This window comes from Bombina bombina, chromosome 4 (genome assembly GCF_027579735.1).
Source record: "Bombina bombina isolate aBomBom1 chromosome 4, aBomBom1.pri, whole genome shotgun sequence".
Taxonomy (NCBI): domain Eukaryota; kingdom Metazoa; phylum Chordata; class Amphibia; order Anura; family Bombinatoridae; genus Bombina; species Bombina bombina.
In genome coordinates this window covers 851,904,125-852,048,303 of record NC_069502.1, presented here as the reverse complement: position 1 = coordinate 852,048,303, position 144,179 = coordinate 851,904,125, and the positions used below count along the sequence as shown (strand labels likewise).

Genomic DNA, 144,179 nt, shown 5'->3' with positions numbered 1-144,179 from the left:
CCCCATTATTTTTCCTAATTAATAACCTGTATTTTATATTTCTTTCCTTTTCTGACTATAACTGGTACAAAAAAAAAAGCCACAAAAAGTCAGAATGATAGTTTATATTTTGTGAATGCTTCTACAGTCATTAATGATATTCAGGAACATTATTAACATTTCCTAAATATTTAGTGAGGCTATCATTAAATACTGTAGAAGCAGCCATTCACAAAATATAAACTTTCAGACTTTTTGTGGCCTTTTGTGCTGCAGTCAGAACTTAGGCATACATGCATAGTAAATGCAGCATATGTGACTAGTGAATTTTTGTTTTTTTAACTTGAAAAACATAATGTAAGCAATACTGGCCTGTAATATATTACTGCACTCAGTCGGAACATTCTTAAAATGTCATCAAATATTTAGTGAGGCTAAGTGCAATAATATTACAGGCCTGTATTGCTCATATTACCAACCTACCTAGCTTCACACAGCTGTCACTTGTATTGTATGAGAAGTAGATGCCTGCAATATTATTAAATTACAGCCAGACCTGACTGCAGTGCTTGAGTGATTGCTTGTAAATGATCTGTATACATACACTTAAAGGGACAGTCTAGGCCAAAATAAACTTTCATGATTCAGATAGAGCATGTAATTTTAAACAATTTTCCAATTTACTTTTATCACCAATTTTGCTTTGTTCTCTTGGTATTCTTAGTTGAAAGCTTAACCTAAAAGGTTCATATGCTGATTTCTTAGACCTTGAAGCCCACCTCTTTCAGATTGCATTTTAACAGTTTTTCACCACTAGAGGGTGTTAGTTCACATATTTCATATAGATAACACTGTGCTCGTGCACGAGAAGTTATCTGGGAGCAGGCACTGATTGCCTAGACTGCAAGTCTGTCAAAAGAACTGAAAAAGGAGCAGTTTGCAGAGGCTTAGACACAAGATAATCACAGAGGTTAAAAGTGTATTATTATAACAATGTTGGTTATGCAAAACTGGGGAATGGGTAATAAAGGGATTATCTATCTTTTAAAACAATAAGAATTCTGGTGTAGACTGTCCCTTTAATACCATCTGTGATTTAAAGAGAAATCTACTACACTACTGACACCAGTCTTTTAGGTGCTCCTAAACAGCACAGCAAAGTAACAGCACTAGTTCCTGCATGTGTCATGTTCTTTCTGCAGACATGCTGCATTTTCTGTGATGACATCTAGGATAAGATCACAGCATGTTCTGCCTAGTGTGTGTTTTTTTTATTTTTTATAAATGCATCTTAAAAGAATATGAGAATGTATTTTGTTAATGAATGTTCTTGTGGTAAATAAAGCAACTTTAAATGATTTATTTATGCTTGTGGGAGTTTGGGAGTTGTCCTTATCAGTCAGTGATCAATTGAGTTGCATACAAGCAAGACTTTTCTGTTAGTTTCTACAGCTTTCTTGTTATGCTCGTATGTTTTCTGTTCAATTTACATACCTCCCAACATTTCAAAATTCAAAAGAGGTACACCCCCCCCCCTGCAAAAATAATTCTGTGGTGGGCGTGGCTTAAAAATCATAAGACCAAAGTAATATAAATAAAATTATTAATAAATTCATAGATTTTAATACACTTAGGCAGCAAATCAAACACAAGCTCAAACCACTGGTATGGCTATGTGAGCGCTGTATTTAATTATCCTTTGCAAAGACATTGCTAAATATTTTTATCTTAATTGGACATTTAATAATAAATTCTTTAAAACTGCTCTCTGCATTCCCCATTAATATTCTAAATTCTGGCCTTTAAAGTCAGCAAAAATGTACAGTAGCACACTACATAGTATACACTTATACATGCAGATACACCCACACTACATAGCATACACTTACACATGCAGATACACACACACACACACACTACATAGCATACACTTACACATGCAGATACACACACACACTACATAGCATACACTTACACATGCAGATACACACACACTACATAGCATACACTTACACATGCAGATACACACACACACACTACATAGCATACACTTACACATGCAGATACACACACACACTACATAGCATACACTTACACATGCAGATACACACACACTACATAGCATACACTTATACATGCAGATACACACACACTACATAGCATACACTTACACATGCAGATACACACACACACACACACTACATAGTATACACTTATACATGCAGATACACACACACTACATAGCATACACTTACACATGCAGATACACACACACACTACATAGCATACACTTACACATGCAGATACACACACACACTACATAGCATACACTTACACATGCAGATACACACACACTACATAGCATACACTTATACATGCAGATACACACACACTACATAGCATACACTTACACACACTACATAGTATACACTTATACATGCAGATACACACACACTACATAGCATACACTTACACATGCAGATACACACACACACTACATAGCATACACTTACACATGCAGATACACACACACACTACATAGCATACACTTACACATGCAGATACACACACACTACATAGCATACACTTATACATGCAGATACACACACACACTACATAGCATACACTTACACATGCAGATACACACACACTACATAGCATACACTTATACATGCAGATACACACACACACTACATAGCATACACTTACACATGCAGATACACACACACTACATAGCATACACTTATACATGCAGATACACACACACTACATAGCATACACTTACACATGACGATACACACACTACATAGCATACACTTACACATGAAGACACACACACACACACACTACATAGCATACACTTATACAGGCAACACACACACATTACATAGCATACACTTATACATGCAGCATACACTTATACATGCAGATACACAGACACTACATAGTATACACTTATACATGCAGACACACACACACTACATAGCATACACTTATACATGCAGATACACACTTAAACATGCAGATACACAAACACACACTACATGGCTTACATTTATACATGCAGACACACACTACATAGCATAAACTTATACATACAGATACACACACACACACACAGTTATGGATACAGATAGACACACACACTACATCATATATGGGTATCTGTAATTCATTGTATGGTGTCCTGGGGTTGGCAAGCACATTAGCTGGCAGTCTGCGGCTGCCACTGTTCGTTACCCTGGTATTAGCACTGCTCATTGTATAAAACTGAAGGCATGCTAGTATTATCACCAGGGGTTAGACATCATCACTACCAGAGGTAGGTTAGAGAGGTCACCATTACCCGTGGTCAGAGTGTATACAGCCTTCTTACTCCGGCTTAACCCACTTACCATTCCTTTTCCACAGGGAATCTAACAGGTATCTAACCCTGTGAGAGCAAAGCCAGCTGCTTCTGAGTATGGGCCCAACAGAATTTTTTTAAATGCCTGGGGCAAATCGGGACAGATGGCTAGCAACCCAGGACAGGTGGACAGACCCCTAAAATCGGTACTGTCCCGCGAAAATCGGGACAGTTGGGGGGTATGAATTTATCTTGTGCTTATCCAAGTGGTCAAATCCTGCTTCTCTGGAATGCAATAAAACTGATGTTCCTTTTATATGTGGCCATTGGGTCTATAGTATTGGTTTCAAACTTGTCCTCATGCCACCCTAACAAGCCAGATTTTCAGGATATCTGAACTAGATCACAGGTGAAATAATAAGCTGATTACAATTATTTTACATGCTCTCACCCAAGGTAATCCTGAAAATCTGGCCTGTAAGGGAGCCCTGAGGATAGGTTTTATTAACCAGTGGTCTATATAGGTGTAAACATGATATCACTATTGCATTTGTTTAGACTCCAAGTTTTGGTGAATTCCTAGGAAAACATATATACCATGCCCTTACACCCAAACCCTGACAGAGACATGAAAGTATGAAACCCAATTTTTTTCTTTTAAGGTTCAAAAAAGCATATACATTTAAACAACTTTGCCATGTACTTCTATTATGTCCATTTGCTTTGTTGTCTTCATATTTTCTATTGAATCGCTAGTATACCTAGATAGGCTTAATTAGCAGCAATGCACTATTGGGAGCTAGCTGTTGATTGGTGGCTGCACATATTCCTCCAGCTCCCAGTAGTGCTTTGTTGCTCTTTCAACAAAGGAAGGATACCAAAAAATAATAGGCCAATGAGTGATTTGGACTTCTCAAGACTATCCTGAAGCCTTGAGAGCCACCTTGATTCACCTTGGGCTTGGTGCACAAAGCAGTTGACATTTAAAAAGATTGTAGAACATCAATGAAAAAGCCATTTTGTTTGCTTAAATAGAATATATTTGATTATTATTGCAGGAATATTCTATCATGCCACATGGAGTGCATAAATCAAAGAGGCCAAGTGGATGCCAGCAAAGAAAAGCAAAAGAGGCAAGAACTAAATCAATCAAAACACTTGCTGGATCCATGCTTCGGTATGTCAAAATACCAGATGATGGCCAGGGTTCATCTAAAGACACTGCTTGTCAGTCTCCGATTGATATAGCTGATTCTTTGGATGCTATTCCTAGCATGCATTCTGCAGAAGAACAAGAAGTGGAAATGGCAGAATCTGAAGTAGAAGAGCAAGGAGTGGAAATGGCAGAATCTGAAGCAGAAGAGAGTGCTGAAAGTGACTCTAGCCATAGCCATGATACTGTAAAAGAGATGATTGTCATTAAGGAGAAAGATTTGCAAATTTGATGTGATGTTTCTTTCTGGGAGATACCAGTTCCAGACCATTTTCGGGTTGAAATCATCAAAAAGGGAAGTGCTTCTTTTCAGAATAAAGATGGTCCTTTCAGTGTTGTGAAAAGGCAAGATGCAAAAGCTGAAGCAAAGGGAGCTGTGCACCAACTTTCAAAATAGTGGTTTTACAAGATGATGCCTAATGGCGAGAAAATTCTGCGGTCTTGGATGGTTTACTCACCTGTCAGTGAGAATGTATACTTTTTTTGCTGCCGACTGTTTGCCATTAGTGCTACAGATACCATATCCAAATTTGTGACTGGGTTTCAGAAGTGGTGGAAACTGAGCCCAAAAGTACATAACCACGAGACATCTGAAGATCACCTACGTTGCCTTGAAAATTAGAAAACTTTGGCAGCAGGACTAAGAATGCACAAAACCATTGATGCCGAAAATATTGCCTTGATGGAAATTGAGAAGAAAAAGTGGAGGGACATCTTGCACAGATTGCTTGACATCACATTGTTTCTTGCCAAGCAGAATCTGGCATTCCGTGGCCACAAGGAAGATGAATCTTCATTCAATAAAGGGAACTTTCTTGAGATGGTTGAGATGCCTTCAAAATATGATTCAGTACTGAAAGAGCACCTGATTAGATTAAAGCGGAGCACATGTAAACTTAAAGTATCAGTTTCATATCTTGCACCAAAAACTCAGAATGAGTTTATAAGTGTCCTGGGAAATCATGTGAAGGAGAAGCTTGTCATGGAGATAAAGTCTGCAAAGTACTTTGGGATCATGTTTGACAGCACACCTGACATATCCCATACTGACCAGATGTCAGAAGTGATCAGATATGTAAAAATCAACAATAGGAAAGTTGAAGTAAAAGAAGTATTTCTAGGATTTTTCCCTTTAAAGGGGAAAAAAGCTGCTGACCTCAGTTCTGACATTCTCAAAAAAATGGAAAGTGATGGATTGGACATAATGATGTGCCGCGCTCAGGACTATGATAATGCTGTCACTATGGCTGGAAAACATGGAGGTGTACAGTCAATTCTTAAGGAAAAGAACAAAAAAGCTATTTTTAATGGATGTGTGGACCATTCACTTAACTTGTGCGGGCAGCACTCTTTTGCTGAAAATGCATCATGTGTGACATTTTTTGGAACTCTTCAGACAATGTTTTCTTTCTTTTCTGCTTCCACCCATCGATGGGATGTATTAATTGACCATACTGGAATGTCAGTGAAAAGGCTATCAACAACACGCTGGAGTGCTCATCATGCTGCAGTTAAGCCAGTAAAAGAAAAATTTGATAAGTTTGTAGAGGCGATTGGAGCTCTTTGTGATCCAGATGAAAATTTGGAGACAAGAGGAGCAGCACAAGTTCTTTTGAATGCTCTCTGTAATTTTAATTTTCTGTGCTACCTATACTTCTGGTCTGATGTACTTCAGGAAGTTAATGATGCACAGCAGTACCTGCAGACTAAGGGCTTAAGTCTCGACAAAGTGGTGACAAAGCTAGAGATGCTAAGACTTTTTCTGTACGAGGAACGTATTCGCCTAGTGGAACATGCAATTGAACAGGCTCTTTTAAAATCTGAGGAATATGGAATTGCAGTAGAGAGAAGAGCCAGGTTCAAGAAGAGGATACCAGGGGAGCAGGCAAGAGATGCTGGACTCAGTCTGCAAGAAGAAAATAAGAGGGGGATGATTGAGTGCATTGATCGCTTTCATTCTGAACTCCAAAACAGATGAAGAGCCATCATGGTCTCATATCTGCTACTGAAGAAGAATTAAAGGTGTCCATTCCAAAACTGTCCAATTTCTATGATGAGGTATCTGAGAGTGAGCTTTTCCTTGAAATACCAAGGCTGAAAAGGCACCTGAAAGCAGCACAGATTGATCTGGAAGAAGTCAAAGACTGGGCAACATTAGAAGTTTTGACATTCATAGCTAAATGGGACTTCATAGAATCTCTTCCAACCCTGTCACTGAGCCTAAAATTATTTCTGACAATCTGTGTGTCTGTGGCTTCATGTGAGAGGATCTTTTCAAAGCTTAAACTTATTAAGAATTATCTGCGATCTACAATGGGACAGTCAAGGCTTTCTGATCTTTCAATATTATCCATTGAAAGTGAGTTAGCGAAAGACATTGATTTCCATGAAGTGATTAACAATTTCGCAGTTTTGAAGGCCAGGAAAGCAAAGTTCTGGTTTAGTTGAGATGTTCACTAAATACTTGTGTATTTGTTCCTGTTTTATTTATTTTATTTTATTTATTTCAAAAAAGTTTAATGTTACACATGGGAGTGTATTTGTTCCTGTTTTATTTTTGTGTTATTTAATTTATTTCAGTTAAGTTTAATGTTACACATGGGAGTGTATTTGTTCCGGTTTTATTTTATGTTATTTAATTTATTTCAGTAAAGTTTACATTTTCAAAAAACATTTATCTTTCAAATTTATTTTTTTCATGTATTATTTGAAGGTGTATGTCACTACTATTGCTATTACATTCAGTGTTATATGGGAGTTACGATTTATGAGTAACATTAGAAAAACAAACAAACATTAAGTGTGGGGTAGGGGGGTGACACCATGAGATACGGCACTGGGTGACACCAACCCTAGTGATGCCACTGTGGGTAATAAAGGGATTATCTATCTTTTAAAACAATAAATATTCTGTCCCTTTAAACGCTCCTAGACTATGCATGTGACCTGTCTCTTCTGCTTTTCACTGAAGTGTCTAGCGGAGCAGCGCCATTATTTAGCCGACTTTCAGACTAAGGAGAGTCTAGGCTTGGCGATGTGGCTCTCTGCATCGTATGTTCACCTCAGATGAGGTGCAGAGGCTCTGTGATTTATTGGCCTTAGGGAGCGATAACTCAAGGGTTTATCCTGATTGCCAAAAAAGCTGAGGTGCATTAACTAGAAAATTACTTAGTCTCTGCATTCTAACGATTGAAATACATGCCCTATATGTACTTGTATTTCTTTCATGTAATTGGCAAGAGTCCATGAGCTAGTGATGTATGGGATATACATTCCTACCAGGAGGGGCAAAGTTTCCCATACCTCAAAATGCCTATAAATACACCCCCCACCACACCCATAATTCAGTTTTACAAACTTTGCCTCCTATGGAGGTGGTGAAGTAAGTTTGTGCTAGATTTCTACGTTGATATGCGCTTCTCAGCATGCTGAAGCCCGGTTCCTCTCAGAGTGCAGTGAATGACAGAGGGGTGTGAAGGGAGTATTACCTATTGAATACAATGGTCATCCTAACAGGGATCTATTTCATAGGTCCTCTGTTATCGGTCATAGAGATAAATCTCCTACCTCCCTTTTCAGATCGACGATATACTCTTATATACCATTACCTCTACTGATTCTCGTTTCAGTACTGGGTTGGCTATCTACTTTATGTAGATGAGTGTCTTTTGGTAAGTATGTTTTCTTTTATTTAAGACACTCTCAGCTATGGTTTGGCACTTTATATGTAAAGTTCTAAATATATGTTTTGTACTTATATTTGCCATGATTCAGGTTAATCAGTATATTTCCTTCTTACAGACTGTCAGTTTCATTTTGGGAAATGCATATATATAATTAAAAAAAAAAATCTTACCTAAAAATTTTTCAAATTGACTCTCTTTTCTAAATTGCGGGCTGCTAGGCTCGCGGGAGCGCAAAATGCTATAATTTATTGCATCATTTTTGGAGCAAGACATTTTTGGCGCGAGAATTACGTTTGTTGATGTAATTTCGTCATTTCCGGCGTCTTAGTTGGCGCCGATAGTTTTCACATAGTTGCGTCATCTATGTCGCTCGTGTTTGTTGCAGATGTTCTTGGCGCCAAAAAATATTTTGTCAGTTGTGGGCGTCATACTTGGCGCCAGATTTTTGACATTATTTAAGTTCTTATTTCATTTTGCTTCTGGTTTCCAGAGGCTTATTTTGTTTGCATTTTTTCCCATTCCTGAAACTGTGATATAAGGAAATTGATAATTTTGCTTTATATTTTGTTTTTTCTATTATATATTGCAAGATGTCTCAATCTGACCCTGTCTCAGAATCTACTACTGGAATCCTGCTGCCTGATGTCGGTTCTACCAAAGCTAAGTGCATTTGTTGTAAACTTGTGGTAACTGTTCCTCCGGCTGTAGTTTGTGTTAGTTGTCATGATAAACTTTCAAACGCAGACAATATTTCCATTAGTAGTAATCCATTACCTGTTGTTGTTCCTTCAACATCTAATGTTCAGGATATTCCTGTCAAATTGAGAGAATTTGTTTCTAATTCTATTCAGAAGGCTCTGTCTGTTATACCACCTTCTAATAATCGTAAAAGGTCTTTTAAAACTTCTCGTAAATTCGATGAATTTTTAAATGACCGACAGCATTCTGATTTATCTATCTCTGATGAGGATCTATCTGGTTCAGAAGATTCTGCCTTAGATATTGACACTGACAAATCTTCATACTTAAAAATGGAGTATAATCGTTCCTTATTAAAGGAGGTGTTGATTGCATTAGATATGGAGGAGACTAGTCCTCTTGATATTAAAACCAGTAAACGTTTAAATTCGGTTTTTAAACCTCATGTAGTTATTCCAGAGGTTTTTCCAGTTCCTGATGCTATTTCAGATGTAATTTCTAGGGAATGGAATAGACTGGGTACTTCATTTACTCCTTCATCAAGGTTTAAGAAACTGTATCCTTTGCCGACTGATAGATTGGAGTTTTGGGAAAAGATCCCCAAAGTACTATTTCTACGGCAGATAGTACTTCTTTTAAAGATCCTTTAGATAGGAAGCTTGAATCTTATCTAAGGAAGGCTTATTTATGTTCAGGTCATCTTCTTAGGCCTGCTATTTCTTTGGCTGATGTTGCTGCTGCTTCAACTTTTTGGTTGGAGACTTTAGCGCAACAAGTACCAGAGCATAATGTGTATAGCATTGTTAAGCTAATTCAACATACTAATAATTTCATTTGTGATGCCATTTTTTATATCATTAGAATTGATGTCAGATATATGTCTTTAGCTATTTTAGCTAGAAGAGCTTTATGGCTTAAATCCTGGAATGCTGATATGACTTCTAAATCAACGTTGTTATCTCTTTCTTTCCAAGGTAATAAATTATTTGGTTCTCAGTTGGATTCTATTATTTCAACTGTCACTGGGGGGAAGGGAGCTTTTTTGCCTCAGGATAAAAAATCTAAGGGTAAATTTAGGGCTGCTAACCGTTTTTTGTTCCTTTCGTCAGAATAAGGAACAGAAACCTGACCCTTCCCCTAAAGGAACGGTTTCCAATTGGAAGCCTTCTCCAGTCTGGAATAAATCCAAGCCATTTAAAAAATCAAAATCAGCCCCCAAGTCCGCATGAAGGTGCGGCCCTCATTCCAGTGCAGCTGGTAGGGGGCAGACTAAGATTTTACAAGGATGTTTGGATCAATTTAATCCAAAATCATTGGATTCAGAACATTGTTTCTCAAGGGTACAGAATAGGTTTCAAAGTAAGACCGCCTGTGAGAAGTTTCTTTTTCTCACGCATTCCAGTAAACCCAGTAAAGGCTCAGGCTTTCCTGAAGTGTGTTTCAGACCTGGAGTTATCTGGAGTAATTGTGCCAGTTCCTCTTCAGGAATGGGGTCTGGGGTTTTATTCAAATCTGTTCATTGTTCCAAAGAAGGAGAATTCTTTCAGACCAGTTCTGGATCTAAAAATTTTGAATCGTTATGTAAGAATACCAACATTAAAGATGGTGACTATAAGGACTATTCTGCCTTTTGTTCAGCAAGGGCATTATATGTCCACAATAGACTTACAGGATGCATATCTTCATATTCCAATTCATCCAGATCACTATCAGTTTCTGAGATTCTCTTTTCTAGACAAGCATTACCAATTTGTTGCTCTTCCTTTTGGCCTAGCAACAGCTCCAAGGATCTTTTCAAAGGTTCTCGGTGTCCTACTCTCTGTAATCAGAGAGCGGGGTATTGCGGTGTTTCCTTATTTGGACGATATCTTGGTACTTGCTCAGTCTTTACATTCTGCAGAATCTCACACAAATCAACTAGTGTTGTTTCTTCAAAGGCATGGTTGGAGGATCAATTTACCAAAAAGTTCCTTGATTCCTCAGACAAGGGTAACCTTTTTAGGATTCCAAATAGATTCAGTATCCATGACTTTGTCTCTAACAGACAAAAGACGTCTGAAATTGGTTTCAGCTTATCGGAACCTTCAGTTTTGATCATTCCCTTCAGTAGCTATGTGCATGGAGGTTTTAGGTCTCATGACTGCAGCATCGGACGCGATCCCCTTTGCTCGTTTTCACATGAGACCTCTTCAGCTTTGTATGCTGAGCCAATGGTGCAGGGATTATACAAAGATATCACAATTAATATCCTTAAATCCCAATATTCGACTATCTCTGACTTGGTGGTTAGATCACCATCGTTTAGTTCAAGGGGCCTCTTTTGTTCGTCCAACCTGGACTGTGATCACAACAGATGCAGGTCTTTCAGGTTGGGGAGCTGTCTGTGGATCTCTGACAGCGCAGGGGGTTTGGAAATCTCAAGAGGCGAGATTACCAATCAATATTTTGGAACTCCGTGCGATTCTCAGAGCTCTTCAGTTTTGGCCTCTTCTGAAGAGAGAACCGTTTATTTGTTTTCAGACAGACAATGTCACAACCGTGGCATATGTAAATCATCAAGGTGGGACTCACAGTCCTCAAGCTATGAAAGAAGTATCTCGGATACTTGCATGGGTGGAATCCAGCTCCTGTCTAATCTCTGCAGTCCATATCCCAGGTATAGACAATTGGGAAGCGGATTATCTCAGTCGCCAGACTTTACATCCGAGAGAGTGGTCTCTTCACCCAGATGTGTTTTTTCAGATTGTTCAGATGTGGGGGCTTCCAGAAATAGATCTGATGGCTTCTCATCTAAACAGGAAACTTCCCAGGTATCTGTCCAGGTCCAGGGATCCTCAGGCGGAAGCAGTGGATGCGTTGTCACTTCCTTGGAGTTATCAACCTGCTTATATCTTTCCGCCTGTAGTTCTTCTTCCAAGAGTGATTTTCAAAATCATAATGGAGCGTTCATTTGTACTGCTGGTGGCTGCAGCATGGCCACACAGGTTTTGGTTAAGGCCAGACCTTCTATCTCAAGGCCCATTTTTCCATCAGGATCTCAAATCATTAAATTTGAAGGTATGGAGATTGAACGCTTATTGCTTAGTCATAGAGGTTTCTCTGACTCAATGATTAATACTATGTTGCAGGCTTGCAAATCTGTGTATAGAAAGATTTATTACTGAGTTTGGAAGACTTACATTTCATGGTGTTCTCATAAATTCTCTTGGCATTCTTTTAGAATTCCTAGAATTTTACAGTTTCTTCAGGATGGTTTGGATAAGGATTTGTCTGCAAGTTCCTTGAAAGGACAAATCTCTGCTCTTTCTGTTCTGTTCCACAGAAAGATTGCTAATCTTCCTGATATTCATTGTTTTGTACAGGCTTTGGTTCGTATCAAGCCTGTCATTAAGTCAATCTCTCCCCCTTGGAGTCTTAATTTGGTTTTGAGGGCTTTACAGGCTCCTCCGTTTGAGCCTATGCATTCTCTGGACATTAAATTACTTTCTTGGAAAGTATTGTTCCTTTTGGCCATCTCTTCTGCTAGAAGAGTTTCTGAATTATCTGCTCTTTCTTGTGAGTCTCCTTTTCTGATTTTTCATCAGGATAAGGCGGTTTTGCGGACTTCATTTAAATTTTTACCTAAAGTTGTGAATTCCAACAACATTAGTAGATAAATTGTTGTCCCTTCATTGTGTCCTAATCCTAAGAATTCTCTGGAGAGATCTTTACATTCTTTGGATGTGGTAAGAGCTTTGAAATATTATGTTGAAGCTACTAAAGATTTCAGAAAGACTTCTAGTCTATTTGTTATCTTTTCTGGTTCTAGGAAAGGTCAGAAGGTGTCTGCTATTTCTTTGGCATCTTGGTTAAAGCTTTTGATTCATCATGCTTATTTGGAGTCGGGTAAATACTGGCCTCAGAGGATTACGGCTCATTCTACTAGGTCAGTTTCTACTTCCTGGGCTTTTAAGAATTAAGCTTCTGTTGATCGGATTTGCAAAGCAGCAACTTGGTCTTCTTTGCATAATTTTACTAAATTCTACCATTTTGATGTTTTCTCTTCTTCAGAAGCAGTTTTTGGTAGAAAAGTACTTCAGGCAGCTGTTTCAGTTTGATTCTTCTGCTTATAATTTCAGTTTTTTTCATTATAAAGATTAAAACTTTTGATTTGGGTTGTGGATTAATTTTTCAGCGGAATTGGCTGTCTTTATTTTTATCCCTCCCTCTCTAGTGACTCTTGTGTGGAGTTCCACATCTTGGGTATTTGCTATCCCATACGTCACTAGCTCATGGACTCTTGCCAATTACATGAAAGAAAACATAATTTATGTAAGAATTTACCTGATAAATTCATTTCTTTCATATTGGCAAGAGTCCATGAGGCCCACCCTTGTTATGGTGGTTATGATTTTTTTGTATAAAGCACAATTATTCCAATTCCTTGTTGATGCTTTCACTCCTTTCTTATCACTCCACTTCTTGGCTATTCATTAAACTGAATTGTGGGTGTGGTGGGGGTGTATTTATAGGCATTTTAAGGTTTGGGAAACTTTGCCCCTCCTGGTAGGAATATATATCCCATACGTCACTAGCTCATGGACTCTTGCCAATATGAAAGAAATGAATTTATCAGGTAAATTCTTACATAAATTATGTTTTTTTTTATAAATAACTGGTCTATGTCAAAAGCAAGGGTTTTATTCTCTTAAAGAGACAGTTATGCCAAAAGAGATTATCGTTTTTTGGGGTTGAAATAAAATTAATAAATTTCATTTCTGTACTTGTGCTTGTCAGTGAAAGTGGATGCACTATTTATGTACATATTACACCCTTAAGTTAAGGGTTATTAATAAATATATTTTTTATCATTAGTTATTTTGGGTTTATTTTCCTAGGAACAAATGATTATTGGACTTTGAGGAACTATTTGTTTTTCTAAGCACACCTGTCCCTCATATTAGCATAAATATTTACAAATCTTCTTTGTTGGAGCCTCTCGTCTATAAGGACTATTTTAGACAAGTTACAATGTCTATGTTTTTCTGTGCTGCATGTTTAGCTATAGCTATTGCATGTACACATAGGTTGTTGCCCTCTGAGCCTTATGTCTCCCAGGATGATGCTGTTCAGGCTATGCCACAGTTTTCTTAACGTCCCAAGCCTATATGGTGTCGCATGCAGTGCCCTGCAGTTCTTCTCAATCTCCTGGAGGAGTGTATTTGCCTGCAGGTTTTGCAGCTCAGGTATCCTCTGTGGTATCTGTGACTTTATCTACCTTTCCTATTCTTAAGGGGAAAACGCAAGAGGACATTTAAAAGATTCAGATAGTAAGGTTTCTGCTCCTCATTCTGCTACACAGGTTGCTTTCTCTCTCTCTCTGTCAGGTGAGGAGAATTTGCCGGTAGCTTCTGTGGGTAAAATTTCAGATTCATACAGTATAATTCCTTCATCTAACGCTGAAGTGGTCTCCTTCAGATGTATGCTTGCACACCTTGGTTTTGGCTACTTGGACGACATTGATACACCTGTCGTTGTCAACCTTTGAAAGTTTGTGAACTTTATAATTTCTATGATGCTCCTTCCTATGAGGAAGTGTTTCTAGACGTGCCTTGGATTTTTCACAGGAATAGGAGAAGCTAGGGATACCTTCTTCCTGTCTCCCGTCCTTTAAAGCATTTTCCTGTCGCTGACTCCATTAAAATGCACGGTGCCCTAAGTAGAAGGGAGCTTTTCTACTATAGCTCAGAGAACTTTGATCCCTATGGAGGGTAGCTGCTCCTTTACGGATCCATGGTTAAGAAGCTGGAGGTTTAATTGTTCATTTAGAGCAATGCCTTGTCTTATTAGACTTGCTGGGCATTGTGGCTGAAAACTTGGTCAGCTGAGAAGCCTACCTGTGGCTTTGCAGTACAGCCTAGACTTTTTAGTTCTGCAGTTGCAGGTTCAATATTTCATGTTTCCTCCAAATCCATGCTTCTGGCATTTCCTTTCAAGGATGAGACCTTGTTTGGACTTGGTCTGGCAGAATTATTCTCTGACTTTTCGCGTCAAGAGAGTAAAACTAAAGGAAAGTTTTGCTTTTCCTCTTTCTGAAGGATTAGTCTTGTCTTTTGGAGTCCAATCTAAGATTTTCTCCCAGGGGCAGATTTCTCATTCTAGAGTATCTGCAATACAGGTATAATGGGAGACATTCCTTGAACTGGGTTCAGTACCTTCCTCTCTGGGGGTGTTTACCTCAAGTTTCTCAGGTTCTGACCTTCAACATAGTATCCATTATCCTTTGGTTCAAGAGGGCCTGTTCAAAAGGAATATAGACCTGAAGGATGTGTATTTATTGTTTGCATGATTCGGATCTTCTCAAGTTTCTGAGTTTTGTCATCCTAGAAAGGTTTTAGGTCTTGGGGTATTACAAGGGTGATTTTCTGGACAATATATAGTTCAGGTGTCATTCTTCCTTCGAGCAAACTCTCTTTCAAGAAATCTTGTCCAATCTATTTTCCCATGGATGGGAAGTGAATCTGGAGAAGTGTTCCCTTGTTCTATCTTCAAGGGTGATTTATTTGGGGACCTTAATAGAGTCTCTATCTAGGAGAAGATTTCTAACAGAGGTCAGATAATCCAAGATTTATTCCTTTTTCTCTCTCTACAGTCTACTGTCCGGCCAACAGCAAGCTCTAGTGGTCCGGTAGATAGCTTAGCCATCTTTCAACCAGAAGGTTGGGAGTTTGGCTCTAGCTGCAGTTAATTTTTACCTTCACTTTTCAGTGACTCAATGTATGGAGGGAATTGGTCTGATGGTTCCATGGACATCATTCCCTTTGCTGTTTTAAATAAAATGGAGAACATTTGGCTCTGTCTCAGAGGACATATCTAGATCAGTCGACATGAGACTCTCTCCCACAGTGGTTTTTCAGGAGTATCTGTCTCAGGGCGCGTGCTTCTGGAGACATTCCTGGGTGATGTGACCACAGACGCCAACCTGCTGGGTTGGGAAGTAGTCTGGGACTTGTTTAAGGCTCAGGGATTATGGACTCAGAAGTGTCTGCTCTCCTCTTTAACATCTTGGAGTTGAGAGCGATTTACAATGCTCTGATAGTTTGGCCTCAGTCGTCCTTAGCTTGGTTCCAGTTGGACAATATCACCTCAATGGCTTACATCAACCACCAGGGAGGAACTCGGAGTTCCTTAGCCATGTAGGAGGTGACTTGGATTGTTCAGTGGACGGATGCTCACAATTGCTGTCTGTCATCCATTTTCCAGGGGTGGACAATTGGGAATCGGACTTCTGAACAGACATTTCATCCCAGGCAGTGGGCTCTCTATCCGAAAGGTGTTCTCTAGGTAAACCCTCAAATGGGGGGTTCCGGAGTTGGCTTTTGAGGGCGTTTGGCAGAACGCCAAGCTTCCAAGGTTCGGTTCATGGTAAAGTGATCCGCAGACCGCCCTGATAGATGTTCTGGCGGTTTTCTTGGGATTTCAGTCTTGCATACCTATTTCCTCAGTTTGCTCTCTTTCCATGAGTCATTGCTCGTATCAAACAAGAGAGAGCATATGTGATTCTAATAGCCCCTGCATGACCTTGCAGGATCTGCAGAACTAGTGGATATGTTGTCTCTCCCACCTTGGAGACTGCCTCTGATGAAGGACCTTCTGATCAGGGTCCTTCCTTCATCCAAATCTCGTTTCTCTGAAGGTGAGCTTGAACGCTTAGTTTTGTCTAAGCGTGTTTTTTTCTGAGTCGGTCATTGAGACCATGATTCAGGCTTGCATACCAGTTACTAGAAAGATTTACCATAAGATATGACGCAAATATCTTTATTGGTGTGAATCCAAGGTTTACTCTTGGAGTAGCGTCAGGATTCCTAGGATTTGTCTTTTCTCCAGGAAGGTCTGGAGAAGGGTTTCTCAGTCAGTATCCTGAAGGGTCAGATTTCTGCATTTTTTTTTTTGCTACATATGCGTCTGGCGGACGTGCCAGGTGTGCAATCTTTTTGTCAGGCCCTGGTCAGATTCAGCCCTGTGTTTGAGTCTGTTGCTCCTCCTTGGAGCCTTAACCTTGTTCTTAAAGTTTTGCAGCAGGCTCCGTTTGAGCCATTACATTCCATAGATATTAAAGGGACAGTTTACTCAAAAATGTTCTTTTCTTTAATTTGTTTCCAATGATCCACTTTACATGCTGGAGTGTATTTCTTTTTTCCAAGTATTTCCATTAACCTTATATTGGCATTTGAATTAGTTTATTTAGCCTGTGGCACCTCACCCATCCTAAAAGTTTTTGGCCTCGAGGCCAAGCTGTGTTAACACAGCCAGCAGAAGAAATTACACTCCCAGTGGGTTATAGAAGAGATAAGGTAATAAAATGTTAATTTTCCATTGTTCTCTTCAAGTATTGGTGATTGGTTAATGAACAGATATAAAATAAAGAATCATGTATATGTACACAATGTGATAAAGTAATGAGATCTGTTTATACCTACAAGCTCAGCCAATTTTATTAGGTTGTGGCTTCAAAACACAAAATTAGCTCATTCATATACACAAATAAGCCATAAAAAAACAAATCTCATAAATTTTATACTCTGCAGCTGGTAAAATAAGTAATTGGAAACACATTAAGGGAAAAACTATTTTATACTATACTGTCCCTTTAAGTTGTTATCTTGGACGTTTTTGTTTTATTATTGCTATCAATTCTGCTCGGAGAGTATCGTAACTCTCAGCTTTGCAGTTTGATTTGCCTTATCTTATCTTTCATGCCGATAAGGCGGTTCCTTTTCTATGGCCTAGTCTTTCTTCTCATAAAGAACGTTGCACAACTTGGATGTTGTGCATGCTTTAGAAAATTTCAGGCGACACTAGGATTTTCGCCAGTCTTCTGCCCTGTTTGTTTGTTTCTCTGGGAAACCTAAAGATCAGAGAGCTACTGCTACTTCTCTTTCTCTCTGGTTGAGAAGTATAATTTGTTTTGCTTATGAGACTGCTGGACAGCAGCCTCCTGAGGGAATTACAGCTCATTCCACTAGGGCTGTCTCCTTTTCTTGGGCTTTCAAGTATGAAGCATCTGTGGAACAGATTTGCAAGGCTGCAACCTGGTTCTCTACACATTTTGCAAATTTGATAGTTTTGCCTCAGATGAGGCTTCTTTTGGGAGAAAGGTTTTTCAAGCGGTGGAGTCTTCTATTTAGGTCTGCCTGTCTTGTCCCTCCCTATTCACAGGGGCGGACTGACAAGTCGGGCAAATCGGCCCTGGCCCGAGGGCCCGGCTTCTTAAAGGGGCCCCATGCATCATACTAATTAATATATTATAAAAAAAATTGCCTTAAATTATTTTTTTATTTTTTTGCAGAGGGGGGTGGGGGCTGGGGGGCCCGGTGCGGTGTTGGAGGAGACGTGACTCATGTGAATGAAGTCAAGGAAATTAGCTCAAGCAGGAGCCAGTTAGCCTAGAAGGTAACTTGACAAGTAGGATTTTAGGAAAGAAAAGACTGGACTGGAGCGTGGAGCCGGTGTAACAAGTAATTGGCAGCCTGCCCTGCAATATGTGGACTGGCCGGTGTGTATAAATCCGGAATCCGGTCCACATATTAATGATCAGCTGCCCTGGCTCTGTCTGGCTCCTCAGCTCCGTCTCCACACTCCATGGGTGCACAATTTCAACTGTGCATTAGAGGCTTGGGCGGCAGCTGCAACAGACAGACAGTGGCCACACGTGATTTTCAGTGAAGGAGCCGAGCTGCTGTCTGAGGAGGACTGAGTCAGGGGGGCCAAGGCGACATTGCAACAACGACGACTGAGGTAAGTGATAGTGAAGGAGCCGGCTGCTGTTGGAGGGGGGCCAGGGCCAGATCACGTTGTCAAGAGGAAAGTGGTAATGAACCAGCAATAATCATGTGTACTATTATAATGGCAGGACTCAGGAGGAGGTGATAGATCATAGATGTTGGAGGTTAAATATAAGGACAAGGTGATAGAGTGAGTCATTATAAGAACAGGTTAGTGATATATGGGGCATTAAAATTATTGGGGTAATGGCGGCCATTATAATGTTATTATGTATCTGGATAATACAAGGAGGTGGTCAGAGAGCACAAATGGTAGTATTATACGCTGATGTATGGGCAATACAGATGGTGACAAAGGGGTCTTATAAAGTTATAGAGGGGTAATATAAGGGCAGAGGGTAATGGAGGTTCTTATAAAGTCATGGGTAATATAAGGGAAGAGCGTGAAAGAGGGATATTAGGTTATAGTTGGTTAATATAAGGACAAAGTGTAATTATAATGTAGGGGTATTATAAAGTTTTATATATATATATATATATATATATATAAAATTATCTGTATATAAGGTACTGGGGAGGGGCTGTGTGTGTGAGATAGAGGGAACCTCTCTATAATATATATCTGTATATAGGTACTGGGGATAGGGTTACCACCTCAGCCATGTTTTCCTGGACATTTATAAGTTACACATGCTGCAGGGTGTGCAGGGAGGAACATGTATTGTGTTTTTGGACAGCACTATTCATATTCCACCCTGCAACATGTGTAACTTATAAGTGTTCTGTATTTTAAGGGACGGGTGGCAACCCTAACTGGGGAGGGGCTGTGTGTGTGAGATAGAGGGAACCTCTCTATAATATTATATATCTGTATATAAGGTACTGGGGAGGGGGCTGTGTGTGTGTGAGACAAAAGGAACCTCTAATATTATAAATCTGTATATAATGTACTGAGGAGGAGTATGTGTGTGAGACAGAGGGAACCTCTCTATAATATTATATATCTGTATATAAGGTACAGGAGGGGGGCGGTGTGTGAGGCATAGGGAATCTCTTTATAATATTATATTTCTGTATATAAGGTACTGGGGAGGGGGCTGTGTGTGTGAGAGATATTGGAAACCTCTCTATAATATTATATATCTGTATATAAGGTACTGGGGAGGGGGCTGTGTGTGAGACAGAGGGAACCTCTCTATAATATTATATATCTGTATATAAGGTACTGGGGAGGGTGCTGTGTGTGTGAGACAAAGGGAACCTCTATAATATTATATATATGTATATAAGGTACAGGAGGGGGCTGTGTGTGAGGCATAGGGAATCTCTTTATAATATATTTCTGTATATAAGGTACTGGGGAGGGTGCTGTGTGTGTGAGACAAAGGAAACCTTTATAATATCTGTATATAAGGTACTGGGGAGGGTGCTGTGTGTGTGAGACAAAGGGAACCTCTATAATATTATATATCTGTATATAAGGTACTGGGGAGGGGACTGTGTGTGAGACAGAGGGAACCTCTCTATAATATTATATATCTGTATATAAGGTACTGGGGAGGGTGCTGTGTGTGTGAGATAAAGGTAACCTCTATAATATTATATATCTGTATATAAGGTACAGGAGGGGGGCTGTGTGTGAGGCATAGGGAATCTCTTTATAATATTATATTTCTGTATATAAGGTACTGTGGAGGGTGCTGTGTGTGTGAGACAAAGGGAACCTCTATAATATTATATATCTGTATATAAGGTACTGGGCAGGGGGCTGTGTGTGATAGAAAGGGAACCTCTATAATATTATAGATCTGTATATAAGGTACTGGGGAGGGGCTGTGTGTGAGGCATAGGGAACCTCTACATTGTGTTAAATTTGTATACATTAGGTTTTGGTGGACGTTTACCTCTCTATAGTACTGTATAGCTCTACATGAGATGCTGTAGGAGGGGAGCAGCAATGTCCTACTGGGAGCTAGCTGAACATGTTGGGTGAGCCAATAACAAGAGGCATATATGTGCATCCACCAATCTTCAGCTAAATCCAAGTAGTCCATTGCTGCTCATGAACCTACCCAGGTATGCTTTTCAACAAATGATAAGAAGTAAATTAAGCAACTTAGATAATAGAAGTAAATTGTAATGAATGTGTTTAAAATTGTATGTAAAATCTTAATCATTAAAGGGACAGTAAAGTCATAATTAGACATGCATGATTTAGACAGAGCATAACATTTTAAACAACTTTCCAAATTACTTCTATTATTTAATTTGCTTCCTTCTATTGTTTTAATTTGCTGAAAGGTTTAGGTAAGCTCAGGAGCCGCAAAGAACCTAGGTTCTAGCTGCTGATTGGTAGCTGCCTATATATACCGATTGTCATTGGCTCACCCATGTGTTCAGTTAGAAACCAGTAGTGCATTGCTGCGCCTTCAAAAAATTATATCAAGAGAATGAAGCAAATCTGCAAATAAAAGTAAACTGAAAAGTTGTTTAAAATTGTATGTTCTACCTAAATCATGAAATAATTTTTTGGGGTTTCAGGTGCCTCTAAAGTTTAATTTTGACTTTACGCTCCCTTTAAAATTAATTTCTCTAAACCTGCCCTGGTTTCAGTTAAAATGGAGATAGTTTTATCTTTATTTAGTATAGACGCATACTTATAGGATCATGCATCTCTTATTTAACCCCTTAATGACCACAGCACTTTTCCATTTTTTGTCCGTTTGGGACCAAGGCTATTTTTACATTTCTGCGGTGTTTGTGTTTAGCTGTAATTTTCCTCTTACTCATTTACTGTACCCACACATATTATATACCGTTTTTCTCGCCATTAAATGGACTTTCTAAAAATACCATTATTTTCATCATATCTTATAATTTACTATAAAAAAAATTATAAAATATGAGGAAAAAATGGAAAAAAACACACTTTTTCTAACTTTGACCCCCAAAATCTGTTACACATCTACAACCACCAAAAAACACCCATGCTAAATAGTTTCTAAATTTTGTCCTCAGTTTAGAAATACCCAATGTTTACATCTTCTTTGCTTTTTTTGTAAGTTATAGGGCCATAAATACAAGTAGCACTTTGCTATTTCCAAACCATTATTTTTCAAAATTAGCGCTAGTTACATTAGAACACTAATATCTTTCAGGAATCTCTGAATATCCATTGACATGTATATATTTTTTTTAGTAGACATCCCAAAGTATTGATCTAGGCCCATTTTGGTATATTTCATGCCACTATTTCACCGCCAAATGCGATTAAATACAAAAAATTGTTCACTTTTTCACTAATTTTTTCACAAACTTTTGGTTTCTCACTGAAATTATTTACAAACAGCTTGTGCAATTATGGCTTAAATTATTGTAAATTATTCTCTGGGATCCCCTTTGTTCAGAAATAGCAGACATATATGGCTTTGGCGTTGCTTTTTGGTAATTAGAAGGCTGCTAAATGCCACTGCGCACTACAGGTGTATTATGCCCAGCAGTGAAGGGGTTAATTAGGGAGCATGTAGGGAGCTTTTAGGGGTAATTTTAGCTTTAGTGTAGTGTAGTAGACAACCCAAAGTATTGATCTAGGCCAATTTTGGTATATGTCATGCCACCATTTCACCGCCAAATGCGATCAAATTAAAAAAAAACGTTACATTTTTCACAATTTTAGGTTTCTCACCGAAATCATTTACAAACAGCTTGTGCAAATATGGCACAAATGGTTGTAAATGCTTCTCTGGGATCCCCTTTATTCAGAAATAGCAGACATATATGGCTTTGGCGTTGCTTTGTGGTAATTAGAAGGCCGCCAAATGCCGCTGCGCATCACACGTGTATTATGGCTAGCAGTGATGGGGTTAATTATGTAGCTTGTAGGGAGCTGAGTTAGACATAAGCCCATTTTTAATGTAACAGAAGTTTGAACAAATAAAAAGTCTTCCCACTCTCAAACAGACATCAGCTTATTTCATCAACTTAGGGACAACAAAAGAACTAAATAAAATATTAGAGGAGAACTCTATAGTTAGAAGGAAGCAAAAATAAAAAGGAAGAAAATCATATAAAGGACACCTAGAAAAGAAAGAGAGAATGAGAAGGAGTGTATGGTATGGAGGTAGCCATGTAAACCTAGGAAGGAGGAGACCTGTGTTCAATCCCAAATAAGAACTACCTATCTTTTCTGAAAAATATTTTTATATATATTTTTTATGTATTAGAACAAATAAAATAAGGAAGCTAATCACAGTAGGCCTAATAAAACATTAGGGTATACAAAACAAAAATAAATCAGATTTAATGAATAAAAGATCATGATAAGTATAAGAGCAACTATAGCTTAGAGGGAACTCTGCATCCTCAGACCGTGGAGACAAGGGTTCAATACCCGGATAGATCATAATTTTTAAGAAACTTTAATTTAGAGATTCAGTTTTATATGCTTCAAAACTAGGTTGACAACTAATATGTTAACATTTTTATCTATTTTATGAGTCTTATATCAATTTAGAATGAATAATTAACAGTCTGGTATAAATAAAAAGCACAAAGACAGCGGTATATGATTATATACAAAGATCACACTTTAACTGTTGAAAGACTTCCAGGTCAAAGGAGGAGTGAACTTAGCAATTACAGGTGTGTTTGAGTGTATTTAAGGAGAGCAACAAGCAGCATACAGCATCTTGAAAAAGCCCTGAGTGAAAGGGTGAAACGCGTAGAAAGGATTGTATGCGAGCTGCTGTGAGAGGTAACAGAAAGACACTTTAAAGGAGAAACTCTGCGTACTTGGTACTTAAGAGCAGAGCAACTTTTGCATCTTCATTCCTTGGATGGGAGTCTGATTGTGGTAAGTAAGGCTTGCGCAAGTGAAGAACCACACAAAGTTTTCCAGCAGACTGAGACGCGCAGTGCACAGCGTGTCTCAGCGGGAGAAGACCAGCCGGAAGGAAAAGCCAAAAGCAGGTGAGAGTGTATGTACACCTAAAGTTTCCTGCAGACGGCAGCCAAAGAGGTGAGAAATCATCTGAACACAAAGAGGCTGAAATAGATTAAGCGTAAGGGAGCTACCTCCCATAAATCACAAGAACCAATATTTTATTATACTCTGAACTGTATAATCACCTTGTCTCAGAGCACAAAGTTTTTTAAAGAAATACACCCACACCAATTGCTAATAGAAGCAGAGACTGTAATTTGCAACTTAAAAGCACCTGCATCAATTGTCTGTGAAAACAGCATACAAAGGAAAGACTGTACTATCTGAAAAAACGTTACAGCCTGCAGGCAAAAAAAAAAAAAAAAAATTTAAAGAGATACCGCTGTCATTTATCACTGTGAATATGTTTTACATTTGAAGCATTAGAGCTGTATTTTCTAACTGCATAGAAACGAAGCAGTCACTGTAGCAAGAATTTTAGAGATATTGTGTCTATCAAACGTTTTTTAAGATGTTTTAAAGCTGACAGTCAGTTAATATATATGATTTTAGATTTATTTGCATTATGAAAGCTTGAAGAAATTTTACTGTACAAGTTGGTCTATTAGAGCAAAATTGTTCAAAAATACTGATAATAAAAGTTGTTATAGATTTGATTGAACTACAGATTGGGAATCAGTTTGTTGGAAAATTGTGACTATCTAGATATAGTCTAAATTTAGAAGAGAGGTTTGAGAATTATCCCTCACTATATACCACTATTTAGTTACCCAATTGCTTTTTAGCGCCATCTACCCTTATTGTTATTTGTATACCATATTTGAACTATCTAGGAAGGAGGTAGTATATTAAGATTGGCTAGTTGGGAGAGCAAAGCGCATCACTTCACACTAAATCTATAAAACTTGTAGGGAGCTTGCAGGGTTAATTTTAGCTTTAGTGTAGAGCTCAGCCTCCCACCTAAAACATCAGACCCCCTGATCCCTCCCAAACAGCTCTCTTCCCTCCCCCACCCCACAATTGTCCCCGCCATCTTAAGTACTGGCAGAAACTCTGCCAGTACTAAAATAAAAGCTATATTTGGGCTTTTTTTTGGCATATTTACATATGCTGCTGTGTAGGATCCCCCCTTAGCCCCCAACCTCACTGATCCCCCACCAAACAGCTTTCTAACCCTCCCCCTCTGCCTTAATGTGCGCCATCTTGGGTACTGGCAGCTGTCTGCCAGTACCCAGTTTAGTAACAAAAAGTATGTTTTTTGTTTTTTTTATTGCCCTTTTCTGTAGTGTAGCTTCCCCCCCTCCAAGACCAACCCCCCACCCCTTCCAGAACCCTTAGATGATCATTTATTTATTTTTATATTTTACTTTTTTTTCTGCAGTGTAGCGGTTCCCTCCCGCTCCCACCCCGTGCAAGCGCCCGCCCGCCGCTCCCGTGCGCGCCCCCGATCCCGCCCCCCTCCACTCCACTCGGCACATCGATGGCCGCCCACCCGCCTCCCAGACTTGCTCCCACCCACCAACGATACCGGCCACCGATGTCCGGTGCAGAGAGGGCCACAGAGTGGCTCTCTCTGCATCGGATGGCCAAGGGGGGTTATTGCAGGATGCCTCGATATCGAGGCATCACTGCAATAACCGGAAAGCAGCTGGAAGTGAGCAGGATCGCTTCCAGCTGCTTTCCAGACCAAGGACGTACGCCACACGTCCTCGGTCATTAACTGTATTTTTTTTTAGGACGTGTGGCGTACGTCCTTGGTCGTTAAGGGGTTAAAGGATTATTTTTGCCATAAGCACTTGCCAATTTACAATATTTAGTTCATATAAAAAATATCTTTATATGGCAATAAAAACATGGTGGGGAGGGGCATATGAAGTGGGAAGGGCAAGGGAGGTGGGAGGGGCACAGGAGATGGGAGGGGCAATAGGGTGGAGGAGGGGCAGATGAGGATAGGTAGGTGGAGCAAAGAGGGGGTAGGGGGCCCTGTTACACTTTTGCCCGGGGGCCCTGGTTGGTCTCAGTCTGCCCCTGCCTATTCATCTGTGTCCTCTAGCTTGGGTATTGATTCCCAACAGTAATTGATGACGCTGTGGACTCACTATATCTTAGGAAAGAAAAGAAAATTACCTGATATATGTATTTATTTCTGGATATGGTGAGTCCACGGCCCCGCCCTTTATTTTTAGACCGTTATTCTTTTGTCTAAACCTCAGGCACCTTTACACCTTTTGTTACTCCTTTTTTCTCCATTTCCCTTCGGTCGAATGACTGGGGGTTGTGGGAAGGTAAGTGATACTTAACAGCTTTGCTGTGGTGCTCTTTGCCTCCTCCTGCTGGCCAGGAGTGATATTCCCAACAGTAATTGATAAAGCCGTGGACTCACCATATCTGAAAATAAATACATTTATCAGGTAAGCATACATTTTCTTTTTCTATAAAATAACAAAAACATAAATAAAATAAGAAATGATGATAATAATCACAACCCTGGGCATTTTTGTTTTCTAAGGGACAAGAATGTTTCTTTTATGATTTAGATTGAGCATTGGACCACTCAGTGCAGTAGAATTGCATAATTAACAAGTACATAATAAAAAGACAATGCAATAACACTAACTCTGAATTTCAAATAAGCAGTAGATTTTTTTTCTGATTTTTTTTTTTCTCCCCCCTGTATCATGTGCAAGACATCAGCCAATCAGAGACTAGTATACGTACTGTATACCCTGTGAGCTTGTGCACATGCTCAGTAGGATCTTGTTCCCCAGAAAGTGTGAATTTCAAAAGACTGAGAAATATGTGATAATGGAAGTAAATTGTAAAGTGTCTTAAAACTGCATGCTCTATCTGAATCCTAAAAGTTTATTTTCACTTGAGTGTCCCTTTAAACTACATTTATTATAAACATTTCCTCTTTCTCTTGGTATCCTTTGTTGAAGGAGCAGAAATGAACTACTGGGAGCTAGCTGACCACATCTGGTAAGCCAATTACAAGGGGCATATGTCTGTAGCCAACAATAAGCAGCTATCTTCCAGTAGTGCATGCTGTTGAGCCTAATTAGGAATGCTGTTAAACAAATTATACCAAGAGAATTAAGTAAATTAGATAATAGAAGTAAAATTGAAAGTTGTATAAAATTACAATCCCTATCTGAATCATGGAAGTTTAAACGGACAGGAAACCACGAGATTTTTTTTCGTGATTTGGATAGAACATACAATTTTAAACAACTTTACAATTTACTTCTATTTTCAAATTTGCTTCATTATCTTGTTATCCTTTGCTGAAGGAACAGCATTGCACTACTGACATCTAGCTTAACACATCTAGTTAGCCAATCACAAGAGACAATTGTGTGCAGGCACCAATCAGCAGCTAGCTTCCAATAGTGTAGGATATGTGTTAATTCTTTTTCAACAAGGGTTACCAAGAGAATTAAGCAAATTTGAAAAAAAGAAGTGAATTTAAAAATGTATTAAAATGACATGCTCTATCTGAACCATGGATGTTTAATTTTGACTTTCCTATTCTTTTAATTTTTTACTTTCACTGTTCCTTTGAACTAATTACAACTCTTCTAGCCAATCAGAGAAGAAAGAGTATGTAAATAGTATATAAACCAATGAATGGGAACTATAACAAGCTCTGCCTCAGTTCCAAATTATGTTCTCTTCCTTGCCATATAGGACTAGATTGCAAGTGGCGTGCTTATTGTTGCGCGAAAAGTAAAAGGGGTTTATCGCTGAAGTAGCATGAGTATTGCAAGTTGAAAGTAAAGCTGTTAGCTTGAGCGCAATTGAACTTACGGGAGGCGGCTATGTATGGTCTCAATATGTTAGCTACTCCAGCCTGTAGATACATAAATATCTGAGATTTCCTAGGCCATCGGTTAACAAGGTTAAGGGATATTATTTTAGGAAATATACCTGCATAGTTTGAATCTATTATTGTGTATAACAGCGTCAATATTCTGGAGCTAACTTTGAGGACTACACCTCCAAACCTACACCCCCCCTGACCACCAGCAAAGTTTGTCTCTGTCACAGAGCACTACTAATTGTGTGCTGTACTTTATTTGTCTCTGTCACAGATTACTACTAATTGTGTGTTGTACTTTATTTGTCTCTGTCACAGAGCACTACTAATTGTGTGCTGTACTTTATTTGTCTCTGTCACTGAGCACTACTAATTGTGTGCTGTACTTTATTTGTCTCTGTCGCAGATTACTACTAATTGTGTGCTGTACTTTATTTGTCTCTGTCACGGAGCACTACTAATTGTGTAATGTACTTTACTTGTCTCTGTCACTGAGCACTACTAATTGTGTGCTGTACTTTATTTGTCTCTGTCACAGAGCACTACTAATTGTGTGCTGTACTTTATTTGTCTGTCGCAGAGCACTACTAATTGTGTGCTGTACATTATTTGTCTCTGTCACAGAGCACTACTAATTGTGTGCTGTACTTTATTTGTCACTGTCACAGAGCACTACTAATTGTATGATATACTTTATTTGTCTCTGTTGCACATTACTACTAATTGTGTGCTGTACTTTATTTGTCTCTGTTATAGAGCACTACTAATTGCATGCTGTGCTTTATTTGTCTCTGTTGCACATTACTACTAATTGTGTGCTGTACATTATTTGTCTCTGTCACAGATTACTACTAATTGTGTGCTGTACTTTATTTGTCTCTGTTGCACATTACTACTAATTGTGTGCTGTGATTTATTTCACTCTGTCACAGAGCACTACAAATTATATGCTGTGCTTTATTTGTCTCTGTCACAGATTACTACTAATTGTGTGCTGTACTTTATTTGTCTCTGTAGCAAAGCACTACTAATTGTGTGTTGTACTTTGTCTCTGTCATAGAACACTACTAATTGTGTGCTGTGCTTTATTTGTCACTGTCACAGATTACTACTAATTGTGTCCTGTACTTTATTTGTCTCTATAGCAAAGCACTGCTAATTGTGTGCTGTATTTTAATTGTCACTGTCACAGAACACTACTAATTGTGTGCTGTACTTTATTTGTCACTGTCACAGAGCACTACTAATTGTGTGCTGTACTTTATTTCACTCTGTCACAGAGCACTACAAATTATATGCTGTGCTTTATTTGTCTCTGTCACAGATTACTACTAATTGTGTGCTGTACTTTATTTGTCTCTGTAGCAAAGCACTACTAATTGTGTGTTGTACTTTGTCTCTGTCATAGAACACTACTAATTGTGTGCTGTGCTTTATTTGTCACTGTCACAGATTACTACTAATTGTGTCCTGTACTTTATTTGTCTCTATAGCAAAGCACTACTAATTGTGTGCTGTGCTTTATTTGTCTCTGTCACAGAACACTACTAATTGTGTGCTGTATTTTATTTGTCTCTGTCACAGAGCACTACTAATTGTGTGCTGTATTTTATTTTTCTGTCACAGAGCACTACTAATTGTGTGTTGTATTTTATTTGTCTCTGTCACAGAGAACTACTAATTGTGTGCTGTATTTTATTTGTCTCTGTCACAGAGCACTACTAATTGTGTGTTGTGCTTTATTTGTCTCTGTTGCAGAGCACTACTAATTGTGTGCTGTACGTTATTTGTCTCTGTCACAAAGCACTACTAATTGTGTGCTGTACTTTATTTGTCTCTGTTGCACATTACTACTAATTGTGTGCTGTGATTTATTTATCTCTGTCAGAGAGCACTACTAATTGTGTGCTGTACTTTATTTCACTCTGTCACAGAGCACTACAAATTATGTGCTGTGCTTTATTTGTCTCTGTCACAGATTACTACTAATTGTGTGCTGTACTTTATTTGCCTCTGTAGCAAAGCACTGCTAATTGTGTGCTGTATTTTATGTGTCTCTGTCACAGAGCACTACTAATTGTGTGCTGTACTTTATTTGTCTCTGTCACAGAGCACTACTAATTGTGTGCTGTACTTTATTTGTCTCTGTCATAGAACACTACTAATTGTGTGCTGTGCTTTATTTGTCTCTGTCACAGATTACTAATTGTGTCCTGTACTTTATTTGTCTCTGTAGCAAAGCACTGCTAATTGTGTGCTGTATTTTAATTGTAACAGAACACTACTAATTGTGTGCTGCATTTTATTTGTCTCTGTTACAGAGCACTACTAATTGTGTGCTGTACTTTATTTGTCACTGTCACAGAGCTCTACTAATTGTGTGCTGTACTTTATTTGTCTCTGTAGCAAAGCACTGCTAATTGTGTACTGTACATTATTTGTCTCTGTCACAGAGCACTACTAATTGTGTGCTGTACTTTATTTGTCTGTCACAGAACACTAATTGTGTGCTGAATTTTATTTGTCTGTCACAGAGCACTACTAATTGTGTGCTGTATTTTATTTGTCTGTCACAGAGCACTACTAATTGTGTGTTGTATTTTATTTGTCTCTGTCACAGAGCACTACTAATTGTGTGCTGTATTTTATTTGTCTGTCACAGAGCACTACTAATTGTGTAATGTACATTATTTATCTCTGTCACAGAACACTACTAATTGTGTGCTGCATTTTATTTGTCTCTGTCACAGAGCACTTTTAATTGTGTGCTGTACTTTGTCACAGAGCAACACTAATTGTGTGCTATACTTTATTTGTCTATGTTGCACATTACTACTAATTGTGTGCTGTACTTTATTTGTCTCTGTTATAGAGCACTACTAAGTGTGTGCTGTACTTTATTTGTCTCTGTAGCAAAGCACTGCTAATGGTGTGCTGTATTTTATTTGTCTCTGTCACTGAGAAATACTAATTGTGTGCTGTGCTTTATTTATCTCTGTCGGATAGCACTACTAATTGTGTACTGTACTTTATTTGTCTGTCAGTTCCCAAGTGACAGACAGCACACACCTGATGCTCGTGGTAGAGGGCCACTGCAAACACCTCTCTGCAATATGTAGTCAACTGATTTCCACAGCACCAAAAAAGATAGGAAAAATGTTTAACAAACTTAGCTATTATTGATCCATTTCAGCTTATACAAAGCCCTTGGCACACAGCAGCAAAAAGCGACGTTTCGGGCTGTTAACCCTTACTCATGCTTATTCAGAACACCTGTTAGCTGCTCCTTAAATACCATATGACATTAACCCTTAACACACCAAATAACATTGTGATATCTAAACAACTACAAAATATCGCCACCTAGTGGTCAAGACTTATTATTCCTAGAAAATTGTTAAATACATACGGCTAGATTTAGAGTTTTGTCGGTAACGACCCGCGTAGCTAACGCTGGCTCTTTTCTGGCCGCACCTTTTAAATAACTCTGGCCTAGATTTAGAGTTTGGCGGTAGCCGTGAAAACCAGCGTTAGAGGCTCCTAACGCTGGTTTTAGGCTACCGCCGGTATTTGGAGTCAGTCAGGAAAGGGTCTAACGCTCACTTTTCAGCCGCGACTTTTCCATACCGCAGATCCCCTTACGTCAATTGCGTATCCTATCTTTTCAATTGGATCTTTCTAACTCCGGTATTTAGAGTCGTGGCTGAAGTGAGCGTTAGAAATCTAACGACAAAACTCCAGCCGCAGAAAAAAGTCAGTAGTTAAGAGCTTTCTGGGCTAACGCCGGTTTATAAAGCTCTTAACTACTGTGCTCTAAAGTACACTAACACTTATAAACTACCTATGTAGCCCTAAACCGAGGTCCCCCCACATCGCCGCCACTCGATTAAATTTTTTAACCCCTAATCTGCCGACCGCCACCTACGTTATCCTTATGTACCCCTAATCTGCTGCCCCTAACACCGCCGACCCCTGTATTATATTTATTAACCCCTAACCTGCCCCCCACAACGTCGCCACCAGCTACCTACAATAATTAACCCCTAATCTGCCGACCGCAAAGCGCCGCTACTTACGTTATCCTTATGTACCCCTAATCTGCTGCCCCTAACACCGCCGACCCCTATATTATATTTATTAACCCCAAATCTGCCCCCCACAACGTCGCCTCCACCTGCCTACACTTGTTAACCCCTAATCTGCCGACCGCAAAGCGCCGCTACTTACGTTATCCTTATGTACCCCTAATCTGCTGCCCCTAACACCGCCGACCCCTATATTATATTTATTAACCCCAAATCTGCCCCCCACAACGTCGCCTCCACTTATTAACCCCTAATCTGCCGAGCGGACCGCACCGCTATTATAATAAAGTTATTAACCCCTAATCCGCCTCACTAACCCTATAATAAATAGTATTAACCCCTAATCTGCCCTCCCTAACATCGCCGACACCTAACTTCAAACATTAACCCCTAATCTGCCGACTGGAGCTCACCGCTATTCTAATAAATGTATTAACCCCTAAAGCTAAGTCTAACCCTAACACTAACACCCCCCCTAAGTTAAATATAATTTAAATCTAACGAAATTAATTAACTCCTATTAAATAAATTATTCCTATTTAAAGCTAAATACTTACCTGTAAAATAAATCCTAATATAGCTACAATATAAATTATATTTATATTCTAGCTATTTTAGGATTTATATTTATTTTACAGGTAACTTTGTATTTATTTTAACCAGGTACAATAGCTAAAATAGTTAAAATAATTACAAAATTACCTGTAAAATAAATCCTAACCTAAGTTACAATTAAACCTAACACTACACTATCAATAAATTAATTAAATAAAATACCTACAATTAAACCTAACACTACACTATCAATAAATTAATTAAATACAATAGCTACAAATAAATACAATGAAATAAACTAACTAAAGTACAAAAAATAAAAAAATATTTACAAACATCAGAAAAATATTACAACAATTTTAAACTAATTACACCTACTCTAAGCCCCCTAATAAAATAACAAAGACCCCCAAAATAAAAAAAATGCCCTACCCTATTCTAAATTACTAACGTTCAAAGCTCTTTTACCTTACCAGCCCTGAACAGGGCCCTTTGCGGGGCATGCCCCAAAGAATTCAGCTCTTTTGCCTGTAAAAAAAACACATACAATACCCCCCCCAACATTACAACCCACCACCCACATACCCCTAATCTAACCCAAACCCCCCTTAAATAAACCTAACACTAAGCCCCTGAAGATCTTCCTACCTTATCTTCACCATACCAGGTTCACTGATCGATCCAGAAGAGCTCCTCCGATGTCCTGATCCAAGCCCAAGCGGGGGGCTGAAGATGTCCATGATCCGGCTGAAGTCATCATCCAAGCGGGAGCTGAAGAGGTCCATGATCCGGCTGAAGTCATCATCCAAGCGGGAGCTGAAGAGGTCCATGATCCGGCTGAAGTCTTCTATCAACGGCATCTTCAATCTTCTTTCTTCCGGATCCATCTTGCAGACCTCCGACGCGGAACATCCTGCTGGCCCGACGGACTACCGACGAATGAAGGCTCCTTTAAGGGACGTCATCCAAGATGGCGTCCCTCAAATTCCGATTGGCTGATAGGATTCTATCAGCCAATCGGAATTAAGGTAGGAAAATTCTGATTGGCTGATGGAATCAGCCAATCAGAATCAAGTTCAATCCGATTGGCTGATCCGATCAGCCAATCAGATTTAGCTCGCATTCTATTGGCTGTTCCGATCTGCGGTATGGAAAAGTCGCGGCTGAAAAGTGAGCGTTAGACCCTTTCCTGACTGACTCCAAATACCGGCGGTAGCCTAAAACCAGCGTTAGGAGCCTCTAACGCTGGTTTTCACGGCTACCGCCAAACTCTAAATCTACGCCATTGTTAAAAACAAACTGCTGTTAGTTGTTACTATTTTTAAATATATATACCTTACAAATTCATCATATGATAATACTATTATCTATGCTACAGTTTACTTATTCACAGAAAATACAGTGTTGTTTATATTACAAACTCTTCTAAATTTTACTTACAAGAATACTGTCATATCTATTTCCCTGTTGATCCCTTTGGGAACTAAAGCATCCAACTTATGTATCCAAAAAGATTCTTTCCTTTTTAGTTGTAATTCCCTATTTCCACCCCTTCTATGGGGTTCAACGCCATCAATGACTTGCCACCTCAGTTGTGAGATATTGTGACCAGCTTCAATAAAGTGACAGGATGATATATATGTCTGTGTTTTTACCTTAGCCCCAATATCATTCTTGACTACTAGATCTTTAATATTGGGTACTCTCCTATATGCCATAAGTGGATAGTTTTGAAACTCAGCTAGATCTGTATTACAGTTTTTTATTATATGCCAATGTTTTTTAAGATATTGGGCTATTTCAGCACTATATGGATTATACTGTGTTACACACACTATTCTATCCTGTTTATTCCTAGTTTTGTGCCTGTTTTCACAGATGTTATTGGCTTTTTGTTTCTCCCTTTCCACTAACTTAGAAGGATAACCCCTTTGTACAAATCTCTCAGTCATCTCTCTAAGTCTTATCTCTTTCATCTGGCTGTCACTTACTATTTTATGAACTCTGAGCATCTGGCTTTTTGGTAGGGAATTTTTCAAAGACTCATGATGGAAACTATCAAATTTAAGTAGGGAATTTCTGTCTATACTCTTCCTATACATGTCAATTTTTAAATTGCCAGTCATGACATCCTTGTGCACTTCAGTATCCAAGAATACAATATTAGTCTCACTAAAATTAAGCGTAAATTTTAGTCCCTGCACTGCACTATTCAACTGATTTACAAATGCCAAGAGGGAACCAATGTCACCCCACCACACGCCAAACACGTCCTCTATGAAGCGCCACCAGGCTGCCCTATATTGTAAAAATAAAGCATTTTCATAGACAAATTTGTCTTCAAAACAACTCATGAACATGTTGGCGTATGATGGGGCAACATTGGACCCCATGGCTGTCCCCTTCAATTGCAGGTACCATGTTTCACCAAATAAGAAATAATTGCAATACAACACCACTCTAAGCAGATCTTCAATAAATTTCGATTGTGTGAGACTATATTTATTGGTTTTAGCCATGGTGGTCATAACAGCTCCAACTATTAACTACTATATCATAAAAGTAGTTTTACTCCACCATGTTATAACAATAGCATTGAAACATATATGCAATTGGTGAAAAGTGATTTGAAACACTTAGAACTTAAGATCAAAAAGAAATCATGGAAATTTAAACATAATGTCACTAAAGCTTCATAGATGACGTGTTTGACGTGTGGTGGGGTGACATTGGTTCCCTCTTGGCATTTGTAAATCAGTTGAATAGTGCAGTGCAGAGACTAAAATTTACGCTTAATTTTAGTGAGACTAATATTGTATTCTTGGATACTGAAGTGCACAAGGATGTCATGACTGGCAATTTAAAAATTGACATGTATAGGAAGAGTATAGACAGAAATTCCCTACTTAAATTTGATAGTTTCCATCATGAGTCTTTGAAAAATTCCCTACCAAAAAGCCAGATGCTCAGAGTTCATAAAATAGTAAGTGACAGCCAGATGAAAGAGATAAGACTTAGAGAGATGACTGAGAGATTTGTACAAAGGGGTTATCCTTCTAAGTTAGTGGAAAGGGAGAAACAAAAAGCCAATAACATCTGTGAAAACAGGCACAAAACTAGGAAAAAACAGGATAGAATAGTGTGTGTAACACAGTATAATCCATATAGTGCTGAAATAGCCCAATATCTTAAAAAACATTGGCATATAATAAAAAACTGTAATACAGATATAACTGAGTTTCAAAACTATCCACTTATGGCATATAGGAGAGTACCCAATATTAAAGATCTAGTAGTCAAGAATGATATTGGGGCTAAGGTAAAAACACAGACATATATATCATCCTGTCACTTTATTGAAGCTGGTCACAGTATCTCACAACTGAGGTGGCAAGTCATTGATAGCGTTGAACCCCATAGAAGGGGTGGAAATAGGGAATTACAACTAAAAAGGAAAGAATCTTTTTGGATACATAAGTTGGATGCTTTAGTTCCCAAAGGGATCAACAGGGAAATAGATATGACAGTATTCTTGTAAGTAAAATTTAGAAGAGTTTGTAATATAAACAACACTGTATTTTCTGTGAATAAGTAAACTGTAGCATAGATAATAGTATTATCATATGATGAATTTGTAAGGTATATATATTTAAAAATAGTAACAACTAACAGCAGTTTGTTTTTAACTATGTATTTAACAATTTTCTAGGAATAATAAGTCTTGACCACTAGGTGGCGATATTTTGTAGTTGTTTAGATATCACAATGTTATTTGGTGTGTTAAGGGTTAATGTCATATGGTATTTAAGGAGCAGCTAACAGGTGTTCTGAATAAGCATGAGTAAGGGTTAACAGCCCGAAACGTCGCTTTTTGCTGCTGTGTGCCAAGGGCTTTGTATAAGCTGAAATGGATCAATAAAAGCTAAGTTTGTTAAACATTTTTCCTATCTTTTTTGGTGCTGTGGAAATCAGTTGACTACTTATTGTCTGTCACAGAGCACTACTAATTGTGTGCTGTGCTTTATTTGGCTCTGTTGCACATTACTACTAATTGTGTGCTGTTATTTATTTATCTCTGTCACAGAGCACTACTAATTGTGTGCTGTACTTTATTTCATTCTGTCACAGAGCACTACAAATTGTGTGCGGTGCTTTATTTGTCTCTGTCACAGATTACTACTAATTGTGTCCTGTACTTTATTTGTCTCTGTAGCAAAGCACTGCTAATGGTGTGCTGTATTTTATTTGTCTCTGTCACAGAACACTACTAATTGTGTGCTGTACATTATTTGTCTCTTTCACAGAGCACAACTAATTGTGTGCTGTACTTTGTCGCATAGCACTACTAATTGTGTGCTGTACTTTATTTGCCTCTGTCACAGAGCACTACTAATTGTGTGTGTGACGGACTCCGGCTACCCCGACTGGGTAGCTCCACTAAATGATCCTTCCCGTCCCTGGAACCTGCCGCTATGTAGAGGAGAGAGTGATTTTAAGCAATCCCACACAAATAACTAGACAGACTAGCATTCAGGTGAAAACATGAAGTACATCTTTATTGAGAAAACACACAGCTTTTATACACAATCATATCTTCATAAGAGCCGTATCCGTCCCTCAAATCTTCCGCAATTCCCACCCCTTCAGACAGGCTGTCACCTTCCTCAGTGTCCAGTGATACAGTGTTGGTGCGTTCGGGGTGATCCCGGGGGAGCGGGGGCACTTCCAGGGTGTTGTTGGAAAGCCCTTGGTCCCCAGCTGCTACAGTCCAAAAAGTGCCTTGATCCATGGCTGGGGCCTGGAGTTATAGGCACACTGGGAAGGCCACTGGCAAATGGGTATTAAAGGGGGGTCCAGAACCCCTGGTTCCCAAGGAAGGTCACCCTTGGTAATCACCCCACCTCTAGCCCTCCCCATTGGGTATCAATCCCCCAAACAGCAGAGCTCTAGGACAAGGGGCCGCTGAAGCGACCTGGGGTGAAGGACACCAGGAATTCGAGATGTTGCGGACGACTGGCAGTTCCAGGAGCCCGGCTGGCCAAAGAGGGTTGTGACAGTCAAAGACTAGCTCTCTCAAGACAAGGTTCAGAACACCTAAATAACAAAAAACAAAGGTCTGGGAAATCACAGTTGCTCTCCAGAGCTCAAATCTGCTGAGAAATAGGTGGGGGTGAGGTAGTAGGGGGTAGAGGTTTAATCCTTGCAGCCCGGTATTCATGACAGCTCCCCCCTTCCAGTTCGGCAGACCCGTCTAGATCCACACACGGGTCGGCCTGGAGCTGTCCGAGGAGCTATTCCATTTCAGTGTCTGGAAAGTCCATCAGCGTTTCCATTGCTTTCTCCCGGCCTGTACTGAATGTCAAAGTGGAAGGGCTGCAAAGCTAAATTCCACCGCAGCAATCATCCAGTGTCCCCAGAAACTCGGTTGAGCCATACTAGGGGGTTGTGAACCATGAGGATGGTAAAGGGCCTCCCATAGAGGTAAGGTTGCAGCTTCTTAAGGGCCCACACCAGGGCCAGACACTACTTCTCCACCACCGCATAGCCTACTGGGCAACAGCTTCTGGCTTATGTAAGCTACGGGGTGGTCTTGCACTTCTGTCTGCTTTGAGTGACCTGAAGGTTTTCTCGCACCTTTTCGGCGAGGTTCTTCAGTCGGTCTTGGAATTTGAGAACGTACTCCACAACGGAGTGTCCCTCCTCTCCTGTGGATCCCTGCCAATGGGCTCTCACTAGATCTAGGCGTCCCCATATCTTCCGGCCATACAAGAGCTCAAATGGGGAGAATCCTGTGGATTCCTGGGGTACCTCTCTGTATGCGAATAGGAGGTGTGGCAGGTATCATTCACAGTCCCTGTGAGAGGCTAAGAACGTCCTAAGTAACTGCTTTAGGTTCCCGTTGAACCTCTCACATACCTCATTAGTCTGGGGGTGGTATGGAGCACTGTGCAGGGGTTTGATCCCGCATAGTGTCCATAACTGCCAGGTGATCTCTGCAGTGAACTAGGTGAATATCCAGAGCAGGGCATCTGCCATGGTTTCTGCCTGGATATTAGCCAAATGGATTGCCTCCGGGTATCTAGTGGCATAGTCTACCACTGAGATGATATATTTCTTCCCTGTGGGGCTGGGTCGAGCCAGGAGACCAATGTCTGAGGAGCTATTCCATTTCAGTGTCTGGAAAGTCCATCAGCGTTTCCATTGCTTTCTCCCGGCCTGTACTGAATGTCAAAGTGGAAGGGCTGCAAAGCTAAACTCCACCACAGCAATCATCCAGTGTCCCCAGAAACTCGGTTGAGCCATACTAGGGGTTTGTGATCCGTGAGGATGGTGAAGGGCCTCCCATAGAGGTAAGGTTGCAGCTTCTTAAGGGCCCACACCAGGGCCAGACACTACTTCACCACCGCATAGCCTACTGGGCAACAGCTTCCAGCTTATGTAAGCTACGGGGTGGTCTTGCGCTTCTGTCTGCTTTGAGCGACCTGAAGTTTTTCTCACACCCTTTTGGCGAGGTTCTTCAGTCGGTCTTGGAATTTGAGAACATACTCCACAACGGAGTGTCCCTCCTCTCCTGTGGATCCCTCCCAATGGGCTCTCACTAGATATAGGGGTCCCCATATCTTCCAGCCATACAAGAGCTCAAATGGGGAGAATCCCGTGGATTCCTGGGGCACCTCTCTGTATGCAAATAAGAGGTGCGGCAGTTATCGTTCACTGTCCCTGTGAGAGGCCGAGAACGTCCTAAGTAACTGCTTTAGGTTCCGGTTGAACCTCTCACATACCCCATTAGTCTGGGGGTGGTATGGAGCACTGTGCAGGAGTTTGATCCCACATAGTGTCCATAACTGCCAGGTGATCTCCGCAGTGAACTGGGTGAATATCCAGAGCAGGGCATCTGCCACTGTTTCTGCCTGGATATTAGCCAAAGGGATTGCCTCCAGGTATTTAGTGGCCTAGTTCACCACTGAGAGGATATATTTCTTCCCTGTGGGGCTGGGTCGAGCCAGTGGACCAATGATGTCTACAGCAATAATGCTGAAGGGTTCATCAATTATAGAGAGAGGGTTCAAGGAGGCTTTGGAATGGTCCCGTCTTCCCTACTCTCTGGCACACTTCGCAATTCTGACAGTTCTTAATATCTACTGTAAACCCTGGCCAAAAGAAGGTCTGGGTTAGTCGGTTGTGGGTCCTGGATTTTCCTAGATGTCCTGCTAGGGGGATATCCTGCCCTATCTGCAGCAGGTTGCACCGATATTTCTTCGGTACGATCAGCTTCTGCTTGGGCACCGGCACTTTTTTCCTCTCAGAGATTCGGTACAGGAGCCCTTTCTCTAACTGAAACCGTTCCTCCCCGGGGGTCAGTCCCTACTTGGTCATGGTAAGGGGCTAGGGTTGGTTCGCTAAGGGTCTCCTGGGCAAAGTCTGCAGGGGACACCCAGGAGAGTTGGTTGGGGGGTAGGATAGGAGTCGGAATGGAATGGCTTACCTGGGTCCCCAGATCGGAGCGCTGTGGCCTGGCGTCTGGCTTGCTAACGGGTGGTGACAGGGCAAACATCCGTGGGGTTATCCCACACAAAGGCTGAAGCAAGGTGGCCGAGGTCATTTCCCAAAAAGACCTCGGCTGGCAGATGGCTCATGATCCCTACTTCCACAGCACGGGAGCCGGGACCCCAATCCAAGTGCACCCGTGCAGTAGGTATTCACAGTACTGTACCCCCTGCCACACAAACTGCCAGGGATCACCCGGTGTGGTCTGAGGTGAGGACCAGGTGTGGCTGGGGAAGGGTAACCATGGCTCCACTGTCTTGTAATCCCCGGGCCAGTCGGCCGTTGATCCAGATGTCCTGGTGATGGTGCTGGTGGTTTTCGCCGGTTGTGGGGTTCACTTCATGCAGGACCCCGACCTCTTCCTCTGCCCAGTTGGAATAATCTGTAGGACCCTTCGTATTCAAACAGTGGGTGATGGCCCGGTAACCTCTGGCTGGAGCCCTTGTCCACTGAGCCGGAGGGGGATTCCTTGGCCTCTGCTCCGTTCACTCTCGTCTCATGTAGCCCGCCCTTCCACACTCATATCACCCCTGGGATGAACTGGGCCCTGAGGGGCGGACAGGAGCCAGCCGAGTCTGGGGGTACCGGATAGGCGCCAGAGGACGGGCAGAGGTGGGACCGAAGTGGGTCGTCTGAAGCAGAAATCAAAAAGTCAGGGTCAAACGTGGGCTCATTCTGAGAGATATTATCCTCTGAGGACTTCACATAGCTATGAGAACCCCTTGTGGTATCTCCCAACACATCTTGTTGGGGAAGGTGACAAACCAAATTATCCTTTATTTGTGGTTTGATAGCCAGGGTCAGGTCTACCCTCTCTCCAAGAAAGGATCCAAAACCTTCAGTCAACAGCTGCTCAACTGTAAAAACAAAAAAAAACGGCCACTAATGGTTTATGGATTGTCTGTCCATATTACACCAACACCTGTGCTTGTACCCAGAAATTCAATAATATCCCATGCTCAGTGTAAGGTACTTTTGATAGAGTCGGATTTGTTTTTTTAGCTTGATTATGGAGACTCCTATTGTTACAACTATGGCAGAACCCTCTCAGCTAATGGTCCCTGTGACTTTTATGACATGATAATTGTGTCATGCTGTAGACAATCTATTTTCCCCATTATCGGCTAGATTAGAAGGGGAGTACTAAATTATCACGCGCCCGCAAACGGCCACATTTGCGGGCATGCAATCATTAACCAGCCATTACAAGTGGCTGTTTATTGCTGCACCGAGCATGTTGTAGCAATAAGCGCTTATCAAATTAACCAGAGATTAGATCTCTGGTTAATTATATAAATGTCCACAAAATGCCCACAAAAGCAAGTGTGATCTATTTGATTAAAAAATAAAGATAGTAGTATCATTTTTTAAATAACTGCAAAATGCTTTTATATATATATATATATATATATATATATATATATATATATATATATATATATATATATATGTGTGTGTGTTTTACCAAGAACAGTCAGAGTGGATTTGCACTCACATCTCAAAAGAAACAGCAACTGCCAGGGTGTCAGGAAAAATAAATTGTATCCAATATAGTAAAGATCCACACTCACTGGACTTGTGTCAATTGTGATATTTATTATAGTGATGTTTCGGAGCAACAATGACCCTTCTTCAGACCAACTTGGGGCATTGTTGCTCCGAAACGTCACTATAATAAATATCACAATTGACACAAGTCCAGTGAGTGTGGATCTTTACTATATTATATTTATATGTTAATATTTGTATATACACATATTAACACATAAATATATATGTATATAAACATATACATATATATTGATATTTGCTACCATCGCTGCGCTACTTACCATCTTCGCTGCGCTTAGGTTCTGATGGCATCAAAACAAGGCTCCCATTGAAGCCTAAGGAAACGCGCTCTTGTGAGCGCAATGCTTCCCAACAATGTGAACACAAGCTCGCATTGCTGACAACTTGTAACACCAGCGCACATTAGTGTGCGCTGGTATTACACAGTGGAGCGCAAATATTGCTTTCATTAAATCTGGCCCTAAATATTGAGAGACTGGGAGTTGGGTAAAATATTACACAATACTATATATTGTTTACAGGGTTACACTTATAACCTTTATTCATAGTTAACTAGTCTGTCTGTATAATAATATTATATTATATATTATGATATATGTTCCCGATTCAAGCAACAATAAGGGTTTTGTAATTGGTGGTAAGACAGATTAGTTTAAAGTATATTCCTTGCTAAATAAAGCTTCATTTTTATGTGACAGCTCCCTTCTAGGAATTACTAATGCAATGTAGTAGTCCATGTTAGTCAGATATTGATCTCAACACATGTCCTAACTCTGGTGACATAGCTTAGAGATTTTATACCTGGAATCAAAACACCAGGCCCCTATCATCCCTTTTCCCAGATACACCTTTATATTCTAGACAAGGCTTTTGACCTTGTCTAAGGCCACTCCCATATAGCCTTTGAATGGCATATGATCCACTCCCTCTTGAATTGGGCATAAAATTGGGAAACCAGGATAGTTTTCAGCTTTTTTGGGATGTATAGCACAAATTAATGGGTCATAACCAAATCAGATAACCAAGAACATTTCATCACAAATGCTCAAACATTGTCAAAAATGCTCATTTAAAAAAGTGGCACAGCCAAACAAATATTTTGTTGTGATGTTTTTTCATTAAGATGTTTATTCATTAAGAGAAAGATTCAAGATACAAAACAGGAGAAAATATAATTTTCTTTTAGAATATCACAATACCAATGCAACATTAGAAAATACATATGAAACAACAATGCAATAATATAGCAGTGGAACAATTCCCCAATTAACGTAGTAGAATAGTAAAAAAAAAAAAAAAAAAAAAAAAAAAAAGTTAGCTAAACAGGAGTTCTATAACATAGTTAGGTCCATAAGTAGTTGGACATTGATAAATTACAGTTATTTTAACTGTTAAAAAAAATATTAAATCTTACAATGACGTTGGGTTTAAAGGGACAGTCTACAATAGAATTGTTATTGTTTTAAAAGACAGATAATCCCTTTATTACCCATCCCCCAGTTTTGCATAACCAACACTGTTATATTAATATACTTTTTACCTCTGTGAATAACTTGTATCTAAGAACTTTCTGACAGCCTATAACAAATAAAATTGGGGTATTAAATCCTATATTGTCATCCAAACTCTGCCTCCTAGGAAAAAATGCAAATTATCCCAAAATTAATTTGCAAGTAACAAACACATCAAAAGGGTATAAAGGATGGCACATTAACTGCTGGGATGGGTATAGAATAGTATAATTAAATACCACAGAGAGGATTAGGTTCACCACAATTAATTCAACAAAAACTTAATACCATCAATACTTCAAATATTGTTCAGAATAATCTAAAATATGATATAGTTATAGTAATATAGTTATTAAAATACTATTGATAGATGTTCACAAGTTTAATAACGAAGAATAAAAAATATATATCAAATCTCTACTCCTTTAGAATTCGCTAGGATTTAAAATAGAGAAAAGAAAAAAAAAATAATGACACTGAAAATATGATATAACAGTATAATATAAATATTTATTCTAAACAAAACATTCTCTTCTTATAAATAAGCAATTAAATCCTCATACAATAAAATCACACACCGGTGTATCCATTCATACTGGGCTAAAAAATATTTATAATAAAATCAAAAGTAAATACTACAAATATGACCACACTTAAAATGCTTGATAATATGGGCTAATAACAAATCGGCTTCCAGATCAAAAATAAAACCCCTATTGTTTCAGAGTTTAATTTCTGTTCAGATTGTATATTATTATATAAGAATGTCAGAACATCCGCCTGACAATTATATTCACCCCTCCAGATTGTTGTTAACATTGCTCCTAATTGTGACTTACAGAAGCTGAAGGACGATTATTGCATTAACCTTATAAAAACAGTTGCAACTGAGATTTTTTTTATATACATATATTTTCCTTACTTATCTACAAAGTACTGTGTCCCTTCGAGTTCCGACATTCTTATATAATAACATAAAATCTGAAGAGAAATTAAACTCTGAAACAATAGGGATTTTATTTTTGATCTGGAAGCCGATTTGTTATTAGCCCATATTATCAAGCATTTTAAGTGTGGTCATATTTGTAGTATTTACTTTTGATTTTATTATTAATATTTTTTAGCCCAGTATGAATTGATACACCGGTGTGTGATTTTATTGTATGAGGATTTAATTGCTTATTTATAAGAAGAGAATGTTTTGTTTAGAATAAATATTTATATTATACTGTTATATCATATTTTCAGTGTCATTATTATTTTTTTCTTTTCTCTATTTTAAATCCTAGTGAATTCTAAAGGAGTAGAGATTTGATATATATTTTTTATTCTTTGTTATCAAACTTGTGAACATCTATCAATAGTATTTTAATAACTATCGGCCAGATTATGAGTTTTGCGTTAGGAGCTGTGCGGTGTTAACCAGCAGTTTTTTCTCACCGCTCACTTACATGCAGCGCTGGTATTACGGGTTTTTGCAAACCCGGCGTTAAAAGGCAATAAGTGAGCGTAGAGCAAAATTGTGCTCCATACCGCACTCCAATACCAGCGCTGCTTAAGTCAGGGGTGAGCTGGTCGTACGTGCTTGTGCACAATTTCCCCATAGACATCAATGGGGAGAGCCGGCTGAGAAAAGTCTAACACCTGCCAAAAAGCAGCGTAAAACTCAGTAACGCAGCCCCATTGATTCCTATGGGGAAACTAAAGTTATGTTTACACCTAACACCCTAACATGAACCCTTAGTCTAAACACCCCTATTCTTACACTTATTAACCCCTAATCTTCCGCCCCCGACATCGCCAACACCTACATTATTCTTATTAACCCCTAATCTGCCGTTCTGGACACCGCTGCCACCTACATAATACTTATTAACTCCTAATCTGCTGCCCCCAATATCGCCGCCACCTACATTATATTTATTAACCCCTAATCTGCAGCCCCAACCTACCTACACTTATTAACCCCTAATCTGTCGCCCCCAACGTCACTGCCTCTATATTAAATGTATTGACCCCTAAACCTAAGTCTAACCCTAACACCCCCTAACTTAAATATAATTTAAATAAATCTAAATAAAATTACTATCATTAACTACATTATTCCTATTTAAAACTAAATACTTACCTATAAAATAAACCCTAAGCTAGCTACAATATAACTAATAGTTACATTGTATCTAGCTTAGGTTTTAACTTTATTTTATAGGCAAGTTTGTATTTATTTTAACTAGGTAGAATAGTTATTAAATAGTTATTAACTATTTAATAACTACCTAGCTAAAATAAATACAAATTTACTTGTAAAATAAAACCTAACCTGCCTTACACTAACATCTAACCTAACCCTACAATTAAATACATTACCAAAATTAAATACAATTAAATACATTAAATACAATAAAATAAATTAAATTAGCTAAATCACAAAAAAACACTAAATTACAGAAAATAAAAAACAAATTTCAAGATCTTTAAACTAATTACACCTAATCTAATAGCCCTTTCAAAATAAAAAAGCCCCCCCAAAATAAAATAAACCCTAGCCTAAACTACCAATAGCCCTGAAAAGGGCCTTTTGTGGGGCATTGCCCCAAAGTAATCAGCTCTTTTACCTGTAAAAATAAAATACAAACAACCCCCCAACAGTAAAACCCACCACCCACACAACCAACCCCCCAAATAAAATATTAACTAAAAAAAACTAAGCTCCCCATTGCCATGAAAAGGGCATTCGGATGGGCATTGCCCATAAAAGGGCATTTAGCTCTTTTGCAGGCCCAAAACCTAATCTAAAAATAAACCCACCCAATACACCCTTAAAAAAATCACTAACCCCCGAAGATTCACTTACCAGGAGATGTCTTCATCCAAGAGGCAAGATGTCCTCAACGAAGCCAGCAGAAGTGGTCCTTCAGACGGGCAGAAGTGGTCCTCCAGAGGGGCAGAAGTCTTCATCCAGTTGGCATCTTCTATCTTCATCCTTCTGACATGGAGCGGCTCCATCTTCAAGACATCCGGTGCGGAGCATCCTCTTCAAACGACGTCTTCTTCCGAATGAATATCTCTTTAAGTGACGTCATCCAAAATGGCGTCCCTTAGATTCCGATTGGCTGATAGAATTCTATCAGCCAATCGGAATTAAGATAGAAAAAATCCTATTGGCTGATTGGATCAGCCAATAGGATTGAACTTGCATTTTTTCTACCTTAATTCCGATTCGCTGATAGAATTCTATCAGCCAATCGGAATCTAAGGGACGCCTTCTTGGATAATGTCACTTAAAGAGATATTCATTCGGAAGACGTCGTTTGAAGAGGATGCTCCGCTCCGCGTCGGAAGGATAAAGACAGACGTTGACGTCTGGATGAAGACTTCTGCCCATCTGGAGGACCACTTCTGCAGGCTTCGTTGAGGACATCTTGCCGCATGGATGAAGACTTCTCCCGGTAAGTGAATCTTTGGGGGTTAGTGTTTTTTTAAGGGTGTATTGGGTGGGTTTATTTTTAGATTAGGGTTTGGGCCAGCAAAAGAGCTAAATACCCTTTTAAGGGCAATGCCCATCCAAATGCCCTTTTCAGGGCAATGGGAAGCTTAGGTTTTTTTAGTTAGAATTTTATTTGGGGGGTTGGTTGTGTGGGGTTTGTATTTTTTTTTACAGGTAAAAGAGCTGATTACTTTGGGGCAATGCCCCGCAAAAGGCCCTTTTAAGGGCTATTGATTGTTTAGTTTAGGCTAGGGTGTTTTTTTATTTTGGGGGGCTTTTCTTATTTTGATAGGGCTATTAGATTAGGTGTAATTAGTTTAAAGATCTGTAATTTGTTTTTTATTTTCTGTAATTTAGTGGGGGGTTTTGTGATTTAGCTAATTTAAATTTGTATTTTATTTAGTTAATTTATTTAAATGTAGTGTAGTGTTAGGTGTTAGTGTAACTATTTAATAACTATTTTACCTAGTTAAATAAATACAAACTTGCCTGTAAAATAAAAATAAACCCTAAGCTAGCTACAATGTAACTATTAGTTATATTGTAGCTAGCTTAGGGTTTATTTTATAGGTAAGTATTTAGTTTAATATAGTGGTGGCGACGTTGGGGACGGCAGATTAGGGGTTAATAAGTATAATTTAGGTGGCGGCGATGTTAGGGGTGGCAGATTAGGGGTTAATAATATTTAACTAGTGTTTGCGAGACGGGAGTGCGGCGGTTTAGGGGTTAATATGTTTATTCTAGTGGCAGCGATGTCCGGAGCAGCAGATTATGGGTTAAAAATGTTATTATAGTGTTTGCTATTCGGGAGGGCCTCGGTTTAGGGGTTAATAGGTAGTTTATGGGTGTTAGTGTACTTTTTAGCACTTTAGTTATGAGTTTCATGCTACAGCGTTGTAGTGTAAAACTCATAACTACTGACTTTAGAATGCGTTATGGATCTTCGAGGTAGAGGGTGTACCGCTCACTTTTTGGCCTCCCAGGACAGACTCTTAATACCAGCGCTATGGAAGTCCCATAGAAAAAAGGGTTTACAAAGTTTACGCAAGTCATTTTGCGGTAAGGCCAAAAAAGTGTGCGGGGCCCCTAAACCTGCAAGACTCGTAATAGCAGCGGGCATAAAAAAAGCAGCGTTAGGACCTGTTAACGCTGCTTTTTTACCTTAATGCACAACTCGTAATCTAGAAGTATATTACTATAACTATATCATATTTTAGATTATTCTGAACAATATTTGACGTATTGATGGTATTAAGTTTTTGTTGAATTAATTGTTGTGAACCTAATCCTCTCTGTGGTATTTAATTATACTATTCTATACCCATCCCAGCAGTTAATGCGCCATCCTTTATACCCTTTTGAAACCTTCTGACAGCCCCCTGATCACATGACTGTGACTATATAAAAGCTATTGATTGCATTTAGCATTGTGTTGTGCTAACTCTTAAATAACACTGTGTTCAGGCACGGGGAGTTATCTATATGGCCCACAGTCTCTTGTTGTGAAAAGCAATTTAAAAAACATGTGATAAGAGGCAGCCCTCAAGGGCTTAGAAATTAGCATATGAGCCTACCTAGGTTTAGTTTCAAGAAATAACAAGAAAACAAAGCAAATTTGATAATAAAAGTAAATTGGACAGTTGATTAAAATTACAAGTCCTATCTGAATAATGAAAGTTTACTTTTGACTAGACTTGTCCTTTAAAGTGCAGACTCAATTTGAGGGTAATTATGTAGTTTCCTCCTTGTCAGGGAACCAAAAGTAACTGGACAATTTACTGAGAAGTTTTTTATGGCCAAATGTGGGCTGTTCCCTTGTTATTTCATTAACAATTAAGTAGTTAATGTCTGGATTTGATTTCAAATGTGAAATTTGCATTTGCAAGTTGTTACTGTCAACTATCAGAATGAGGCCAAAAGAACTGTCAATGCAAGTAAAGCAAGTAGGCTGAAAAAATAAAACAAACCCATCAGAGAGATACCAGAAATATTAGGAGTATCCAAATCAACAATTTCATATATTCTTAAAGGAATGAACTGGTGAGCTCAGCAACACTAAAAGGCCTGAACAACTATGGAAGACAACTATGTTGGATATTCTCTAAATTCTTTCATTAGTGATAAAAAAATAAACCTTCACAGCATCTAGCCAAGTCAAGAAAATTCTTAGGGAGGTAGCAAATCAAGTCTACTTAATAGAGAATAATTCATGAAGTAAATACAGAGGGTTTGCCATAAATTGCAGACCATTTGAAAGCCTCAAAAATTGGAAAACCAGATTAGACTTTGTCAAAAAAGCAAATATCCTTAAGACAGCTAAAAAACCAACCTGTACCAGACTTATGGGAAGAGAAGTGTATGGAAAATGGAATAAACAGCTAATGATCTGAACCACACATTAAATCAACTGTGAAACATGGTGGAGGTAATGTAATGATAAGGGAATGTAAGGTTGCCAGCGTAACTGGACACTAGTGTTTATTTATGATGTGACTTCTGACAGAAGTAGCAGGATGCATCAAAAAGTATAAGATAGCACTTTACAGTACGCATAAATGTATCCAAAATATACTGCAATCAAATAGCTTTTTAAGGAAGAGAGTGGAATATTGTTGTAGTTAACTGACTTCAACCCAATTGAATATGCATTTCACTTGCTGGAGGCATAAACATTTACAAACAAGCAGACATTTAAGATAGCTTCTGTGAAGGCATGGCAAATCATCACTAGGTAGAAAACACACAACTTTGTGATGCCCATGAGTTCCAGACTTTAGGCAGTCATTCATTACAAAATATTTTTTATAATTATGTTAGTTTTGATCCTCTGACAATGGGGGGACTATATATGAAAACTGCTGTACTTCTTAACCATTAAAGCTAAAAGTCTGCACTTCAATTACATCTTACTGGCTTTATTTAAATACTATTGTAATGGTGTACAGAGCCAAAACTATGAAGATTGTGTAACGATCCAAATACTTATCAGACCTAACTGTATACAGTGTCTATACAACTGACATGTCAGCTGATAAAAGTCCCAAACCCCAATGCTACAAGAATGCATCAGAAAAAGCACTGAGTTGAAGTGTGTTGTATTCATTATACTACAGGGCTATGTATATTACTACTTATCTAACACCATGCATAACAAACTCTTTCTGGTCATAGACCATTTACAAATATTGCTTCCATTTCCATCAGACAGGGAGGAAACATTAACATTTACTAAAGTGGGCTTACCTTACCATCAACTATTAGAGTTATCTTTTGTATGAATTTTCTGATGTCTAATAAGTACCCATTTATGAGTAAAACATTTCCCACATTCAGAACATAAAAATGCTTTCTCTCCTGTATGAATTTTCTGATGAGCAATAAGATTTGCTTTCTGGTTAAAACATTTCCCACAGTCAGAACATGAGAATGCTTTCTCTCCAGTGTGAATTTTCTGATGTGTACTAAGTCTTGATTTCATTGTAAAACATTTCCCACACTCATTACACACAAATACTTTCTCTGCAGTATGAAGTTTTTGATGATTAACAAGCTCTGGCTTCAATGCAAAACATTCCCCACATTCAGAACATGAAAATGATTTCTCACGTATATGTATTTTCTGATGAGCAATAAGATTCGCTTTCTGGCTAAAACATTTCCCACATTCAGAACATGAAAATGCTTTCTCTCCTGTATGAATTTTGTGATGTGTATTAAGATGTGATTTCTGTGTAAAAAATTTCCCACATATAGAACAAGAATATGATTTCTCACGTTTATGTATTTTCTGATGAGCAATAAGTTTTGATTTCTGATTAAAACATGCCCCACATTCAGAACATGAAACATCTTCCTCTTTATGATATTGCTGATGTCTAAAAAGACATGACTTCAATTTAAAACTTTTTCCACATTCCAAACATGAAAATTCTCTCTCCCCCGTATGAAATTTCAGATGGTCATTAAGAACAGATTCCTGGATAAAACATTTCCCACATATAGAACATGAAAATGCTTTCTCTCCGGTATGAATTTTCAGATGATCAATAAGAACTGATTTCTGTGTAAAACATTTTCCACATATAGAACAGGGAAATGATTTCTCATGTTTGTATACTTTCTGATGAGTAATAAGATGCGTTTTCTGGTTAAAACATTTCCCACATTCAGAACATGAAAATGCTTTCTTTCCTGTATGAATGTTCTGATGTCTAATAAGATTTGATTTTTGGGTAAAACATTTCCCACATTCAAAACAAGAAAATGCTTTCTCTCCTGTATGAATTTTCAGATGGTCAACAAGGTGTATTTTCTGGATAAAACATTGGCCACATAAAAAACATGAAAATTCTTTTTGTCCTGTATGAATTTTCTGATGAGTAAGAAGATGTGATTTGTGGGTAAAACGTTTTCCACATACAAAACATAAAAATGGTTTATTCACCATGTGGTTTTGTGGATCTTTAGAGAAACTGAAAGAATCATCTGAACTCCATTCTTGACAATGACTGCCTGGGCTCATCGATTGATCTGCTGAAAATAAACACAGTGAGAGTAAAGTTATTTATGTTAAAATTATCTTTATAAGAAATATTACAGTGATGCCTTTTATTAAGAAAGGTTAAACAAAATGTAAGAATCAGCGTTTTTTTTCAATACAAATCAAACTTAAATACTGAAAAATGAAAAAGCAATAGGGTGAGTGTGAGAGAGGGAATGAGTTACATCATTGCCTACACAGATTTGGGTTTCTTGATTTTTTTTTATTGAGGTTCAAATCAAGACATACAATCAATACATGTCATTAAAAGCTGTACAAAACAAGATAGACATAGCATGTTTATATGAAATTATTTAGCAATAGCAGTAAACATGATGTTTGCCAATCAGACTATACACCTTCTTATTGATATATGAGGCATCGTTTGGACCCTGCAGTACTATAAAAGATGGAGAGCTACCGAAGGCAGACATGGACAATAGGAGATCACTCTTGGGTCCCAAGTGGTGATCCTCATTTTTCTTATTTTATAATATAGAACTCAAGAAGAAAACAAATGGTAATAACGAAACATCCATATCTTTAAAGTACACTATATAAAAACAGGGTTAACAAAATTATGCAAAGAGCAAGTTGTATAGAATACTTCCACAGTATAGTACATTGAAACAATGCTTTATTTTCAGCATTGTTTTTATATTTTATCCTCGGGAAATTGTTTCATATGCTGACCTGGTTCAGCTTTGTTTTTTAACCAAATTGTGCGGAACAATTCATCCCATGCTGGCTGAACAATAGGAGATTGCTGGACCCTCTACCGGATTGCAGCCTTGGGATCTACAAACAGTGTACTAGCCGCTGAAAAGTGCTAGCTTGCTCTCAAGCACCGGTCAAAGTACGGTGCAACATTATCTGGTGAGCCTAATATCATCTATACGCTTGCATTTTTATTTGTACGAAATACACTATGAGGCGTCCCCTTTTCTTTTTTTTCTTTTTTCTTCATCTTTATAGATTACCCAACAAACCGGATTTCAAGCGGAGCAGCCCCGTTTTATTCCATCTGACATCCAGAACAATACAGACCATCACATATTTTGCTGGCCACTACAAATTGGAGTCAACACTGTTACTGGCATACAAGGTTTCATTCCGATTATAACATTTGAACATTATTTTGCAACCAGCTTTTGTATTACAATTTATTGCAATTTTTGCGTTACTACCAAACATTTGCTAGTTGCTTTCTCTGGTGTTCCTTTTTGTTTGAAGACAATTCAGTGTCTTTTTTCTGGTGTTCAATTTAGTTTGAAGCCTTTTTGGTTCCACCATAAGATACCCCCTTGGGTTTTCCTTTAATTTTATAGTATCTGACTTGATTAACACAGATAATCAGTGGCATAGTAGTCCAATTGAACAATCTGAACATATAAATCTTAATAAATGAGAATAGACCAACAAGGTCATAACTGAAATCTATGAAGTCAATTAACAACAACTAGTGAGATATGAACCCACCAAGCTCAAGGACTTAAAGGCATATGTACATGAACATATAAACTGGTGTAGATACATGTGTATAGCATCCCAATGCCTCTAAATAACCTGGTATCGTCTAACATGGTGGCTCTGATCTGGATCATCTTACACCATTTAAGCTGTGGGGAGATGAACAGCAATAACTGATAATAAAGTGAGCATATGACTTAATTTCAATAGGAATCAAATTAGTTGCTGACTATATATAGACATAGTAGGAACTGTTCTTCCTAGCCTAGAACTAGCAGGGGTGTGTAGCTGGATAGGAATATTAACATTGTAGGGTTTTAACATTATCGCCATATTAGACCTATTAGCAGATGTCTGAGTGGAAAAATTGTATTAACAATACTCCATATAATCAAATAAGTAAGCACCTTAATATCATTTGTGGTATTGCTGAATTTCACAGAGAGAAAAAAGTAACATTTTGAAAGCTCCCTATTTATGTATGCTGTAGCGACTTATACATTATAAATTATATATAACTCTAAGTAAGTACCTCCATGTTGAAAACCGTTTAAATTGTGGAGCAGGGACATGGGGTATAACATACTTATGAGTTTTAGTGGAGCTCATAACAGTGATTACCCTGTTGAAAAGATCCCCAGAAGAAATCTGTAGTTATTTGTGCCTTGTTAGGGGGATTACAAGGCACCTCCGTATCAGTCTAAAACAATAAAAATAATAAAACACATCCTCAAATTGTTTAAACTGTGAAAGTCACCGTAGATACTTATATACCTCCAGGTATACATATAATTTTTCACCACACTATCCGACAACAGATCACAGGGAGCAGAGTGAAGATCAGTAGCTTGGTGTGTCCTTCTCACCTCCGTGAGCTCTTCATACCCTGTAACTATCACTTTTTTTTGCCATAACCCCTCTCAGATTTGCCCAGCTTCACAAGCTCAGATAGAACTTGTGAGAGCCTGTAACTGTGCCATACCTTAGCACTTGCACACTCAGGCAGGCCTCCGGTAGTGTGGCTGCTCCATCCGTTTCTGGGCTTGTTATCTCTCTATAGCAGCTCCCCACAAGCATGTTCAGCATGTCTTCTTCATTGCATCCCTTCTCATTTAAGAGGGACCAACTGGCCTGTTCTCTCCATTTTTGTGTAGGTCTATTAGTGCCAGGGACCTGCCTATGTGGGGATCCCTGCAGCAAGGCGGCATGTTCAAGCACGTGTACAAGGCAGAATCTTCAGTTGTGACTTGAATTCCAAGCTGTTTTATCTTAGCGTTTGGGGCAGAGGTAGGTTTGTAACCATTATTGCAGTTGTCGGGCTCGATTTACTCCCCCGTTCCTGTATTAGCTTTTTTAAAAGTACTGGGTGGGTATGCTACCTGCAGCTGATCTTCTAGCTTCTTACAGCTGTGGGATTTAAAAAAAAAAAATGCCTGTTCTATGACAATGCTCCTACAGAATTGAGCCATCATATTCCCTGGAACTCCAGTGACTTTGGGTTAGCTCTCTTTTCTCAGCGTAGGCAGGTGTATTCTCTTTTTTGGGGAAAAAAACTTTCCTGATAATTTCCTTTCCTTATGTATTGGAAGAGTCCACAGCTGCATTCCTTACTTTTGGGAAATACTGAACCTAGCCACCAGGAGGGGGCAAAGATAACCCAGCCCCCCCTCCCCCACTTCCTCATAACCCCAGTCATTCTGCTTAGGGAACAAGGAACAGTAGGAGAAATATCAGGGTGAAAAAGGTGCCAGAAGAATAAATTTAAATTTAGGGCTGCCCAACGGAGAACACGGGCAGAAGTTGTGGACTCTTCCCATACAGAAGGAAAGGAAATTATCAGGTAAGCATAATTTAAGTTTTCCTTCTTAATATGGGAAGAGTCCACAGCTGCATTCCTTACTTTTGGGAAACATATACCCAAGCTACAGAGTGCACAGAATGCTAATGGGAGGGAACAAGAGATGTACCACAGCCTGCAAAACCTTTCTCCTGAAGGCTTCTTCAGCAGAAGCAAAAACATCAAACTTGTAAAGTCTGGAAGAGGTATGTAAGGAAAACCAGGCAGCCGCCTTACAAATCTAATCCATAGAGGCCTCCTTTTTGAAGGCCCAAGAGGAAACCACTGCTCTCATAGAGGAGCCGTAATCCTCTGAGGAGGCTTATGTCCCGCTGTCTCTATGCTAAACGGATGACACTCATCAGCCTAAAAGATAAGGAAGTCAAAAAGGCCCTCTAACCCCCACACTTCCCAGAAAAGAGAACAGAAAAAGAAGTTTGTCTAAATTCCTTCGTGGCCTGAAGATAGGACTTCAAGGCACAAACAACATCCAGAATTATATTGAAAACGTTCCTTCGACTAAGAAGGATTAGGACATAAGAAAGGAACCACAATCTCTTGATTGATGTTGCGAATTGACACAACCTTAGGGGAAAACCAAACTTGGTTCGTACTTATCAGCATTGCAAGGCAGCAATCACAGATACTCTGAGCGCAGAAGCAATAGCTAGTAGAAGAGGAACCTTCCAAGACAACAATTTAATGCTTACTTCATGCATAGGCTCCAACGGAGCCCGTTGCAAAACCTTAAGAACAAGATTTAAACTCCAAGGAGGAGCAATAGATCTAAACAAAGGTCTGATCCTAGCAGAGCCTTAACAAATGACTGCACATCTGGAAGCTCAGCAAACCTCCTGTGCGGTAACACAGACAGGGCCGAAATCTGACCCATCAGGGGAACTGCAGAAAATCCCTTCTCCAGTTCATCCTGGAGAACAGAATAAGTAGGTCCTCCACACCTTATATGAAAGATGCGACGAACAACCAGCTTAAAAACCTGAAAAAGTAAAAATAACTCTCAGAAAACCCTCTCTTGGCTAGGACTAAGCGTTCAATCTCCACGCAGTCAGCCTCAGAGAATCTAGACATTGATGAACAAAGAGACCTTGGTCAGCAGATCCCTGCAACAAGGTAACTTCCACAGAGGAGATGAGGACCTCCCCACTATATCCGTGAACCATATCCTTCGCGGGCAAGACGGAGCAATCAGTATCAATGACAACTGCTCTCACTTGATTCGAGCCACTACATGAGAAAGTAATGGTAAACGGCCAGAAAAGACAAATTGGATTGAACCTCCAAGGCACCGCTAATGCATTGGTTAGCTCCGCCTGAGGATCCCTGTACCTCGACCCATATCTGGGTAGCTTGGTATTGAGATGTCATAAGATCTTCCTTTTGCAAATCTCAGCAAACACTTCGGAATGGAGAGACCATTCCCCTGGATGAAAGGATTGTCTGCTGAGGAAATGCGCTTCCCAGTTGTCCACACCCGGAATGTGGATTGATGACAGCGAACAGATGTGGGTCTCCGCCCACTCCAGAATCCAAGATACTTCCCTCATGGCTAGGGATTTTCTAGTTCCCCCCTAATTGTTGATGTAAGCCACCAAGGTTATAGTGTCTGATTGGAATCTGATAAACTGGGACTAACCCAGCAGAGGCAAAGACTTCAGAGCATAGTATATTGCCCGAAGTTCCAAAATGAGATAGGGAGTCCATAGGCCCTGTGCCTTCCTGGCACCCCAAACAGCTCCCCATCCTGACAGACTCGCAACCGTAGTCACAATCACCCAGGATGGTCTTAAGACGGACATCCCTCGGGACAAGAGATCGGGACAAGAGATCGGGACAAAACCACTAAGAGATTCTCTCGATCAGTTGTCCAGAGACATCTGTGATACAGATCTGAATTATTGCTGTTCCACTGCTTCAGCATACACAGTTGCAATAGTCTGAGATGAAACCTGGCAAAGGGAATGATGTCCATGCTGGACGCCATGAGACCAATCACCTCCATACACCGAGCCACATATAGTCTTAAGGAGGTCTGGAGGGCTAGACATGTTGAAGCTAGCTTGCAACATCTCTGGTCTGATAGAAATATTGTCATGTCTATGGAACCGGGAATTCCCATCCATGGGAACGAAGAAGACAAAGGAGAAATTCCGAATGGTACACTCTTCGAAAAATTTCTTGGAGCAGTAGCCAGACCCAACGGAAGTACAATAAATTGGAAGTGCTGGTCCAGGAACGCAAACCCAAGGAACTGGAAGTGGTCCTTGAGGATTGGTAGGTGAAGGGAGCATCCTTCAGATCTATCATGGTCATGAACTGCCTTTCTCAAACAAGGGGAAGAAAGGACCCTATTGTCTCCATTTTGAACAAGGGGACATATAAAAACTTGTTTAAGCACTTTAGGTCCAGAATCAGACAGAAGTTCCCTCCTTCTTTGGGACCACAAAAAGGTTTGAATAGTATCCCAAACATCTCTCTGCGATAGGCACCGGGACAAAAACTCTTAAAGGCTTACCTCTTTACTGGTCAGAAAGACAGGTTTCAGATGAGGAATCTGCCCCTGGGTGGCAGAGACTTGAAACCTATCTTGTAACCCTGAGCTATGACTTCCAGGACCCATGGATCCTGCACGTCCCTGAACCAAGCGACTGAAAATAGCGATAGTTTGCCCCCAACACGATCCAGAAGAGGGCCGGGGACTGCCCATTTATGCCGAATTAGACTTGGTGGGCTTCTTGCTCTACTTGGATTTATTCCAGGACTGAGCCGGCTTCCAAGAGCTCTTGGTTTGCACTGGCTTAGCGGAGGACTGCTGACAATGGGCTTTAACAGAACGAAAGGAATGAAATTATCCCTTAGACTAGTTCTTATTCTCTTACAGTAGTGGGGCATCTTAACAGAGTTTCCATCTTTTATCCATGGGCTCCTTAAATGAAGAGCTATCCTCAAGAGGGATAGCAGTGTGTTTAGCAAGGGTGAAGATAGCGCTATCCCCTTTAGGGACGGAACCCCACAACTCCATGGAGAGTCCAGGACCGGGAACAATTTCTTAAAGGAAGAAGAGGGGGGAAAAGGAATACAATCCTGTCCCATTCATTCTTAATAATGTTCGCCATCTTACAGGAGCAGGGAAGGATAAGGTACCACCCTGTCCCCAAACTCTATCCAATTTAGGAAACAAAGGATCATCAGGCAATTTGGCCTCTGGAACCTCTAAATTCGGCAAAAATTATTTTAGAAGAAAGTGCAAATTGGCAGAGCGAGGTAAAGTATTAAAAGCTGCCGACCCCGCCGTCTGAACTGCGCAGTAACGTCTGGTGGAAAAAAGGCCCCCTCCAGATGAAGAATCAGCTATGCTATGGAAAACTGTATGTGTAGAGAGAGAAGAATGTAGGATACGCACCTCACTGGATGACAAATCCTCAGAGGTGGATGGCTCAGTGGTATCAAACATGTTTGAAATTATCATATTATCAAGGCATATGGAACATAATTGAGAGGGCGGATCTAAGGCCTCCTCACAAGATAAACAGGAATAACTCTTTAGGAATAGAGGGAGTACCCTCTAAAGTAACAGAATCCTCCATCACTAGTGCATTAACCGGAGAACTATATAAAATAAAACAATCTTATTTCATTCACAAAAACGGCACCCTTATACCCCAATGGCTGGAGCATTCCCCACCTTCTATGACCCAGACAGTACATTTATGACTCCTCTCTGATAAACACCTGGTCAGGAAAGAGGGAATAAAAACTGCACAATGCAGGACCGTCTCTGCTATGAGAAAAAGCACGCCAAACTTGTAAGTTGCACAGCTCTTAAAGTTAAAACTGTATATTCCAGCCTATGAGCCCATAACATCTCACACATAAAAGCAGCATAATCTCAAATAAACATATAAGATTATTCCCCACTGCTCAATAATGCCCTTCAGAAGATATTATTCCTTGATTCTATACAGATAAAAGGAGTCACACTGTGCCCCTGTCTTCTTGCGTTATCATACATGTATAAAAAATGAAACGATCTTACCAGAATCTATGCCGTGGAACAGTAACACGGTCCTTCAAGTTTAACAGATAGTAGCGTTGCTTCTGACATGGACTTGAGTGAAGAAAGCAGGCAGCAAAACTCATCAACGCTGATTGCTTAAGGAGCTGTTAATATGAGTCGGGATGGTTTCTCTGCCAACCTCCTGTGACGAAAGGCAAAGAATGACTGTGGTTATGATTAAGTGGGGGAGGTATTTAAGCCTTTGGCTGGGTTGCCTTTACCTCCTCCTGGTAGCCAGGTTCAGTATTTCCCAAAAGTAAGGAATGCAGCTGTGGACTCTTCCCATATTAAGAAGGAAAGAAGTTGGGATAGTTGTTCCAATGTAGAGAAATGATTGTGGGGCAGCTGAATCATTTTTTTCCCTCATGCATCAAGTGCATCCATGTTTGCTTTGCGGTAGTTGTGCATTTCTCTCTCTCTCTCGTTGATATAGGCTATTATCTTATTTCAAAGATTGATCAAAGAACTGTCCAGTTACAGATGAACTGGTTTGGTAGCCCAGGGTCCTGGGGGGGTATATATGTGGTAGCTTTAACAACACTGACAGTCAATAAAGGCCTCTCAACCTTGTGGCTTGTTGCAATGCAGTCAGCTGAGGAACATAGTTAGGTCCGTATGGTGATATATATTTTCACAGACTCCTCTTAAACAGCACAAGGTTGTGTGTCTAATGTTTTCCAAAAAGAAAATTAAGTTAAAAAATAACTCTAAAATAGTTGTTTAAGACCAGGAGCTCCTCAAACACACGTCCTGCCGCAACAGCTAAAGGCTCGGCCCCCGCTCAGCTGTGATTTTACAGGGGTGCACAACACTGCACATGTGTGTGTGTGGGGGAGCTTAGCATCCGCAATTATACTAGAACCCAATATCTCATAGCGTTAAACAGTCTTGATGTGAGTTTAATCTTCCTGTTCTACATAGGACAAGGAGGAAAGTAAACAAGCGAAAAACTGGATTTAAACGGGCATTAAACATTATGAGATTGTAATAGAAAATGTTTATCTGTAGTTAAGAAAAAAAAACTTTTTAATACAACTTACTTTTTTATGCCCCTTTTCTTGTAGTTTAAGTTTGAGTGTTGATTTTCTCAATTCCACTACTAAGTTTGTAATGGGAGTGCAAAGATTACCGGGAAAGGTTTGCAGATACACACCCTGAAATGCACATCTGCTAGAAGAACCCTGATTTTAGAACCGGTCTTCTAGGGAGAGATTAGGCACAGAGGCTGATAGGGAACATGCTCATGGAAAATCAAAAGCCGTAGTCAAATTAAAAGCTAAATGTCAAGCCAAGAAGACAGGGCTCAGGCAAAGGCAGAATCGCAGGAGAAGCCAAAGGCTGATACCAAATATCAGTCATCAAGTCAGGGAATTAGTAGAGAACCAAGAAAGTCCAGGTAACAAGTCAAGGGATCAAGCCAAGGAACAATTCTCAAGTTAATAGTCTGCAGTGGCCCAAAAAACATATACACACACACTCAACTGGGCTCAGAAGAGAAGCTGGAATAAACTTCCTTACTTGTTCCATCCTTGCTCCCAAAATACAATCTCTTTTAGCACACTATGCCTTTAACAGAGAAAACATTTCCTGCAGCATATCAGTACGATCCTGCCAAATGTTGTTTTGGATCTGTGCAGGATCCTGACAGCGTGCACCTGGATATTTGGCAGTAAGTGTTGGGCCATTCATTGTAAATTATAGTTCAGCCCTGAATTACCAGGCAAAACTCCTCTGAAAAAGAGAAAAGAACACACCCCAGAGGTAGGGTTCAAGCATTAAGTCAAAACCGTAGTAAAAAGCCAGGAGTAAAGAAGCCCAAAAAAAATGAAGCACAAGGTAGGGTAAAGGTAATGAGAAATGGGTAGCCAGGAAAACGGGGAGATGGTGAAACTAATGATTCGCCACTAGAATAATCACTTTGTAAAGGGTCTTATGGGTTTTTATAGGCCTTGGAAGGATGCGTGAGTGCTAACCCACCACTGTTCCTAACCTCAGTATGGCCCAAGGATAACACAAATGTTACCCCAGAGGCAGACTTTTGTTTCACTTTCTGCAGTGAGATTTTTTTTTTTTTGTGAAAGATTTTCTGCAGGTCATTTTGAATGAAATTCAATTTATATTAGGCAGCTACACTGAAGCACCATCTCAATTGGAATGTGATGATTAACTGGAGAATAAAGCAATATGTAACGTTTTATAATATATTGCAGCAGCTGAAAATCTCATTGCAAATTAGCTACAGAGAAAAAAAAAGTTACGTTTTTAAAATGTCCCTACAATAAATGGGTTTCCTTTGCTCTTGGTCTAACATCATATAAATTATAAGGTAAAAATGTAGTAATAAAAAAGGTGCATTGCTCACAAGAATGTCATATTCATGAGTCACAACATTGCAGACGAGGAAAGGATAGGGGGCAAGGTTGAAAAAATCCATGAGAACCAATCGTGCTCAATATTTGACTGTTCTCTTCAACAGCACTAAACTATGGTTGCACTGGGTTAATGAAAAGTGCAGCCAAAGTGCTGTTTGAAGAGAACAGCTTGATGGGGACCAGCGCTGCAAAGCAAAACAGCTAACAGTTGCTGCATGTGTACTATTCTGTCTGCAGACATGCTGCATTGTCTGCAATGGCATCTCACATCACAGCATGTTCCGTCTTGGGGAACGTTACTATGTAATGCTTAGAGAAGGAAAAGTGCCACCAGTCAGGGTGAGTATGCCGGTTAAGTGTTGGAACTAACGCGTACTGTAAAGGATGACTTCACTAAAGATATAAGTGTAAATCTTTAGTTTCTATAAAGTAATGGGCACCACAAGGCTGTTGTGAAACCCTGTTAGAGGCTTACTTTAACAATTCTATATCCCACACAGCCTTGTCCTTTATATCTTCAATATTAAAATAATTTAAAAAAATATATATATCCACATATAGGCTAACATTTGCTATGAACACCGCATTATGTCTAGTATTTATTTACTGTTTAATATCCATTTAAATATCAAAATCAGAAGTAGAAAATAAAGATTCCCCACTAATACCAACTCTGACACTTGTTATATAGGTTTGTGTGAACCTATATTAGCACTCACAGTTTTATGGCCCTTTTATGACCCTTGCATGTTTCATCCAGTGCTGCACTGACGTTTATGGATTCTGAGTCATGGGGAAAGAAAAAGAATTGTCAAAGGATCTGTGGGAAAAAAGTAGTTGAACTGTATAAAACAGGAAAGGGATATAAAAAGATATCCAAGGAATTGAGAATGCAAATCAGCAGTGTTCATACTCTAATCAAGAAGTGGAAAATGAGGCGTTCTGTTTGATAACATACTGCATTCATCTTGACATCAATTCTGACCAAATTTCCTGTGCCTTTGTAGCTCACACATCCCCAAAACATCAGCGATCCACCTCTGTGTTTCACAGTAGGAATGGTGTACCTTTCACCATAGGCCTTGTTGACTCCTCTCCAAATGTAGCGTTTATGGTTGTGGCCAAAAAGCTAAATTTTGGTCTCATCATTCCAAATGACTTTGTGCCAGAAGGTTTGAGGCTTGTCTCTGTGCTGTTTTGTGAATTGTAAGCGGGATACTTTGTGGCATTTGCGTAGCAATGGCTTTCTTCTGGCGACTCGACCATACAGCCCATCTTTCTTTAAGTGCCTCCTTATTGTGCATCTTGAAACAGCCACACCACATGTCCTGTATTTCACCTGAAGTTATTTGTGGGTTTGTCTTTGCATCCCGAACAATTTTCCTGGCAGTTGTGGCTGAAATTTTAGTTGGTCTAACTGACTGTGGTTTGGTTTCAACAGAACCCCTCATTTTCCACTTCTTTATTAGAGTTTGAACACTGCTGAATGGCATTCTCAATTCCTTGGATATCTTTTTATAACCCTTTCCTGTTTTATACAGTTCAACTACCTTTTCCTGCAGATCCTTTGACAATTCTTTTGCTTTCCCCATGATTCCGAATCCAGAATCGTCAGTGCAGCACTGGTTGAATGATGCAAGGGTCTGTCAAAGATCCAAATTCAGACCGAACAAGGTCAGTTGTTAATTGATTTTTTATTGCTCAGACTAACTGTTAAATATTCTTTCATCTCAGCATGTCATATAATGTATAGAGGTATGTTTCAGCAACTATGTGTTCCACGGGGCAGACTTGACAGCTTTGCTTCCATACAGGAAGGGGGACCCGGCCAGACAACGATTGGTAAGCTTCATAGCCTGTGTTTCAGGAGTCTTTTTTTTTTTATTTATTCTCGCTCTCTTATTATATCTGTAGGTAAGGAATGTCTATCAATATAGTCACGCATAATGTTAGAGGGCTACACTCCAATATCAAGAGACGTAAAGCCTTAGATACATATAAATCCATGAAAGCCCATATTATACTATTGCAGGAAAGCCATTTCACAAAAGTAAAAACCCCTAAATACTGGGATAGAAATTACCCCACACAATTTCATGCCACCTGCCAATCCAAGAAATGCGGGGTTTCCATTCTAGTGCATTCAGAGCTAAATTTTAAGGAAGATGAGGTAATTGTTGATAAGGCAGGAAGATATATTATTGTTATGGGCAGAATACATGACACACATGTTATACTGGGAAATATATATGCCCCTAATGATTCACAGGCTCCATTTTTGTCTAAGTTAGGAAAAATGCTATCCACATGGAGAAAATCCTGCCTAATTATAGGGGGAGATTTTAATTTAGTAGCTAATGTTGAATTAGATAAGTCAGCTATCCCACGCGCAACTCCCTCTCAAAGCTCCAAAAAGCTTTTGTTTTATTTTATTCTTGACCACAACTTGGTTGATAGCTGGAGATATATAAATCCAAAAACAAGAGATTACTCATTCTACTCCACATCACACAATGTATACTCAAGAATAGATTATATCCTAGTTAGCCAGATTATGTCCCCTCTGATACTAGCTTCAGACATCATACCAACCACTTGGTCGGACCATAATGCAGTGCTGACAAAATTAACTGGCTTAATTGACCCTTATAGGGGCAGAAGCTGGACCATAAATCCAACTTTGTTTAGAGACAAACTATTCACGCAAAATTTACAGATAGAAATTTCCCATTTTTTAAAACTTAACCAAAACTCAGTATCTAACCCTTTGTATATGTGGGGGGCTTTAAAAGCCTTCGCCAGAGGCATCTTGATAAAAGAATCTAGTAAACAGAATAAAGCATATTTGGCTCAACTCGAATGCACTAGAAGCGAGATTAAACAATTACAATTACAACACCAGATATCACTTGATAACAAAACGCTAAAGCTACTGAGGGACAAAGAATATGCTCTGGATCAGTTGTTGAAAAAGGAAGCTACCAGATCCCTAAAACTGATTGATACCCAATATTTTATACAAGCCAACAAACCTGATAAATTATTAGCATTTAAATTAAAAGAAATAACTAGGACATCCTCGGTGCCACAAATTCAAATGACAAATGGGCAGATCTCTAACCATCCACAGATCATTGCTAATACTTTTGCCCAGTATTACCAGAAACTTTATGCCCTGCCCTCACCTAAAAATCCTACCACATTAGAAAGGGACACAAATGATTTCTTACATGGTTGTAACTTACCCAAAATAGCAACAGAGGATCTAGATAAGCTAAATCTGCCAATAACCATCCATGAAGTGAATATAGCAATACGAAATTTGAAGATTGGTAAAGCGCCGGGCCCTGACGGGTACTCAGGCATTTTTTATAAAACGTTTGCACAGGATCTTGGCCCCATTTTAGTTGAAAGTTTTAACCACATACTAGAGGGCGGAGTCATTCCCAAGGAACTTCTAGAGGCTTGTATATCAGTAATCCCTAAACCTGGGAAATGTAAACAACATTGTAAAAACTATAGGCCCATCTCCCTGATTAATTTGGATATTAAATTATTTACAAAAATTTTGGCAACTAGATTGTATGATATCCTTCCAAAACTTATTCACCAGGATCAGGTGGGATTTATTCGTAATAGAGAAGCCCCAGATAACATCCGGAAAATTATAGATCTTGTAGACTTTACCTCAAAACAAAATGTGCCTTCTCTGTTTCTTTCATTAGACGCGGAGAAGCTTTATTACTATAGCACATACGTTAGCGTTGTGGGAAACATTAACAGCCAAGTACTCTTTGATACCAAGATGGTCGAAGGCGACCCCTTTGGTGACATTATCTACCCATTATGACCAGACTACACAGGAGAAGTGGGCAAATAAAGGCTTGTATCGCATTGCAGATGCTCTGGTAGGCACCAAGTTAATAACCTTCCATCAATATGCCAAATTAAATAAACAAGAGAGAGTAAGTTGGTTTCATTACCTACAATTAAGAGCGAGAGTAGACGAAATTTTAGGACAAAATCAGCGAACCGTTAGCTCCTATGTAGAAGGACTCTGTCTAGCTACTGAACGGATAAGAGGGGCGATTTCCAACTTATACATACTGTTTAATACCCCACCCAAGCTTAATAAATTACCATTTATGATAAAATGGGAAACAGAATTTAATTTTACCTGGACCGCTGAAAGGTGGTGTGATATTTTAAAGTCGAGCACTTCCTTTTCTATTTGTGCACACTTAAAGGAAAACTTTATCAAAGTAGCTTATAGATGGTACTTTCATCCGCCAAGAATACATGCAGCACACGCGAACACAAGTTGTTTACGTGGTTGCAATGAAAGCGGCACATACGCACACATGTGGTGGAACCGTTGTCATGTATCATGCATATGGTCCCAAACATCAGAGCTCCTAAGTGAAATTATGGATAGGCAAATTAACTTAACTCCATCTCAGGCACTGTTACATGAGCCTCTCCCAGATCTATCCCTAATAGCAAATAAATTGGTAGCACTGATTTGCACTGTAACTAAGTTAACTATTGCAAGGTACCCTCTTTTTTGATAATCAAGAATAAAATTGACTATTATTACCAAATGAGCAGCGCCTCCGCAGATATTTTAGATAATAAAGAACAGTTTCTTCGAATGTGGCAGCCCTGGATAATGTACACTGAGGCCAGAAATAGATAGGAGAGATAGGAGAGATTACGATAGGGGTTATAGACACAGCCCCTGCCATTTCCACTCCTGCCCAGCTAGTCTGGGTGGGTCACAACACACTTCCCTGTTCCCCGTGGCAGGGGCCAGAATTCTGGAGAAGATGGTTAGGCCGTACATGATTGATCTTTTCTTTTTTTATTTTCTGAGCCGGGTCCTCCTCTAAATGGAGTAATAAAGCGTTCTACAAATGGGGCCGTCAACTAACGGTCACGCTGAGCTTATTTATTTATTCATTACTTATTGCCAGTTGTTTGGTAGTCTTTTTGTTGCATACCTTCAGTGTTTAGTGGCAAGGAGATTTGTAAATCAATTGAAATTGTAACACAGTTGGTCTGACTTTATACTTAAAAATGTTGAAAAATCAATAAAAAAAATTTTTCATTAAAATGGCCAAGAAATCGTAAATTCTGTCAGGGTATGTAAACTTATGAGCACAACTGTGTATGTATATATATATATATATATATATATATATATATATATATATATATATATATATATATATATATATATATATATATATATATACATACATACATACATACATACACACACATACATACATACATACATACATACATACATACATACATACATACACACACAGTATATATATATATATATATATATATATATATATATATAACAAATTATGCTTACCAGATCATTTCCTTTCCTTCTGTACAGGGAGAGTACACAGTTTATAATAATCAAAATGGAAAGGGAGGACTCACACACTGGAATGTTAAAAGTTTAATAATGGCTGCCATTATTTCACTTGCCTCAGGTTACAGAGGTTTTAACTAGGGTATTGTAAACCTTTAATTTACTTTGTATCAAATAAACAATTGATTTTAAAACCCCACTCGCTCAGTACTCCTAACTACTTTATTGTTCAATACTGTTGAGAGTCCACAGCTGCAGTGGGAAATACTCCAGAGACCAATCAGAAATTTCAAATTCAACACTATTTGACATGCACCACCCCGTTTGTAGTGTACATGATCAATTGCCCGTGTGGCCCTTTTCTATATTGGAAAGAAGGGAGATGATGCACGCACACGCATGGCCAATCACAGGTCCTCCATTAGAGCCGCAATCAAAAAGGGAAAAATTGATCAACCTGTGGCCCATCATTTTGCCACCAAGGAACATACAGTGCAGGACCTTAGGTTCAAATTAATAGATCATGTACCAGTACTATCGAGGGGTGGGGATAGACATCGGAAATTACTCCAAATTGAGTCCAAGTGGATCTTTAAACAGAATACAGTACGCCCGAATGGATTGAACGTTAGCCTGGACTGGCATTGCTTCTTATAAGAAGTTCTCTGACGAGAAGAAACGGCCTATCAAGGGAGTTTACCAATACTGGGGAAGTAATAGGGGGATAACCTTTGTTCCCTCTACTATGATGGCACCGGTTGATGATAGTATCACAATCTAGAATGTATGAGAGCCACTCTTCCATGTACAGTAGTTATAATTTCTAGTCCCTTGACTCTTGGGATATTCTATCCCTTTAAGAGATTTCCATACCACAGTAACCTTCTATTTATTTTCTTTATCTATATATATATATATATATATATACCGTATTGTCTCGAGTATAGGCCGCACTTTTTTCCCCTAATGTAAGTCTTTAAACTAGGGGTGCGGCCTACATTCGGGATGTTACTCTCTGCTGCTCTCATACAGGGAGAATTGTGCCCCTACGAACAATGTGCCACTGAAAATGCTAATTACCGGTATTCCTCCCCCTCTGGCATTCCGCAGAGTGCCTGGCTTTAACTGTATTTTCCCTACAAACACCAGACAGGCAGGTGAGGGTATACGGTAAAAACGGTAAGCGCTGTTTATTTATTTAAAACTACAATGCCCATGATTCATTTGGCCAATGAAGGAGCCAGTGTTATAAGTGCGCGTGCGCCCGGGTCCGCATGCGCTTTAAAATCTAATCTGACAGAACCTGACAGGAGAGACACAGAGCCACCACGCCAGCACACCACTGCTTAATAGGGTGAGTAGTGGCACTATGTGAAGGAAGGAACCTAAGTGGGTTAAGAGGAGGAAGCCTGTTAGAGTTATGAGGGGGCTAAGAGGTTAAGGAAGCGTCTGCATTTGAGAGGGGGGGAGGATGAGAGGGGCTGTGCATGAGCATAAGATTAGAGCTGTGTGAAGGCTGAGAGTGTAAGGATATACTTTTTGGGAGGGAGAGAGATGTATGAGGGAGAGGGGCTGAAAGGGTCAGGGGTGCAGTTAAAAATTAAATTTCTTTAAAATGGCACCAAACTTTAGGGGTGCGGCCTATAATCAGGAGCGGCCTATACTCGGGACAATACGGGTATATATATATATATATATATATATATATATATATATATATACACACACACACCTTGTATATAGTAGTTACTATACATCCCCTTTATGCACATGACTAGTAGCAGTGCTTCAATTGTAGCCCAGTTTATAGAGCCTCTTATCATTAGCATCTTTTGGATCTATGAGAATAGAATACCCATGTAGCTTGAGAGCCTCATTTATATAGATATAGGTATACCCAATCTATTGTTCTAATGATACTCAGGGATTTGCCCCTTTAAGAGATGAGTGTGTTTGATCCCAATGCGTACCCTATACTACAGTATATTAGTTAGGGGGTAGTGCAGATATGACGGGTATAGGTATTATGCTTTATAACCATACAAGAGAGTCCGGCCCTATGATCTTTTTAACTTTGCTAATACCCAGCGATTAATGTTCTATGGCAGCTGATACTATTCTCTTGTCTGTAGTAACTCTCTTAATTTAGCAGAAGATGAGAGTTTTATAATTTGCAGTACATTTGGATCCTTTTATGCAGTGTACTTAAGAATAGACCCTTCTTGTGTTACAGTATTATATTAGATGTACTGTCTCATATAACAACATAACACATTGTGACTCATGTATATACCTATTTGGAGATTCATATCTTTTTAATAACCAAAGATGGTATTCGCTGCAATAATTTTAAGTACCACAGGGGGGCGGATGGTCTCCATGGAAACGACATGCAGCCTCCCAGGCATGTCCCTGGACTGTGACGCTTGTCTTTTGAGCTGCGGTGTAGTGAATGCGGTGAGACCACACGCTGGGGACATGTAGACATCCAGCTTATTAGGAACATACAACAGGAGGTAAATTTAACACCTTGTTTCTTCATTTTTTGTTTGATCTGCTTTTTTGATCCGTCTATGAATCTTTTCCAGCTCTGTTTTTGTAACATGTGGGCTATTATATGTACCTCTAGGTTTCATATCTCCTGCATATCTTTCTTTTTTTTTTTTTCTTCAAAATCTTTGACTATTCAACGTAAATTACAAAGAAGTAAAAGATGGCATAAAGACAAAAAAACAACAAACATCATCAATTCTCAATCATATACAAAATGAAATATAAATTTATTTATTTATAAATAAAGTTATCAGATCTTGTGAGTACAGATCGACTTATTTGGAATAGAGAAAGAAAAAAGAAAAGGCACCAGGTTTAAGGACACTTTAACATATTACAAGTATAGGGCATACCTGCCCTCAACATTTCTTAAACCAATGGTTCGTGAGGGGGAGGGGAGAAAGAGGGGAAGGAGGATGGAAGAGAGGAAGGGTCACAACTTATCTTTGGGTCTCAAAACTTAGAACTTGTAATCCCTCTACTCTAATAACTCAGTCAGTATTCGTAACATGAGGTCTCCAGTCTGTGTCGTGGGCGTTTTTCCAGTCGGCCCAAATGAGTTAAAAAAGGTCTGTATTGTCGAGTTTGTAAAATATATCCTTTTCCATAGTATAGATATAGGCCATCATGTTACAGATTTTGGTCCAGCTAGGGGGGTCTCCTTTTTCCATGCACAGGCTATGGTGTTTTTAATAGTCATGAGAAGGTATATGCATATGTATGAGTGGTGCTTCGGTAAGGTGTGTACTCCTATGTGTAGTAGGGCCGTGGATGGCGTTTTGGGGAGGGGAATTCCGAAACTAGATAGGGTCTGGAAGCCTGTGCTCCATAAAGGGCTGTATCTTAGGGCACTCCCACCAAATATGCATTGTGGTACCCCTCTGACCACAATTCCTCCAACAATTAGGAGACACGCTCGGGAACATTCTGGCCAACCTAGTGGGGGCATAATACCAGTGGGATAGTAGTTTGTAGAAGGTTTCGTATAAAGTAATGCAATGAATAGCTTTCTGGGTGAGTTCTAGGGTACGTTCCCAGGTGCGGGGGGGTACTGAGGTGTCCAGAAGGAACTCCCAGCGCTGCAGATGGGCCGGGGTTTCAGAGGGTGAGGAGTCTGCGAGCAGCAAGTAGTGCAGGGATAATGGTCTACAAAGTCGGTCTCCCCAAGCCCACACAGACTCCCAGGGGGTCAGTGGACGAGACGAGCCCGGCTTAAAACCCCAACTTAGCAGAAAGCTTCTAATTCTATGGTATTCGAAAGGCAAGGATGGGTGGGTTGAGGGTCCAGGGGCAAGCTGAGTGAGAGTTTTGAAGGAGCCCTGGGGAGAAGAGGACCAGAGGTCTGATACCTGGTTGACTCCAAGTTGAGCCCACCTATTTGGGTGAGTATCCTGTAAGCCCAAAAGGAGACCGGGCATAGAAGTTATGGGAGAGGGGTGCGGGGCTATATGTGTTTTATGTCGAAGCTTGTCCCACATGTCTAGGCATTCGGTAACAACAGGATTAATCAAATTCAATTCTCTACGACAATGGGGTGCGGTCCATATTAGATTGTGGAGATGGACACTGTGGGGCAGGGAAGCCTGCTCAATTGATCTCCATTTGGACTGGGAGAGTTTGACTCCCCATTGTGCAATATGGGTGAGCACCATCATAGTACCGAAGTACAGAGGGGGACGCAACGCCCCCCCAGAGATTTTAGGGAGTTGAAGTAGTTTGTGCGCAACTCTGGGGGGTTTACCTAGCCATATATATTTCGTTATTTCACTTTGAAACTGAAGAAGTATGTGTCTAGGGATCTTGATAGGGGGGCATCGAAATAGGTAGGTAAGTCTGGGCAGGAAAGACATTTTTATTGCAGCTATCCTACCTAACCAGGAGACTGAGTTAAATTCCAATCGTGCTTGAGGGAGCGAAGCAGTGACAAAAGGGGTATGTAATTATCTCTGATTATCTGGGGAAGCTGCCAGAGAGTTTAATCCCCAGATGTAAGACAGATTTCTCTGTCCAGGTAACATCAAATCTGGATTTTAGGGAGGCCAGTTGATCATAGGGAATATCCTGCGTATATATTTCTGTTTTTAGTAAATTTAGCTTATAAAAAGAGTGGGCTCCAAAAGAGGCCAAGATATCCATGAGTCTAGGAATAGAATATGCAGGGTCCGATGTAAAAAGAGTAACATCGTCCGCAAATAAAGAAATCTTGTGTACTGTGCCAAACAAGATAACTCCCTTTATTTGGGGGTCTGTTCTAATTTGTTCCGCCAAGGGTTCTATGGCTAACGCGAACAGCAAGGGAGATAGCGGGCAGCCCTGCCGAGTACCATTAGCGTCAGGAAACGGAGAGGAGTGAAAACCAAGTCCGCATACCGAGGCTGTGGGGTTAGAGTAGAGTGCTTTGACCACTATTATCATTTCTTTGGGGAACCTGAAACTCTCGAGTACCTCCCACAAGTATTGCCACCTTACTCGCTCAAAGGCCTTCTCAGCGTCTAGGGAAATAACTGATAGGGGCCTGTTGAGTTTGGAGGAGAGACTAATAATATTAAGCAGCCTCCTAGTAATTACTGGACCCTCTCGCTGAGGGATAAACCCTACTTGGTCAGAGTTGATGAGGGATGGTAAAAGACCTGCAACCCGATTGACCAATAACTTAGAGTAAAACTTTATGTCAGAATTTATAAGGGATATTGGTCTGTATCTAGTACACAAGAAGGGATCCTTGTTTGGTTTTAAAATAGTAACAATGGTTGCTTCTAGGAATTCCTTTTTAAAAGAGCCCTCTTTTCTAGCGAGATTATAAAGTCGAAACAGTAGGGGGGAGAGTTCCTTATTAAAGATTTTGTAAAAGTGAACCAGGAAACCGCTCTGGCACGGAGACTTGAAAGACTTAGAGTTTTTGATGACCCTCTGGATTTCCGTAAGTGTGAAGGGTGAGCTTAAGGAGTCGCGCTGCTCAGTGGTAAGTGTGGGGAGCTTTAGAGAGTCCAGATAAAGGCGCAGACTATCTAAGGGGGTTATTTGAGGTTTCTCTGAACTATTTATATCATACAATTTTGAATATTTGGCAAATGCGTCTCCAATTTGTGACGGGATTTTAAAGAGGGAGTGTGCAGAGCGTATACTATGTATCCGTTAGATACCTGACCTATTCCTAATTTTGTTTGCCAGTAGGGTGTCCGCTTTATTACTTTTATAGCAGATTAACTGCTTTAGTTTAGTTAGATTTAGTTGAATTCTACGCAGCTCTATGTGGGAGATGTGATTCTTGATGGCTGTGATTTGGCGAGTTAGAGCCGGGGAGGGAGTGCTTCTGTTTTGGGTTTCTAAGGTTCGGAGTTTGAGGTGGGCTTGTGATAGAGTTAGTCCAGCTTGTTTCTTAAGGTGTGCCTGTTTGGTAATCATGAGTCCCCTAATAGTAGCTTTTGCAGCCCCCCATAAGGTGTCGTTACGGACTAGTGTGTTATCGTTTATTTGTATAAAGTGTGCAATATCCCTACGAAGTTCCTCTCTAAACGGAATATCTCCTAGAATTTGGTGAGTCATATGCCATTGGGCTCTAGTGTGTGAGGTATTTGGTGAATGTATATCGGCCAACACTGGGTCGTGATCAGACCAGGGACATAGAGGGATCCAGGATCGTGTAACTAGGTAGAGTGAGTCAACTGCGGAGAATAAATAGTCGATTCTGGTGTATAGTTTGTGTGGGTGTGAGAAGTGTGTGTAGTCCCTATCCTGTGGGTGAATGGCCCTCCAGATGTCGTAGTATCCTGAACAGGACATTAGGTTACGGAACCTGTTAGCTAATAGTTCAGCAGTCGAGTATGTGTTATCTGTACCAGCGGTCTTCCTATCCACTCTGTGGTCCCAGACCATATTAAAGTCTCCGGCAAGGAGGACTCTACCTTGTTTAACCTGATCAAGCGTGTGTAAGAGATGCTTAAGGCATTTTGGTTGATGTGTATTAGGTAGATAATCAGAGGCCAGGTTGAAGACTACATGATTCAGTTTACAGATCAGGATGATATATCTTGCTTCGGGATCTTTGATGACCTGGATTAATTCATAGGCAAGACGCTTGTGGAGCAGAATCGCCACTCCCCTCGCTTTCTTAGTAAAGGGGGCATATTCGACTTGAGTGTAGAATTTGGAGGAGAATCTAAGGGGCTTGTTCGCTAGCCAGTGAGTTTCCTGTAAGAAAACAATATCTGGATTGTATACCTGCAGGCACGTCATTATGTGGGCAACTTAGTGAGAAGTGGACCGAATTTCTGAGAAGGTTCACCATTCCGAGTATCACAAAACCTATTCAAGATGGGGTGCTTCTCTTTATCAGGGATCTATCAAACTTTGATACATAAAAGACTGCAACTACTGCAGCCAAAACTTTTAAAGGGCTGGCAGAGGGAGGGATTTCAGGAGACTACGTGGGAAGAGGCCCGGAGAGGATTGGAGAAAACTAGAAAAGCCACTGTCAGCAAATCTACGGGAGACGCAAATTAGATTTCTGCATAGGGCATACATGACCCCTAAATGCCTTGCCAAATGGATGCCTGACTGGCCGAACAGGTGTACCAAATGTTCGGTGGAGTCGCCGGGCCTGTTGCACTGTATTTGGGATTGCCCCAAGATTAGACAGTTTTGGGAAAAACTACAATACTGGGTTAGGAAAAAGCTGGGCATATTTATTGACTTCACACCTCAGAAGATATTGTTTTTAGACTGGGAACAACACCACAGACAGTTTGACTCTGAGCTGACTTTACTGATATTATTGGCGAGAAAATGCATACTTAAACACTGGACGGTTTCCAGGACTCCCTCAATAGCTTATTTTCGAAATATGCTGAGGACCCAATTATTTACTGAACAAGAAGATGTTAGAATAGATGTGGGAAATAGGCTAAATTCATTTCTACAGAAATGGCGTAGATTGATCTTAACGTTCGAATTGGAAGTACAAAGACAAGTTCTAATCCCTTTCCGTAACACTGTAACGTTTCTGGAAGACTCCTTGAGAGGGGAATGGAGTCACCTCGTTGCTTAAAGCTTATACACTGAAAACCACTCCACCTACTTTCCCTCCCCCCTACTCTCTGCTTTCCCCCCCTTCTTTCCCATCACTACCTCCCTTCCCCCTTTTTTTTTTCTTTTTCTTTCTCCGCGCCGGACCATCGAGTGAGATATAAGGAACAGAACATCCCAGACACTGTATGCTCATACAATATAGGGGGTGGGGTAGTTTATTTGGTTAGGGCACCTACAAGGCTTTGCTTTGTAGGTCAGTTCGGTTTAAGATAATTGAGGGAGAAGTTTTAATCTCCCCATGGGAGGGGGGAAACAGGAGGGAAGAATAAAAAAAAAAAGGAAAAAAAATTGTGAGGGTTGTATCCATGTGAACTTTATATCATGTTAGCAGTTTGTCTGGATTATACTATGGAGTTATTGTTTATGACAAGGATACGTTAATTAAGAAGGGCCAAGAAGGTCCCACATTGTAAACATAATATTGTATTATATTATACTGTATAGATCACACAGCTGACTTTTACACTGTAACATTGAGATATCTGTTTGTATTTGCATGTTTACTGCTCTCTTAATAAAAAGAATTTAAAAAAAAAATATCTGGATTGTGATGTTTCAGTGACCGGGTTAATAAACTGCGCTTATGAGGGGAGTTAAGACCTCTGACATTATGGGTGAGGATTCGTACAGGAAGATTCGTACAGGAGGCATGCGCCGGTATTGGAGTATGATGATGGTCTAATCAGTGGGTATTACCTATCTAAAAGTAGTGGGGTGAAGGGGAGGGGGTAAGGGGTAGGGTAATATGAACACTAGTAAAAGTGTCTGTGGGTGTGGTGGAAGTAGTCCACCTCGAGAGAGCCCTAGAATGGGCTTCTAATGGGGGAGGGGATAACACTGTGCTAAAGAGCAGAAGTAATGAGGGCCGAGAACATCAGCCCCGCTCTATACATTATGAACATGTAACTATAACAAATAAATAGTAAGCTTTAACATATAGAATTCGAATTAAATAGTAAACATTGCAGATGATACATGCCTGGTGATTACTGGCGAGCCAGAAAACAGTCCAAGAGAAGCAGTAGACTTTTAGTGTGCATCTAGTTGCTAATCAGGTTGTATGGTGCTCACTAAGGATACGCATCTCTATAAACATTTTAAAACTGTGCATAAAGGCAACACAAAAGATGTGTCTTATTGGGGGATATAAGTAAAAAATCATTGGAGAGGAGGTGATATACAGAAAAAACTATTACTTAAAGAAGCAGAATTCATTTTTAAATACGATACTTTATTCCTAAAAGGGTTAAATTCAGAATTGGATATATCACCATTCCTTTTGGATTAAGACAATTGAGACACCTACATACAAATAAATTCTTTTTAAAAATTTTTTTTGAAAATTATACATATAGTTCACTTCTCTAAACAAAAATCACCCTTTCATAAATGGACAATAACATGCACTGAGCACTTTTGCACAAATGCACTTTATATTCTATGAACATTGTAACTTTTCTCTCCTGTTTTTGTCATAAGAGAAATATTAATGACAGTATCTGAACTGATTTTGAACTTTTTTATAATGGTTAATATAGCTGAATATTGTGCTTTCACCAAAGAGCCAAAAAGAACAAAGACGGCTTTGATAATAGTGAAGTTGGTGTATAAGAGGAATACCACCTTAAAAAGTAATGAAGCTGGTATGCAATTGAAAGTTCCACCCTAAATACAGGACTTGTGAACCAACCAATAAGGAAAGAGTTGTTCCTTTAAAAGAGAGGTGCATAATGGTCTCAGGTTATTCTTGATAAAGCTCTATGAAAGAGTGAAACGCGTCGAAATCTGTGGGACTGTGCACCCTGATTTTATATCAATAACACCTATTACCAACTTTTACAACCCGGGTTGCTCACATATTGGTATAACTCAACTTTTTCTACAATAAAAACCTGCGTGCATAAGCACTAAGGGCAGGTTACTACAACACAAGGGACTTGTATTATCAGTATTATTCCCAAAATACTGGTGACAAGCTACAAATCTCAACACTAGCTATATAGCAGCGAGTACTACAGACGAACTTCCAGAGCATTGATTGGCAGGTGTGGATTGAGTCTCCAGACTACCGGTCGTGACATAAGACGCCGGGAACACGAGACACACACTAGCCGAGAAACACCAGAGGGAACTGAGGATACTCTGCGGTCCTGAATAAGCAAGGTGCAAGGTACGTTACCACATAGTAGCTGCCAACTGTGACCCATTATTGCCTTAAGACGCAGGACGAATTTGAATACCCTGCAGTTAAAGACTGTATGAATATAAAGGTACAATCCTTATAAGGAACTGTGTTACTAACTTCATTTGCACCTCTTCACTACAAAAAAACGTAGGAAAATACATAACGTATTATCAGCCGAATGAACTTTACTATATCTATGAATTTGAATATGGACTCTCCCACATATTAATGAGCTTTACCACGATCCATCTTTAATTGATTTTTAACATATATATGTATCATTAGACTGTTATTATTTATCAACTGTGAGATATGCTACACTATATCTATTGAAACATTTTAATTAGTGAATTTTACGCTCCAAGGAAGAGATATTAGCTTACCAATTATCTCAATTTGTCAGAATTATTTTAGCTGCTGTTTTATATATATTATTGTGGTCCCCGTTAGAGACGTCTCTATCGATTATCAAATTTTATAAGCTGTTTGGAGCCAAGCAAACTAATATTTTTGTGCACTTTTCGAAATTTTATACCATTAAATGTACTGATGTTTTAAAAGATTTTCTAACCATTTGAGTCTTTAATATTTCACACTGATTGCACAGAACATCTTAATATTTATTATCATCAATTATCTGCACTGAATGCACAGAATATTTTAAAGTTTCAAGTTTTAGTATCACAATATTCAAATACACATTTCATTATTTTCATGGTATCTTTAGCTTATAGTGCCCTTACTGCACTTTGTTTGTATCTTTTTTCCCTGTGTTTAGATTGAAGGATCTAAATCTATTTAGTAAGGAGTCTGATACCCCCCCCCCTGACACCAGCACACTATTAATCCCAATTCTTTTACCTATAACAAATAAATAGTAAGCTTTAACATATAGAATTCGAATTAAATAATAAACATTGCAGATGATACATGCCTGGTGATTACTGGCGAGCCAGAAAACAGTCCAAGAGAAGCAGTAGACTTTTAATGTGCATCTAGTTGCTACTCAGGTTGTATGGTGCTCACTAAGGATTTAAGTCCCAGTCGAGTTAGTCAAGGAGCGTCCCGTTGGGGTCTGTTAACATCCTGAGGTTGGTGTATCTTAGGGCGTTTTATTCTCTGGTCTTTAACAGACCATTCTGCTGCAGAGGCACGTCATTTGGGGTTGGGGGGCCCTTGTGTGGGTGGAGGATCATGAAGAAGTCCCCAAGATGTCAGAAGGGAAAGTCCCTGAGAAAGGGTGGTGACCATAGTAGTTTGGTTATCCTTGGTGATGATGAGTCTAGTGGGGTAACCCCACCGGTATCTTATGCTGGCTTTGCGCAAGATGGCGGTAACGGGTTGAAACTGCCGGCGTTGTTGGAGGGTGTGGGCAGAGAGGTCTGGGAGGAGCTGGACATCTTTAAATCTTTCGCTGAGGGAAGGCTTCTTAAATGCAGCCTGCATTAATCTGTCCTTATAGAGGAAGCTGTGGAAGCAAGCTATGACGTCTCGTGACTTATCTTGGGCCACCATCCTGGAGCGGAGAGCCCAATGAGTTCGGTCCATTGTACTAGTTAGATTCGTTGGAGAGCCCACCAACTCCTTGAACAGATCCTGTAAGCACTTGTGGAGGTCCCCTTGCAGCACCGACTCTGGAATCCCCCTGAATCTTATGTTATTGCGCCTAGACCTGTCTTCGACATCCGCCAGCTTAAACTCCAATTGTGAGATTTGGTCTGCTAGATTTTCTGAATACGAGAGCAGGTTAGATTGGTCCACCACTATGTCGTCTTGTTTGCGCTCCAGCGCATCCACCCTTTCACCAATTTCAGAGATCTCCTTCTTCAGTTCAGCAGAACTGCATTGTATCTCCTGGGTTATGGATCGGGTCTGCATGGCCAACATTTTTTGTAGAGTGGATTCTGTAATAAAAAGTGTTGTGATGAGGAAGTAGAGTGCGTGCTAGATTGGGACTCTTCATCCTGGGAGTCAGAAGTCTCTGCGGGGCTCCATGCTTAGGTCTTTCACTGGTTGTGTGAAATGGTCATAGACTGTTTTCTTGGATTTAGGATTAGACTTGGGGTTCTTTCTAGCTGAATGAAGCATTTTAAGAACAACTGAACCCCAGGAGGGTCAATCTCATAAGGGACTGTATCTCTGTAAATATGCACACAATACCCACCACTGAGGGAAAAAGAGGTTATATCATGCAAAGCAGTTAAACATCAGACATTACTAAAGTACCTTTTAGAGTGGGGCTAAATAGCAGGTTTTACTGGGTACCTCTACATCCTGGCTATGATCTTGACCCTACAGCCTGTGCGAAAAGGACAAGTGACACAGCTTAAATACAAGTAAACAGTATCACAGTTCTTTGGGACTAGCCACAAACTGGAAGTGTTTGTCCAGAAAGGCAAACCTTAGGAACTTGTGATGATTCTTGTGAATGGGAACATGCAGGTACGCGTCCTTTAAATCCACTGTTGTCATAAATTGACCCTTTTGGATCAAAGGAAGAATGGAACGAATAGTTTTCATCTTGAAGGACGGTACTCTTTGTTTAAACTCTTGAAATCTAAAAGCCGGACAGATAGCTCAGCATGCTAAGGCACTGTGGCTGAGCTCTGTAGCAGCCAAGGGTTGCAGGTTCGATCCCCGGCGAGGTCCACTCAGCCTTTCATCCTTCCGAGGTCGATAAAATGAGCAGCGCCTTGAGACCCTTACGGTGATTAGCCGCCCTTTACAAGTACCCAATACATACATACATACATACAAAATTGGTCTGAAGGTTCCCTCTTTTTTTGGAACCACAAATAGATTGGAATAAAAACCCTGACCCTGTTCCTGTAATGGAACGGGAACAATCACTCCCAGGTCGGAAAGGTCTCTTACACAGTGTAAGAATGCCTCTCTTTTTGTCTGATCTGCAGATAATCTTGAAAGTAGAAACCTGCCCCTGGGAGGAAGACTTTTGAACTCCAATTTGTATCCCTGGGACACAATTTCTAATGCCCAGGGATCCTGAACATCTCGAACCCGAGCCTGAGCGAAGAAGGAAAGTCTGCCCCCTACAAGATCCGGCCCCGGATCGGGGGCATGACCTTCATGCTGTCCTTGATTCAATGGCAGGCTTCTTGGATTGTTTTCCCTTATTCCAAGACTGATTGGGTCTCCATGCAGGTTTGGACTGTTCCTGCTTGGATGCGGTAGAGGAAGAATTTCCCTTTAAATTTAGAAAGGATGGAAAATTACTGTCATCCTTTCTGCTTGTTTCTCTTATCCTGAGGGAGAAGATGACCCTTACCTCCCGTGATATCAGAGATAATTTCCATTAGCTCAGGTCCAAACAAGGTCTTCCCCTTGCAAGGAATAGCTAGAAGCTTAGACTTAGATGACACATCCGCAGACCAAGGCTTTAACCATAAGGCTCTGCGGGCCAGAATAGAAAAACCCGAAATCTTGGCTCCCAGTTTGATAACTTGAAGGGAGGCATCCGTAATAAAGGAATTAGCTAAATTTAAGAGCTTTTATCCTATCTTGGATTTCATCCAAAGAAGTCTCTGTCCTGTTAGCATCAGACAGCGCATCAAACCAATATGCCGTTGTACTAGTGACAGTAGCAATGCACCCAGCTGGCTGCCATTGCAGGCCCTGGTGCACATACATCTTCTTGAGTAGACCCTCTAACGTCTTGTCCATAGGATCTTTGAAGGCACAACTATCCTATATGAGAATAGTAGTTCTCTTAGCTAGGGTGGAAATAGCCCCTTCCACCTTGGGCACTGTTTGCCAAGCCTCCCTGATAGAATCGGCTACGGGAAACATCTTTTTAAAAATAGGAGATGGAGAAAAGGGAATACCTGGTCTCTCCCACTCCTTAGTAATAATCTCAGAGGCTCGGTCAGGGACCGGAAACACATCTGTCGAGGAAGGAACCTCAAAATATTTGTTCAGCTTACTGGACTTCTTAGGAACAACAACTACCATGGAGTCGCTGTCATCTAAAGTAGCAAAAACCTCCTTAAATAAAAGACGGAGGTGCTCTAGCTTAAACCTAAAAGATACAACCTCAGTATCAGCAAGAGGAATTACACTTTCTGAATCTGAAATTTTACCTTCAGATGCTACAACGGTATCCTCCTCCTCAGGCTTCTGATAGGGGACCTCTGAAACCGCAACAATTGCATCAGAAACCTCACTCACTGAGTGTCTGATTTTCTTCTTACGCTTTCCCTGCAACATTGGGAAAGCAGACAGCGCATCAGAAATTGTAGAAGACATGAGAGATGCGATGTCCCTTAAAGTAACTCCAGCGGGAGCTAGAGAGGAGGCGCAGGGAACTGCTTGTGAGGGCGGTAAAATTTGGGACGCTTGAGGAGAAAGCTGCGGCATATATTGTACCTCATCATTAGACTCCTGGACAACATCCGCTTAAGAAGAAGTTGGCTCAGAATTTTTTTTTTTCCTTATAACTTAAAGTCCTCTCAATACATGAGGGACATAAAGGGATTGGTGGTTCCACAATGGCATTAAAACACAAGGAGCAAGGAACATTTTGCAAAGCCCCTGGGTCCATACTGTTTCACAATTGGCAAATTATCACATAAAAATCTAAAATTTTAATGAAAAATATTAAATTCAAAAAACGTTACTGTGTCTTTAAATTTAAACGTTAACTTTTTTACTGCAGTCTGTGCAAAATAGCAAAGTACAAAATTTAAAACAACAACACCCCTCTACACCTCAGCTATTCTGCTGAGGCGTCTTCCTGACTGAAAAAACGGAGAATATCATTCCTATTAGCAGCAGACGATCCGTTATTGCAGCAGAGGAACTTTGTTATTGTCCGGTCCTAGGAACGCATGTCTAGCACAGACCATGCGCTCCTAGACAAACACAGACAGAGCCTTATGGAAATGTCTCCCAGACTGAGGCGCAGAGAAGTGGTGCGCAACTCAGTGAGATCCGCCCATTGTGGGCGTTGCCAAAATTAAAAGCTTTCTCCCGGGTATTTCTAATGTTATCCCCGTAGTATAAAAAAACCACCAGAGCCATATTTATAAAGCGTGCTTTCCCTGCATATCTCCAGCCCCAGTGCCTGCCCGTCAATGCTGTCCACAGTCCTCTCCAGACTAGGAGAGTTTATGACATTCCATCAACAATAAAAAGTGCCCCTTCTTTCCTGTGCCCTTTATGTTGTGTGTAAGGTACTTAAAAATGTGCTCACTTCCTTCTGAGTTTCTCCTTCCCCAGGAAAATTAAAGTAGCACTTACCTCATATTACTGCCTGACAGAAAGGCAGTTCACCGGCTTGAGAGATCCTCTCCCTCACATCGACCTGTTGGAGAAACAAAAGACTGAGTAATGACACTCAGACTATAGGAGTTCAGGGCAGCATAAAATATGGGAGGGGCAGTGAGAATTATGTCCCACAAGTTCCCATTGCTCTAAAGCCACCACTGCTCTACTAAAGAGACTGATAAGGACTACGGCTACACCCTAGGACAAAGCAGTACAATATTGCACCACTTTAAAAACAATAAACTCTTGATTAAAGAATCTTATCTAACACCTCACTTTACCACCTCCTATCAATAACGTAGGCAAAGAGAATGACTGGATTGGGAGTGAAGGGAGGTGATATTTAACAGCTCTCCTGTGGTGCTCTTTGCCGCCTCCTGCTGACCAGGAGGTGAATATCCCATTAGTAATTAAGATGATCCGTGGACTCATTGTATCATTAAAAAGAAATAGCGCCAACCAAGTAGGGATGGGAAAAAGAAAACCCCCCCATAAAGAGTCCTTAAAAGGCAGACGACGGGAAGAGGAATCTAATCTTGTCCCACTCGTCCTTAATAATGATTGCCCTCAAATTTAGGACCCAGAGGTTTGTCTGGCAGCTCGGCCTTTGGAACCTCTAAAGTAGTAAAAACCTCCTTTAGTAGCGTAAACATTCTGTCCTCAATCTAAAAACTGGATCCTCTACAGGTGGAGGATTATAGGCAGCAGACTCCAACCCTGAAAGTTCATACTCTGAAGTTTCAGAGAGAACCTCATCCTCAGATAACTGATCGGATATATCCGACAAATTACATGATGCGACCTGTGCAGGAGTGCAAGATTTAACCTTTCGCTTGCGCTTAGCAGTGCGAGGGAAAGCACTATTGGCCGCAGACACTGCCGTATGAAACTGCGCAGTAACGTCTGATGAAAAAAAGCCCCCTCCAGATGGAGGATTAGCAGTGCAAAGGCAAGCTGCATGTGTATTAAAAGATGCATGTTCGGTGTGCACCTCACTGGACGAGGACTCCTCAGAGGCGGGCAGCTTAGTGGTATCAAACATGTCAACCTTATTTGATATAATCCCCTTATCAAGGCATATGGAACATAATTGAGAGGGCGGATATTCCAGAGCTCTCTCACAATATAAACAGTCATTACTCTTTGAAATAGAGGGAGAACCCTCTAATGAATCAGAATCCTCCATAGCTAAAGTACGATATGCGGAGGACAACAGAAAAAATTAACTTTATTTTAAATTTAAAAAAAACGGCACCTGTATACCCCCCAATGGCTGGGGCACTCAACACCTCCTATGACCCAGACAGAACAGAGATAAAACTCCTCTCCGGTAGTAACTCGGTCAAGAGAAAGGAAATGGAAGCCTCAACCATTCCGGTCACATGGTACACAATGCAGAACCGTCCCTGCTATGAGAAAAAGCGTGCCAAGCTTTTAAAGTGAAAGTGAAACCTGTATGTTCCATCTCAGCATATGAGCCCATAAACATCTTACACATAAAGCAGCATAAAATCAAATAAGGCATATATGATTAAACCCAACTGTTCATAATCCCCCTCAGGAGATATTAACCCTTGATTCCATATAGATAAAAGGAGCCACACTGTGACCCTGTCTTCTAGCGTTTACAATATGTGTAAAAATTGAAACTATCTTACCGGAATCCATGCTGTGGAACAGAAACACAGCCTCTCAAGTGTGACAGTCTTGTAGCATCGCTTCTGACATCGACTTGAGTGAGAAAAAGCAGGCAGTGAAACTCGTCAACACTGATTACTAAGGAGCTGTTAATCTGAGTCTGGATGGGTTCGCAGAATAGACTCTACCTGCATCTCCAGAATCTAACTTTCGTTATTTCAGTAAAAATCCTAGAATGATAGGATATTAGTAATATAAAATGCTGGAAAACCTCAAAGTGAAGCAGCACGCAAAGTTCTGCTAAATAAAAACATTTAAAAAAGAAAAATCATACAGATATTGATATAATTCAATAATAAAATCAGCATTCTTCTCTGAACTTGCACGTTGCTCTTGGCGATCCACTGGGATACTTGCTGACTTTGTACCCTTTGACTTTGCTTTTTAGACTGCGGATCTTCCATCTAGACTGCGGAATAAGCAGTATTTATTAATCCTGAGCAGTTCCCTTCTGACACATGTTAAGTGATCGAACCCTGCTTTCAGACACATAATTGTGGCCCAAAGATCTGGAGGGCATGTGGGGTTTTATGTACATTTAGCCCTGCTTTATTTTAATAGTGGCCAGCGGGGGTGAGGCACAGAAAAGTGTCAGCAGTACGTAGTGAAGTGTGCGAGAGACAACGTAACTGAAAAGATTTCTCCCAGACACAAGGCAGTGCACGCTATTGCCAGCTCAGTGTAAATAACTCACTTCCGTGAATCAGCCAGTTCCGTTCAGAGGGAGAGCTGCCCCTAAGAAAGGTGAGATCTGACAGACAGCAACTGCTCCACTTCCTATTGTGACCTCTTTCTGCTCCCAAAGTTACCCAACAGGCCGTGTCCCTGCTCAACAGCACATATATCTTAGATACAGGTTTTTTTGCCTGCATGTTAATATGTGAAGTTCAGAAGTGTTGCCATGTGCCTATTTGAGGTAATTTATTGGATGAATTAGTCCGGATAGAAGTTGTCTAATAAAAGTTGGTTTTAAATTATTTAAACCCAAAGTGTGGTATTTAGTGTGAAGAAATACATTATTTTAGTTGAGCAGATTGTTTTGGGTAAATGCGCGATAATTATATGGCAGTGTACTTTTGTATTGTTCAAGTTTAAAATAGTTGGTATAGATTCATGTGAGCTGAGGCAGAAAGGAAGGAGCAATGTAAAAAGACAGTCATATCTTTGGGGAGATCACTGATCTGCACTAAAACCTACAAAACTGCTCTCTCCCCACAACCTCTATCCCCCAAATTCTCACACACACTGCATCCACTACACACATTACTACACACACACTGCATCCGCTATACACATTACTACACACACACACACTGCATCCGCTATACACATTACTACACACACACACTGCATCTACTACACACATTACTACACACACACACTGCATCTACTACACACATTACTACATCTACTACACACATTACTACACACACACTGCATCTACTACACACATTGCTACACACACACACACTGTATCCGCTATACACATTACTACACACACACACACACACTGCATCCGCTATACACATTACTACACACACACACACACACACTGCATCCGCTATACACATTACTACACACACACTGCATCCGCTATACACATTACTACACACACACACACACTGCATCCGCTATACACATTACTACACACACACACACACACTGCATCCGCTATACACATTACTACACACACACACACACTGCATCCGCTACACACATTACTACACACACACACTGCATCCACTACACACATTACTACACATACACTGCATCCACTACACACATTACTACACACACACTGCATCCACTACACACATTACTACACACACACACTGCATCCACTACACACATTACTACACACAAACACTGCATCCACTACACACATTACTACACATACACTGCATCCACTACACACATTACTACACACACACTGCATCCACTACACACATTACTACACACACACACACACACACTGCATCCACTACACACATTACTACACATACACTGCATCCACTACACACATTACTACACATACACTGCATCCACTACACACATTACTACACACACACTGCATCCACTACACACATTACTACACATACACTGCATCCACTACACACATTACTACACACACACTGCATCCACTACACACATTACTACACACACACTGCATCCACTACACACATTACTACACACACACTGCATCCACTACACACATTACTACACACACATACACACTGCATCCACTACACACATTACTACACACATTACTACACACACACACACTGCATCCACTACACACATTACTACACACACACACTGCATCCACTACACACATTACTACACATACACTGCATCCACTACACACATTACTACACATACACTGCATCCACTACACACATTACTACACATACACTGCATCCACTACACACATTACTACACACACACACACTGCATCCACTACACACATTACTACACACACACACTGCATCTACTACACACATTACTACACACACACTGCATCCGCTATACACATTACTACACACACACACTGCATCCGCTACACACATTACTACACACACACTGCATCCGCTATACACATTACTACACACACACTGCATCCGCTATACACATTACTACACACACACTGCATCCGCTACACACATTACTACACACACACACACACTGCATCCGCTACACACATTACTACACACACACACAATGCATCCGCTACACACATTACTACACACACACACACTGCATCCGCTACACACATTACTACACACACACACACTGCATCTGTTATACTTGGTATACTTGATATCCTTTAAACGAGGAGCAATGCACTACTGGGAGCTAGCTGAACACATAGGATGAGCCAATGAGAAAAGACACTCACCAGTTACCTCCAAGTAGTGCATTGCTTTTCCTGTGCCTACCTTGGTATGCTCTTTAACAAAGAATAAACTGGGAACAAAGCAAATTTGATTAATTATATAAGTAAATTGTAAACATGTTAAAATGATATGCTCTGTCTGATTCAAGAAAGTAAACCGTTGGGCTTCTTCATGTTCCTTAACTGCCTAATTTTAAAATGAATGAGCACACCCCTCTAATTTATTATGATAACCTGATTAATTAGGCACCAATGATGTTTTTGATAAGGGGGCAGAGTTTCTTTGACAGTTCCTCTGCTTCCGCATGAGGTATACAAATGGGCACGGACTCCTATGTCTAAAATAAAAGCCAAATTAAAAAGCCATACATTCGTTTTCAGCTAACTTATATGTATATTAGGTAATTTATGGCTTTTATTTAATATTATTAATATAAAAATGAGAACTCTGTATGTTCTATTTAATCTTACTCCCTACTTGCATTTGTTTATTGCATTAAAGTATTACTAGGTCTGTCTCCTAAGTTGTTATCAATAAAAACCTTATTTAAATACAGTTTTGGTTAAAATTATTTTGCAAATCAGGACAAGTAAATTGTCACGAGGGACAAGTAGATTGGGCTCCCACTTTAGTCCCTTGGACAAGTAGTTTTTAAAAAAATTCCACACCCCTGCTCAATATTTAAACAACTGATGAAACTTTACAAAAAACATCTACATGGTATTCTCAGACTAATCTTTTCTATGAATGCATCATTCTATCTAGCATTTATTTAGTGTTTAATGTCCCTTTAAGTCCTTACTAAAAGAAGAAAAAAAATTCCACTGGCAATAGAAAAAGGACCAAAACTGAAAAAACGTAAAAGGATGGATGTATGAACAATTTATCATAGAACAATTTGATGATAATGAAGATCCAAAAAAGTGAGTAAATCAATTGTTTTGAGAAATGGGAGATTTATATTGTTTCACTATCAAAAGCTATTCAGGAAAAGACACTGAGGCCATTTACCAATTCTGAATACATACTGGTAGCAAGATTTAGAGGAAATGGATATTCAATAGGGATGGAGAAGGAGAGTAAGATGAGAAAATTACTTTCTTTTCTTCCTTTTTTCCCACTTAGATACGATGAGATGACTCACTTTTCTTTTTTTTCTTCTCATCTAATTTGTCTCCTTCTCCTTTCACATTTACAAATCTTAATTGCTGATATGCTTATATGACAGGATTAAGAAAAATGTAAATGTTATATAATTGTAAGTCTTTGGTGTAAGAAGGGCAAACATTCTTTTTTCTTTTTCTGTTTTTTTAAAAACCCTCTAAATTATGTTTGATGTATTTGTAAAATATTATGTTTCCCTTTGGTATTTTGTGATTCAATAAAAATATATTTTTTTTTTAAATAGTTTGGTGTTTATACTATTTTAGTTATAAATAAATAAGCTTATATTAGCTACAACTGAAATATTGTGAAATTACTATACTCATGTAAACTATATCAGCAGTAAGTGCTGATATGTAGCAACTTGCAGTGACAAGACTTTACTCACCTGTGCAAATACTACCACAAATTTCTTGCTTCGGAGGGTCAAGATTACTAATACTCAGGTTTTCTGTTGGTTCTGAATTTTTTAAAACTTCATCTGCAAAAATCATGCAAAGAAACATTTAGTTTAGTCAGTAAATGCAAAATAAAATGTACAAAAAACAAACAAACAAAAAAACACCAGTAGGTTATTGGTTTAGACAAATGTCAAAAATTCCTTTTATTTCACTTATTATTCACTGGTTTTCCTACTTCAAACGTACTGAAATGGCTCAGAAAATAAAGCAAAACAAAAATTACCTGAGCTGCTATATGGTGTGTTCACACATGAAATCTAAGAAATTGTAACGATAAACATAATTCCCACTGGTTCCTATGCTATGTTTATGTCAACATAGTAAAGCCCAGAATGTTATAAGGAATGATAATGGAAGCCAACAGTCCTGTAGAGAGCGCTAATGGCAGCTAACAGTCCTATAAAGAGCACTAATGGCAGCTTACAGTCCTAACGAGAGAGCTTATGACAGCTAACAGTCCCATAGAGAGAGCTAATGACAGCTAACAGTCCTATAGAGAGCGCTAATGACAGCTAATAGTCCTAGACAGAGAGCTAATGGCAGCTAACAGTCCTATAGGGAACACTAATGGTAGCCAACAGTCCTATAGAGAGCACTAATGGCAGCTAACAGTCCTATAAAGAGCACTAATGGCAGCTAACAGTGCTATAGAGAGTGCTAATGACAGCTAATAGTCCTAGACAGAGAGCTAATGGCAGCTAACAGTCCTAGAGAGAGAGAGCTAATGGCAGCTAACAGTCCCATAGAGAGTGCTTATGGCAACTAACAGTCCTATAGAGAGAGCTAATAACAGCTAACAGTCCTATAGAGAGTGCTAATAACAGCTAACAGTCCTATAGAGAGTGCTAATGGCAACTAACAGTCCTATAAAGAGAGCTAATGACAGCTAACAGTCCTATAGAGAGCGCTGACAGCTAATAGTCATATAAATAGAGCTAATGGCAGCTAACAGTCCTATAGAGAGCACTAATGACAGCTAATAGTCATATAAATAGAGCTAATGGCAGCTAACAGTCCTATAGAGAGCGCTAATGACAGCTAATAGTCATATAAATAGAGCTAATGGCAGCTAACAGTCCTATAGAGAGCGCTAATGACAGCTAATAGTCATATAAATAGAGCTAATGGCAGCTAACAGTCCCATAGAGAGTGCTTATGGCAACTAACAGTCCTATAGAGAGAGCTAATGGCAGCTAACAGTCCTATAAAGAGAGCTAATGGCAGCTAACAGTCCTATAAAGAGAGCTAATGGCAGCTAACAGTCCTATAGAGAGCGCTAATGACAGCTAATAGTCCTAGACAGAGAGCTAATGGCAGCTAACAGTCCTAGAGAGAGTGCTAATGGCAGCTAATAGTCCTAGACAGAGAGCTAATGGCAGCTAACAGTCCTATAGGGAGCACTAATGGTAGCCAACAGTCCTATAAAGAGCACTAATGGCAGCTAACAGTGCTATAGAGAGTGCTAATGACAGCTAATAGTCCTAGACAGAGAGCTAATGGCAGCTAACAGTCCTAGAGAGAGCGCTAATGGCAGCTAACAGTCCTATAGAGAGCACTAATGGCAGCTAACAGTCCTATAAAGAGCACTAATGGCAGCTAACAGTGCTATAGAGAGTGCTAATGACAGCTAATAGTCCTAGACAGAGAGCTAATGGCAGCTAACAGTCCTAGAGAGAGAGAGCTAATGGCAGCTAACAGTCCTATAGAGAGCGCTAATGGCAGCTAACAGTCCTATAGAGAGTGCTAATGGCAGCTAACAGTCCCATAGAGAGAGCTAATGGCAACTAACAGTCCTATAAAGAGAGCTAATGACAGCTAACAGTCCTATAGAGAGCGCTAATGACAGCTAATAGTCATATAAATAGAGCTAATGGCAGCTAACAGTCCTATAGAGAGCACTAATGACAGCTAATAGTCATATAAATAGAGCTAATGGCAGCTAACAGTCCTATAGAGAGCGCTAATGACAGCTAATAGTCATATAAATAGAGCTAATGGCAGCTAACAGTCCTATAGAGAGCGCTAATGACAGCTAATAGTCATATAAATAGAGCTAATGGCAGCTAACAGTCCTATAGAGAGAGCTAATAACAGCTAACAGTCCTATAGAGAGTGCTAATGGCAACTAACAGTCCTATAGAGAGCGCTAATGACAGCTAATAGTCCTATTGAGAGCGCTAATGACAGCTAATAGTCATATAAATAGAGCTAATGGCAGCTAACAGTCCTATAGAGAGCGCTAATGACAGCTAATAGTCATATAAATAGAGCTAATGGCAGCTAACAGTCCTATAGAGAGCACTAATGACAGCTAATAGTCATATAAATAGAGCTAATGGCAGCTAACAGTCCTATAGAGAGCGCTAATGACAGCTAATAGTCATATAAATAGAGCTAATGGCAGCTAACAGTCCTATAGAGAGCGCTAATGACAGCTAATAGTCATATAAATAGAGCTAATGGCAGCTAACAGTCCTATAGAGAGAGCTAATAACAGCTAACAGTCCTATAGAGAGTGCTAATGGCAACTAACAGTCCTATAGAGAGCGCTAATGACAGCTAATAGTCCTATAGAGAGCGCTAATGGCAGCTAACAGTCCTATAGAGAGCACTAATGACAGCTAATAGTCTTATAAATAGAGCTAATGGCAGCTAACAGTCCTACAGCGAGTGCTAATGGCAGCTAACAATCATAGAGAGAGAGCTAATGGCAGCTAGCAGTCCTATAAAGAGCACTAAGGGCAGCTAATAGTCATATAGAGAACACTAATGGCAGCTAACAGTCCTACAGCGAGTGCAAACGGCAGCTAACAGTCCTATAGGGAGCGCTAATGACAACTAACAGTCCTATAGGGAGCGCTAATGACAACTAACAGTCCTATAGAGAGAGCTAATAACAGCTAACAGTCCTATAGGGAGCGCTAATGACAACTAACAGTCCTATAGAGAGCGCTAATAACAGCTAACAGTCCTATAGGGAGCGCTAATGACAACTAACAGTCCTATAGAGAGAGCTAATAACAGCTAACAGTCCTATAGAGAGAGCTAATGACAACTAACAGTCCTATAGAGAGCGCTAACAACAGCTAACAGTCCTATAGAGAGCGCTAATGGCAGCTAACAGTCCTATAGAGAGAGCTAATAACAGCTAACAGTCCTATAGGGAGCGCTAATGACAACTAACAGTCCTATAGAGAGCGCTAACAACAGCTAACAGTCCTATAGAGAGCGCTAATGGCAGCTAACAGTCCTAGAGAGAGAGAGCTAATGGCAGCTAACAGTCCCATAGAGAGTGCTTATGGCAACTAACAGTCCTATAGAGAGAGCTAATAACAGCTAACAGTCCTATAGAGAGTGCTAATAACAGCTAACAGTCCTATAGAGAGTGCTAATGGCAACTAACAGTCCTATAAAGAGAGCTAATGACAGCTAACAGTCCTATAGAGAGCGCTAATGACAGCTAATAGTCATATAAATAGAGCTAATGGCAGCTAACAGTCCTATAGAGAGCACTAATGACAGCTAATAGTCATATAAATAGAGCTAATGGCAGCTAACAGTCCTATAGAGAGCGCTAATGACAGCTAATAGTCATATAAATAGAGCTAATGGCAGCTAACAGTCCCATAGAGAGTGCTTATGGCAACTAACAGTCCTATAGAGAGAGCTAATGGCAGCTAACAGTCCTATAAAGAGAGCTAATGGCAGCTAACAGTCCTATAGAGAGCGCTAATGACAGCTAATAGTCCTAGACAGAGAGCTAATGGCAGCTAACAGTCCTATAGGGAGCACTAATGGTAGCCAACAGTCCTATAAAGAGCACTAATGGCAGCTAACAGTCCTATAGAGAGCGCTAATGACAGCTAATAGTCCTAGACATAGAGCTAATGGCAGCTAACAGTCCTAGAGAGAGCGCTAATGGCAGCTAATAGTCCTAGACAGAGAGCTAATGGCAGCTAACAGTCCTATAGGGAGCACTAATGGTAGCCAACAGTCCTATAAAGAGCACTAATGGCAGCTAACAGTGCTATAGAGAGTGCTAATGACAGCTAATAGTCCTAGACAGAGAGCTAATGGCAGCTAACAGTCCTATAGGGAGCACTAATGGTAGCCAACAGTCCTATAAAGAGCACTAATGGCAGCTAACAGTGCTATAGAGAGTGCTAATGACAGCTAACAGTCCTAGACAGAGAGCTAATGGCAGCTAACAGTCCTAGAGAGAGCGCTAATGGCAGCTAACAGTCCTATAGAGAGCACTAATGGCAGCTAACAGTCCTATAGAGAGTGCTAATGACAGCTAATAGTCCTAGACAGAGAGCTAATGGCAGCTAACAGTCCTAGAGAAAGAGAGCTAATGGCAGCTAACAGTCCTATAGAGAGCGCTAATGGCAGCTAACAGTCCTATAGAGAGTGCTAATGGCAGCTAACAGTCCCATAGAGAGAGCTAATGGCAACTAACAGTCCTATAAAGAGAGCTAATGACAGCTAACAGTCCTATAGAGAGCGCTAATGACAGCTAATAGTCATATAAATAGAGCTAATGGCAGCTAACAGTCCTATAGAGAGCACTAATGACAGCTAATAGTCATATAAATAGAGCTAATGGCAGCTAACAGTCCTATAGAGAGCGCTAATGACAGCTAATAGTCATATAAATAGAGCTAATGGCAGCTAACAGTCCTATAGAGAGTGCTAATGGCAGCTAACAGTCCCATAGAGAGTGCTTATGGCAACTAACAGTCCTATAGAGAGAGCTAATAACAGCTAACAGTCCTATAGAGAGTGCTAAAGGCAACTAACAGTCCTATAGAGAGCGCTAATGACAGCTAATAGTCCTATAGAGAGCGCTAATGACAGCTAATAGTCCTATAGAGAGCGCTAATGGCAGCTAACAGTCCTATAGAGAGCACTAATGACAGCTAATAGTCTTATAAATAGAGCTAATGGCAGCTAACAGTCCTACAGCGAGTGCTAATGGCAGCTAACAGTCCTACAGCGAGTGCTAATGGCAGCTAACAATCATAGAGAGAGAGCTAATGGCAGCTAGCAGTCCTATAAAGAGCACTAAGGGCAGCTAATAGTCATATAGAGAACACTAATGGCAGCTAACAGTCCTACAGCGAGTGCAAACGGCAGCTAACAGTCCTATAGGGAGCGCTAATGACAACTAACAGTCCTATAGGGAGCGCTAATGACAACTAACAGTCCTATAGAGAGAGCTAATAACAGCTAACAGTCCTATAGGGAGCGCTAATGACAACTAACAGTCCTATAGAGAGCGCTAATAACAGCTAACAGTCCTATAGGGAGCGCTAATGACAACTAACAGTCCTATAGAGAGAGCTAATAACAGCTAACAGTCCTATAGAGAGAGCTAATGATAACTAACAGTCCTATAGAGAGCGCTAACAACAGCTAACAGTCCTATAGAGAGCGCTAATGGCAGCTAACAGTCCTATAGAGAGAGCTAATAACAGCTAACAGTCCTATAGGGAGCGCTAATGACAACTAACAGTCCTATAGAGAGAGCTAATAACAGCTAACAGTCCTATAGAGAGAGCTAATAACAGCTAACAGTCCTATAGAGAGCGCTAATGGCAGCTAACAGTCCTATAGGGAGCACTAATGGTAGCCAACAGTCCTATAAAGAGCACTAATGGCAGCTAACAGTCCTATAGGGAGCGCTAATGACAGCTAATAGTCCTATAGGGAGCACTAATGGCAACTAACAGTCCTATAGAGAGCGCTAACAACAGCTAACAGTCCTATAGAGAGCGCTAATGGTAGCCAACAGTCCTATAAAGAGCACTAATGGCAGCTAACAGTCCTATAGGGAGCGCTAATGACAGCTAACAGTCCTATAGAGAGCACTAATGGCAACTAACAGTCCTATAAAGAGTGCTAATGACAGCTAATAGTCCTAGACAGAGAGCTAATGGCAGCTAACAGTCCTAGAGAGAGAGAGCTAATGGCAGCTAACAGTGCTATAGAGAGCGCTAATGGCAGCTAACAGTCCTATAAAGAGCACTAATAGCAGCTAACAGTCCTATAGAGAGTGCTAATGACAGCTAATAGTCCTAGACAGAGAGCTAATGGCAGCTAACAGTCCTAGAGAGAGAGAGCTAATGGCAGCTAACAGTCCTATAGAGAGCGCTAATGACAGCTAACAGTCCTATAGAGAGTGCTAATGTCATCTAACAGTCCTATAGGGAGCACTAATGACAGCTAATAGTCATATAAATAGAGCTAATGGCAGCTAACAGTCCTATAGAGAGCACTAATGACAGCTAATAGTCATATAAATAGAGCTAATGGCAGCTAACAGTCCTATAGAGAGCGCTAATGACAGCTAATAGTCATATAAATAGAGCTAATGGCAGCTAACAGTCCTACAGCGAGTGCTAATGGCAGCTAACAATCATAGAGAGAGAGCTAATGGCAGCTAACAATCATAGAGAGAGAGCTAATGGCAGCTAACAGTCCTATAAAGAGCACTAAGGGCAGCTAATAGTCATATAGAGAACACTAATGGCAGCTAACAGTCCTACAGCGAGTGCAAATGGCAGCTAACAGTCATATAGAGAGCGCTAATGACAACTAACAGTCCTATAGAGAGCGCTAATAACAGCTAACAGTCCTATAGGGAGCGCTAATGACAACTAACAGTCCTATAGAGAGCGCTAACAACAGCTAACAGTCCTACAGAGAGTGCTAATGGCAGCTAACAGTCCTATAGGGAGCACTAATGGTAGCCAACAGTCCTATAAAGAGCACTAATGGCAGCTAACAGTGCTATAGAGAGTGCTAATGACAGCTAATAGTCCTAGACAGAGAGCTAATGGCAGCTAACAGTCCTAGAGAGAGCGCTAATGGCAGCTAACAGTCCTATAGAGAGCACTAATGGCAGCTAACAGTCCTATAAAGAGCACTAATGGCAGCTAACAGTGATATAGAGAGTGCTAATGACAGCTAATAGTCCTAGACAGAGAGCTAATGGCAGCTAACAGTCCTAGAGAGAGAGAGCTAATGGCAGCTAACAGTCCTATAGAGAGCGCTAATGGCAGCTAACAGTCCTATAGAGAGTGCTAATGGCAGCTAACAGTCCCATAGAGAGAGCTAATGGCAGCTAACAGTCCTATAGAGAGCACTAATGACAGCTAATAGTCATATAAATAGAGCTAATGGCAGCTAACAGTCCTATAGAGAGCACTAATGACAGCTAATAGTCATATAAATAGAGCTAATGGCAGCTAACAGTCCTATAGAGAGCGCTAATGACAGCTAATAGTCATATAAATAGAGCTAATGGCAGCTAACAGTCCTATAGAGAGCGCTAATGACAGCTAATAGTCATATAAATAGAGCTAATGGCAGCTAACAGTCCTATAGAGAGCGCTAATGACAGCTAATAGTCATATAAATAGAGCTAATGGCAGCTAACAGTCCTATAGAGAGCGCTAATGACAGCTAATAGTCATATAAATAGAGCTAATGGCAGCTAACAGTCCTATAGAGAGTGCTAATGGCAGCTAACAGTCCCATAGAGAGTGCTTATGGCAACTAACAGTCCTATAGAAAGAGCTAATAACAGCTAACAGTCCTATAGAGAGTGCTAATGGCAACTAACAGTCTTATAAAGAGAGCTAATGACAGCTAACAGTCCTATAGAGAGCGCTAATGACAGCTAATAGTCCTATAGAGAGTGCTAATGACAGCTAATAGTCCTATAGAGAGCGCTAATGACAGCTAATAGTCTTATAAATAGAGCTAATGGCAGCTAACAGTCCTACAGCGAGTGCTAATGGCAGCTAACAATCATAGAGAGAGAGCTAATGGCAGCTAACAATCCTATAGAGAGCGCTAATGACAGCTAATAGTCCTATAGAGAGCGCTAATGGCAGCTAACAGTCCTATAGAGAGCACTAATGACAGCTAATAGTCTTATAAATAGAGCTAATGGCAGCTAACAGTCCTACAGCGAGTGCTAATGGCAGCTAACAATCATAGAGAGAGAGCTAATGGCAGCTAGCAGTCCTATAGAGAGTGCTAATGACAGCTAATAGTCCTAGACAGAGAGCTAATGGCAGCTAACAGTCCTAGAGAGAGAGCGCTAATGGCAGCTAACAGTCCTATTAAGAGCACTAATAGCAGCTAACAGTCCTATAGAGAGTGCTAATGGCAGCTAACAGTCTCATAGAGAGTGCTTATGGCAACTAACAGTCCTATAGAGAGAGCTAATAACAGCTAACAGTCCTATAGAGAGTGCTAATGGCAACTAACAGTCCTATAGGGAGCGCTAATGGCAGCTAACAGTCCTATAGGGAGCGCTAATGGCAGCCAACAGTCCTATAGGGAACGCTAATGGCAGCTAACAGTCCTATAGGGAGCGCTAATGGCAGCTAACAGTCCTATAGGGAGCGCTAATGGCAGCTAACAGTCCTAAAGAGAGCGCTAATGGCAGCTAACAGTCCTAAAGAGAGAGCTAATGGCAACTAACAGTCCTATAGAGAGTGTTGATAGTAGCTAACAATACTATAGAGAGTAGAAAGGGTCATAAGCAAGGCGAGGAGAACATGCAATTTTATTTACATGAGACAACATGTCACAATCACAGAATCTCCCATTTACTTAACCCCTTAAGGACCGGGCACTTCAGACAAAAACTTCCCTAAAAGACCAGAGAATTTTTAGCATTTTTGCCATCACTACATTTAAACAGAAATAGAGCCTTTTTTTACCAATCAAAACTCTATATTTTTTTTTAGTAGACAACCCAAACTATTGATCTAGGCCCATTTTCGTATATTTCATGCCACCATTTCACCACCAAATGCGATCAAATAAAAAAAATTGTTAACTCTTTCACAATTTTAGGTTTCTCACTGAAATGATTTACAAACAGCTTGTGCAATCATGGCACAAATGGTTGTAAATGCTTCTCTGGGATCCCCTTTGATCAAAAATAGCAGACATATGGCTTTGGCATTGCTTTTAAGTAATAAGAAGGCCGTTAAATGCCGCTGTGCACCACACTTGTATTATGCCCAGCAGTGAAGGGGTTAATTAGGTAGCTTGTAGGGTTAATTTTAGCTTTAGTGTAGAGATCAGCCTCCCACCTGACACACACCCTGCTCCCTCCCTGACCCCCTCTCAAACAGCTCTCTTCCCTCCCCCACCGCCCAAAGGTCACCCCCATCTTAAGTACTAGCAGAAATTCTGCCGGAAAAAACAAACAAAAAAAAACCTTTTATTTTTCTAAACTTTTTTTTTTATTATTATATATTTTCGGCCGGGTAGTATCCCCTTTTACCTCCCAACCTCCCTAAACCCCCCCAAACAGCTCTCTAACCCTCCCCCCAGTAGCTGTAGTTGCCCCGCCCCTCAATACCCAAACCCCCTCCCAGATCCCTTTTCCTCAAATTATCCAACATATGATCCCCCTCAATCACGCAGCTGGAGTTTTTTTTTTTTTTCCTCTGTAGCATGACTGAGCTATCTCGCCCACTCCCGCCCTCCTCCAGTGATGGGCGGCCCACCCGCCTCCCTCTTTACACTCCCACCCACCAACTATCGGTCCCACCGCTGTCCAATGCAGAGAGGGCCACAGAGTGAGCAGAACTCAGCAAATCTATTTCTGCAGTGCCCCACTCGTGGGGCATGCAGAAATAGCCCAATCTCGCTCAATATTGCGAGAGAAGCCCAGGGTACGTTGCTGGTCCTTAAGGGTACGACACTGGTCATTAAGGGGTTAATATGCGCTAGTCACCTGTAGCCGTATTTATAGGAACTTCATCCTCCTCAGTCTTCACCTGATCACACGTAAACAGATCTTCTGTTATCTCAAATCTCATTATATCAGTGTTATCTTCATCTGTACAAATAAAGCAGATTTTATAACCCATGATCTAGTTTTTATAACTTTACCACAAAATAGTTTGTGTATTTCCCAGACAGACAATATCACCAATTGTGTGCTGTGGTACTTTCCTTTTTATCTCTTTCTTATCTCATATGTTTTTAGGTGAAAGGAATGTTAGACACACCATACGTGCACCCCTGTGAGCCTCAGACACAACATGCGTGCACCCCTGTGAGCCTCAGACATAACATGCGTGCACACTTATTTGTAACCTGTGTGCCTCAGAAACAATATTTGTGCTCTCTCATCTTTTACCCACGTCCCTCAGAGACAATATACGTGCACACCGACCTGTAACCCACGTCCCTCAGAGACACTATACGTGCACATCCACCTGTAACGTGCATCCCTCAGACACACCATACGTGCACACCCCCCTGTAACCTGCATCCCTCAGACACACCATACGTGCACACTCACCTGTAACCTGCATCCCTCAGACACACCATATGTGCACACCCTCCTCTAACCTGCATCCCTCAGACACACCATACGTGCACACTCACCTGTAACCTGCATCCCTCAGACACACCATACATGCATACTCACCTGTAACCTGCATCCCTCAGACACACCATACGTGCACACTCACCTCTAACCTGCATCCCTCAGACACACCATACATGCACACTCACCTGTAACCTGCATCCCTCAGACACACCATACGTGCACACTCACCTCTAACCTGCATCCCTCAGACACACTATACATGTACACTCACCTGTAACCTGCATCCCTCAGACACACCATACGTGCACACTCACCTCTAACCTGCATCCCTCAGACACACTATACATGTACACTCACCTGTAACCTGCATCCCTCAGACACACCATACGTGCACACCCACCTGCATACCTCCCAACATTTGAAAGTGCCAAAGAGGGACACTTTTCTTCTCGCTAACAGACCCCCCCCCACACACACACACAGACACATTTTTCTCCTGGCTAACAGAACCCCCCCCACACCATCTCACATAACAATGCATTGTCTCAGAAAGAGTGTTCTCAGAGATTCTACCCCCTGCACCTGTTTAGATATGACAGGAGCTCTGCTTAGGCTTCCTATAAATGACATATATAGATAACACTAAAGGGTTAAAAAGGAACAGTAAGGTAAAAGTAAAAATGTATTTGATTTAGATAGAGCGTGCCATTTTAAACAACTTTTCCATTTACTTAGTTTACCTAATTTGCCTTGTTCTGTTTATATAATTTGCTGAAAAGCATATATGCCTCTTGTCATTGACTCAAATGATGCACTAGCTAGCTCTCAGTAGTGCATTGCTGTTCCTTCATAATAACGATATCAAGAAAATTTGATTAGCAAATCAATTTGGAAAGTTGTTTAAAATTGTATAATCTGTCTAAATAATTTTAAAAAATCTTTTGAGTTTGATGTCCCTTTAAAATACTGATTCAAGTACACCAAACATGCGGCAAAGACTTAAGTGGTTTAACCCATGAATGTCTACAACATGTAGTATTTTTAACCCTTACCAGTATAGGAAAGTGGTAAGGAAAGCAAGAGCAGCTGTGAGGCTGGCATATACTGTATTTTAAGAGGAAATATAAAAGCTGCTATAAACTTGTCCCCACTCCCTAGCAACCATGTCAGGTTTAAGGGCACCTAGTACTTATAAAAACCCATATTTAATACAGCACACACACAAGTTTAGGGTTTGGTTTCAGACAATGGAAAAAATGTGCATACAATTGTGTACCTGCAAATGATTAGGAATGTGAAGAATGTCAGCCCAGTGTCACTGACCTTTAAAAGTGAGATATAAGAGAGATCCAGGGAGAAGAAACATGCTAAGGACCATTTATTTATCATCTTAGTCTCACTGACCCCATGTGATGAAGTGGCTCAGAGGTCAGCCAATAATACTAATAAGAAGCAGGGGAGGTAAAGCTAGAGATCGGCAGCATGAAGAAGCTGAAATAGTCTGGCAGCTCCTGCAGTCACGGCTGAGAGTTTACAAGTTTACAACTAATTGATTATGTTTTTGTTCCTCCCTGCACTATTAAGCCTACCTTATCAGCACACATAGCCTGGCCAGGAGCAGCTGGGTTCATTCTTCAACATGTGGGGCTGGTGGAACGGCAGTGACAGGGTCTACAGAAGGGAAACTCCCTTGTTGTCTAGCCTGGTCTGCTCTGAGCCGGAGTCTGTGTGCTGGGAGGGATAGGCTTCAACTAAAATTACACCATCAACAATGCAAAGGATAGTTCTTTATAAGAACCTGGTGTAATTTAGCAAAGCGTTGGCAGAGATAAAAAGTATATCACTCACCCTACTTCCGTATTAACTCTGCACAAAAATCGGCAAACACTGCCCTGGCTGCAGCAGTCACCCCCTAGATTGACCTGACGCCTCATGAGTCACACAGTCACAGTCTCAATAATATGCCCACAGTGACATTACCCAACTTGGACACCTCTTGTTGTTTGCCGCTGCCCGCACTCACACAGAGACTAGTAACCATGTGCAGTCATACACTGTGCCGCTATTGGGTGCAATTTTAGTCCTGTGATGATCACATGGTAAGGAGGGCCCAATAGGATTTAAAAAAAATAAAATAAATACAAATTAAACTTTGCAGCAGCTCGGGGGCTTTGAGGAAATGCGGGACGGACAGCACTCTTCCCAGGACGGCGGGACAGACCCTTAAAATCGGGACTGTCCCGCAAAAACCGGGACAGTTGGGGGGAATGCACCTGTAACCTGCATCCCTCAGACACACCATAAGTGCACACCCACCTGTAACCTGCATCCCTCAGACACACCATATGTGCACACTCACCTGTAACCTGCATCCCTCAGACACACCATATGTGCACACTCACCTGTAACCTGCATCCCTCAGACACACCATATGTGCACACTCACCTGTAACCTGCATCCCTCAGACACACCATACATGCACACCCACCTGTAACCTGCATCCCTCAGACATACCATAAGTGCACACCCACCTGTAACCTGCATCCCTCAGACACACCATACCTGCACACTCACCTGTAACCTGCATCCCTCAGACACACCATACATGCACACCCACCTGTAACCTGCATCCCTCAGACATACCATACATGCACACCCACCTGTAACCTGCATCCCTCAGACACACCATACGTGCACACTCACCTGCAATCTGCATCCCTCAGACACACCATACGTGTACACTCACCTGTAACCTGCATCCCTCAGACACACCACACATTCACACTCACCTGTAGCCTGCATCCCTCAGACAAACCACACGTGCACACTCCCCTGCAACCTGAATCCCTCAGACACACCACACATTCACACTCACCTGTAGCCTGCATCCCTCAGACACACCACACGTGCACACTCATCTGTAACCTGCATCCCTCAGACACACCATACGTGCACACTCACCTGTAACCTGCATCTCTCAGACACACCACACGTGCACACTCATCTGTAACCTGCATCCCTCAAACACACCACACGTACACAATAACCTGTAACCTGAATCCCTCAGAAACACACCACGTGCAAACTCACCTGTAACCTGAATCCCTCAGACACACCATACGTGCACACTCATCTGCAACCTGCATCCCTCAGACACACCATACGTGCACACTCCCCTGTAACCTGCATCCCTCAGACACACCATACGTACACAATAACCTGTAACCTGAATCCCTCAGAAACACACCACGTGCAAACTCACCTGTAACCTGAATCCCTCAGACACACCATACGTGCACACTCATCTGCAACCTGCATCCCTCAGACACACCATACGTGCACACTCACCTGTAACCTGCATCCCTCAGACACACCATACGTACACAATAACCTGTAACCTGAATCCCTCAGAAACACACCACGTGCAAACTCACCTGTAACCTGAATCCCTCAGACACACCATACGTGCACACTCATCTGCAACCTGCATCCCTCAGACACACCACACATGCACACTCACCTGTAACCTGCATCCCTCAGACACACCATACGTACACAATAACCTGTAACCTGAATCCCTCAGAAACACACCACGTGCAAACTCACCTGTAACCTGAATCCCTCAGACACACCATACGTGCACATTCATCTGCAACCTGCATCCCTCAGACACACCACACATGCACACTCATCTGTAACCTGCATCCCTCAGACACACCATACGTACACAATAACCTGTAACCTGCATCCCTCAGACACACCATACGTACACAATAACCTGTAACCTGAATCCCTCAGAAACACACCACGTGCAAACTCACCTGTAACCTGAATCCCTCAGACACACCATACGTGCACACTCATCTGCAACCTGCATCCCTCAGACACACCATACATGCACACTCACCTGTAACCTGCATCCCTCAGACACACCACACATGCACACTCATCTGTAACCTGCATCCCTCAGACACACCATACGTACACAATAACCTGTAACCTGAATCCCTCAGAAACACACCACGTGCAATCTCACCTGTAACCTGAATCCCTCAGACACACCATACGTGCACACTCATCTGCAACCTGCATCCCTCAGACACACCATACGTGCACACTCACCTGTAACCTGCATCCCTCAGACACACCATACGTACACAATAACCTGTAACCTGAATCCCTCAGACACACCATACGTGCACACTCATCTGCAACCTGCATCCCTCAGACACACCATACATGCACACTAACCTGAGCTGATACTGTCGCTGGATTCCTCATCTGATGCTTCCAGTTGATGCCTCACCCACAGATCTTCTGTTATTTCAACTTTCACTATATCAGTGTCATCTGCATCTGTACAAAGAAAGCAGATTCCGTTTTATAAATTTACCATAAAAGAGTTTGTGTATTTCCAAGATAGGCAATTTCACCAGATACACAGACTGTGGCACTATTTAGCTAAAGGGACAGTAAACACCAAGCACTCCATTTATCAAGCTGGGTATACAGCTTTGGCGGCACTTATCTGCAGGCTCACATGAGCAAGCCTGCAGCTGATAGTTAAGAAAGCAGCGGTCATCAGATACGTTCGCCTGGGGTGATTGACAGCTCCTACTAGCGCACCATTAGGCTTAGCATGAGCAGGGGGTGGCATTGCACAGGCGGATGCTTGTGCACTGTTTCTGCGATAACAGGCGGCCAGGTTTGCTAGAGCAAACATTGCCGGTCCGGGCTTTGATAAATGAGGTCCCTAGCGGTTACAACATTTTCTGAAGTCTTGTAATAAATTAACATACTAGGTAAGCATGACTTATTTTTGGAATGGAATAGCCAATCGGGACTTGTTATTTGAGTTGATAAGGTTAGCTACAGTCATAAATCAGTGAGAATGAAGTACCCGCTAGACACCAACCCAACACAATCAGCACTGAAGAGGAAGAACACTGGGAAATAGTACAGAACACCTCCAGCGCCGCACATACGTCTGCCGCCAGCTACGCACTGAAGAGCTGCACCACATTGTATATAATAAGTTTATGTAACCAGCGGTAACAGAATATTAGATGCCTCAGTGCTGCACACAGTGACTGTGTCTGTAGACGCACACAGCTAGGGTACTTTGCTCAAATTTAGCTCCTTTACATGACAAAAAACATAGGTATACTCAAGAATGTGCACGTAGTTACCAGCTATATAGAGCTTGCCCCTGAGCCTACCTCAGTATGCTCTCCTGACAAACACTGCTGCCTTATATAGAGTGCGCTCTTTAGCCTACCTCAGTATGCTCTCATGACAAGCACTGCTGCCTTATATAGTGTGCTCTTTAGCCTACCTCAGTATGCTCTCATGACAAGCACTGCTGCCTTATACAGAGCATGCTCCTGAGCCTATCTAGTGCAGGCTGCTGAGCGTACCTCAGTATGCTCTCATGAAAAGCACTGCTGCCTTATATAGACTGCACACCTTAGCCTACCTCAATATGCTCTCATGACAAGCACTGCTGCTGTATACAGAGCATGCTCCTAAACCTACCTTAGTAAGTTCTCATGGAAATAAACTGAGTTTCAACAAAGGCCAAGAGAAAGTGGTAAACGTGATAACAGAATACATTTTTAATTTAATCACATGTACTAGCCAATTAGTGAAAGTTTAATTTTGATTCTCATGTCCCTATAACAGGTTTATTTGCCTCTGTTTAACCCCTTAAAGACCAAAGATGTGCTAGGCACGTCCTACAAAAAATGCACGTCCTCTAGGGTTTCAAGTGATGGAAGCGATGCTGATCGCTTTCAGGGTATTGCAGCGATGCCTCAATATTGCATGCGCAGACGGGGCACGGACGGGGGATGGGCGGGGCACGCGGGGGACACAGCTCTGTGCCTATAAACCTTATTAAACCCCTGATTTAGTGCTCCCTGTATGTGACCAACAACACCACATACACATTATAGTAACTACACAGCTCTGTGCCTATAAACCTTAATAAACCCCTGATTTAGTGCTTCCTGTATGTGACCAACAACACCAAATACACATTATAGTAACTACACAGCTCTGTGCCTATAAACCTTATTAAACCCCTGATTTAGTGCTCCCTGTATGTGACCAACAACACCACATACACATTATAGTAACTACACAGCTCTGTGCCTATAAACCTTAATAAACTCCTGATTTAGTGCTCCCTGTATGTGACCAACAACACCACATACACATTATAGTAACTACACAGCTTTGTGCCTATAAACCTTATTAAACGCCTGATTTAGTGCTCCCTGTATGTGACCAACAACACCACATATATTATAGTAACTACAAAGCTCTGTGCCTATAAACCTTATTAAACCACAGATTTAGTGCTCCCTGTATATGACCAACAACACCACATACACATTATAGTAACTACACAGCTCTGTGCCTATAAACTTTATTAAACCCCTGATTTACTGCTCCCTGTATGTGACTAACAACACCACATACACAATATAGTAACTACACAGCTCTGTGCCTATAAACCTTATTAAACCCCTGATTTAGTGCTCCCTGTATGTGACCAACAACACCACATACACATTATAGTAATTACACAGCTCTGTGACTATAAACCTTATTAAACCCCTGATTTAGTGCTCCCTGTATGTGACCAACAACACCACGTACACATTATAGTAACTGCACAACTCTTCGCCTATAAATCTTAATAAACCAGCAACTACTCAGTTTATTAAAAGGATATAGAAGTCAGTCGTATGCTGTTGCTGTACAGTTTAAGCACAGTAGTGCATGACATTGTACAATACACATTGCCTGGTGCATTAAAGGGACATAAAACCCATATGTTTTCTTTCATGATTAAAGGGTACATTAAACCCCCAAAAAATCTTTCATGATTCAGATAGAGAATAAGATTTTTAAAAAGTTTCCAATTTACTTGGAATCAAATTTATTTCATTCTCACGTTAATCTTTGTTGAAGAGATACCTAGGTAGGTAGCGTGCACATGCCTTAAGCCCTAAATTACAGGAAATAGTGCTGCCATCTAATGCTCCTGCTAATGTATAACATTGTTGCAAAACTGCTGCTATATAGTGCTGCAGACACGTGCACACTCTTGAGCTTACATTTCTGCTTTTCAAATAAGGATAACAAGAAAACGAAGAAAATATGATAATAGAAGTAAATTAGAAAGTTGTTTAAAATTTGATGTTCAATCTAAATCATGAAAGAAAAAAAAATGGGTTTATGTCCCTTTAAGATAGAAAATACAATTTTAAATAACTTTCCAATTTACTTCTATTATCATATTTTGCTTCATTATCTTGGTATCCTTTATTGAAAGAGCAGTAGCCTACTACTGGGAGCTAGCTGAACACATCAGTAAACCAATGATAAGAGGAATATAGGTGCAGTCACTAATCAACAGCTAGCTCCCAGTTCCTGAACCTACCTAGGAATGCTCTTCAACAAATGATACCAAGAGAATGAAGCAAATTAGAGAGAAGTAAATTGGAAAGTTGTTTACAATCGTATTCTCTGTCTGAATAATGAAATAATTTTTTAGGGGCTCATGTCCCTTTAACAGAAGTAATAATTAGTGGATACATTGTGCACACTGTGCACTGAGCTCATCTACAAATCAGCCCCCATTAAAGGGACAAAAACACAAAAGGAAAATACTCTAATATGTTACAGCAGGTTATTATTGTACTGTTGTTTGCATATAACTATGTTTAGCTCCTGCAAAATAATTAAACATATAAATAAAGTCAGATTCAGAGCAGCAATGCACTACTGTGAGCTAGCTGAGCACATCTCATAAGCCAATGACAAGAGACCAATGTGTGTAGCCACCAATCACCAGCTAGCTTCCAATAGTGCACTGTTATTGCTTAGGGTATGCACACATGCTTTTCAACAAAGGATACCAAAGAATAAATTGCATGCTCTATATAAACCACAAAAGTGTAATACAGGTGGCCCTCGTTTTACAACGGTTCAATTTACACCGTTTCAGAATAACAACCTTTTTTTCCAGTCATGTGACTGCTATTGAAAAGCATTGAGAAGCAGTGCATTTATTAAAATAGCCAGTAGGTGGAGCTGTACCTTGTATTGCAGCAAAGCCAAGCAAGCTGAAATTAATCAGTTTAACCTGACCTGAGCTATCGAGCAGATTTCAAAGGAACAAGATTTTCCTGTCTATAAATCAGTCCAGATTGGAATGCATAGAAAGAACTGTTTGCAGAAAAATGCAAGTGAAGTCTGTGTTGTGTGATTATTTTATTAGGTTTATAATGCTGTTTAGCAAATGTTTTTGTTCATTTAACTTAGTTTAATTATATATTCTGTGTTGTGTGATTATTTTATTAGGTTTATAATGCTGTTTAGCATTTAAAGTCTTAATTTCAAAGCATTAAAAATAATATATTAGGTGTTACTTATGACAATTTTGAGAGGGGCCTGGAACCTATCTCCCTCACTTCCCATTGACTTACATTATAAACTGGGTTTCAATTTACAACCATTCCTTCTACCTAACCCCGGCGTAAACTGAGGGCTACCTGTATTGACTTTCATGCCTATTTAAGCACAAACTGGCACTGAGCGTGAGCACCTGGTGCTGGATCTTATTGTTAAGAAGGATAGAGGTTTTTATTAGCTGTTCAGTATAAACTTCTGTACATCACCAGCTCACTACTGACTGTTATCTTATGTCTATTTAAAGGGACAGTCTACACTTTAGTCATCTTAAAAGTCTTACCTTAGATTAAGCTGCAAATAACCTCCTGCACCTTTTCTATATCATGCAACAGGAATGGTAAAGTTACTTACAAAACAGTCAGAAAGTACTGGCTAAAATAATGCACTATACAGGGAGTGCAGAATTATTAGGCAAGCTGTATTTTTGAGGATTAATTTTATTATTGAACAACAACCATGTTCTCAATGAACCCAAAAAACTCATTAATATCAAAGCTGAATAGTTTTGGAAGTAGTTTTTAGTTTGTTTTTAGTTTTAGCTATTTTAGGGGGATATCTGTGTGTGCAGGTGACTATTACTGTGCATAATTATTAGGCAACTTAACAAAAAACAAATATATACCCATTTCAATTATTTATTTTTACCAGTGAAACCAATATAACATCTCAACATTCACAAATATACATTTCTGACATTCAAAAACAAAACAAAAACAAATCAGTGACCAATATAGCCACTTTCTTTGCAAGGACACTCAAAAGCCTGTCATCCATGGATTCTGTCAGTGTTTTGATCTGTTCACCATCAACATTGCGTGCAGCAGCAACCACAGCCTCCCAGACACTGTTCAGAGAGGTGTACTGTTTTCCCTCCTTGTAAATCTCACATTTGATGATGGACCACAGGTTCTCAATGGGGTTCAGATCAGGTGAACAAGGAGGCCATGTCATTAGATTTTCTTCTTTTATACCCTTTCTTGCCAGCCACGCTGTGGAGTACATGGACGCGTGTGATGGAGCATTGTCCTGCATGAAAATCATGTTTTTCTTGAAGGATGCAGACTTCTTCCTGTACCACTGCTTGAAGAAGGTGTCTTCCAGAAACTGGCAGTAGGACTGGGAGTTGAGCTTGACTCCATCCTCAACCCGAAAAGGCCCCACAAGCTCATCTTTGATGATACCAGCCCAAACCAGTACTCCACCTCCACCTTGCTGGCGTCTGAGTCGGACTGGAGCTCTCTGCCCTTTACCAATCCAGCCACGGGCCCATCCATCTGGCCCATCAAGACTCACTCTCATTTCATCAGTCCATAAAACCTTAGAAAAATCAGTCTTGAGATATTTCTTGGCCCAGTCTTGACGTTTCAGCTTGTGTGTCTTGTTCAGTGGTGGTCGTCTTTCAGCCTTTCTTACCTTGGCCATGTCTCTGAGTATTGCACACCTTGTGCTTTTGGGCACTCCAGTGATGTTGCAGCTCTGAAATATGGCCAAACTGGTGGCAAGTGGCATCTTGGCAGCTGCACGCTTGACTTTTCTCAGTTCATGGGCAGTTATTTTGCGCCTTGGTTTTTACACACGCTTCTTGCGACCCTGTTGACTATTTTGAATGAAACGCTTGATTGTTCGATGATCACGCTTCAGAAGCTTTGCAATTTTAAGAGTGCTGCATCCCTCTGCAAGATATCTCACTATTTTTTACTTTTCTGAGCCTGTCAAGTCCTTCTTTTGACCCATTTTGCCAAGGAAAAGGAAGTTGCCTAATAATTATGCACACCTGATATAGGGTGTTGATGTCATTAGACCACACCCCTTCTCATTACAGAGATGCACATCACCTAATATGCTTAATTGGTAGTAGGCTTTCGAGCCTATACAGCTTGGAGTAAGATAACATGCATAAAGAGGATGATGTGGTCAAAATACTCATTTGCCTAATAATTCTGCACTCCCTGTATATTAGCAGATCCGTTTCCCAAATTTAGTTATCACTTATTCCCTTGGTGCCAAGATAGGCCACAAATAAACATAACTTTTATTAAAAAAGGTTAAAAATGTAAAAATTGAAACACTAGAAAGTCTCTGTAGGGTATCCAAGGACAGGTATGTTGGCCTTTAAATGATCAATTAGAATATGACTGGGCCTATTTGTATAGGTTACTAATAAGTCTATGGGAACGCATCCTCTGTGAATCAGTTCATAAACTTGAATGGATTTGTGATGTTAGTATTTACTATCTAGGTTTGCATAACATTCACTGTAGTTTCTTCATTAAATTTACTTGTGAATACAGTTTCGTTTTATCTTGTATTTTATTTGTGCATTATTATTCAATGGGGTTGATTTATCATTTTTTTGCGAATCATGTCTGCTCAACATCGTTAAATGCGGACAGCATACACTGTCCACATTTACCATTGCACAAGCATTTCTGGTGAAATGCTTGTGCAAATGTCGCCCCCTGCTCACTGGTGGTCAATCGGCTGTTAGCATGGGCTGTCAATCATCCTGATCGCATTGTATAGGGATGATTTCAATCCGCCACGTAAAAGGTGGTAGACGGGTTGAGGAGCAGCGGTTTTACGACAATTGCTTCTTAGCTTTCGTTTCAGGCGAACCTGAATCGATGGGCCTCCAAAGCAGAATCTGCTGCCTGATAAATGGAGCCAAATATATTTATTCCTTAAAGAGGGGGATGAGAAAAAGAAGATCACCAAATTGAATAGACATTTATCTACATGTCTAATTAGTGTCTTATAGTCTTGAACTAGTGTCATCAGTTAGTATATCTCATGTTGGGATGAGAATTGTTGTATAAACGGATATAAAGTGACTATTGGGTCATATGTTACTATAATTGCCTTGTTGGATAAGGCCCCTGAGATCTAGCGCTTATAGGCACAAGTTAAAGGGACACTCAATCAATATTAAACTTTCATTATTCAGATAGAGCATGCCATTTTAAACAACTTTCCAATTTACTTCCATTAACAAAATGTGCACAGACTTTTTATATTTAAACATTTTTAGTCACCAGCTCCTACTGAGCATGTGCAAGAATAAGTGTGTATGCATTTGTGAATGGCTGATGGCTGTCACATGGTACGTGTATGCATTTGTGATTGGCTGATGGCTGTCACATGGTACAGGGGGAGTGGAAAAAGACATAACTTTTAAAATTGCCAGAAAAAAAAAAATCTACTACTCATTTGAAGTTCAGACTAAGTGCTATTGCATTGTCTTGTTATCTTGCATTTGTTGATTATGCAAATCTACTGTGTTGACTAGTCCTTTAAATAGTATTAAAGTCTGATGTTCGAACTGATGGATGTTTTATATCTGGGAATTTTTTGGTATTGTTTGAAAATGATATCCCAATATTGACCCAACAATCAGCCTGAAATTATTTTTAACACAGGGTTTAGTTCATATACATAACGTTTTATATTCTAATTGATCATTTAAAGACCAATATACTGGTCCGAGGATACTTTACAGAGCCATTCTAGTGTTTTTATTTTAACAGTTGTTAATAAAAGTTATGTTTAATTGTGGCCTATCTTTGCACAAAGGGAATAGGTGATAAACAAATTAAGGAAACAAATATGCTACTATAGAGCATTTGTTTAATTTGTACTTTCGGACTGTTTTGTAAATATATTGTTCATGCACAGCACTCTAGCCACAGTATATTTATTCTAACACATTAATATATTACAGGGAATTACCACATATACTAATGAAGTGCCAATACACTTTTTCTATAATTCAATAGTAAAAAAGTTATTTTAAAATTAATATTGTTCCTGGCCGCTATGGAATGGCTGCCAAGCTCCACCCACTGATGACATCACAATCTGGGCTGCATATAGCGGTCAACCAGAAAAGGCTTACTAGTTGGATCCAGCAGACTGACAATGCTATTCAGCAGAGTGCCAAGATGTAACACAGATTGTGATGTCATCAGTGGGCGGCACTTGGCAGCCAAATCAAAGTGGCCAAAAACAATATTCAATTTAAAATAACTTTATTACTGTCCCTGCTGCATGATATAGAAAAGGTACAGGAGGCTATTTGCAGCTTAAAAGGGACAGTCAACTCCAAATTTTTTATTGTTTGAAAAAATAGATAATCCCTTTACTATCCATTGCCCAGTTTTGCACAGCCAACTTAGTTATATTAATATACTTAATTAATATGTATCTAATTAATATGCATCTAAGCCTCTTTTGACAGCCCCCTGGTCACATGGCTATTTAGTTATTATCTATTGACTTGCATTTTAGCCAATTAGTACAGTGTCAGCCACGACTCCACGGGAATGAGCACAATCTATTCTACATGGCTCACATGACTTAGCAGTCTCCTGCAGCGAAAAGCTAATAAAAAAACATGTGATAATAGTCTGTATGTAGTGGCTTAAAAACAGGCAGAAATTTAGAGGTTTAAATATTATAAATTATATTAATATAACAATGTTCATTGTGCAAAGCTGGGGAATGAGTAGTAAAGGCATTATCTATCTCTTTAAACAATAAGATCTAAGGTAAGGCTTTAAGATGACTAAGGTGTAGACTGTCCCTTTAAGCGCAGACTGACACTGAGCGTGTGCAACTTGTGCTGATCTTGTGGTTAATAAGGGTAACGGTTTTAAATGCTGCTTAGTATAAACTTCTGTATATCACCAGCAAAATACTGACTTATGTCTATTTAATCACAGACTGACACTGAGCGTGTGCATCTCGTGCTGATCTTGTTGTTAACAAGGGTAAAGGTTTTTAAATGCGACTTAGTATAACCTTCTGTATATAATCAGCTCCCTACTGACTGTTACATTCATTTGAAGCAATAGTAAATTTGCACAATCTGGTAAAGCTTTACAGAATCAATGCATTATATTAAACTAACCTTAATTCATCATTTTTAATTGACTATGCACTGTAACCTATTTTTTTTTTTGTTTCATCGTTTTTATTACAATACCCATCCAGCTGCCCAACTCAAAAGTATTTTTTTGAAGAGTAGATGTTTACACCTTGTACTTAATAGCCATGGTAGCTAAATTAGGTGACATGCACGTGACGTCCTATTTACCTCCGTGTGCCTCAGAAAGGTCTGAGGTTTGGTTCTTGTCAGACATTGTCTTGTTCAGTAAGTGAATTTGTCAGATATTATTATAATGTTTCTTCTTTACTGGCAAACGCCGTAACGTGTATTGTACGTGATCTTCACAGTAAAAGGAGCCTAAACAAAGAGAGAGATAGAGAGAGGTCTTACGTACAGTTCATTGTCATAAGGGGAAATGCTGTGAATTATGTGTGACCAACACCTGTATCTGAGCATCATAAAGAGATCAGGATTCAGGTGTTACTCTGCTTGATCACAAAGGGATTAAAGTGAATAAAACAAATTAAGGACAGTGATTATTAAAAAAACTAAAAACGTGATTAATAAACTATTCTAACAATACATATTTTTAGACCACTTATTACAGAACGTTATAGTTGGTTTTGCAGTAAATTGTCCAAATATTAAGCATTACTCTATAGAACTAAAGCTATAGGCTGGTGTAGAGTTGTAGAATGTGTTATTAAGCTTTATGTGATTATTAATGCATTTTTCTGTTGCCACCTGTGTTCTACACCCCATATATATATTTCCCCCCAAGCCGTATCCTCCTTATATAAAGGCATAATACACAGAAAAAGAGAGAGCAGTCTGCTTCATATACATCATCCCTCATATAGCACCTCATATAGAGATATACAGTACTATAGAGATGTTCAATGTGTCCTAAACACACTCCCCCCAGCATCTTAAATGGAAACATTTAAAACTGTACAGAGGTTTTCTCTGCCTCCCATTCATCTCCCTGCCCAGTGTGGTATATAGAGAAATATAAAATTACAGAAATGCTCCCTTTTTCTCACACACAGCCCCCTACCCAGCACCTTATATACAGATCTATATTATTAAAGAGAAGCTATCTGTCTCACACACCCAACTCCCTCCCCAGTACCTTATACACAGATATGTAACACACATACAGCCCCCAACCCAGTACCTTATACAAAGATATATAACACTATAGAGAGGTTCCCTCTACCTCACATATACACAATCAGCTTCCCATACCTTATATAAAGATATACAATATTATAGAGAGAGATTCCCTTTGCCTCACACACACATCCCCCTGGTATTATATACAGATATATAATTATTATAGAGTTTCCCTCTGCCTCACAAACACACTATCAGCTCCCTCCCAGTACCTTATATAGAGATATATAATCCCTCTGCCTCACACACAATCAGCTCCCTCCCAGTAACTTATATAAATATATATATATATGATTATAGAGAGATTCCCACTGCCTCACAAATACACAATCAGCTCCCTCCTAGCACATTATACATAGATATATAATATTATATATAGGTACACTCTGCCTTACCTTATACAAAGATATATACTACTACAAATAGACTCCCTCTACCTTAGAAATACACAATTAAGTCCCTCTCCAGTAATATAATACTATACAGCGGGGTCTTTGTGTATGGTTACCTTTGTGAATCTGCCTTGTTGTACTTAACTTATTTGCACATAGACGCTAGTTCCCTTCCAGCAGAAGGACCTGTGACATCACATGGCTGATGTGACCACTCGGTAGCTAGCTCCACTCTAGACAGGAAACATGTGACCTGCCTCCACTCAAAGTTTTTTTTTTTAATCAACTTTAATGTAACAAACAATCTATAGACAATCATTCTGAAAACTAAACATTTTGCGAGAAGGGTCCAACTGCAGAGTGGAGCTCCACTCTAGACAGGAAGCATGTGACCTCCACTCAAAGCTTTTGTTTTTTTTTTTTTAAATCAACTTTAATGTAACAAACAAGCTATAGACTGTGACAATGATTATGAAAACGAAACATTTTGTAGCTTTCTTGCATTCACAGTGTTTTATGCAGATTGTGATTTATAAAGTAACCACTGTGAATGAACATTAACCCCTTAGTGACCAGACCATTGTTACATTTTCTTACCCTTAAAGGGACACTAAACCCAACAATTTTATTTCAGGATTCAAGTAGAGAATACAATTTTAAACAACACTCTTATTTACTTTTATTATCTAATTTGCTTAATTCTTCAGATATCCTTTGTTGAAGAAATAGCAATGCACATGGGTGAGCCAATAACAGGAGGCATCAATGTGCAGCAACCAATCAGCAGCTACTGAGCCTATCTAGATATGCTTTTCAGCAAAGTATACCAAGAAAGTGAAGCAAATTAGATAATACAAGTAAATTAGAAAGTTGTTTAAAATTGCATGCTTTTTCTAAATCATGAAATAAAAAATTTGGGTTTCATGTCCCTTTAAGTACCGGGGCTATATTTTCCTCTTACTCATTTACTGTACCCACACATATTATATACCGTTTTTCTCGCCACTAAATGGACTTTCTAAAGATACCATTATTTTCATCATATCTTATAATTTACTATAATTTTTTTTGTAAAATATGAGGAAAAAATGAAAAAAACACACTTTTTCTTACTTTGACCCCCAAAATCTGTTACATATCTACAACCACCAAAAAACACAACCATGCTAAATAGTTTCTAAATTTTGTCCTGAGTTTAGAAATACACAATGTTTACATGTTCTTTGCTTTTTTTGTAAGTTATAGGGCCATAAATATAAGTAGCACTTTGCTATTTCCAAACCATTATTTTTTTTTTTCAAAATTAGCGCTAGTTACATTGGGACACTGATATCTTTCAGGAATCTCTGAATATCCCTTGACATGTATATATATATATATATATATATATATATATATATATATATATATATTTTTAGAAGACATCCCAAAGTATTGATCTAGGCCCATTTTGGTATATTTCATGCCACCATTTAACCGCCAAATGCGATCAAATAAAAAAAAAAAGTTCACTTTTTCACACATTTTGTCACAAACTTTAGGTTTCCCACTGAAATTATTTACAAAAAGCTTCAGCAATTATGGCACAAATGGTTGTAAATGCTTCTCTGGGATCCCCTTTGTTCAGAAATAGCAGACATTTATGGCTTTGGGATTGCTTTTTGGTAATTAGAAGGCTGCTAAATGCTGCTGCGCACCACATTATGCCCAGCAGTGAAGGTGATAATTCATTAGCTTGTAGGGAGCTTGTACGTTTAATTTTCACTTTAGTGTAGTAGACAACCCAAAGTATTGATCTAGGCCCATTTTGCTATATTTCATTATTTCATGCTACCATTTCACCGCCAAATGCGATCAAATAAAAAAATGTTTTTACTTTTTCACAAACTTTGGGTTTATCACTGAACAAACAGCTTGTGCAATTATAGCACAAATGGTTGTAAATGCATCTCTGGGATCTCCTTTGTTCACAACCCCCCCCCCCCAAACAGCTCTCTAACCCCCCCCCCCTTCTACCTTTTATGTATGTTATGTTATGTACTTTCAGCTGTCTGCCAGCAGCTAATATTTATTTGCTTTTATTTTTTTTATATACAGTAGATATATAAAATAAAATCTGTAGTGTATTTGCCCACCCTCATTCTCCTACCACTCTACCCTCTCCCAGTTTATTTTACTAATCTATTATCCCCCTCTCCCTCCTTCCAGCTTCCAACTTTTTCCGTAGTATAAGCGTTCCCACCCGCTCCTGCCCCTCTCACACACCCTACCGCCTTCTTCCTCCTACCTCCAGTGATGGGCCACCCACCTGCCTCCCTCCTATCCTTCGCATGCCACCAACGATCGGCACCATCACTGGCCCTCTCTGCAACGGTTGCTTAGAAAATGGTAATGCACTATGCCTCAATATTGAGGCATTTCTGCAATCTGTGTCCCTTTCTGTATTGTGCAGCGGTGGTGGCAATCGATGGCGTGGGAGGGTAAGGAGGGAGGCAGGTGGGAGCCCCATCGCTGGAGGGGCTGGAGAGGCTGGGACCACTGCGCTGCATAAAAAAAATATGTTAAGATAGGGATAGCAGGATAGTGATAGATGGATAGAGATAAATGGATATAGGTATAGGGTGATAGGGATAGAGATAGAGGAATAGAGATAGAGGGATAGATGGATAGGGATAGATGGATAGGGATAGATGGACACAGCAATAGAGGGATAGAGGGATATATGGATAGTGATAGAGATAGAGGGATTGGTGATAGATATAGAGGGGAGCGGGTGGTACCTCTGCGCTGCAGAAAATTAGATGTTGAAAGTAGCACTGAGGGTGAAGGAGGGAGGGGGGATAAGAGAGAGGAGATCTGAGTGGATGGGGGGGTCAGATGGTAGGCAAAGGTTCTTGGAGGGAGAGGTGGGTAAATAAGGGAGTGGTTAGTAAGTTGGACACATTTTTGACCGTCTACACGGACTTTAACACTTGTATTGCAATAAACAGATAGCAAATGTGGAACAAATTTGGTTATGTTTTCAAAAAGTAACTGTTATTTTAAAAAGAGTTAAAATCCTTTGAGCCACTTATTTATTTGTGGATATATACAAGGCATGAACCCCATCATAGGACAGACATGTTATCAGACTTTCCCAACGCTCTTTATGGAAAACATTGGTGACAACCTTGCTACTTCATATATTTTACCTTTTATGAATAATAAACTGTTATTTTAAAAGCGTTAAAATCCTTTTGGGTCACTCATTTCTGTGATGATAAATACTCGGCATGAACTTCATCATAGAATAGACAAATATTTTCAGCATGGCCCAATGCAAACAATCTGGTGCCAACTTTGCAACTTCATATATTTTATCTTATCTTATCAAGTAAAGGTATTTAAAAAGGGTTAAAATCATTTGGCCCACTAATTTATGTGTGGATATATATACAGGGCATGAACCCCATTATAGAATAGACATTTTATCAACCTGGCCCAACGCTTTTTATAGCAAAAAAATTGCAGGCAACCTTGCCATTTCATATATTTTACCTTTTCTAAATAAGTAATTGGTATTTAAAAACTCTTAAAATCCTTTGGAACGCTCATTAATGTGTGCTTATATACATGGCATAAGCCTCTCTATAGGATATACATGTTTTCAGCCTGCCACAATGCTTTTTATATCAAACAATCTGGTGCCAACCTTGCCACTTCATATATTTTATCTTTTCTGAATAAGTAACTAGTATTTTAAGTGTTAAAATCCTTTTGGTCACTTATTTCTGTGATGATATATACTCAGCATGAACATCTTCATAGAATATACATATTTTCAGCCGTGCCCAATGCTTTTTATAGCAATTTTTTGGTGCCAACCTGGCCACTTCATATATTTTACCTTTTCTGAATAAGTAACTGGTATTTAAACTGGTATTTAAAAAGGGTTGAAATCCGATGAGTCACTCATTTCTGTGTGCATATATACAGGGCATGAACCACTTCATATTTTTAAGTTCTAAGCCTGACCCAATGCTTTATATGGCAAACAAACTTGTGCCAACCTTGCCACTGAATATATTTTACCTTTTTTAAAAGTAACTTGTATTTAAAAAGGTCTAAAATTATTTGCGACACTCATTTCTGTGTGGATATATGTTCTAAGCCTGAACCAACGCTTTTATATGGCAAACAAACTTGTGCCAAACTGGAGCTCCACTCAAGATAGGAAACATTTGACCTCCACTCAATATATATATTTTTTTTAAATGGACTTTAACGTAACAATCAATAGACACAATAATTCAGAAAACTAAATATTTTGCTTTCCTGTTCTTAATGTTCATTGACAGTGGTTTATGCTGATTGCTATTAATAAGGTTAAATAAGCACATTCTTTACATTAACTTATGTTCTTATTGTAAGTTATAAATACATCATCTCCGTAAATCACACCTGGGTGCCATCAGGGGGTTACAGGGGTGACTCCTGTCAGGGGCCAAATGGGCAAGGGTGCCCCATGAGGCAAGAACAACTATTATTTTCTTTAAACAATTTTGTCAGCCACCAGAGGGTACTACAGCAGAGTGCTACTGAGTGTGGTCAATTTTATTAAAATGAGTAAAGCATTAGCATTTGAGAGGATTTTTGAGTGTGCACTAAACCACTATGCGTAGTGAGACAGACTTGGCACTTAAAAGGATACTAAACACAATTTTTTTTCATTCTAGATTCAGATAGAGCATGCAATTTTAAGCAGCTTTTTAATTTACTTCTATTATTACATTTTCTTCGTTCTCTTCCTATATTTATCTGAAAAAGAAGAAATAAAAGCGTTTGAGCCGGCCCATGTTAGTTTGAGAACCTGGGTTACGCTTGCTTATTGGATGGCTAAATGCAGGCACCTATTAGCAAGCTCTATCCAGGGTACTGAACAAAAAATAGTCATGCTCCAAAGCTTTCATTCCTAACTTTTCAAATAAAGATAGCAAGAGAACGAATAAAAAATTATAATAGGAATAAATTATAAAGCTGCTTAAAATTGCATGCTCTATCTGAATCATGAAAGAAAAAATGTGGGTCCAGTAGCCCTTTAAGTTTGTACAGTGTGTGTCTGAGTCAGATGGCAGAGCACTTTCATTTGCAGAGGAGGTAGGACTTACATAGTAATTTTTTTTTATTTCTTTGTGCAATTTTGGATTGTAACTTCAGTGTGGTAGTAGTATGGTGGGGCCAGGGGTCCATAAAAAACATTTATTTTTTTAGCAATATGCAGCAGTGTATTTATGATTATTTGACAATGCTGTAGAAATTCTATATTTAAAGCCATGCATAAAGGTTTCCTCCTTAATACACAAATGGTAGTTGCCCTTTTGAAAGATATTTTTTTTTGTAATATATACATTTTAACTACATTTCAGTTTACTACCCCTTTATGCAAGGACTTTACAGATGCAAGGAGGCATTTTATCTATGATTTTTACATATGCATAAAAAGTTATACTTTCAAACTAACGGCTAGATTTGGAGTTTTGTCGGTAACGACCCGAAAAACTAACGCCGGCTTTTTTCTGGCCGCACCATAAAAATAACTCTGGTATTGAGAGTCCACATAAAGGCTGCGTTAGGCTCCAAAAAAGGAGCGTAGAGCATTTTTAACGCAGCTTCAACTCTCAATACCAGAGTTGCTTACAGACGCGGCCAGCCTCAAAAACGTGCTCGTGCACGATTCCCCCATAGGAAACAATGGGGCTGTTTGAGCTGAAAAAAAACCTAACACCTGCAAAAAAGCCGCGTTCAGCTCTTAACGCAGCCCCATTGTTTGCTATGGGGAAACACTTCCTACGTCTGCACCTAACACTCTAACATGTACCCCGAGTCTAAACACCCCTAACCTTACACTTATTAACCCCTAATCTGCCGCCCCCGCTATCGCTGACACCTGCATTTTATTTTTAACCCCTAATCTGCCGCTCCGTAAACCGCCGCAACCTACATTATACCTATGTACCCCTAATCTGCTGCCCCTAACACCGCCGACCCCTATATTATATTTATTAACCCCTAATCTGCCCCCCACAACGTCGCAGCCAGCTACCTACAATAATTAACCCCTAATCTGCCGACCGCAAAGCGCCGCCACATACGTTATCCTTATGTACCCCTAATCTGCTGCCCCTAACACCGCCGACCCCTGTATTATATTTATTAACCCCTAATCTGCCCCCCACAACGTCGCCTCCACCTGCCTACACTTATTAACCCCTAATCTGCCGACCGGAGCTCACCGCTATTCTAATAAATGTATTAACCCCTAAAGCTAAGTCTAACCCTAACACTAACACCCACCTAAGTTAAATATAATTTACATCTAACGAAATTAATTAACTCTTATTAAATAAATTATTCCTATTTAAAGATAAATACTTACCTGTAAAATAAATCCTAATATAGCTACAATATAAATTATAATTATATTATAGCTATTTTAGGATTAATATTTATTTTACAGGTAACTTTGTATTTATTTTAACCAGGTACAATAGCTATTAAATAGTTAAGAACTATTTAATAGCTAAAATAGTTAAAATAATTACAAAATTACCTGTAAAATAAATACTAACCTAAGTTACAATTAAACCTAACACTACACTATCAATAAATTAATTAAATAAACTACCTACAATTAACCTAACACTACACTATCAATAAATTAATTAAATACAATTCCTACAAATAAATACAATTAAATAAACTATCTAAAGTACAAAAAATAAAAAAGAACTAAGTTACAAAAAATAAAAACATATTTACAAACATAAGAAAAATATTACAACAATTTTAAACTAATTACACCTACTCTAAGCCCCCTAATAAAACAACAAAGCCCCCCAAAATAAAAAATGCCCTACCCTATTCTAAATTACTAAAGTTAAAAGCTCTTTTACCTTACCAGCCCTGAAGAGGGCCCTTTGCGGGGCATGCCCCAAGAAGTTCAGCTCTTTTGCCTGTAAAAAAAAACATACAATACCCCCCCCAAACATTACAACCCACCACCCACATACCCCTGTTCCGATCAGCCAATAGAATGCGAGCTCAATCTGATTGGCTGATTGGATCAGCCAATCGGATTGAACTTGATTCTGATTGGCTGATTCCATCAGCCAATCAGAATATTCCTACCTTAATTCCGATTGGCTGATAGAATCCTATCAGCCAATCGGAATTTGAGGGACGCCATCTTGGATGACGTCCCTTAAAGGAACCGTCATTCTTCAGTTGGACGTCGCCGGAAGAAGATGGGTCCGCGGTGGAGGTCTTCAGGATAGAGCCGGTCGTCATCGGATGAAGATAGAAGATGCCGCTTGGATCAAGATGGTTGCCGGTCCGGATCGCCTCTTCTTCCCGGATAGGATGAAGACTTTGGAGCCTCTTCTGGACCTCTTCAGCCACCGGATGATGGATCGCCAACCCCTGCTTGGGTTGGATGAAGATTTTGGAGCCAGGACGGATCGATGATACCTGGTGAGGTGAAGACAAGGTAGGATGATCTTCAGGGGCTTAGTGTTAGGTTTATTTAAGGGGGGTTTGGGTTAGATTAGGGGTATGTGGGTGGTGGGTTGTAATATTGGGGGGGGTATTGTATGTTTTTTTTTACAGGCAAAAGAGCTGAACTTCTTGGGGCATGCCCCGCAAAGGGCCCTGTTCAGGGCTGGTAAGGTAAAAGAGCTTTTAACTTTAGTAATTTAGAATAGGGTAGGGCATTTTTTATTTTGGGGGGCTTTGTTGTTTTATTAGGGGGCTTAGAGTAGGTGTAATTAGTTTAAAATTGTTGTAATATTTTTCTTATGTTTGTAAATATTTTATATTTTTTGTAACTTAGTTCTTTTTTATTTTTTGTACTTTAGCTAGTTTATTTAATTGTATTTATTTGTAGGAATTGTATTTAATTAATTTATTGATAGTGTAGTGTTAGGTTAATTGTAGGTAATCGTAGGTAGTTTATTTAATTAATTTATTGATAGTGTAGTGTTAGGTTTAATTGTAACTTAGGTTAGTATTTATTTTACAGGTAATTTTGTAATTATTTTAACTATTTTAGCTATTAAATAGTTCTTAACTATTTAATAGCTATTGTACCTGGTTAAAATAAATACAAAGTTACCTGTAAAATAAATATTAATCCTAAAATAGCTATAATATAATTATAATTTATATTGTAGCTATATTAGGATTTATTTTACAGGTAAGTATTTATCTTTAAATAGGAATAATTTATTTAATAAGAGTTAATTCATTTCGTTAGATATAAATTATATTTAACTTAGGGGGGTGTTAGTGTTAGGGTTAGACTTAGCTTTAGGGGTTAATACATTTATTAGAGTAGCGGTGAGCTCCAGTCGGCAGATTAGGGGTTAATAATTGAAGTTAGGTGTCGGCGATGTTAGGGAGGGCAGATTAGGGGTTAATACTATTTATTATAGGGTTAGTGATGCGGATTAGGGGTTAATAACTTTATTATAGTAGCGCTCAGGTCCGCTCGGCAGATTAGGGGTTAATAAGGATAACGTAGGTGGCGGCGCTTTGCGGTCAGCAGATTAGGGGTTAATAAGTGTAGGCAGATGGAGGCGACGTTGAGGGGGGAAGATTAGGGGTTAATAAATATAATACAGGGGTCGGCGGTGTTAGGGGGAGCAGATTAGGGGTACATAAGGATAACGTAGGTGGCGGTCGGCAGATTAGGGGTTAAAAAAATTTATTCGAGTGTCGGCGATGTGGGGGGACCTCGGTTTAGGGGTACATAGGTAGTTTGTGGGTGTTAGTGTACTTTAGAGTACAGTAGTTAAGAGCTTTAGAAACCGGCGTTAGCCCAGAAAGCTCTTAACTACTGACTTTTTTCCTGCGGCTGGAGTTTTGTCGTTAGATGTCTAACGCTCACTTCAGAAACGACTCTAAATATCGGAGTTAGAAAAATCCCATTGAAAAGATAGGATACGCAATTGACGTAAGGGGATCTGCGGTATGGAAAAGTCGCGGCTGAAAAGTGAGCGTTAGACCCTATTTTGAGTGACTCCAAATACCGGCGGTAGCCTAAAACCAGCGTTAGGAGCCTCTAACGCTGGTTTTCACGGCTAACGCCAAACTCCAAATCTAGGTCTATGATTTCTCAGTGTTTCAAATGATACAGGTTAACTTAACACTGTTCAGTTTACACTACAGCTGACTTAATTTTGAAATACATACAAACGAGCCTAAATCATGCATTTAACCATATCTAATGGTATGAGACCTAGTGCCACGGCTTATGGTTCCACCAAGACCATATAGAGCACAGCATTTTCAAAATCCATAAGTACAGCTGACAGATGGGAATATGTTTACACCATAATTGAAGTGTTGCTCTTGTTTGGGGGACAAAACACAAACATATGTCAACCTTTTAAAAGTACTTTTCTTCATCTAACCATCTACCGAGAACATTAATCTACAATTTTGAATTCATAGAGTTTAATTTTTGTTTGCACATTTGCAAATCTGATTGTTTAAAAAGTGATTTCTGCAATTTTTTTTATCATGCATGTCAAACACTGTTTTGTTGTTTTTGTTGGTCTCTCTGTGAGAGTGGGTGTATATGTCTTTGTGCATTTTCTGTGTATGTCTGTGAGGGTGTGTGCGTATGTCGTTGTGCTTTTTCTATTTGTGTCCCTGTGAGGGTGTGTGTATGTATGTCTTTGTGTATTTCCTCTTGATGCCTCTGTGAGGGTGGATGTGTATAATTTTTTTTTTTATGTGGATGTCTCTTTGAGGGTGTGTGTATGTATGTCTGCGTTTTCTGTGGATGTCTCTCTGAGGGTGTGTGAGTATGTCTGTGTGTTTTCTTTGGTTGTCTCTGTGAGGGTGTGTGTATGTATGTGCAGTTTCTGTGGGTGTCTCTCTGAGAGTGTATGTCTCTCTGTTTTCTCTGGATGTCTCAGTGAGGGTGTGTGTGTGTCTCTATGTCTTTGTGTGTTTTATGTGTCTGTGTGTTGATAGGTATATTATGTTAGTGGGTGACTTGTAACCGACACATGAGGGCATTTTGAAACTCATATGATTGTCTGTAATACAGCAAACAACACCTACAACTTCCTTTAACATGTTTCTTAGATAGACATATATGGACATTTTATGTTACTCCTCTAACTGCATTTCCTGTAGCCTCATGATGCGAGACTGCTATATAACTGCTGTGTATACTTACAGTAAACTGAACTAGTGAGAAACACTCTCTGTGCTTGTGTGCTTTCTTGCTGTTCCCTGGAGCTCTGGAGAATCGTGTTCAATCAAGGTCAGAAACCATTTGAACTTATAACCCTAACCTGATACTATGAAAGCAGAAGCAACAATAGGCTACTGCTATATATATATATATATATATATATATACTGTTACCTATAATTATCTTGTACCTTCATACTTGTGGTAGTGTGTTATTAAAGCACTGACTCAGAAATGGTGTTAATTATCTTATTTTTTTATTATTATCAATAATTTAAACAGAAACACACCACCACCCCTTGTCCATCAGTCATTTGTTGAACATGGAATTAACTTGGAGGCCCTGTTGGTCAAGACATGCCTGCAAAAACAACTCCATATCTTCTCTGTGCTGAAATACAAAGAGGAATGGCTCCCTTGCTTCTGGTTCTTCTCTTTGCATCACGTTATCTATGGCCTTCTGGCGGTCATCTTCATTCATTGACCCATAACTTGGCATGGTTATGCGCCCACAGAACAGTGCCTCATTCTTGACAACCCATTGTATAGCAATGTGTAGATCTTTAATGATTGCTGGCTCCTGTGTCAAGCACATGGGAGGAAACTTAGTCATAGTCAGAATCAAAACTGTTATTTTCATAATAAATAAAAAATCATTTAAGGGACACTCAAGTCAAAAACAGACTTTTATAAATCAGAAAGAACATGCAGTTTCCAATTTACTTCCATTATAAAATCTGCTTTGTTCTCTTGTTATCCTTTGCTGAAGGAACAACATTGCACTACTGGCAGCAAGATGAACACATATAGGCCGCGTTCGGGCAGCGCTCAGGAGCTAGTGGAGGCGCTTCACTTCCAGCGATGACGTGGCGCTAGGTGACGTCAGAAGCAAGGGAGCTTAGAGAAAACGATTGCATGCGCAAAGGGATCTGCTGCACAATAATGAAAGTTTTTAAATAAGCTCCCTTGTAGCTGAATGTAAAAATGTTTAAATTGTGTCTCTCTTTATTAGTGGAGGATTATTTTTTATTTAAGCTGTTTACACAACACCGTTGTTCGAGAATGGTTTCCCCTGCCTCTCGGCAAACATTGGAACTCTGACCCACCTTCATTCAGCTGTTCTCAGCTCAGCCCCTGTAGCTTATCCTGCCCCATTCAGCTAATAATACTACAGGTGCTGAGCTGAGAGCAGCTGAATGGAGGTGGGTCAGAGTTCCGATGTTTGCCGAGAGGCAGGGGAAACCAGAAACACTGGGGAAACAATTCTCAGCATAACACTGAATAAGCATGACAGCAGCATTTAGTACAGGGCAAATTGGAGATAGGTTACTTAGCCTATCTCCAATTTGCCCTGTACTAAATGCTGCTGTCAGACTTATCCGCCTCACCTGTCCCTCCTCTGCTGCTTATAAAAACATGGCAGCCTCCACAGCAAAACGTGTGTGGAGGCTGCCATGTTGCCAAGCGTCTGAGCTTGCTCTCAAAAGTGACAGCTTTTCCAGCACGATGGAAGCGCTGGGACTTATGTCATCAGAGCACTCAAAAACGCCAGGCATCTCACTTGCAAATGTGAGGAAAACGCTACAAGCGAGTCCCAGTTTGCTTGGAGCGCTGCCCGAACGGAGCCATAGTCATCCAATCGCAAAAGACAAATGTGTGCAGGCAAAAATCAGCAGCTAGCTCCCACTAGTGTTGAATATATGCGTATTCTCTTTCAGCAAGGGATAACAAGAGAACAAAGCACATTTAAAAATAGATGTGAATTTATAAGTGTCTTAAAATGACATGTTCTATCTGAATCATGCAAGTTAAATTTTGAATTTACTATGGCCTAGATTTGGAGTTTGGCGTTAGCCGTGAAAACCAGCGTTAGAGGCCCCTAACGCTGGTTTCTTACGGACTCCGGTATTTAGAGTTCATTTACCGACACTCAAAAAAAAAACCAACGCTCAAATTTCTACCGACACCTCAGAACCAGTAGTAAACATATACCGACAAAAAAAAACATCCACGAATCACAAAACAAATATTACACAAAGTACACTTACACTCATACAAACACTACACTATATTTATTTTTCAAATTTAATAATTTTTCATCAAAATACAAACGATCAAAGTTGCGAGATCTCGGGTGTTAGAAAAAAAACAACACAAATCCATTTTCCCATTGACTTACATTGACACACGGGAAAAGACCCTCATATACCTACATCTAACTAATAAGATTATCACAAATATACACTCATCGATGCATATAAACAATATACACCACATGACATACAAAAAAAAGTTCTTTATTACAAAAAGAACACGATTTAGTTACTTTTTCACACAAGCTCATGACGTCACTCACTTTACGAGGAAAACCAGTCTTTGAAAAAAAAAATTACCAAATTTTAGAGCCTCCATTGACTTCTATGGGGAAGACGTGCTCGTGCACGCGAAACACACATTTCCCTAACGCACGCAAATAGGGTAGACCGAAAAACTCAAAATACCAGCGCTAGAAAATACATGCTTTTATGCGTTAGACCCAGCTATGATAAATAGATCAAGAAATGACTATTTCCCTATGGTGGACTTATGGATTGTACTTATTGAATATTCACAACACCATTAAATTGTTTCAGACTTTTATATTACATCAACTACAAATCAACATCACTAGTAACAAACTTTTTTTTACAAAATATTACATTTAAACGGACACAAAAATAATTTAAACTTTTCAGGATTCACAAACAGTACACAATGGGAAACAATTCTCATTTACCTTTATTATTGCATTTCATTTATTCAACTCATATGCTTGCAGCAACAGCATATCTACATAGGCTTAACACATGATCAGTCATGGATGCACATACATTACTTTTAACATTCACTCATACATGTGCATTCAAATGATGGGGGAAAAACACATTACATTCTCTCTAGGAATCACAAAACAGAACATATGGATTTTACTGTACTTTTAACATCATGTTTCCATCACAATAAACCATTAGGAATTACGTACAAGAAGAACATCATTACACCAGATTACAGATGTCACTTTATGGGAAGGAACAACAATGCCAGACCGCTATATAGAAGTCAGCATATGTGGGACACAATCACAATATATACGTACATGTACATAACACACATCACCCATCACGCAACCACAAAGCACACATTTATATTTTATTCAGCACACAATAACAATGTAGTCAAATACAACAACACAATGAGGATTTCAGAACTACATAGGCAGGTTAATAATATGATGACGTCATTAGAAGATTCAACCATACACATTACAGATTCACGACTGTACCGCCCCTTTCAGAAATTTAACACTCAATACTACAATACAACATATACGTAAACAACAGTTTGGAACAGCATTATTAGGGAAATTTGAATGGGACAATTATTAAATATTGTCAGATCGCAAATCACTTATATATACAATACTACAGATGACAGCCGGAAGTTATTCAGTATTATTGAGATTTGAATGGGACGCATACAATATTGACAGCTCGGCAATCACTTATATATATAATACTACAGATGACAGCCGGAAGTTATTTAGCATTAGTGCGATTTGAAAGGGACGCATACAATATTGACATCTCGGCAATCACTTATATATACAATACTACAGATGGCAGACGGGAAGTTCGGAATTAATATTGCGATTTGAAAGGGACGCATACAATATTGACATCTCGGCAATCACTTATATATACAATACTACAGATGGCAGACGGGAAGTTCGGAATTATTATTGCGATTTGAAAGGGACGCATACAATATTGACAGCTCGGAAATCACTTATATACACAATACTACAGATGACAGCCGGAAGTTATTCAGTATTATTGAGATTTTAAAGGGACGCATACAATATTGACATCTCGGCAATCACTTATATATACAATACTACAGATGGCAGACGGGAAGTTCTGAATTATTATTGTGATTTGAAAGGGACGCATACAATATTGACAGCTCGGAAATCACTTATATACACAATACTACAGATGACAGCCGGAAGTTATTCAGTATTATTGAGATTTGAATGGGACGTATACAATATTGACAGCTCGGCAATCACTTATATATACAATACTACAGATGACAGCCGGAAGTTATTCAGTATTATTGAGATTTTAAAGGGACGCATACAATATTGACAGCTCGGCAATCACTTATATATACAATACTACAGATGGCAGCCGGGAAGTTCTGAATTATTATTGCGATTTTAAAGGGACGCATACAATATTGACTGCTCGGCAATCACTTATATATACAATACTACAGATGGCAGACGGGAAGTTCTGAATTATTATTGCGATTTTAAAGGGATGCATACAATATTGACAGCTCGGCAATCACTTATATATACAATACTACAGATGGCAGATGTTACTTTATCATTTACAAACAATGTTGCAGCAACATTGATCGATCACATTCGATGCACATTATACACAACTATGCACTTTCATTCATGTTAGCCTGGACGTGTGCTTGTTACTATAAGATCGCGTTTAAGAAATATTGATTACGCATATGATCAAACATTACAAACATGCACTGTATGTGTGATATTTGACACTTTCACATTGAGATTCATTGTTGGAAAACAACATTTCAGCAAACAACAAAAAAACGCCCACTGTGAAAGCATTCGCGCCGCTCACATACAAACAAGTGAATACAATTAGCAATCATTACAAACTCACTACCATTGGACTAATTGTACTATAAATCCCCCAAACAACATGGCCAAAGCATCACTTGTGATCCACATCAGATCAAGTGCATACCTTGTTACGCTGTTTTGAAAGATGGATGACGATGACATGGTAGACACTGCTGGTGCTGCTATTGGCGAACTAGCTGTTGATCGAATCAGGCAGCCTCTGCGGCTCAGACTGAGACGAAGGGGTCGTCTGGTTCGAGGTCCTCCTGTCTACAGGGTGAGACCCACCTTGGAAAACATGAGCGACTTTGAGGTTTATGATAAGTATCGGCTCAATCGCGAACAGCTCATTGGCCTTTACGATCTTCTTAAACCTCATTTGGAGCCACGTATAAGAATAAGGACTGCTGTTCCCGCCATGATTAAGATGCTAAGTTGTCTATACGTCCTGGCCTCCGGGAGTTTTCAATCCGGAGAAATGTACATGCATTGCCTGGCTCAAGGTACATTCTCTGTGGTGTTTGATAACTTTCTGGACGCCATGGTACGTATCAGTAAGCAATACATAGGATTCCCACAGAATGATGGTGATTGGAGGCGCCTGAAGCGGGAATTCTTTGATATTGCTCAATTGCCAAATGTCTTGGGAGCCATAGATTGTACCCACATTGCGCTGCGTGCTCCAATTGATGACTTGCCCTTCAGAAATCGCAAACATTTTCATAGCCTCAACGTGCAGTATGTTTGTGACGCACAGATGAGGATTATGCATGTGTGTGCGAATTTTGGAGTTAGTCATGATGCCCGCATCCTCTCTCTGTCGTCCCTGTGGAGACCGTTTGAGGAAAGACAAATGCCCCCTGGTTATCTCGTTGGTGAGTATTTGTGCACAACATGGTTAATTAGTTTGACAATTGCCACTGTAGTTTTAAAATGTTAGCGTAATGTTCAGCTATAGGATGCAATTTAACCATTAATTTTATTTTCCCGCTAATGTCTACTTTTAGTTCAATGCAGATATGTAGCATGTCTTACCTTAAATGCTCAGATAGAGAATGCAATTTAACCATTTAGTTTGCATTTTACACAAGGTTTGGTTTAGTAGAAATACGCATATGTAGCATGTCTTAGCTGAAATGGGAAGATATTAGCAAATGCAATTTAACCATGTCATTGTCTCTTTCCGCTAATGTCTACTTTTAGTTCAATGCAGATATGTAGCATGTCTTACCTTAAATGCTCAGATAGAGAATGCAATTTAACCATTTAGTTTGCATTTTACACAAAGTTTGGTTTAGGCGAAATACGCATATGTAGCATGTCTTAGCTGAAATGGGAAGATATTAGCAAATGCAATTTAACCATGTCATTGTCTCTTTCCGCTAATGTCTACTTTTAGTTCAATGCAGATATGTAGCATGTCTTACCTTAAATGCTCAGATAGAGAATGCAATGTAACCATTTAGTTTGCATTTTACACAAGGTTTGGTTTAGGCGAAATACGCATATGTAGCATGTCTTAGCTGAAATGGGAAGATATTAGCAAATGCAATTTAACCATGTCATTGTCTCTTTCCGCTAATGTCTACTTTTAGTTCAATGCAGATATGTAGCATGTCTTACCTTAAATGCTCAGATAGAGAATGCAATGTAACCATTTAGTTTGCATTTTACACAAGGTTTGGTTTAGGAGAAATACGCATATGTAGCATGTCTTAGCTGAAATGGGAAGATATTAGCAAATGCAATTTAACCATGTCATTGTCTCTTTCCGCTAATGTCTACTTTTAGTTCAATGCAGATATGTAGCATGTCTTACCTTAAATGCTCAGATAGAGAATGCAATGTAACCATTTAGTTTGCATTTTACACAAGGTTTGGTTTAGGAGAAATACGCATATGTAGCATGTCTTAGCTGAAATGGGAAGATAGAGAATAAGATTGAACTAGATTATTATTTTAAAAAATAAACATTTGTTAGTGGATTATCGTGTACAAAAACTTTTATTGGAATCAAAATAATATTTTGAGGATTCAGTTTGAATTATGTTCTGTTCATAATTTATAGGTGATTCTGGGTACATGAGCCGGCCTTGGCTTATTACCCCCTTGCGTAGCCCGACTGATGTGTCTGAGGAGCGCTACAATAGGGCTCATAAGAGAACCAGGGCGGTGGTTGAACGAATGTTCGGGCTCCTGAAGATAAGGTTCAGGTGCCTTGACCGGTCGGGAGGAGCCCTCCAGTACAACCCAAAGAAGGTGGCTAAGATCATTGTAGCCTGTAGTGTCCTGCATAATATTGCACAGCGGGCTGGGATGCTGCAGGGCGTCCAGGCGCAACGAAACCTCCTCAGAGATGAGGAGGATGATTCTGTTCTAGAGGAGCCATTCCGGGACGAGGGGCTCAATGTCAGAGCAGACATCATCAACCGCCACTTTAGACGGTAAATAATAGAAGTTAGACTGGAGTATTGTCAATAGATGTGAACTCTAGGGAAATGACAAGTAGAGAATTGTGCAAACAGGTTAGGATTGTTCATCAAATGCTAAAAATGTGTTTCATTTTTTAATATAGGTGATGCTCTGGGAATTGGGTCCTGTAGCGAGTCTTTGCCACCTGGTTTTTAAAGAGGACATCAGCTGGTAAGTATAAATGTATGGACTGTTGCTGGCATGAATTGTACACAAATACATCATATGGCATACATTTTCTAAACTAGTATTTAGTTTACACATTACTTAAAATGTACATACTCAGAAAGGGATCCTCTAGCATGACTATGGTTCAATGTCACACATTAGAGGTTCGTTGTGCTCAATATGACTCATCTTCACACTTGATAGAACATAACACAAGATGCTACACACGCTTAGTAAGCTAGTGACAGAAATTTATTCTGAAATGGGGGGTGGTAGAGGGGTACAGATCTGATTCACACACTTGTAGTAATTTTTATTAAACTTTTTCTGCCATTAGGGAGCTGACTTAATCTAAAGACTGAAAGGGAAGAATTAGAAGCCTGACAGTGAAGATTGCCCAGACTGACAGTGGAAAAAGCCAAGATTGAAATTGAAGTATATCAATGGGATCATGTCTGGCATTATCTTTCCAATCTGCTGACCTTGAAAAACATACAAAGACATGTTCACATGGTAAGTGCAAACTATTTGATAGAATAAGGCTGTGGAGGCATCCTATTGGAGACACTTAGATTATTTTCTAATTTTTAGATGGTATTTCACAGTCCTCTATTTTTGAAATGATGAATAAGACACCTATTGAAGATCAACTGTTTACCCCTGAATTGACTTTCAAAGACCATGCATTATCCAGGTTGGTGTACCAATGCATGCTAGTTAAGAATCACAGGAAGAATGTTGAATATTAGTAGCTTACATACATTAGTCATAATTAGATATTTAGGGATCACAATCAGAAAAAGGAATACATATTATAGTTGATATAGAGGTATTTGAATGGACATGAAATATTACATTTATGTTCAGCATACATATATATTATTGAAATGTGATATACATTATTATGTATAATTAGATATTCAGATATTTTAATTTTTATTACACAATATAATGGTGTATGTTTATTTTATTTATTTTTAAATTTAATTAATAAATATCTTGATAAAATGTTGAACAAAGTTAGAGCATAGACACAAGATGATTGTAAATGTATTTTATGAATATTTGACAACGTGTGTATTAACTTTGTTAAAATTTTGTTTTTTAATTTCAGATTGTCATCTGATGACTTCCAGGAATATTTTTTGGTTTTTGTTTCAGAAACTTTTAATTTTTTAAATGGTAATAATAAACATTTTATTATTAAATACACTCTTTTGAACAGATTATAATAAATATCCATATAATCTGTCAATAAAAAACTATTTGACTCCCATGACTGGTAGTTGGCTATTTGACAAGCACATGCATAAGATCAAATAATGCATTAATTTTTGAAAATCCACTGATTCAGAGAATATTAAATTAAACTATCTTTTTTAAATTAATTGGGGAGTGAGATCCATCGATGCTTTTCTTTTGAAATTCTTAGATGTTAAAATAATTTCGGATATGTAGTCAAAATTTGACATAAATTATTTTGTTTCACTTTTAAGAAGGGGAAGTGGTTCAATTACATTAAAGTGACAGTGTTGTTGAATGTAAAATTAATTTTATAAGATCTTGTATCTTCCTTAGGTATCTCAAAACATTATTTTCTAAAATGTTTAAATTTTTACATTTATAAATGGTAGGTCATTTAACTTCATATTTTTCACAAGCTAGTTATTGGATGCCAGGTTAATAGATTTAATTTTCTAGTGGAGTCATTTAACTATAGTTATTAATATTATGTAGTTTTTAAAATCTTACCTCTTGGGTTAGACATCACATATCTATATATAATTTTCATTCCCCTTTAGTTTATTTTGACAATGTTAAATCAACATTCCAAATGTTTTTGTCCTTAAAGGGACATTCACAAAGTATATTGTGTATTGATTTTTAAAAAATTCATAAAAGAATTTAAACATATTTAGAAAGTACTATAGAATTACATTCAGTCTTTAAATATACTTCGAAAAAGATACATCAATGCACATATCTTAGTCAATTACATAAGGCATCTATGTGCAACCAACAATCAGCATCAAAATAGCCTATGTAGATATGTATTTAATCCAAGAATATATATAATTACAATCTAATGATTGAATACCAAAACATATTAAGTTGTTCAAATATTATAATCTTATCCAAAATGCATACATAACATATAGCTTAATGTCCCTCTAAGCTGATGACTCCGAAATACATCCTTTACAATATATATTTCAGTCAGTGTGTAAAACAATCCAGAAGTTAATCTAAATATGCTTTACTCATATGTTATACTAATTTAGCAAAAGGAAGGTGCCTAGGTTTCTGATTTTTCAAGCATTATTGTGAAATGTCTCTTTAAAGGGACATGAACCCAAAATATACTTAAAGGGAGACAGTTAAAAAATTAATGATTTATACATTCTGAATGAGTATTCTATTTTAAGCAACTTTAAAAATTGTATCATATTATGAATGTTCCTCGTGATGTTGCTATCATTACTTTAAAAATAAGGCATTAAATAGATAATTTATTTGCTTCAGTACTCTGGACAGAACTTGTTTTTTTTTGGTTGGATTCATTTATCCAACAATCATCAAGGACAACCCAGGTTTTTTGCAACAATTGTCCGTAATGTAAAATATCATTATTGATTTGCAAAGAAAGATAACAAGATAATTCTTAACATTTGAGAATCGGATTAAATTATAAAGTTGCTTAACATTTCATGCTCAATCTGAATCACGAACGCTAAATTTGTTTGGACAGTGTCCCTTTAAGAGATTTAAAGAGTGTATTTACTTCTCTTCTTATCTTGACATACTTTGCTTGAAAAGCATATCGAGATAGGCTCAGTAGATGAAGATTGGTGGATGCACAGAGATGCCTTATGTGATTGGCTCAACCATGTGCATTTAAATTTCTTCTGTTGAGGATATCTAAATACAAAGATAAATTGATTTACATTTTAAAGTCTAAACAATTTTCTATCTCTACAGATCATTTGATACAATTGTTTGTTTGTAATGTCTATTTAAAAATAAAGACGCCATTGCACAATAACATATATGAGCAGTTCAGACAAATACAAGCTCGAGGTTTATTTACTAATAACAAACAAACCTGTAGTTTAACATTTATAAACAGATTATCCAAGTTACTAACATTATAACCTGAATTTGAACATTCAGAAATATTGCATGGGAAACGGATCTTGAAACACCAGATTAGCATCTTTAAACATTAGAGTCTAATGTCACGCAATAGCACACAATCAATGTGCATTATGAAATACATTTAATAGAGCAATATCAATACTTCACAATAAGTCAAGAAATGGATTTTATCAACAATAAAGACATACAATATTAAATGTGTATTTTTATTAAAGAAACAGACCGTTATTAAACCGAAAAATGTATACAACATTTAAAAATGTGACAGTATTAGATTTTAAAGAGAATTTAATCAGTAATATTTAACGGATCACGGATATTAAATCTGCGTCACACATATCCGCATGACAGGCCCATGAGTTACAAATAAGTCTACATGAAAAATGAAGTAACAGCACCACCATGAGGTATGTGTAAGGAAGTTACTAAGATATGAAACATTAAGGAACGGCCAATCCGAGTTCATCACACAAACACAACTTGAGTCAGGATGGTCTCACAGACATTCTAACAATATTTCAAACTTTTATCCAATCAGATGTACAGATAACTTGTCCCATGGTGCCTTTTCATGTTTACTTCACCATATAAAAGTCCATTACACGTTGCCATCTTTGTCAGTTCTCTAATGCCTGCAGGCAATATATATTATTATTATTATAATTATTATACAACCCAGCAGGCATGAAACCTCCCAGGTTCACCAAGCAGGAGAGCGCTGCACTGGTCCACGCCGTCAAGGACTTTTATCCCCAGCTGTTTGGGAACAAGAGGAGGTTGACAGATGCGCCTGTTAAGAAGGCCCTCTGGGAGTCTATCACCAATGCGGTTAAATTGGTGTGTGACGTCCAGAGGAGCCAGGATCAAATCACGAGGAGATTCGGAGATATGAGGTTGCGCTTAACAAAAAAAAGTCAACCTCATAAGGGACTGGGTACAAGCCCGTAAAAGAGGGGGCCAAAGAAAGGCCCCGCGGAAACTATACCTACTCCCTTATGAGGTCACTTTATGCGAGCTCCTCAATTTCCGGGTCCCCAAAAGATTTAGATCCTCGCCATCCTCGGCCTCCTCTTCTTCCCTCCCAGCTGCGGGATCTGAAAGTTCTGATGCGGGGGCCAGGGCAGCTGCTTCTCCGTCCGGTGGCCTGGGAGGAGATGATGGAGAATCTGAACCAGGTAACTATCCAACTTCATATAATATCTTAAGATTTGATTTATTTTTTAAAAATGTGTATATAGTCATATACTAAACCTATACAGATCTCACAACATACACTACATATGATGTTTAGATATCTGATTTTAGATTAGTGACACATGAAATAGGAATGATGTTTCTTGCGCTCTACAGAATATGCGTCACAGAGCGAAAATGGAATTGCGCATACACGTTAACATGGGTTTGCTGTAAGTGGCATTGCTTTATACATGTTGGTCAAATGACGGATGCGTAATTCCGCTTGGAATCATTGCGCAATGATCGCAAAAATGGAATTGCGCATACACGTTAACATGGGTTTGCTGTAAGTGGCATTGCTTTATACATGTTGGTCAAATGACGGATGCGTAATTCCGCTTGGAATCATTGCACAATGATCGCGAAAATGGAATTGCGCATACACGTTAACATGGGTTTGCTGTAAGTGGCATTGCTTTATACATGTTGGTCAAATTACGGATGCGTAATTCCGCTTGGAATCATTGCGAAAATGGAATTGCGCATACACGTTAACATGGGTTTGCTTTAAGTGGCATTGCTTTATACATGTTGGTCAAATGACGGATGCGTAATTCCGCTTGGAATCATTGCGCAATGATCGCGAAAATGGAATTGCGCATACACGTTAACATGGGTTTGCTGTAAGTGGCATTGCTTTATACATGTTGGTCAAAATGAAATGTGAATTTTTATATATGTGAAGAATATAGTATTCTTATTTTCAATATTATACATAATAAAAAAATAAAAAAGCAGAATCCAAAAAAATTATAACATATGACCATCAATTGATGAGAATGAAATAACACAAAAAAATAATTTAAGCTACAGTAAACAACACAACTGATTGAAAATAAGAGTACAGGATATATTTATCATGAATTTAGTTGAGGAAACAATTAACTCATGGGACTACCAAAGGATTAATAGTTTTTAATTGATTTGCTAATAATGTAAAGATTTTAAACATGGCATGATTTGTATTAATGATATCCAATCCTCATTTAATATATTACAGATCTGGATGTTGGTGCTGGATCCTCAAGGCAGGGCTTGTCACAGTATGGTATGTCTCATTTTAATTGACATTTGTCTTAGAAACATGGACAGAACATTACATACTAAATCCACATTGTTCAATATTTATATGTATCTGCAAAATGGATTTTAAAACTTTTTGCAAATAAGAATAAATAAAACAAAAAAATAGGATTACATTGTAAGACTACTCTGATTTTGTTTGGAATTTAATTTATACCATCTATTCTAAATGTCTTAATTTTAATGTAAGATTCTTTGAATGTCCAATTTATATTCTTCCCTTGTGTATTGCTTAATCTTATTTGTATACATTTTTAAAAAATACACACACTTTTGCATATGTTTAGATTTTAAAAATATAGATTCCATTTTTGAAATTGATCACGTCATTTAAGGGACATGCCAACTAAATTTTACATAGAATGATTTTTAAACGTGATTTTATTGTTTTGTTTAAACATTTTATGAGCTACATTGGTACAGTCTATTGTTTTAGTTCTTAAAAAAAAAATGGATTTTGGTTTAGGTAAAACAATGCATTACTGGTATTATCCGGCTGTTTTTTTATGCATAAATTGGCATTTTTACAAAAGTTAAAATCATGTGTTCAGATAACAGTAGTACATATTTTCAAAAAGTATACAATTACACATTTAGAGCTTCATGTCCCTTTAATAGATGAAAATTAAATAATTCTTAGGATATCCTTAAATAACATATTAGATTGGAATTGCATGCTCAATCCCATTCATTACATCAACATATGGAGTAGAGAATTCATTAACACCAACATTGTCAAATCAATATATTTTTATATTAAAGGGACACTGAGCTAAAATTATTAATGTTGTCATTCAGATAGAGCATGCAATATTAATCAACATTTAAATATAATACTATAATCATATGTGAAATATTCTATTGCTAAATGTATTTTAAAATCAAGAATGTACGTTTATCTGCAGCTCAATTTTGGTTGACCAACCTGGGTTTTGATTGATGATTGGTGGATACCTTCAACAAACAATATTTATTGAATCCAATATTGCTTATCTGCCTTTAAGATTAAAATGTAGCAACATTCCAATTATAATAGGAGTCAATGTAAAATCATTTTGAACAGTTTGAACAGTGAAATCAATGATTGAAATAAATCATGTCAGTGTCTCTTTAATAAACAATAGATTCATTCATCTTTACATTCTTTGGATTAGACAATATTGATATATAATTCACATATTCACTGTTGGAGTTACTTTATAGATATCAGCATACTCTAACAGCACCATGATTACATATTTGTACTAATCAATTTGGTTTTGTATTGTGATCAATATGTGTTGTGTCCTAAACAAGATTACTGTACATTGCACAAATGGCTCAATGTGCCACATGTCTTTGTTTATATTTGTCAACAGCTGATATTCAAAATGTGGTTTGTGTGTATTCTTTTAAGAACATTGATCAATGGGTATATTTAGATATGCAATAGCATCGTATGAGATGAGTTTGATGTCTAATATAGTCAGAAATTAAACATATGTTCAATACATCATTTTTAACAGAATCCCCTTGATTCAATCAAGCATTTTTTTGGATAATGACTGCTCTATTCTTCACATTTTCAAGTTGATTATTCTTAAAAATCACTACAGATGTGATTTAGTGCTATCCCAAATGTGTTCACTAATATATATCTATATCATTCATAGAGAGAGTTGGTGTGGGGAGCCCAGAGGAATCCAGCACTGACACAGTAAGTCCATTGACTCATTTATATGTCATTGAAGGTGTATTGGTAATCAATATTATGAGCATGATTCTCATGAAGCATAACATTTGAAACAAACATATAATTTACTCCTCTGATTATATATTAATTTTCTTGGAATATTGAAAGATTAATAATTAAAACTTTCTTAGTCTACACCTTTGTTATTCAGAAGATGTATAGCATATGTTTGTTTCCATGTTCATTTTTGACAACAGTCATCAAGTGATACACACATGAGAAATCTTAAATGTTCTATGTACTATGCTTTTATGATTTTAAAATTAATACAAACAATACATCGAAAATCTGAATAATTGAGAATAACAAATCTAATGTCATTTGTATGCTCCATCAAAATGATGTAAATCATAACTTTGGGTGTGTATATCTTTAATGCAACATTGATCTGTGTCTTTGAGCAACAGTAACATATGTTATAATATCTGATCTTAACGTGTACACAACATGTTATGTTTTACAGAGATTGATTTAACATGTGGGACAGAGGAGGAAGAGGCGGCCTTGAAGTCTGATGGTATGTGAAATATATCTATCATGTTTCCAACATGTTGCTTTATTGGAAATCATTTTATTGAAAACATTCAAAGTCTACAGCTTTTGCACTTTAAAAAGGAATATTATTTGTCTGTTCAAATACACTACTGCCCCCTTTCTATATCAGGCAGCATGAAAATATGCTTGGATGTTTTTTTGTTTATTTTTTATTTATAATTCATGCCATCATTATGTCACATGCATATTCCAGGCCAAACCACAATAATAATGTTATAATTGTACAGACAGTCATTGATATTCATCTGAGTGCCTCTATGCATACCATATACTCATTTCATAATTGTTTAGAAATTCAAACACACTTCTAAGTATATTGAAAACATAATCAATTTTAAATGCGTTGATTTGATTTCATGATGTATGAGATGTTAATATATTTGTATTATTTATTTCAGATGGATCCTCCACCTCTAGTCATCTGTTTTCCGCCCCTGCCCAGTCCCGTCACAGACCCCTGCCCAGGCCCAGACCCCTGCCGGCCCTTCCCATTTGTCCTTTCCTGTCCCTCCCAAAAAATGGCCCTTCATCCCCCTTCGCCACTCTCCCCGTATTATGGGCCGTACAGCTACCCCAGCTGCCCAGACCCCAACTCACCACTCCCCAGCTGTACGGCCTACCCCGGAGCAGCAGCTCATCCCTCCCCAACCCAATCCCATCCCTCCCCCCTGTCTCAACCTTCATTGTCCTGGGTGTCGGATTGTCCTTCCCAGGCACAGCTGTAAGTATCATTCAAAATCCACATTATAAGATACTTAAAGGTACACTGAAGGCAAATTGTTTCTATTGTGATTCAAATAGAGCATGCAATGTTAATCAAATTTATAATTTACTACTCTTAGGAATTATTCTTCATTCTCTTGCTATCTTTATTGAAACAAAGAAATGCCTAGAATTAATTTTAAATAGAAAATAATTGTGGACATCATTTCTTTATTGTTGGATGAATGTATCCATCAACCAGCAGGGACAACCAAAGTTGATAAACAAATATGGCCTGCCCTATAAACCTACATTCTTGCATTCAAAATCTATCTAGAGAATTCAAACATTTAAAGAATATGTGTAATTTTTTAATATTTGTAATGGCATGCTCTATCTGAATCAGTCAATTAAATATTTAGGTTCAGTGTCCCTTTAATTTGATATAACTACATATACCAATCACCACTACTTGGATCCAACAATTTATGTACAAATGTTGATACATTATCTCTTGTCTAACCCAGTGGGAATGTAATTTCTTCAGGTTGCTATGTTTACACAGCTTGTCCTCAACGCCAAAATGTTTAAGGATAGGTGTGCCTACCACAGTATAATTAAAATATTTAAATTGCTAATGTAAGTACAATGTAAATCCTTTAACAAGATTTTATACACTCAAGCTGTATAAGTGGATCATCGAAAACCAATTAAAGGGGACAACATGTTTGAGTAAACTGTCCCTTTAATGATTTCGGTCAGTCTGAATAACATATTTAATGTGTAAAGAATCAATTTCAACAAATTGATGTAAAGAATGATTTGTCTTTATGATGACAATGTATCTTTGCTTATTTTTTCTTCTGTTGTGTAATCATCCTTAATATTTTATTTATTCTTTATTTTAGGCTGTGACTCAGCATGGCTCATACTAGAAGGTATAGCACGTGTAGAGCAGGCCGTGTTGAGGAACGCAGCTGGCCTGAGAGGGATGACCGACACCATGCAGGCCCAGCTCCGGGTTCAGCATTTGACTCTGCGTCAAATCATGCAATTAAATTCAAGGCCTGAATCTGGAGCTGGACATGCACAGGACGATGAAGAGGATGACCAGTAAGTGGAGGATCTGGAGATGCTCCAAGGGCGCAGATAAGAATCTTCCGTCCACATGTTGATGTTTTTGCTATGGTTGCCATTTGACCTTTTTTTCAGTTTATTGTTGTGCCTGTTGCACTCTTTTACCTTGTCATATGGCTCCAATGGGGCTATGCTGGCCCTTGGCAACTCTCTTCATGGACTGTGATGCACTCTGTTACCTTGTCATATGGCTCCAATGGGGATATGCTGGCCCTTGGCAACTCTCTTCATGGACTGTGATGCACTCTGTTACCTTGTCATATGGCTCCAATGGGGCTATGCTGGCCCTTGGCAACTCTCTTCATGGACTGTGATGCACTCTGTTACCTTGTCATATATCTACAATGGGGCTATGGTGGCCCTTGGCAACTCTCTTCATGGACTGTGATGCACTCTGTTACCTTGTCATATGGCTCCAATGGGGCTATGCTGGCCCTTGGCAACTCTCTTCATGGACTGTGATGCACTCTGTTACCTTGTCATATGGCTCCAATGGGGCTATGCTGGCCCTTGGCAACTCTCTTCATGGACTGTGATGCACTCTGTTACCTTGTCATATGGCTCCAATGGGGCTATGCTGGCCCTTGGCAACTCTCTTCATGGACTGTGATGCACTCTGTTACCTTGTCATATATCTACAATGGGGCTATGGTGGCCCTTTGCAACTCTCTTCATGGACTGTGATGCACTCTTTTACCTTGTCATATGGCTCCAATGGGGCTATGCTGGCCCTTGCCAACTCTCTTCATGGACTGTGATGCACTCTGTTACCTTGTCATATGGCTCCAATTTTCCTGATCTTTACCATATTATTTATAAACGTTGTTGATGTTTTCTGACATACTAATAAAAGACATGTCATTGCACGATTCTTTGTCCTCCTTATTCATGTCAACGATGTTTATCTTGTTGATCCTTAAAGGGACCTACCAAAAATAATATTGTTTCCTGAATCATATATGTAATACAATTGTAAATGACTTTAAGATTAACATCTCCAATGTAATGTTTATTTTTGTCTTTATATTTGTTTGTAAAAGCTTTATCATTGCATGATTATGATTAGCATAGTAATTATTTTATATATGTATATAGAGATTGTTATATATGTATATTTCAAATTTCACATCCATGTGTGTATTTATAAACTCTGCATGAATTGATGCACCTTTAACAAATGATCTGAGGATTGATACAATGATATAATCCCTGTAAAGTGTTCATTTTATTGAAATAGTATTGTCTCTGTGTATCCTCTTTTTATAAATAAAAATCATGTCCCTTTAAGTGATGGTGAGCACAATTGTTAATTAATGTATTTCCATTTCTAAAGCGTTTTTGTCCTTTTGACATGAACAAGGACATATAATCTTAATAATAAACAATCTTATTGTAATGTTGACAGCACATGTATTTAATTTTCTATTCTATATTATTGTAAAAGAGTAACCAAATCAATCTCTGTGTGTAATGCGCATATTTTAGATGAGGAATATGTTTTTCTAAATATTGTTAAAAAATACTTTTCATCCCATATATGGCTATAGGTAGTCTGACCATATTTCAAATTGAATAAATGACACGTTTGATCAATACATGTGTCATTATTGTTATTCAAAAACAATCTAAACATATCTTAAAACATCAATGGCATATGTATTTCTCATGTGTATCTTTTAAATGTTAAAGATATACACCATAGCTATAGTTAAAGGGACAGTCAAGTCCGAAAAGATGATTCATGATTTCGTGACATTCCTAGATAGCAATCTAGACACATACTAGTTACAAAAATATAAATACGTTTCTTAGTGATATGCCAAGCTGTCAACTGAGTCCTTGTATTGGCTGCGTTTTTTCTGCGATCGCGGATGCGCCATGTTGCTTAAGACGTCACCTGCCAGGCTGTCCAATGATTCCTTGTATTGACTGACGTTTTTACGCGATCAAGGATGCACCTTTTATTGGATAGCGTTTTTACGCGATCAAGGATGCGCCTTTTTTTTGTTTGCGTTCTTACGTGATCAAGAATGTGCCTTTTATTGGATTGCGTTCTTACGTGATCAAGGAAGCGCCATGTTAATTAAGACGTCACATGCAAAGGTAAAAAAACGTCTGATTGTATTACGTAGTCCCGCAATATTTGTTTGTGCACGTTAAACACGTTTGTGAATGAAGCCAAGTTTAAAAACATTGCGAATATGGATTGTTTGCATCATGTTACATTGTTGACCCATAGCTGATAAAGACCACCACATTCTCTTTTGATGGATGTCTGGTTGAATAAACGAACGAAAGCAAAATGTTTTCATGCATATGATATTTCGAGGCAAGTGCAAATCTCTATAGTCCATGTTGTTTAATATGTTTGTCAACAATATGTTCCTTTTTCTTAAAAATGACTGTTGTGTTTAATGTTAAAGATATCTAATTCATAAATATGCGCTATTGTGTTAGAATAAAGTAATCAATATGCATTTATCTTTATCATATGCTAAATATATGATGCCGACTTCTTCTAAATGTAATTTCGTTGTATATTTTATTAAAGGTTCATTAGACACTCACATTATAAATCAAAATATTTTATTTTGTCTCTAGTTAGATAGTCCATTGTTTAACAAATACACGTTTCATTTTGCTTCTGTTCAAATAAAATGTAAGTAATTTTCAGACTCCTCGCCAGGCCTCTAAGTTTCATGTGAGTACCATCTCCAGCTTTCTCCTGTTTGTGTAAAGGGTCTTTTCATATGTTAATGATGGGGTATTGTCTTGTTTAACGGTTGTAATGGGGGTTCATCTATATTTTCAATAGAGATAATCCGATTTTCTTTGAAAGTGTTTAAAGCTTTGTAATATTGATATCAGTATATGTGAATCTTGTTGTTTCTAGTAGTGTCTATTACATACAGTTCTGTTAAAAATATAGTATACTGTCCCTTTAATGCAAATGTTAATTTTTGTATCATGTATGAGTTCCACATCGGTTAATCTCCAAATATATTATTGTTAGCATATTTTCACCCCCCACTCCTAAAAGGACTTTAAACCATATTCATTGTTAAAACAAATGTCTTTCTAAAAATAAATTAACACAATAATGTCTCTTTAAGAAAATAGACTTTATTTAACACGTCAATATAAATCTGTTTTCAATATTTATTGTTTGAACAAGTACATGTAGATATACCAACAATCTGCAAATATATGTTAGCATATGTATTTTTGTTAAAGGGACAGTTTAGAAAACAAATCATGTTTTGCATTATTATAAAAGTCAATTTTGTAATATCAATGATATCAAAGGTTTCTCACCAATTAATCATTTGTCTGTGTTTATTTTAATTTGCTAGCTAAACCTATGAGGTTAGTGTGCTCATTTGTTAGAGCTTGAAGAGTGCATGTAATCATTATGCAATTTGACCACTAGAGGGCATTTGGATAGCATTTGTATATGTAAAACCTTGTGCTCATACAGCATATTATTTACCATGTATTGATCATTGATATCTAAAATGTTGTTATGTCAGAACAAAAAATAAGTGGTCATTTTTCATAGTCATAGATACAAGGGTAAGCACATAAGTCACACGTATTTCTCCATGTTTTGTTGTTTCCAACTTGATAATGCGTAATACAGTGTTTTCTTTGTAATCAATTTTCTGACTGTCCCTTTAAGCTGTGTTATTGGCATTCAAACAGTAATATGCCATCATGGATAATTGTAATGGTAATTTTGTTTGCGATTCGGGAAACAGTTTGGACATCACATCACAGAAACCAATCAATATCATGAACAAGGATAGGTATGTGATGATGTGGTTTTCACACACTTATAACCCACACTCTGCAAACAATCTGCCTCCATGGACCCGGTCCCATAGAAGTAGATTATATACAGAGTGTGGTCCACAAGTGTATGAAAACCACATCATCACATACCTATCCATTACACATTAAATAAAAAAAACATTAAACATGAAAACAAATACTTACTTCCTCTTCCTTCCCCTCTTCCCACGGGGCTGAGGCTCTGGGAGGGGCAACTGCCGACTCCGATGAGTTCTCCTTGGAGATGTTGTGGGAAGAGTGGAAGGAAGAGTACTGGGACGACCAAGGTGAGGAGGAGGAGATGGCTCGGCAGGAGGAGATGGCCCGGCAGGAGAAGATGGCCCGGCAGGAGAAGATGGCCCGGCAGGAGAAGATGGCCCGGCAGGAGAAGATGGCCCGGCAGGAGAAGATGGCCCAGCAGGAGAAGATGGCCCAGCAGCAGGAGGCCCAGCAGCAGGAGGCCCAGCAGCAGGAGGCGGACCAGGAGGCAGACCAGCATGCGCCTCCTGGAAAAAATTAAACATCTCTTGGTGTAGATTAAAGGTTCTGTTTTGCCCTTCTTCTATTCTAGTAAGTATGTTTATTATTTGGTTTTGGCCTTCAATTATTTTGTTTTGTCCTTCAAGAATTCTAGTTCCGCA

The 144,179-nt window shown here is 39.2% G+C and overlaps 1 protein-coding gene and 1 pseudogene across 2 annotated transcripts; one reads left to right on the top strand and one right to left on the bottom strand.

Moving 5' to 3' along the window:
* The first annotated feature begins 4,770 nt into the window (after positions 1-4,770).
* On the top strand, positions 4,771-6,516 carry LOC128657986 (zinc finger MYM-type protein 1-like; annotated as a pseudogene).
* Positions 6,517-47,532: 41,016 nt separating this feature from the next.
* LOC128655649 (gastrula zinc finger protein XlCGF26.1-like) lies at positions 47,533-112,727 on the bottom strand. 2 transcript variants are annotated; one of them, XM_053709237.1, is made up of 6 exons: positions 112,639-112,727; positions 111,162-111,311; positions 101,837-101,941; positions 96,983-97,087; positions 87,144-87,236; positions 47,533-50,737 (listed from the first exon to the last, which is right to left on the bottom strand). In XM_053709237.1, exons 2-6 carry the CDS (start codon positions 111,205-111,207, stop codon positions 49,455-49,457), a joined length of 1,632 nt encoding a protein of 543 aa, XP_053565212.1. In that variant the 5' UTR covers positions 111,208-111,311; positions 112,639-112,727; the 3' UTR covers positions 47,533-49,454. The 2 variants fall into 2 exon arrangements, with proteins under 2 accessions (XP_053565212.1, XP_053565213.1); XM_053709238.1 differs by lacking the exon at positions 112,639-112,727 and having other exon boundaries at positions 111,162-111,432.
* Between the last annotated feature and the right edge of the window lie 31,452 nt (positions 112,728-144,179).

Bases quoted from the DNA above. Each gene is read 5' to 3' on its own strand.
- LOC128655649 (XM_053709237.1), bottom strand. From the start codon at position 111,207: ATGTCTGACAAGAACCAAACCTCAGACCTTTCTGAGGCACACGGAG. The intron at 97,088-101,836 runs GTTAGTGTGCAT...TTATTTGTACAG, and splicing joins CAGCGACAGTATCAGCTCAG to ATGAAGATAACACTGATATA. The intron at 87,237-96,982 runs GTGACTAGCGCA...TGATTTTTGCAG, and splicing joins TCCTATAAATACGGCTACAG to ATGAAGTTTTAAAAAATTCA.